Here is a 139,383-nt window from a genome sequence, read left to right as displayed (position 1 = left end):
GGGGAGCAGCGCGGCCGCCATCCCCGCAGGCCGCTCCCCGCCGCGCCGCGCGGGCCGCTCCCGCCTTTCCCGGCGGCGCAGGGCGGGCCCCGCTGCGCCCCGCACCCGCGGCGACGTCAGGCGCAGCCGCCCCGCCCGCCGCAGCCGCCGCCGCTCCGCAGCCTCTGCCCGCCCGCGCCGCGGCCGCTCGGCGGGGGGTGACGAAGGCGGCCGGGCGCCCCCCGCCTGCCGTCCTTCCTTCCTCCCCTCCCTCCTGCCCTCCCTTCCTTCCTTCCCCTCCCTCCCGGCCCTTCCTCTCTCCGCCTGGTGCCGCCACCGCCGAGGAGGAGGAGGAGGAACATGGCGAAAGCGGAGCAGGTCCTCAGCCTCGAACCGCAGCACGAGCTCAAATTCAAAGGTACGAGGCGGCCGCCGCCGCTCCCCGCCGCGGGCCCGGTTCGGCCCGGCGCTCGGCTCGGCTCGGCTCGGCTCGGCCCGCTCGGGGCCGCGCTCCAGCGGCAGCCATTTTCCGGGGGCCGCGGCTGGGCGCCCGCCGCCAAGATGTCCTTCAGCGGCGGGGCCGCCCTGCGCAGGTGCCCGCGGCGCCGCCGAAACCCGACGCTGCGGGACGAGGGGGAGCGCGGGGCGAGGCCGCGGCCACGGGGGCTTTACACCCTCGGACGGGTATCTGCAAATGCGAGAACGTTTAAAAATAGCGGGTTATTCACCAGCGGCTGGTAAAGCAATACTTTTTTTTAAAAAAAGAAATGCATCTAATACTTTTTTTTTAATTGAATGAGGGGGTTTCTTATCTGTTGCTACTAGGAAATATAGCAGGAATAATCTTATAACGAGGCCTTACTCGGGAGAACAAAAAAGCGAGGCGTGGATGCACCTCTTGTCACGAGCCGGAGTATTTGCATGTTGTTATGGCAGCGGTGTCAAACACACAGGGTGAAAGCGTTGTTTTAATATTCTTAATATTAAATATGGTTGGATGGAAATCGGCTCTTGTTCTGAATAAGCAGCTCTTGTTCGGGTGCTTTCACCAGACAAGTAAATCCCAACCCTCATGGGCAGAAAGTGGGGTTTTGGTTGGCACCGCGTTGCTAATGCAATGCAACAGGGTCTGGATGTCGGATTTCTTTTTGTTGCTATTTCTTTTTTATTTTTCCTTCATCACGTTTAGTGATGATGTGATGTAAACTAACTAGTCTGTGTTTTTTGTTGAAATAACGGTAACTGCTTGGCCTTGAGGTGCTGGGCTAAACAGTTGTGAATCACCAAAAGTTAAATCAACTGACTCTATGGTTTTCTTTTGTCACGCCTTTAACCAGGAACATACCTTTCTTGCATGGTAGAAAGTTTCTTGACTAATTGCAGCTATTAAATGGCTTAATTTAAAAGTGTGTTTAAATATTAATGCTCCACAAGACTTAATGCTGTGCCTTCATGTGCTTCAGCCATAAACTCTCTGCTGGCCCCTCTCCTTTGTTCAGGAAAGGCCCATTTGAAGTAATGAGTAAACCTGAAGTTCCCACAGTAAATCCTGCTCCAAGCAATCCTTCCCTTACGGGGTTTGTGATGACATGTTGCCCGGTAATGTGGCAGTAGTGACTTCCTTACCTTTGTGAACAGTTGCAGGTATCTCCAAAGCGTCGCTTTGCCCAGGCTGGTGGAGAGGCCAAGGTGTTGGTGGTGCAGCTGAGCACCTCCTGGTTGTGCCTCCTCCCTGGTGGCTGCCAGAGGATGTGATGCTTATTTTGGGGAAGCAATGTCAGCGAGATAGGATTGAGACGGTTTTGCAAATGCTGGAAATCCGTTACAATTCTACGTCAAAAGGCAGACAGATGTGTCGGGAAAGCAGACAAGTACCTAGCTCTAACCTTGTTATGCTGCATTGTGTGTCTCGTAAATATTGTATTTAGGGAGGGGCATGACGTTGAAGAGTGCATCAAGCAGGGATCAAGATACTGCCATGAGGATTTCTCCTACCATATACCCCATACATCATGGCAGCCGTCTCCCTCTTAACCCGTATTTTGCCTTATAAAGGATTTGGAGATCTTTATTAAGACGCTTTTGCACCCCCTTGGCTTGCAGCAAATCTTTAACATTCATTTGGGCTCTGTTTCACAACGCTGCGATTGCGACTTACGCTTGCAATAAAAATGGAGTTCTGCAGGCAGGTTTATTCAGCCGAGCACTGGCAGGGGCTGCCTTTGCTGCCTCCCTCCGTGTCCTCCGCACGAGCTCCGGGACGGACGGGAGCGCGAGCTGCGCCCGCAGGACGCGGGGATCCCTCCCGCCTGGCCGGGACGCGGCCGCGGGCGCCCTGTCCTTCACGGGGCTCCGAGGCCATGTGAAATCGGAGCTTTCTCCTTGCCAAGGGCTTCCTGCTTCTGTCAATCCATGTGGCCTTGCAGCCTAGGTGGGAGAGGGGTGAGCTGCGGGCCTGATGTTCTGCTTTTATTAGCAATGGATGCAAAAAAGACCATTGCTTTTATGACATGACAACACTTGCATCCTCTCTCTTTTTCTTTTTTAATAAATCTAGGAGGTGACATCCAGCAATCTGTCAGGAATTAGGCTATAAAGTCAAGCCCTTGAAAAATAGGAAATAGGTGATTTAGAGCTGTGGGTGCCTGTGTAATCGTGGCCCGTGGTTCTAAATGCATGTGGGTAGGGGGTTAATGGCAGCCCCAGCAGAGGGTAGTGTGCCCGGCTGGCGTGGGGAGCATTTGTCTAATACCAGCAAATGAAATTATCAGAATCGGCCATTCCAGAGCCTGCCTGGTTCTTGGACGCTGGCGCTGCTCTTGTGTTCCTCACGGATGAGGTTTCTGGCGGAGGGCGTCCGTGCAGCCGGGTCTCTGCGTGCCCGGGGCCTAGGCCCAGCTAGGGCTCGGCTCTGGTTTCAGAGGTTTGCTACAGGTTAGGCTGGACTTATGACTCAGCACTCGCCTGCGGTGCTCCCCAAGTGGCAAAGAGCAGTACTGTCAGATGCAGGGCGAGTTCCTCACAAAACGGAGCACGTTTCTGCCAATTAAAGTGCTATTTCCAGCGGGTGATTTTCCCACCTGTGTATATGTGGAACTTTGCTTTCTGAAAAGGGACGAAATAGAAAGCCAGGAAGCCAGTGCTTTCCTTTCCTAACAGTATTACTGGAGAGTTGGCTTGAGGCCTGGCAACGTTATTTCCAAGCTATCGCCTGTCCGTGGCTCAGATGCTCCTCCTGGGTGCATCAGAGCTGCGTCCCGAAGGTGTTGGCCTGAGCACGTCTGTATCCGCACGCGGTGCGCGAGACGCTGGCCAGAGCCCCGCACGCCGGCGGCACCCGGGCTGCTGGGCCAGGTGGGTACCAGGCCCAAGTGAGGGAGCTCAAGGTGCTCAGGTAGGACTCCGAACTGCAGTCAGGTCTGTGCATCGCGCTACAGCAACACAAAACCTCCTGTATCTGATGCTAAGGTTTGATTTTAACCAGGTCTTTCTAATCCAGCAGTTATCTTTGAGTATTAGAATTTGCCTCTACTGATCTGCTGTTGTCAGGTCTCAGGGAGAGGTTACAGACTTGATAAGACATTGAAACTAAACAGTATAATTACCTCTCCTTCCCTGTCAAGGGCTGTAGGTAATGCCTGGAGTTATTCAGAGGGATTTGACTTTCTGGGCTCAATCTGTTCTGTGGATAAATAGAGATTTCTAGCTGCTGTCACTAGAACAGACCGTGTTTCAGAATGGAGAAATTACATATAAAAATTTCTGAAAACGTGCCTAGTAAGTTTAATTAATGTGTGTTTTCTGTTTTTGTTTGTTTTAAGCTGAAAATGTATGTGCTGCTTCCTTTAAACTGCTAGAGCCCTTTTGATATTCGCAGCAGCATGGCAGTCAGTACTAGGATTTCTTTGCACTTTGCACTTTGAGGGCTACTGGCCCTTCACTGTTCTACAAAATGGACCAGTCTCTGCTTTCCATTGTTGTCTGCCCGTCGGTAGCTCAAATATTCAGAATATTCAGGACTCCACATCTCTCTGCATGCCTGAATTAGATATCAAGTTGGCACTTGGAAAAGCAAGAGAAGATAATACTAAATACCAGGCAGGTTTTCTAACTCTATACAAATCCAAACATGTAATCCAAATATCAAGCACAACCTTTACTGGTTACACGTAAAGCTCTTCTCATACTAGCTATTCTTGCAACCTAAGTAAAATCAATAGCTTATTCTAACTAGTAAGTACCCATTATGACTTGCTACATCTCACTGAATTATCCTAATTTCAGTGCACCATTACCGTAATCTTTGTAATTGCCTCATCACTTTCTGTAGCCTGTGTTGTCCTGTACACTATAGGTGCTATAGCTGCCATAGGTGCTATAGCTGCACTGTAGATACCAACAGCTGCATTGGGGGGTTGCAGGTGTGTGGGCAGCACAAATCTGAGGCTTTGAGCAGGTGGATCCGTGGTTACAGTCGGACGGCTGTTGCTTGAGGTGTGTGAGGCAGTCCCGGAGATCTGTCCGCTTTTTCAGTTCAATCTAGTAAACATGTTCAGGCTTCCTGAGATCATTCCCAAAATCTCACAGTCCATTTGATGGCTTCAGCAAATGTCGTTCCTGGGTTACAGGAGCATTTTGTGCTGCAAAGAGTCTAAGAACTGCAGCTGGAGTAATGAGCATTAATGGGATCAAAGTATTGCTATTTCGAGGAAGGTCCTAATGCAGTGATAAGATCAGCATGAGCAGCTGTCGTTGGGAGGTAGCTGCTTCTCTTAGTTTTGTGGGATTTTGTATTTTTAAAGCAATCGACCGTTTGCGCTTACTGTATGGGGCACATACGTCCAGATTGTGCAGCTTCTTGAGATGCTGTCTCAAGTCTGTGTGCCAATTTTCAGCTAGGTGATTTTTTTAATAGAAAAAAAATCTTAACCTCTCTTTTAATAGGTGTTTAAAGCTGGAAAACTTGTTCAGTTTGAGCTATGAAACCATTACAATAATGTGCAAAAAAGTCACCAGTTTTCTGTGATTAGTATTTAAAGTTCATCAGAATGCCTATCTGATTCAGGTGATGGGATCTGTCCTCTGTTCACCTCCAGAAAATTTATCTGGGAACAGACTGTTCATGAAAATGAATACGGAAGTGTAAGGTACAAGGTGGCTGCCTTGAGCTCAGGGGATGTGTCCGTCCTGTCAGAGCAGTGACACAGGTAAGGAGCGGTCACGGGTTTGCACAGATCCTGAGCAATAAATGGTCGCTGCAGGCTGTTCCTGCGTGCCCTGTGCGTTGTTGTCACCCGCGGGATGCAGCACAAACTTGCAGAGTAGGAGATTCTGCTGGTCTCTTCTCACTGGAACTCGAATTGTTGCTTCCCCCCTGCCCCTTTCTCCACAGATTTTATAAATTAAAAGTTTAATAACAGTGCCCATGCGATGCCTTTTCTTATGTAAATGGCAGGCTGAATTTTGCTAAATTGCCCCACATTCATCATGGGGCCTGGATTGTAGCAAGCAAGGCAGTGCGTTGAGGGGGTTGTTGGGTCTGTTGTGAAACTCACCTGGAAACACAGTGAATGATCCAACTGGGTGACCTTGGGGCAGCTTACAGCTATGAACCATTAAAAAAATGTTTATCCCCTTTTTTTTAATCTTGTTTTTAAAATAAGCTTAATTTATTGTATGCATCCACCTCTGGCAGATACTGCTTCAAACGAATTTTGTGCCAAATGAGCAAATTCTCCATATTGCAGTATAATTTCTGTAGAAAGCCGGGTGACCTGAGGCTTCGTGTCTCCCTTGCTTTTAGAGTGCCTCCAAATGCAGCTTTTCGCCTGGCTGGCGACAATGGAGGAGTCAAATGACCCTGGCTAATTCTGCCCACGTCTTAGTCACACTCATTTTTTTTACTATCTTGTTACCATATTTGTCTTGTGTTTGCTCCCTGCTGGCAGCAATTAATAATTATCGAAAGCAACTCCTAGTCGGTGCAATAACAGCCTTTTCACTTTTTCTGTTGGTGCAGTTGGTTGGCTTTGAGCGTTTTATTGATGATGTTTGTAACAGTTTTGCTTGTGGTAACAGCTGTCGTTTCAGCCTGAAATTTCATCCTTGTTTCTGGAGGGAGCCTGATCCCTCCTGCTGCCATCGTGCTGCCAGAAGCCGTGCCTCTCTCCAAGTAAATCCTTGTTGGTTTAAGGGAGAATCTGCTTAGATTCAGAGCGCTCTCCTGCTTCCATCTCTCTCCGGTGAGCGAGTCCAGCGCCGCAGTGACCGTTCCTGCAGTAGGAAGCACTGAGGCCTCTGTTTGCTGCCTGCCCACGTGATAACCAGGGCAGAAAAGCAGCCTCTTGTGTGTCTGGATGCCAGGATTTACCCACCAGTTTATTTAAAGTAAGGGCCAGGCTCCAGCCAAGCCTCCCAGAAGGCCTTTGACCCAGTGTTTGTTTAATATATACATCCCTGATACCGTTGCTGTTGTAGACTGAGGTGGAAGCGACTGCTCTGCAGGAGGCACACAGGGTATTTTCCTATGTGCCCAGAGTGCTGGTGAGTTTGGAGACCTGGCCAGCTGGGCAGGTTGTGCCCTCCGTCTGGGGCAGCTGCCGTGGCTCTGCTGCTGTTGCAGATGTGCACAAAGCAAATGGCCCTTTCCGTGTTTAATTCAACATAGGATTAAAATGCACGTGGATGGGAGGGTCTGGCTGTTTACACTAGCAAGACAGCCCAGGCTCGGTTGACTGAGTCTGTCCTCCTGTATTATAACTGTTACAACTGAAAGTTATCTACCCCCTCTGTAGTTCTTCTGGCCTCCAAAACTGGGTCTTGCTGCTGCCTGCAGTACTTTATCCCACCTTATTATAAATACTTTATGAAAATAATCTCTTTACTAAATTCCTTTAGTGTCTGGTTCTCTCGGCTGCAAACGAAGTGCCTCCTACCATCGTGCTATGGATTAAAGATTTCATTGGTCTAAATTTAATCCTGTTTTCTTGGTTGGTTTCCACAACGAGGGGTGGAAAAAACTGAGAAGGGGGAGGTTTGCCTGCTGATCCAGTTACTTGCAACGCAAATTATAAAATGGTGATGGTGTAGGTGTGGGACTCTCTATGGAGCCAAATTTGGGTTTTTGCAAACATGTTTGAAGACTTAATTCATGCTTGTAGAAGGCAAATCAAATGACTGTGTAATTCTTCAAAAAGTGCGTTTTTTTTCATTTTACCCATGACTGCTCTCCAATGTGTGTTTTTATATTTGCACTATCACCTTTACCCTGTTCATATTTGAAGTTCTTGCTTCTCGTGATGCTTTGCTTACCAATGTATTTTGCATCTTTCTTTAAATGTTTGCCTGTGCAATTTCCTCTATTTTTGTAATCCTTCCTTTCTTCTGGCCTTCCTGCAAAGGATGTGTTCATTTTCACTAGGCAGAGTGAGATTTTTTTGTTATTGTTTCCTATTACATAGCTGCTGTTGTTACCCTGTCCACGCTGGTGTTTGTGGTTCTGATGACCAGTGTACTGGGTTCCAGGCACTCCGAGCTCTGTAATTTTGTTTTGTCACTCGTACAGTGAAGCAGATTTTATTTATGGGAGCTTGGCTTGGAGGATGCAACATCACATTTGTACTTAGTTTTATGCCAAACAGCATAAGCTGTCAAGTATTTTACCCTTTTATTTTAGGTTCTCCCATTGCTTCTGACTAAGTTTCTAATTTGAGAGTTGTTTGGACTTTATTTCTTTGATTCTAAAAGCACAGTTAATGGGCTGGTTTTCAAGCTCTTCCAAAGAAATGTCTCGCTAAATTTGAGATTCCTGTTTATTTGTAAATCTATTAATATCTTAGTTTTTATTTACTCTGTTTGTTTGTTTTTTAACCGCTAGAAAAGCAGCTATTCATTGTCCTTCTCCAGAACTATGATATTGCTTGTTTATTCCGATATTTGCAATTTATGCATAGTACTGCACTTAAAATATTTGCACAGATGCCATTTAAGCTGCGTGTCAGATTTGTCTATTTGAAGAATATATGTGAGCATAAATTGAAGTAGCTAAGATGCACCTTCCCTACCATCTTAATATGCATCCAAAATGGAGATTAGTGATTAAATTAAGCTTGGGAAAATTACTTTGCAAGAAGCATTAGGAAAAGTGTTGTTCAGGAGGTGGGCGGGGGGGAAGTGAAATCACGATGCCTCTGCCAGGAAAATGCTCCAGAAAACTTTTTTTTTTTTCCTTGTTTTTCCTCTTCAAGCATCTTTTTGCCTGCACTCTGAGCACTCTTGGCAGGGAATTCTGCACATCAGGTGGCTGAGCTGCCCGGAGGAGGCTGCTGGCTGCGCAGAATGGGCGGGTGTCGCTCCTGCTTCTCTTTTGATCACCACGGCACCGTAATAGCTATTCCACTACCAAAATAAAGCACGCCACTATTTTCTGAGTCTTCTTCATACCTGAAGAGAGGTGGTGTAGATCATATTTGTGCATGGAATGAGCAATGTAAAGGGTGTGAAAGCACTAGTGACCCAGAGGTAAACAGCCTCTCAAAGGTAGTCAGTTCTGCTATCAGCCTCTTGCTTATTCGGTTGTATGCAGAAATAAATCTGATAATATCTAATAGTATTTCTCCTTGTAAGCAGTGAAAGCACACAATATCAGTCAGTAATCTTTGCATGCAATAAAATTCTGGAGAAGCAGCACAAACAAATTACTCTTGGAGAAAAAATATTTGAAGGGCATGTTCTTCCATTTCTCTTGGCAAGCTTATGTGTGGCCTCACAGTTCTCAAAAACTGTGAAGTAAAACAGTTAATGATCTTCTGGAGATATAGAAGGTGACAAACATTATAATCTAATTGAGATTCTGAAGATAGTCTTCAGTCTCTTATTTGTGTTTTTCTTCTTCTCCCCCCTCCCTCCCCTCAATTAAGCATATAACACATGCTCTGGCAAAAATAGGTTGTGTCAGAATAGGCCAGGGGAGGACACTGATTAATCCATCCAAATGGGATAATTTACAGACTGTCAACCCTGCTCCAAGCTTGGCATCCGGCACATGTAATATGTTTGTTTTTTTCCATGTTCTTTTTTTTTTTTTTTTTTTTTTTACTTGCCTTGGGTTATTTTAACAATTAGGTAGCTTAAAAATACATTTCTCAGCAAAAACTAATGCACAGGGAGCGATTTGGATGACATTTTAATTTTTTGTAACATTTTTCATCAATATTTATGCTGCTTGGCATAGCAAAACTGAAAATGGCCTTTTCCCTCCCTTCTTTTCTTCAAGAGCTCTTTGCCATGAGACAGTCATGGTAAGAGTAAAGAAATAGAGAAACTGCTGCAAGGCAGTTTTATAGGTGCTTCCTTTCAAAATCTGGGCTGAGAATGAAAGGGTTATGAATGGATTACAGAAGGATTGAAAGTTGCCTAATTTTTTCTTAAAAAATAATTTCCAAATTTGGGATCATTGGATCATTTCAATAAGTTTCTTGTGAAATAAGATGTTTATGCAACACAGGCACTTCTTGTTTTTCAGTCGTGAACTACTTGGATTTAAAAAGTTGCTGATGTTCACTTAATTATAAATGTCTCCAGAGCCAGATGATGATGATGATTAGAACTTGGCATACAGTGCTTTTTAAAACATTAATCTGCACAAGATTCTCTGTAATTAGATAAGTATTCTCCTGACTTCACAGAGAGAGAAACTGTAAGGGTCCAAACCTGCTTCTGTTTTGGAGTCACTGTCAACTCTTAGGGCTTTTAATAGCAGAAGATCAAGCCCTTAAGTGATTTGTCTAAAGACGAGTAAGATGGTGGGAGAATTTGATTGGATTTTTGGGTGTTCTTGATTCCCAGGCACCTGGCTGGAAGCTCAGGATGTCTTGCTTGACATTTCAGCTTTTCTCATTTCACTGTTTATTTTTAAAGGTCATCAAGTTGCATCTGATTCCAAAAGGAGCATAAAGTCAGTCGAGTTGCACACCCATCACTGAACCCTCTTGAAAATTTTCAGTTTTACCACCAGTGTTTCTATTTCAACTATCTCCCTACTGACAGTCCCACAACAATGAAGTGGGAGAAAATTATGGGAGCAAAGTAGTAATTTCAGGAGACTTCAGGTACTGTCAGAAGCCCCGTGGAGAAATGGAGACGCCGTGGAGGTGCGGTGGTAAGGAGGGCTGTGAGGAGAGAGTCCGAAACGTTCAGCTGCAGCCGTGCCTGAGCTTCGGGGCGTTTCGCTGGAGATGGTATCGCTGCCTCGGGCCCTGCGGTGAGTTCATGTGCGCCAGAGCGGGCTGAGGGCCCTGCCAGGGCCGGAGGCCAACAGAGCTGCCGGGAGGCACTTCCATGCCCCGTGGCCAGGAGCCGCCATGAGGTGTGTGGTGGGAGAGGGAGCCTGAGGCATCGCCATGAGGTGTGTGGTGGGAGAGGGAGCCTGAGGCATCGCCATGAGGTGTGTGGTGGGAGAGGGAGCCTGAGGCATCGCCATGAGGTGTGTGGTGGGAGCATCACATTCACCTCTCGCACTTCCACTCTTGGAGACACTCGCACAGCAAACCCGGCACTTCCAGGAGCTGCGTGGACCAGGTCACATCCTGCCAGCGAGTGCATTTGGGCTCTTGAGAGAAGCTGCAGAACAATTCAAGTTTCCCCTCTCCTAATCTCCGCCTATGGAAGGCTCTTTGGTTACTGCTCTGTGGCTGGTTACTGTGTCAGGTGACTAATGCCTTTCGCCTGGCGCAGGGACAGGATCAGCCCCTGGTGAAGCAGGTCTGTGTCCTGCTGTTCGTGCCGCCGCGCTGTCCCGGCGGGCCGAGAGGAGCTGCCTGCCAGGCTGGGGGTTTCTGCCCTCACCCAGGCCCTCGCCTCTGGCTGCCGTGCGTGCCGCTGCTGTGCGGCCGCAGAACTTGCGGTCTGCGAAAGGTGATGGAAGTGCCTCTGGAACCTTCCAGGAATGACATGGGCAGCTTAGCCTTGTTAATGAAAACGATTGCCGCTTTCACATCACTTCAGTGACGTTCAGACTGGATCAAAGGCCGCTGCAGCACCTTACTCTGAAAGGTACCAGTTCTGCAGATTGTTCAGGGATGCCCAGCTTTAAGCAGATGATAATTTACATTGGGTTTAAGAACCAAGTTAGGCATGTGCCTTAATGGCTTCGGACGAACCCATCAGCAGTGCAAGAAGTGGGACTGCAGCGTGTGTGCCTAGCCGTGCCAGCCCTAGCCCGCCACACGCGACATCCTGCCGCCTTTGTTTGGCACAGGTCTGCAGCGCAGGAGGATGCAATTTTCCTGATGCTGCTTGTTCTGCCTGGAGACTGATTCTGCTTTTACTCTTCCCTGCTGCCGCCGCCTCCTCACCCTTTCTTGTTACTGGATTAACCTTCAGCATAAGCAGCTCCTGGTGCTGGCCTCCATGCAGCCTGAACAACGCTGTGCAGGGGGTGAGAGCAAGACCGTGCAAGGCCAACGTGGCCACAGGACATGCCCAGCTAATATAAGCAGTTAATACTGAAGATAGAGTAGTAATAAGCACATGTGTGGGGCTGCAGACGGCTCCACTGCTTTGGTTTGAGAGCTGCTGCTGAAGCCTCTGCCCTCACTCTGCTTTGTAGCACTTGAGCCAACTTCTGCGTGTCGAACTAGGCTGCAGCAGTTGTATCTGCACTCAAAGTGTGTGTGTGTGAGGGTTGCTTAATTTGTGGTGCTGATGGAAGGATCTTTGGTTCAGAGGAGAAAAATTTTATTAAGATTCTGTACAAGTGATGTAGCTGCTTAACACGGTTACCGTAAGAAGCGAGTGATACAAAACTTAGAGTAAGTACTGTGATGAGCCAAGACCTGTCATCAAAAGCCTGGATTTGCAGTTACAAGCATGTGCAGTGGTTTGTTTATTTTCTGTTATTGGTGTGTGTGTGTGTGTTTGTTTGTTTGTTTGTTTGTTGCAATGGAGCTTATTTAAAATGCAAATAGAGTTCACATCATGTTCCTTTGACCTAATTCTCAGGCTTTTGTATTATTACTGAATTGATTTGTGATATTATAAATGCACTACACTGCAAAATGACACTCATAAGAAAGATTGATACGGCACTGGTGTTTGAATAGGAAATGGAGCATGGCAAATTCTAAGATAATACTGTGATCTTCAAGTGTGAAGGGTTGTATGCATAGCCCCTGGGTGGAAAGCCACAGCTGTAGTTTGAAACACCCTGCTGAAAAGTGCTTTGTGAAAATCCATCATATGTTCTGCTTGTGCCTGTGTGAACACGAGACAACTGATTTTTTTTCTTTAAATATTATTTGCAAGTTTGCATATTATGAGATGCCCACAGTTTGCATGAGCGCCAATTGACTTCATTCTTACGGGCAGGAAGAAGTCGTCAGGCCCTTGTGGAGCATGACAAACTTCCACCGCCAAATTCAATTTGCTGCGTTCTTCCTTAGGGGCAGCTTGCTCCCATGACAACCCCACGTCGGATGATGCACATCCAGCCCCTGAGTTTCCCATAACTTTGTCCTTGGGATGACACCAGTGGCATTTTTCTCATGATCTTTAAAAAAGAGGGGAGAAAAATAGTTTTTGTTGTTGTTGTTTGGTGGTTTTTAAGTGTGAAATGTCATTTAGAAAGCATCCTGTCCCTAGACCTACTGTGTTTTTGTTTGCAGAAATAGCAGCTTTGCTTTTCCAGGAATACTGTAAATGATCACAAACACGTTCTTTGGTTTTGAACTTCATGAAATAAGGGCCTTGTTTTACAAGTGCAGCTTCCCTTTAGTCGGCTTGAACCCAAGTGCTCTCCAGATGCAGCAACCTGCCTGGCCGCAGTTACTCTTTGCAGCCCGTCTTGGGCAGTAAAGGAATTATCCAAATGCTGCTTGTACTTGTCCATCCGCTTGCAGCAAGGTTGAAGATGAAGCTGTTTCTGTGCTGGGGACTAGTGCAGAGTGCTTTATGTTGCTGTAGCTCTGGAGGTGGTTCTGGAAGTCTTGATGCCTTTTATTGCAAAGGGAAGCTGTTGGAAAGCAGACGTGCGTCTCCCGTGCAGAGCTGGGCTGTGTTTGTGCTGCAGGCTGACCCTCGGGGTTTAGCACTGGGCTCTCAAGGTTTCGTTTCGGCCTGAGTTGGCAGCCCACGGGCCGCACTCTTAAAAGTCAGACTGACAAGCACGGCTGGCCATGTCCCAACTACTGTAGTGCCCTGCTGCTGCTTTACTCTCTCCTTACGCACCTGAAACCGCCGCCTCTCATCCTGCGTGTCCGCAGCCCCCTGTGCTCGCACTGCTTGCACAGCCGTGTCGGGAGGAATAAGCCTGGGCACGAGTTTGTGGGAAGCAGATGTCAGCCTTCCTGGGCGCGTGTTCTGGGATCTGCAGACCTGTAATTGGGGAAGTGTATCAAAAAGCAAATTAATGTTTAGCAGGCAGAGAAGAAGCAGGAACGGCAGTTAGGCACACAATAAATCATTTCAGTCTGCTGAAAGGTTTTGCTGCCAAACGTTTCAGTATGGTCTATGTTAGCAATAAGTAATTCCATTTGGAAATTACCTTGCACACGGCATTATTCTGCTGTTGCTATTAAGAACAGCAGCTTTGTGCAGGGGGACATGCATCCCACATGCGTTCATGGAGCAGCCAAGTGAAAACGTGGTATTTCCCACAGGAAAGCTGTCCCTGCAAGAGGAGTAGTAAGGCACTGGTGCGGCTGCTGCTGCGTGTGCAGGGCTCGTGCGCAGCACCTCCCTCGTGCCATGGCCGCTCAGGCTGTGTTTTTGTAGTGAAGTTGGAGCTCTCTTGAGGATCTGCTACTGTCTTTACCTAAACGTTTGCTGGATTTTTTCTGATAGCTTCACTTGTTTAACTCGGTGCCTCACAGCTTCCCCTGCGCAGTTATTTTCCACTGAATTTAAAGGCTGTCTCTGTGTGTGAAGTCCAGAGAAAACCCGACAGCTTTGCTCCCCGCGCCTTCGTATCCTGGCGTTTCCCCAGGCACAGGTTGGGTTAAATCTTTCTCATTGGATCAGAAAAATCTATTTGCTTCCGCCTTTTTGCTGCCAGATTACAGTAAATGAAGATCTGACTTCTCCAGCATTCTGGTAGAAGTGGTGCTATCTCGTTGTCTGTTTCAAATATTTAGTATTTTTTGGATCAAGGACAAAGGCTTCGGGATTCTACTACCTTTACAGTGATATTAAATGGCATCTTAAGTGACAAATTTGTGTCTTATATTTGAGAAAAAAGAAATAAGTCAACCATGCTGCAGTCCAGAACCAACCCTGTATTCTCAAGGGAGCAAAATAAGAAGCGTGGAATGTTGCTTTTTATAAAATAAAAATAATCACTATCCTTTTTACATTTTAGGACTATAATTTTTGTGAGAAAGAGTGCAGATGCCCTACCTGCATCTGATTTATCAGTGTCCTTTAGTAAACCACTAACTAGCCTGTTTTCTAACCTTGGGCATGATGGTAGTTACAGGTAGGGAGTCTACCCAAAATTCACTTCCCGGCCTGTATTTGTAGACAGCACCCAGGAATTTTCCTCTTTCTTGGTGACATAGGCTGGTTTATGAGAAGTTCTTCTGATGTTTCATTTCTAGTTACTGGGGAAGAGCCAAGGGGGTGGCGGGAAGGGGAGCGCTGCTCCCGCGGGGCCATTCCCATGGTGGCCCAACCTGCGTGTACAGATGACACTGTCATATTCACTTCATTATAATCCCTCTCTAGCTAATATACTGTAATGGCCTTTCTAATCATAAGTCTCCCTTAATTATGATCTATAACATGTGTCTCTGTAGGCTTGGATTTGATAGCTACAGGGGGTAAGCGTGGTGAAGCAGAAAATATGGCATCATGTGGATGCTGTTTTGTTGCGTTGGCACCAGGTATACATGATTCCTCCTTTCTTGTCCTGCTTTTAAGGCCCAGCTTCGCCTGTTAGGCTGTCACTGTTCATGTGTGCTACGTGTCAGATGCTCAGAGGCCTCTCTACATCCTTAGCTTCTTGTGCCCAGTTATCTTTAAATGCCATAAATGGGAATTGAACACCTAATTACTTTCTAAGATTTGTGAGCAGAGATTTGGAGTCTGCTTAGCTTCTGCTTGGAATTAAATTTGTGATTTAAAGTCTACTTTTGCTGTCTTCCTCAGGGCCTTTCACAGATGTCGTCACCACAAACCTGAAGCTCGGCAACCCTACAGACAGAAATGTGTGCTTCAAAGTTAAGACCACAGCACCACGTAGATACTGTGTAAGGCCTAACAGTGGAATTATCGATGCAGGAACATCAATTAATGTTTCTGGTAAGTCATCCAAGCAGGTTTTTAGGAGTCAAAAATAGCTTCATTAAATCAAAGATTTCTTGGAATGCCTTGCGATTGCAAGTGTTTTGCTGAATGCTTGTAAAAGCAAGAGCATGTGATGTGAAACAACCGTTTTGTGCCTGTTTTTTATTTTTTACATCCTGTTTTGGGGTGGGACAGGAAGGGAGAAATACATAAATGAGTTAGAGGTCCATAACAACCTTAGCCAGTCTATCCATTCAGTGCTGCTGCAGTCCAGCCCTCCCAGTGGGATTATTTTTGTGGAGTTAGGTTTGTATTTTGTTTGGTTCTTATGTGTATGTCTGTGGAGTTTTGTTCATTTGCTGATTTTTTTTTTTTTTTCAACTTGCTGACATGTGAATGAAAAGAGTAGGACTGGGTGGACTGCAGCTTAGACTGATGTAGACAGTCGCTAAACAGCACCCAGTATTTGGGTTTGGTGTTGAAAATGTCAAGTGACTAAACCTCTGCTGTTCCATGGGGAAAGTTAATGGTTTTCTTTTTCTTTAATGAGTCAGTAGCTCTTGAGTTGGCTAAATGCAGTAATGGAAAAGCAAAGGAGTGGCTTACTTTGTATGCCTGAAGTGATATTTCCTATAACATGGAAAAGCGCATCATTCCCAACACACTTCATGATTTGCATCACTATGATAGCCCAATGGAAGATGTTCTATTATAAAATTATATATGAATTGTAGAATTGTTACTGCATCTAACTAGCAGCCTCAATTAGTGCTGAGAATTTCTGCTTTAACTTTCTTTCTTTGTGGGATTTCTAGAAATGCTTTTTTCCTTTCCCATTTGTTGAGTTTTTGGTCTGTTTAAAAATAATGTATTTTGTTATTAAAGTTTCATACTAGATTTATGAGACTTCTGTGGTCCATGTTTCTGGTAGCATAACTAATTCTATTAGAAAGGTGTACTAAAACTAGGCTGCATAAATAAAGCTTAATATTTCACTCAGGAAAATGGTTTCTGTAAGCATGCTGGTTTATAATTTTTTTTATATTGGTTTAATAACAGTAGATGAGATTTTGGCCTATGGAAGTCCATACCAGCAAACTACTTCCTAATAGGATTTTATGTTTTGTCATTAGCTTCTTGCCAGACTTTTCTGTCCTGGAACTAATATTTTTCGGAACTTAAAACAACTCCTCTTGTAAAACATAGAAATGAAACAATCAGGACTTCCATCTTTGCAGAATCAAATGTAAAGTATTTTAAATCCTCCTTCTTGGACAGTATGCTTCAACACAACAAAACTTAATCCTGAAAATAATTTGCACTGTTATACAATGAATTGCTAATCCTGTGAGTTTTCTTGCATGCATTTACACTGGTACACACACAGATCTGCTGTCCCTGGGATTCCTTCCGTGTCCAGTTGCGCACACGTGGTTGCAGGTGAGCTCTGGAGGATGAGCAGGGATAGGAGAGAACCAGTGCAATGCAGGGCAAACAGGGGGACAGCCCGTTTGAAGCAGTTCTGCTTCAGAAGAAGGGTAGCTTGTGTGCAGGAAGCTTTGAAATGACTAATATGTAAATGAAATAAAATCTCTAGAGAGGAATTGAGGTTTTTGGAACTCAGCACTATCCCCAAGCAGAGCTGTCTGTCATCTATACTAGCTTCAGGCAAGCATGTTAAATGCATACAAATCAATGAAGTGATAATGAAAATTAGCACAGTTTCTAGCTAAAAATTATCTTTATGCTATGAAGATGTGGATTCCTTTCATCTTTCAGATAAACTTCCAAAATTAAAGACTCTCTTCCTTTGCTGGCACACGCGATGCTTTTGTAAATGTCATCTTGATCTCAGCTTTGAGTGTTTTCTTAAACTGCTTGCAATGACCCTTCGCTCTGCCTCGAGCCGAACACAGGATAGCAAGTGTTGTGCGAACCGCCTTGCTGCGCTGCCAGCACGCCAGCGTCTTCCTTGCCTTCCATCCCTGCTCTTCCCAGAGACATACCTGGTAAATTACGGATCTAGTCCAAGAACCGAGTTAACAAATCCCGTTACGAGATATTGCTGTGCTAACCCGAAGTTATGGTTTGTTCCTGCCTATATAGCTTTGAGAAATTTAGCTTTCTGATAACTCCTTTGTAGTGATTTACGGTTTTGTTGACTTTTGAAAGTTGCTTTGCTATATTTTATTACAGAGATCACTTTTAAAATGTTAGAAATATTTTCCTGCTGATAATAACTTACTGATGATGATGAATAGCTACCCAAAAAGTCCTTATATTAACATTACATGATAATATACAAGCAGTACATACCTAGTTCTGTAGATAATATATTAATGTAAATTTATCGGTAGATATCTTATTGAATTCTGGGATTATAAATGTTAACTCTTCATTTCTTAAAACCTTCAGAATTGGTGCTGCCTTCGGCTGTGACTGAGTTTCTTTTTAATGGAGCTGTGTATGTTGCATTCCTGGTGGTTCCTTTCAGCCGCGCTTGGGACCTGACTCGGTGCCTGAGAATGGCAGTGGTTTTAGTTCTGATAACCAGAAAGGATCTTGAGCATTGACAGGAGGGCTGGAAGGAGGGCTCTCTGGTTTACAGACCAGAGTTGTTTTCAGATTCATGGGGAGTTAAGCTTTTGCTCTGGATTAACATTGCTCAAGAACAGAGGGCTTATTTTGGATCTAATATATAATATTTTTTTTTATTGTTGCCTCTGAATCAGTATTTTCCAATGATGTTATTCAAGTCTTGTGCGAGATATAATAGGACTTCATGTAGTGAAGTACTGCTGATGAAATCTACTAGAATCTAGATAATTCCATAACAAGTTCCGGATCCTTAACCTAATTTAGTACATGCAGTCTGTCCTTGTGGGGGTTGCTGACCAGTTTTAATGCAGCCGCTTGGTAGCACTGGGTCAGTGTTGCCCCTCATCTCTCCGAAAAATCCGTGTCGAAGCCCGGGAGCGATGTGCTGCTTTCTCGGGGTGTTGCTGACTGGCACTTGCTTGGGGGCAGCCCCTCTGAGCCTTGCACTGGCAGTAACTGGGTGCCTTTCTTACCTCCTATGTCACTGCATTTGCTATTTTAATGTAAGTTCATGAAGGTACTGTATCCTGAGATAGAAGCAATTCCCAGGGCATTAATTTATTTTTTACTTCTATGATGGCTCATGTAACACATGTGAAATGCTAGAAAAATAAAATTTTTGATTTTCCAGTGAAATGTCCAATACTGGCTTCTAATGCCATGCCACAGCTCTTCCCAAGCACTGGCAGTTAAGGCCTCTCACCGTGCACTGCTTGCTGCAGTGCCAGGTTTGTAGCCCCTGTTTTCACCTGTTATATAATAGCGTGTAATTTTAACAGTTGCCTTTACATAACTGTCAGGAAGTGTGTGTGCACTGTCATTGCATTTGATTGTTTCATCTGACATGCTCTGAAAACAAAGGTGTATACACTCATTCTGCTGCTTTTCATAAAGCAGGTCTTTGTTTGAGCAAAGATATTTGCGGGGGGCTTCTCGGGGTTGAAATCTACATAAAATGCATGTTTGGCTTTCAAAGGGAAAAAGAGAATTCAGCAGATGCTGCTGGCCTGCAGGTAGGTGTGCGGTGCGGGGAGAGGTGAAGCGCAGATGGTGCCGTCTGCGAGCAGGGTCCTGCCGAGGGGAGCAGCCTCCCAGCCCCTCTCGAGGCCGGCAGAGGCTGCAGGTGCTGCTGGGCTGCAGAGCACCCTCCGAGGGGGGTTCAGTCCTTGCTAAACTTGCCCGACGGACAGTGCAGTCTGCAGTCCCTTCAGGGCAGCCCTCTGGGCCCGCTCCTGTGCGTGTCCCCCTTGGCTAAGGTGCCGGCCATGGGTTGTCCCCCGGTGCCCCGTGTCCCAGCGCCGCTGACGCTGTGCGAGTCTCCCAAAGCCGCGTTGCAGCCCCGCACCGTCCCCCCGGGGCTCCCAGACTCTGTAATCACTGCCCGTCTATGTTAGGGTTTTGCCATCTGCTTTGTAAGAGTCTGTCTGCATCTTCACAGCAGATTCAGCAGTTTTTAATGTTCTTAAAATACACAGGAGGAGCTGGGAAGGCATGTACAAGTGTGAAGGGATGCAGCGGTTTCCGCTGGCATCTGCCAGTGCCCTTCGTTTGCCTGCAGTGGAGCTGAGACACGTTACCTCCGTCTTGAAATTTGCCCTGTAGCTGATGGTTATTTTTTATTAAAAGCAAGATAAGCGTGGATCTGATCCATGGAGACCATAAAGCATTTCATATACTGCCACATGGAAAAAATTATTAATAAAGCCAGAAAAGACAGAAATAGTTTCACAGGTTGTAGAATGGGCTGCTTAAAGAATGAATAATGATGTGGAGGACAAATAGCTTTGAGATGTAAAAAGAAGTTACTGGTTATGTATCTTGAGTGATTCTTGGTGCTAATCTTGTTTAATGCTTTTATGAGCAGTTCTGGCACAAGAAAGTAACACACTAAAAACTCTGTTAATGATTTAAAGTTGGGAGGTTGAAGCTAACATGCAGCAAGAACTGGGTGTCCTTGAAGGCTACAGTAGAAGAATCAGGATGAGCTTCATCATAAAAAGACCTGCAATATCATGTGCTTGGAGCATAAAGTGCTTCTGCTGTAATTGCAGCCTTGTGGAAGAGAGGCAGGGGGATATTAGGATATATTTGCTGATCATTGGGTGGTGGAGATGCTGACACAGCGTGGCTGTGAATAAGACTGGGTGATGGAGGAGCTTAGAAAGTGTTAAGAGCCGTTGTCCAAGGCACTGGGAAGATTTGGTGGGTGTTTATTTGGAGCGGTTTGCCCAGAGGAGTTCAAGGAGAGTATGAATGGGGAGCTGGCCGCAGAGGACCGACGTGTTTGGCTTGGTTAGTTTACCAGAAGGCCAAGAGTCACCGAGAGCCATGTCTTGGAGTGCATTAAAGAGGTAAATGGCTCTTCCCCTTCTTTGCTGTTTAAGGGCAAAATTGGTCCAGGACCAAGTGAGCAGGCCATTGATAAATTTAGATGGAAGCTAGAGGAAGGTCACTGGCTATCTGAGCAGGGAGACTTTTCTGTTCCTTCTCCTGGAAGGGAGTGCTAGAAGCAGCTGGCTTTAAAAATAGCGGGCTGCCCCTTCCATGCTGCTTTCTTCAAATTTCCTCCCTCCCTTTCTGGGAGAAAACTTGAAGAATTTCTGTATTTGGTATCAACTTCTGGCTGTAAACCGTGGCAGGAAAAAAAGAGGATAGTGAGTGGTAACCACACTCACGTGTGCGCACACATGCACGAAATATACGGAGGGGTTTGCATGACGTTTGATCTTCCAATGGCTTTGCAGGTTTTTGCTTGTGTTATTTTGTGTATCCAAGCTGTAAGATGATCAATTCAGATGAATCAATACATATTTCAACTCCCTTTTTTATAAAATATCTTGGTATTAGTAATCTTGAAACTCATGTTAATTGTTTTATTTCTCAGAACAAAGGGTTCTGGTGATGGTCACAATTTTTTGATCCAATGACAGACGGTTTTGTGAAGGGTTTTGTAGAAACATGTTTTTCACATAGCTCTTATGTGAGGAAAGGAATTTCCAGTCAAATCAAAAGACCCACATTGGACAGTAGCAAATCAGCCAGCAATTAGGGCAGTCACATAGGACCGATCTTTTCCAGAAGCCCCCAGTAGGCTCTGAACAAACATTGAAATGGTTTGGTTTCGTTCTGAACAAAGTAGGTATTTTTGAGTTTCCAATCTGGCATACACTTGCACAGCATACATTTGCTGAATAATTTGTGTCAATGTGGCTTTCATGTATTGATCTGAAAATATGAGTGCTAGCAGCATTTCTGCTGTCAAGCCGTCCGTAGCCCGCTGTTCGGATCCAGCGAGGGGAGTGCAGAGCAGGCATCATTTGGCATTCAGCAAGGGCTTCGGCACTGTCACTTGGGAAATGATGATTTTCAGATGAGCTTATAGTTGCACTGGGCAAGGGAAGCTGAAAAAGCTGCAGGTCTGGAGAGCTTCCATAAGCACTGGATGGTTTGGACTTCCCAGTTAACTCTGATACTTTTAAATACTTGAAATAACATCCAGGGAAAAATGCTCTACAGTTACTCAGTGCCGTATTGCCCAATTCTGTTTGGAACAGTTAGTTTTAAAAGTAGTCAGTTTGCAAACACTTATTTTGGACTAGTATTTGATTGCTGCAAGGTGAGTTTAAAATTCGTATGAGACAATTTCCTGTCTTCCTGTTCTCGTAGCTTTAAAAGGCATGTGGTTGTTGATGGCCACAGATTGTGTGCAGAATGAAGATTGCACAGCCAGAACACATCCTGCCTATTGAAGGAGGCAGATTGATTTGGCTTTTCTTCATTTCTGGTAAATGGGATCGTTGTCTATCGCTTTTATATTGCAAACCCCTGCATTTGGTGCAGATGAATTTTGCCACGTAATGTTAATAATACTGGTACATGCAAGTAATCCCATTCTTCTATATTAGCAGTAATTGCAGAATGTGCAAGTCTCACTTTTAATTTTCAGGTTGTTCTTAACTTTTTGCAACATCTAGTGACATCTTCATCTATTTTACTTTGCTTATTTTTACATTGTGTGCGGTCCAATCTTCAAAACACATTCCGTGAATTGCACGGTAATTGAATACCCAGTATGATTTGCAAAAAAATGTAGAGGTTCTAAATGACCACTATGATTAAAGAATATCCCTGGTAAATGAAATATGCAGCTCTCTATCTTGAAGTTACTTGAGTAGATTAATCCTTTCCCCCCAAAAAGGAGAGCTTTATGAATTCCTAATAGTTTTTCTAAAGCAATCCCTCTCCACACAAATGCACCTTCCATTTCTTTGCTCCCTGAACACAGTTATTTTCTATTTAAATAAATTCCCTCTTGATTATGATTTTTGGATCGAAAGAAATACATTCCTTTTATACGTTCCAGAGGCAAAGTTTGTAAAACATTTAACCATAAACTTGGTAGCAAACCTTCCACAACTTATTTTTGGAAGAGAAATAGTTGTACTTGATAAAACAAATACTTGAAATTTGTAAACTTTGTAGAGGAAATTTCCAGCCTGAGGCTCGAAGCTTGAAGTTTAAAACATTTGACTTTGTTTGTCAAACAAAGTTGTATAGTTTGTCTCAGGAACCGTCAGCAAAACTGGGTATACAAGTAATTAAAATGCCTGCTTGTCCTTGTTGCTAAAGATGGAAGGGAAAAAAAGAATTTTTTTGTTTGTCCCAGAAGATACATAAAATATGCTGAGGAGTTTAAAGATGAGAATAAATTGCTGTTGTTATCTTGCCATAACTGTGTATGGAGTATTGTACAGTGATCAGCATTTCCACGGTTCTCAAACAAAAGTGTAGACTGGCTGAAGAAATCTGCCTTAGATCTTTAAGGAGAGTTCCCAGTCCCAGCTGCTACTTTTATCTTAAGGTGGTACAACGATCATGTCAATGTCTGTGTTTCTCAGATCTTGTCACTGTATCATCACAGGACAGCAGTGCATCAGCACGGTGCTAACATAGTGTGCTTGGGGTTTTTCTTTTTTCTTGCAGTGATGCTACAGCCTTTTGACTATGATCCTAATGAGAAAAGTAAACACAAGTTTATGGTTCAGTCTATGTTTGCTCCAGCTGATACGTCAGATATGGAAGCAGTAGTAAGTATTGATATTTAATTAAAACAGATTTCTTTCTGATTATGACCTCTTACGCATTGCTTAAGTGCTGTTGTAGAACTACACTGGAATTTTCCTTGAAAGCTTTACCAGATTGGTATCCTCATGCAAAGAAAGGTGTTCTCTTTCTATCTGTAGCCCCGTGATTCTTGTGTTACAAGGCACAGCACAGAAGACTTAGTTGATGCCTGTGATCACTTCCTTAGAACTGTTAGTAGTGGGATACCAAGTCTTGAAACACGTTTGTTTAAGTACTTATATATTTGTAAATATGTATAAATATATGCGATTTTGTAAAACTAAAAACTATACATTCTAAGAATCTAATCCGTGCAATCTTTTAGATTTTATATCTCTGTTTCCTCAGTTACCTCCTTTGAGCAGCTTCCTTTTTCCAGGGGGAACCAGTAAAAATACTGTTTTTCTTTGCCTGTGTGTTCTGCAGAACTAAAGAATCTTTGCTGTCATAGTTCTTGCCTTGTGGGTTACCCATGGGAATAACGAAAGCAGATAGGTGCTGAGGCAAAGGACCAAGACCTGTGCATAAGCTGTCTGGCTGCTTTAAGATGCCTTGGAAACAAAGGAAGCAATACATCAGCTGGGGGCTTTCCTGTAGGAGCAAGATTTTTGCTACCACCAGAAGGCATGAGAAATTTCTCTGATCTAGCTTTTGGAGTTTGAGAGAGCACCCCATAGCTGATGAGGACAAGCCTGTTATAAAAAGCCCGTTGCTGTCTGAAGCATGGGTTTATGTGTGTGCTTGTATGTTTGCATATGAATATTGGAGGAAAAAACCCAGAGTATATGTTACTGCTTTCCTGCAGTGGCCTTCTCAGTGTGCATCTTCCAGGTCTGGGGAAACCTACGTAATTCAACAGGACCTTTCGATTAATTCCATTTAGGACTGTCGAATCTTGTACGTGCTCCCACTGCTGAGTCCTTTTAAGGAGGAGAAAGCCAGTCTTTCAGTAGAAGCCTGAAGAATTCGCTCTTTATGACATATTTGCTTTCACAGCATAGTAAAACATCCAAGGAACAAATTAAACTCCTTTTCTGTTCTCTTTGAATACATACATGATCATATTAATTGTTACAGAATTTTGTTTTTGTTACTGCAGTTGGCTTCATTTTTGACCTTCATTTGCTCTGCTTCATGAGGAACTAACATTTCTTTTCCCATGCTTTTAAATGTGGGAGGCAATGTGAAAATGTGGGTTGCTTTCCAAAGTAGAAGTTGCACAGCAGTTCAGGCAGAGGTTTTCTTTGTTTGTTTCTAGTAGATAGATATATTGAAGTTCAGAATTCAACTTCTGGAGTATAATTCTGAATTAATATATTTTATTGGATACACTAGAAAACTTTATAGTTGACTTCAGTGTTGCATAATTTGCATAAGTTTCTCTAAGACACATGTCCTGCTTGAACAGTGTTAAATTTTTTAAAGCTTAGGCACTCTGAATAATTAATTTATTAAAAAAATTCTCTTCTTAGAGAGATCTGTGGAACAAAATTTGTTTAATATGCCTCAAAAAAGGTTCAATAGGAGAAACACCAGTTAGTGCAAGATAGAAAGGCGAATCTGCCTCTCTTTCAAAGTTTTTAATTCTTGTGAATTACTTTACACCATGAAAAATGTTCTGCTAGCAAAGAATGTTTTTTGGACCTAAATGATCCTTTCAGTTTTCCAGAGCTCTCCAAACCCATGTAATTATTTTTCCCTTACAACACTTGATCAGTTCTTAGTTTTGTAACATCCTATTCTGGATAAACAGGTGAGACAAATTACTGGAGTACTATAAAGCTTTCAACACTTCACAGGCAGCCAACAAGCTCAAAATAGACTTGCAACTTCAGCCGCAGAGGGCTGGAGTGCTCTGCAGCTCTTCAGGATGAGTCACGTTCTTCAGGTTGCGCTGGGGTTAGCCATAACTTGACACCTACTTGAGATACGCTGAGCAATACCTTGCTGAACAAAGTACAGCCAAAGTGAAGGGAAGCCCATGAAAACCCCCAAAACACGTGGCCTCTTCTAACTATGTCACCCCTGTGAACCAGCCTTTTCAGTTCAGGGTTACAGCTGATACCAGGCAAGGATTTGTAACTGTGAATCCCTTCTTTTTATGGCAGACTCCCTAATTGAAAGAGAGAAGGAAGAGAGGGGAACTTATCTCTTTTTGCATGCAGTGCATTTGTCATGTTTAGAAACAGCTGCTGCAGAAGTAAAACCAAGCCTGTGAATCGTGGGTGTCCTTGCAAGTATCGGGCATCTCCCTGGCCAGTGCAGAATGAAGAAGGGGAGGAAGAGTTCTGTAATCTGTCCTAGGCAGGAGAACATGTGAAAGCCTCATTTGAAATTTTGGAGGTTTGAGTAGCTATTCCAGCTAAACAAAGACTTAAGAACTAGCACTGTAGCCTTGGTTTACTGATTTTGGTTTTTATTTCTTTTCTCTTCCTTTGATTACTCTCCTCCTACCCTATTCTTTTTTGGGCTGGACCATAGCTCCCCCTGTCTGCACTGATTACTCTAACACAGTTCCAAGCTCTCCTATAAATTTCAGTATGCAAGTTTGAAGCTATTTAGAATGGTATACTCTATTTTCTGATGTCTTTAAGATGCAACTCAGAGTTACGTATTTGTTTTTCATTTTTGATCACATGTTTTCATTGGTAACACGATAAACACCTGTAGAGTTTTTCTTGAATAAAGTGATGTGATTTGCTGATGTATTATTCCTTGTTTTCCTTGTGTCTTACTATATCATTGTTTAATGTTTAATTTTTTAAGTGGAAAGAAGCAAAACCAGAAGAACTCATGGATTCAAAACTTAGGTGTGTGTTTGAGCTACCAGCGGAAAACGATAAGCCTGTGAGTATTTTCAGCTGTGCTTGGAGTGATTTAACTTAATACCAGAGCTAATGGTATTAGCTAGAATGGCATGTTTATACAGACACCTATATAAGCAAAAGACAGATTCCTTTGTTTCACTATCTGGATGACCATCACCCTTTGAAAACACAATAAAGATATTTAAAAGCTTAGTGATGCTCAATATAACTAGCAGCTAATTTGAACAAAGCAAGTGTAACAATCACAAAAGTTCTGGGAGTTGAGCGAAAAGGATCATATAGGGTAAAGAATGTTCAAATAAAAGCATTTTGAAATATGCTGATTGATGTTCCTAAATGCTCTCTGTTTATGCCATAGCGATCATAACCATCAGCAGTAGAAACTGGCCTATTCAACACTCTTCCCTTCCCTTTCCTTCCTTGACATGATGCTGGTTTCAGCAGGTAAAGAGTTGTAAAACTTTGAGAAACACAAACGCAGTTCTATATTGTACGATCCTTGTTAGGGCCATGAAAGCACTGATTAATCTCTAATGGAAGGAGGTAGGAGCAAGTGTAGAACAGACACTGAACGGAGCAGACCTGGACGCGTGTTCCGCTGCGTGGGTGCTGAAGGCACCTTCCTTGTTCTTCCTTGTGCTGCGCACCTCGTAATTGGAGTTGGGCTTTGGTAACGTGGCACAACTGTAGGCGCCGCGTGTCTCGCCTGCCTGCGCCAAGCAGCGAACGTTTGCCATAGAAGTGGGTGCTTTTGTTTTAGTTTATTTTCCTTGTGTCCAGTTTGGAGGTGTGACGAGGAAGGAAAAATCTGAATTGTATGAAACTTAACAACTACTGTGTTTGGAAACATTCATTATGGCAAAACAAAATAATAAGACCATTCCATTACTTTATTGATGAAACCTTTTGGTTAATGCTTTGGTGCTATTTTTGTAGGAGACAGTGGTTTGTTCTTCTTTAACTGGAGTTGGTTCCTCCCCATTTCATGGTATGCAACATACAGAGAATCCTAAAACAGGAAAGCAAAGAAGTTCTGGAGCTGTGCAGCTTCTGTTCCCTTTCTTGGGCTGAAAGCTTCTCTTTCCCTGCAGGAGCACAGGGAGACAGAGGCTGTGGGAAGCAGAGCGAGCAAAGTGCAGCAGAGCAGCTGCGTGGCTCCGGCCGCCTGCTCCTCTCGGGGTAGCTCCTTGCTGTGGGGAGGGAGAATCCAGGAGAGCCCTCGTGCTGCTCGAGCAGACGGCGAGTGTGGAGGCACAGAGCAGAGACACCCCGTGGGACTCGAGTCTCCGTCCGTGTTGCGGGGGGCGCTCTGCCGGCGTGTCCTTTTGTGTGTGCAGAGGCTGAAACGAGGGGTCCTGCTGCTGATCCAGGGGCTTCTGCGAAACAGGAGGGGGAAGGAAAGGTTGCAGAAAGTAAAACTATGTTTTTCTTTTAATACAGGCATGTTTCAGGTGTGCACAGACAATTTTACCTGATTGTCCTCCTGAATATCAGGTGTGTGGTGTGGAGTGGTGTTAATAACTAACTAACCAAAGATCACTCTATCCTTTTTTAACAGCATGATATAGAAATAAATAAAATTGTATCCACAACTGCAACAAAGACAGATTCTTCTGTAATGTCTAAATCAATAAGTTCCTCTTTGGATGACATTGAAGTTAAGAAAGTAATGGAAGAATATAAGAGGCTTCAAGTAGAAGTTCAGAGGTTACGGGAGGAGAATAAACAGTTTAAGGTAAAGATTATTTTTTTCTTTTTTCAGATATACTTCTTTCCTGAAAAGATGCTTGAGGCTGAAAGGTTTGGTTACGTGAACATGGTACAATAGTTTAATATTGTCTATAAATCGAAAGAGAACTTGGGTTTCTTTCTGTAAATTCAGGGGAAAGATGTGCTGGATCAGTGTTACCTTTGAAAGCAAGAAAAAACTTGTGCAGTTAGGCTGATTGAATAGCAGCCGTGATTGTTCTCTTTTTATTTGCTCACCTTTATTTTCTCTGTCAGAATTAAGCATTCAATGTTAGCTTTGGCCCTGTTCTCTCAAACTGCTGGGAGCTTGAGGACAGTCTTGTGCCTGTACAGAATATTCAAATAATTATGCCTATAATATACATTAGAAATGACCAAAGTAACACTTAGGAGTAGAAAATCTGCTTTCTGCTATATCCAGCACATTACTGTGAAATGAAGTAAATTAGAAGCCTTTATCACCATGCTGAAATACTCCTTTGCAGTATTTCTATTTGTTACTAAAGTTTAATTTCAGAGATAATAGCACCAATGAAAACTTAAAATCCGTGACTAGTTTGGCCCAATGAAAGAAACTCCATGTTCTGTCAGCTATGATGTTGCTTGTTGAAGCATGAGAAAAAAAAATAAACACTTCTAAACCAATTTTGTTTTGCACATAGAAATAACATAGTTGAGATGCAAGCTTGAGTCCTCTCTGTGCTCGTTTGGTAGTGGCTTATAGTGCTATAAATGCCGTGTGTTGGGTGTGCTGGTTTGTTTGTTTTTTCTTCAAAGTAATCTTGAAGACCTCAAGAGATACCTAGAATTGAGTTGACTACTTAAAATAATCTTTTAAAACTGGGAGTTGTTTGTGAAGTGTCAGAAATATGTGTAAAATGTCAGAAAACAGTATATTTAATGACTGTCAGCTATCAGGAATCGCCAGATTAAAGGCACAGTCAAAAGAGAATTAAAATGCTTTTCAAAGAAAGTAACATATAGCTAAGGAACGCTTTACTGTTTGCAAAAGTCAATTGTTCCCTACCCACATTCGTAGCAGTAGTGAGATGCCAAGTAATCTGTGACTCTTAATGTTCTCCTCCAAGATGAAGTGCTCATTTGAATTCAAAAACAAGCAACACTGATGAATATTGATCTTTTTTTTTTCTTTTTTTTTAATAAGATATATATCCAATTTTAAAGGCTATGTTAACAGTTGTTATAATTTTATTTTGTGACTTTTTTATGTTTAAGCTGGAGGATGTTGCTTTAGTATTCTGTGCTTTGACACTCATGTTGTATCATGCTGTAAAGCCTGGCTTGTGTTACGTAGGCTAGGGCACAAAGTTTGGCCGTTCCCCTGGCATCTTGGATCAAGACCAGGGAGCGCTCGCTGCCCATCAGATCATAGCCAGCACTATGATGTTGCTTTATCCATTGCCTCATGTATCTTTAAATCAGGTGACCTTGTTAAAATCAAACCAAGGAAAAGTCTTAATATTTACCATTTGTTTTGAGATAATGTCAAAGTAACAGGATTTGCATATCATGGGGAAAATAGATTTCCCTTTATATGCTGGGGAACCTTGCATGTGGAAACCTCAACTTACTAGGGGGGAGTAACAATTCCCTTAAAAGATTTTGCAGCCGCTCTTAAGCTGTATTGAAAAGCATTTTCTCCAACAGCAATATATCCACATACAGAGCAAGATCAACATCTTCGTGCCATTCCATTCTTTGCTGTTTTTGCAGTCCTGGAGTTTTCTGCAGATTTTGGACGTGTTTTACAGGCTTCCTTGTCACTTAGTCAAGAGGACAAAATCTGTAGAGCGTGTGGTTTGCGTTTTGCCATCCAAGTAGATACAAAGCTCCAGTCCTACCTCGCTACGCCCTTCTGCCCGGGTTTATCTTATTTAACTTATCTAAGCTGGCTTCATGTAGGCACTCTCCTATTTCTATATGCCCACTTGTCTTGGGAAATGCTGCTTCTTTTTTTCAAAAGAAATAATCTGCATACCTTCCTCTAGGAAGAAGATGGACTTCGGATGAGGAAGGCACCCCAGACAAACAATCCAATATCTGCTTCTGCAGCTGCTGTCAAGGAGGAAGGGCTCAGCTCTAGACTACTTGCTTTGGTGGTTTTGTTCTTTATCTTTGGTGTAATTATAGGAAAAATAGCCTTGTAGAGGCAGCATGCTGGGAATTGTAAATTGGTTTGATGGTTCTGCCATATCATTGGATTAAATTTATTCATAACAATGTTTAAAAAAAATTAATGTATGACATCTCACAGGTCTTGCCTTCAAATTACCCCTGCACAAATATTATGTAACATAATCTAGAAAGTTTAAAATGTACAATGGGTGAATGAAAGAGAATATTCTTCAGTGAGGAACGGGGCGGGAATCATGATTTAACACTACAATGGAATATTGTATATGTCATTTTAAACATTCTTAGACCCTGGTACATGTTGCTGGATTACCTCTTTTTAAAAAAAGAAAAACAGAAAAAAACTCTTCCTCCACTGCTGGAGCTGGCCCTATTGGATGTTTGGAGCTGGGTTAGGCAGGAGGTGTTGATAACTTCTGTAAAATATGTTAATCCACCGTTCTGCTCATAAATTTAACAGTTTCTGTCAGTGTCTTCTACTCTGTGCAAGTTACCAGTTTCTTGGCACTTAAATGAATAGTGAGAAGCTGAAAAGAATTGTATGTGGCAATGCTGAATGTGCTAGGCATCATTAAGAGGCATATATTGACTGGTATGACGCTCATTCGGAATAAAGGTCAATGCCTTCTTCTCATAAAGGGACCAAGCTACATTGCTGTTGGTTCATTTAGCTGAATTAAAATGTTATTCAGAGATGTTTAATGCATATTTAACTTATTTAATGTATTTCATCTCATGTTTCCTTATTGTCACAAAATTGATTAATACTATATGGTATAAAAGGCACCTGTTTTAAAGCCAGTGACTAGGACTAAAAATTTGCTGCTGTAGTGATGCAAGATTCTTCTGCCTCCTGGTGTTTTGGGCACTACAATTGTTGGAGTTTCGATCATCCAAGCATTGGAGAAACAGTGGTCAGGAAACTGTTTTTGTATGTAAATAAGTCTATCTAGGGGAAAAGATAGTAGTAGTAAACTAGTTCTATGCCGTTAAAAGACTAATCCTGTTTGACTATGTAGCATCCAAATTTAAAAAAGAAAAAAGAAAAAAAGCAAAGAAATTAAATAAAGCCCCCAAATTCAAGTTTCTTTTGTTATTTTTGTCATGTTCTCAACAGCTTTAGCGGGGGGAAAGAACAGTGTTCTCTACCAACTTACTTTGTTTATGGCATCAGGAAACTGTCAGTCTTATATCAGGATGATTTTTTTTCCCCAGCCTAATTTTAGTCTAAAATCAATCCAACTCCATTCTATGCCTGATACACATAAGCGTTGTTCAGAATAATCATATCAACTGCTGATGTACTGCATAACTTCCCATTTTTCAGTTTGCTTGGATTCAGTAGTCAATACAGTTGATAGTATGTGGAAAGTGAGACTGATAGTTGTGTTTCTAAGCATACTTTTATTACCAAATACATACACGCAATATAGTTTAGCATGTTGAATTTCAGTAGATGACATAGTTTTTCGAGCAGGTAAATCCCCATATATTCGTAGATGTTAGATTCAGAAACCATCGGTGACATGCCAGTCTAGTGTATTATATCAAAGCTTTTAGAGCACTCGTCAGGATTAAGATACATCTTTAAAATGTGGCTTCTTTCTTTCCTTCCCTGTTCCTGTGATTCCTGAGGAAACTGTTGGGGCTGCAGTCTGTCTACTACTCTCTGATTGCATCAGCAACCTTTATATTTATTTCACGTGCATCTCAAGGGTTTCCTGCCTTGGAAGTGCAAATAAGCAAAATTTTGTGTAAAGTTTAGAAAGAAAATGGTACAAAATAAACCCTCACTAGCGTGTTCAGCTTACAAACGCAACTCTGTGGAAGCTTCCTCTAGCAGAGCCAACAGCAATGAGTGTCTTCAGCATTTGGAAATGTTAGCGCCTTGTCTGCTCAGGGTGGAAGGGACAAAGCAATTCAAGTCCCCTTGTAAAGGGCAGAGAAGACAGGAGATGAGCTGGAAAGAAAGAAGCAGCGAGTTCAGTGTAGCAAATTGGGCAGAACTGATCAAGAGAGAGATACTTTCAGGGCATTAGAAGCTAATGGAAACTTTTACAAGAAGCATTTAAAAGGAACCTTTTCAAATCGATAAGGTTGTAACTGATACTGTAAAATAAAAGTTTTCATGGTTTTGAAGAATGTTTTTTGAGAAAATCTTGTCTAAAGGGAGCAAAAAGAGAGACAGAGATACTGAACTTTTTTTAAAGCTATAAACATTCAGACCTCACTAAAAATGTGTGATCTGAAGAACAGAATTCCATATTTGTTTTTCTTAATAATAGTATTCACTTTTCCAGAAGAGCTTTGTTTTGCTGAAAAACAGCCGCATACCCTTTCTTTTTTTTTTTTTATTTCAAAAAAAAAAAAATCTGTCTTTGCAGAGTAGTGGTGGAGGATGGAGGCTTTAAGCTGGTCTCCTGTGGGAGTATCTTTAGTAGTGGTCCAGGCTAATGTCACACATGGTTAGCTCGCACAGATGATGGTGCTGGCACGGGCAGCTTGCAGCCGAAGGAAGCCAGCAGGAATCCTGGTACCGTCCGGTGTTCAGCAGCTGCACTCACTGATCTGTGAACACTTGGAGCCTGAGTCATTTGAGAGCCAAGTTGTGTCTGTTGTTAGCATTGCAGAAGTGCATAGAGATCTGTTAGATGCCCTACAAATGTGATTGAGAGAGAGCACCAAAAAGAAGACCTCGGTTCAAATGGCTAGCGAAGGAGGTGCTGGAAATGTCTGCAGCTGAGGCTGACCCACAGTGACAGTCTAAACCAGACTCTTAAATTTAGCTTTTGTATTTTAAAACTTGACCAAGTTCTGAGGTCTTTCTTTTCCATTTTTGACAACAGCCTAAGCAGATAGTAGTGCTGAATTTTCTGGTTAATGCTTTGTTTTCATTGAGCTTAAAATAAGATGGATGATCGGTGGGAACCTTTTTGCCTGTCCATTTGATTGGGCTCTTCTTTCTTAAGAGGCAGAAGGAAAACTCCAGATGTTTTCTGGCAAGGTTCTTAAAAAGTTAGTCTTTGGGTATATTGCCAAAATCACTTTTCTGTTGGGTGTGTGTTCTTAAGCCACTGGGATTTTTGTAAGTTGTGCTTTACATGATGACACCAGAGCAAATACCTTCATTGGTGTTCGTAGGAAGTGGATTATTCTGGAGGGCATTATGCATCTTAGGAAGCTATGCATGAAACAGAGTTTATGAATAATATTGTTGTTTGGCGTTCTCACATGACACCAGGTGCTAGAAAACAGTGTATAATTGATACATGATAGTAGAAATCAAGTTATTACTTAATCTAATGATTGTTCTTGCCATTCTTTTCAGATTGCTACTTGTATCTACATGTATTGTTAATTTTTGTAAGAGCCTGTAGAGGCTGCTTAGGTAGTCTTCCCTTTCTGGATATTTGCACTCTTGTCTGTCCTTTGGGCCCCCTGTATGAATAGGTTTCTAAAATGTTGTGAAACCTAATAATGGGAAATGAGCAGAAAACAGTTTCTACAGTTTTCACAGTTACCCACATTTTAAAGGAAGCCTTTTGTGCATGAATAATAATAACTATTGCTCTACATTGGCAGTCATGGACTAGGAATGCACAACTATAGTGAATGCGTATGCAGGCTGAGCACCCAGTTTGGTGTGATTGTTGAAGAGCATTGGGAATCCATGGGCAAGATAATAACATGTATGTAAAATGGAGAGAAATTGATGATTGATTGCCATAATGTAATTCTCTAAAAATACGGGATTGTAATTGCTTGACAACAGTATTCCATGCTACTTTTTTTCTCCTGAAATGCTGTTAGTGGGATAAAGTTGGAAACTCACTTTGCAAATTGCTAGTTTCTTTCTCACCAATAAACTATAAAGGGTTTCTGTTCCCTGCACATGTACACTTGCAATTCTTATTACAATGTTGATTTATCAGTCAGTATATTTACATAATGGGCCACAGTTGCACGCCTCTGATGATGGATTTTTACTGTCTTAAATACTTAATGTTATAGTTGCCTAATGTAAGAAAATTCTATACATATCATCCCTTGTTCTTAGAAAATATCATTTTCATCTCTCAATTGGAACACCTCCTTAATTCCTAGGCACAATAGTGACTTAACTCTAGTATTTCAGACTTTTGAAGCTATACTTGTTTTGCTAAACATGGCGTGCCAAAATGCCATATCCTGAGTCTTGTTCTCTGCACAAAGACACTGAGGTAAAACCACAACCAAAAATCCTTATGTTTGAAAGCAAAGAACATGTGGAAGGAGCGCTCCGAGCTTCCCCATGGTGGTGGCTGTGGCAGCAGCTCCTCGTGGCCGCGCTGCAGGTGCTCGAGGCTGCAGAGCAGCTTTTCCTGCTGCCTCAACCCGGGCAGCGTCCCACGCCAGCACTGGAGCGAGCGCGGTGAGAGCAGGGAGCGGTGGGTGAGCTGTGCTCGTTTGCTAGGACAGGAGCAGCATTCCGGAACGTGGAGGAGCGGGAGGAAGGGAAGGGAGACGAGGTCTGAGCTCAGCTCGTTCATCTGCGCGGTGTTCTGTAGAGGTGGCTAGTGAAGGTGTCCGCGTGCTGCTCGCCATCGGCCTGTGCAGAGGCCACACACACACTGTTTGCCTCAAGTCGGAGCATCTGGTAGTTAATCAGAAACAAAAATCTTTGAGAAATAATTAGTACATTTCTATCCTGCTAGTCTGTTCTTTAGCCCCAAACCAAACAGATCAAAAATGTCGCTGTAATTCCAGATGTGTGTCTGCCTTAGGATATGGACTCTGTGGCATCTTCTAACCTTGTACTCTTTTTGAAAGAAAATGGTTTATAACAAATTCTCCAGTGCTTAAGTCTTTAAATGTGCACATTTGTACAAATTTCAGTGTACATATCTGACTTTTTTATGATAAACACTAATATAAAAAACTAATCTGTATAGGGATGAGATTAGTTCAATACTGTATTGAGAAGTTATTCTTTCTAATCAGATACCTGCCTATAAATTTACTTATTAGAAAATGCTTGTATAAACCAACATTTAGGCATTTTAGAAAGGAAATACTGAGCAAGAGTGCTGCTTCATATGAAGTGAGACCTAGCTGGCCTGTAGATTGAATTGGTTAAAAGACGACAGCAGAATACAATGCTGGTATAAATCATCTGTTACTGCTATATAAACAGAGGGATTTATTGTTAAAGCAGAGCGATGCAAATCCTTTGAGCATGTCCAGTTAATATTTCTTTATGTTATGCTGACAACTTCATGTGTACTTTATCACTGTCTAATGGGTGTCATGCAAAAGTGACACTTAATTGTACTGTTTTTGACTTTTGTTTGGATCAGCTTCAAAGAAAAAAGCAACTATTCAAAACTGCTTAACTGTAAAGTTTGTTTGTTTTATTAATGGGTTGATTTTTCTTACTGGATAAATGAGAGTTGTTTTTTAAAATAACTCCAGTAAGAGCCACCCAAAAATCTTCCATGTAATAAGCATGCATTTACACACTTCCGAGATGACTACACGCGTATCATTAACTCCGTCGTTTCCTCGGGCTTCCATTTCTTTTACAGAACAGCTTTCAGTTTTTTTTCTTTCAAGAACAAAACTTTGAAAGCTGCTAAACTTTTGCATCAGATGTTGCTGCCTCCCAATTTAGACCTAAGTTTATCTTGATGCTTCTGCATGAATGAGGCCTACAAGAATGGAGTCTTGAGTGCAAAAACAAGGCTGTTTTTCCTTGAAACAAAGTTGAATTTTGGATCTTTTCTGCTATGATCTGCCAGTAGAAAAATGGCCTTTTCCAGATGGCAAAACAGAAGAAGAAAACAAATGAATTAAGAAGAATTAATTGAAATTGCATTTTCAAGCTGACATTATACATCTGGCACTTCTGCTCATTTCTGCATCAGTACATTCTTATTTAATAAGTTCCTAACTTCATAATCTTTTTTTCAAGCTTTCCAAGTGCCTATGAAAAAATGAAGAACAGTGTGCAGTATTGTGCCCAGTTTAGCTATATGTTGTTTGTTTTTTATCAAATCTTTCAGTGAAGAGACGAGATTAGAAAAACATTCTTCTGTTTAAGTTGACAAAATTCCCACAAGCAATTATCCGTACAAAACTACTTTTAGAAGAACTTTATGAAGGCAGTACAAAGTTGAGGGCTCAGAAGTTAGGGAATGGCAAAACCCAGTTTGTCTGTGCACCATTAACTTGGCCACTTCATCTGGGTGTATTGCAGTATCTAAGCAAGCTAAGGCTGTCCAAAGGTGTTCAAGACTGCCCAGCTTTGGTGAGCCTGGCACGTCCCAACTGCATTCCTCCTGCTCTTCTGCTCAGTCCAAGTTGACCCATCCATCCTCCAGCACTGCACTGAGTGTCGCCTACCCAGGCCAAGCGCATCACCTCCTCGCTGGGGCCCTGCGCCTCCCGCTGTTGCCTCGTGTGGTCCTTCCTGGTGGACACGTCCCAGGTCACCTTTTCAGATGGGGCTCAGGTCGGTTGTGGCTGCTGCATCTCCAGAAGCCTTTACATGCCTGTTTATTTCCCATTGGGCTGACAAGTGTCCTCCGCGGGCTCATTGCCGCATCCTCTTGGCGAGCGCCGTGCGCCACGGAGGCTCCTGCAAGCTCTGCAGACGGAGCAGCAAGGGTGCCCTGAGCTCCCGCAAGCAGGTAGGGATGTGGTGGGCTGCAGGAGCTGGGAGATCTGTGCTGGGAGCAGGGAGCAGGCCTGGGGCGCCTCGATATTTTAATTCTCTTGGTGGGAGGTGTTGGAAGGGGTTGGTTCCCCGCACCCAAAGCCCAGCGGGGTCTGCCCTGGGGAGACCCAGGGTGACCTGGGGAAGGCGGCACAGCTGGATCTTTGCTGGATCTTTGCTGGATGTTTGCTGGATGTTTGGGTCACAGGATGGTTGATGCCGAATCGCCTCTCCAGTGAGGCGAGCGTGGGCTCAGCACCGTCACCCGGGCAGGGGCTGTGCAGGGAGCTGGGGATGGAGAGGAGCACAGGGAGAGCCGGCGCTGCCCGCTCCTGCCATGCAGGCTCCCGCAGCTGGGAACGCGCCTGCACGAGGCAGCAGCCTGTTCTCCCTCTCGGTGGCTCCTCTGCCATTTCCCAGCTTTCTCTCCCCCATCTCTTCCTCCCACCCTCCTTTGCCCTTGTTTCTCCTCTCTGCCACAGGGACAACTTGCTGTCTTGGCCCCTTTGACAGGTCAGGGTCTGGAGATGGGACTCTCTCGCCTGCAGCCAGTTTGTAGGGGACCTTTCCACCCAGGGTTCAAATTGGGAGTAACTGATAACGGGCTATTTTAAAAGAATGGCAGGATCTGGGACTCTGGCCTTTCTGCTGCAGTTCTGAGCAAGCAGTACCCAATTTCCACGCAGCCTTGGACAGAAACCTTGGTGTTTGAGCTCAGACTTTTACACTTCAGTATTTTGTTACCTAGCACAGGAGCCTCTGCTCCCTGGGAGAGACAATTCCCTGAAAGAGAGAGAACAGCTCAGCAAATTGCCTTTCTTTATGGACCTCAAAGTCCTTCTGCTTCAGCTCTTTCTTTCATGTAGCACAGCAAGGCTTTGTGAAAGCAGTGGTTTGCCTTAAGATCCCTGAGCGCTCCGCTGTCGTCCCCGGCTGCTTTGGCAGGCCGGGCACGGTGTTGGCGGCCCCGCGGGACTCGCTCCGCGCTCCGGACGGCGCCTCCATCGCTGCCGCCCTGGGGACGCTGGTTCCTCCTCACTGCTGCCCCTCGGACGCCCAGGTCTGGAGCAGGGCAAGGCAAGGCCTGGGCTTTGCTGTGTCCGTGGAAATACGGAAGATCCGTAGAAACGAGGCAGCACCTCCAGCCGTGCGTTGTGTCTGCGGGTGAGGAGCCGCCAGAGGGAGCAGGATTCCCACAAAGTGACGGGGCCCTGGGCTGAGCGGGGCCAGGCAGGGTGAGCTGCGTGTGGCAGTTTCACAGGCACCCTGGAAAAGGGGCTAGAGCTAAGGACTGTAGTGGGACCTAAAGTGCCACTCGCTTGGTCCTGAGATGGTGCTTGCAAGAGGTTTTATTGGGAATTGCACTGGGTTTGGCCAGTTAAGCTGCCGCTTGGCTCTGGCCTCCAGGATGGAGGCAGGGATGTGTGTGCACTATGGCAGGTACCTTGGTCATTCAGCAGCGTAAAACACAGGTTTACCTGCTCGAGCATTTTTTAGCCATTTGTTAACCGATCTAGGAAAATATCTCATCTTTCTCTACAAAACCTTATGCTGTTTCTATCTGCAGCTCTTTATTGCTGTTGTGGGTACACACTACATAACACAGTTGTAAAATAGTTGTTGGAAAAGTCAAAGAGCTTAGAAAAGGATCCTCTAATCCGGGATCCTGACTGAGGATGTGACCACAGGCCCTGACGCTGGTCCCCACCGTGGACCTCCACCCCGGATCCTGATCATGGATCCTGCCCCTGGACCAGACTGCTCACCTTGACCCCAGCCTTAGGCTGGACCTTACCCCATATCTGGCCCTGGTCCTGGCCCTGGGCGGGGATGCCCATCTCATCCCGCTGTGCGGACGCAGCGTGTTCGCGAGGAGCGGCTGCACTTCGTGAGTGAGATAGCCAGTATATTCTCATAGTGTTGTTGTCCTTTCATGAGACAAAGATAACAATTCCTAAGGGCTTTAGGATGTGTCTTGGGATGTCCTCTTTCGATCCCAGAGCTGCTGCCCTGTGGAGTAGGTGCCCTGGGAACCAGCAGGCACTAAATCAGGCTGGAGATGGGTGAACGAGTGCTGCTTGTGCCAACATTCCCATAACAACCAGCCGAAAAGCTGGGGCAGTTATGGATAAAACACATGTGAATCACTTTCTCACAATAACCATTACTTCTCCCAGCACTGTGCTACCCTCCACCATGTTGTGCATCTTTTCTCACTAATTGGTAACAATATTTCTTGTGGTTATTGGGGTTTTTTTTAGTTTTTATCCATTACAGATCTTTAGTGTGAGGTTCACCAGCTTCATTGTCATTATCAAAGCGACCCATGGGCCTAGACTGGAGCAGCTGGGGCTCCCAGATGGCTCCTTCCAGCTGCAATCCTGGAGCTCAGGGCTCATTTACTCACCCTCACAAATACATTAATTTCCCCGTGTTGATGTGTCAGTAATCAGCAGAAGATCGCAGATATGCAATGCAGAGACAGGCCCAATTATCTCCAGAGAATATGACTGTGGTATCAGGTTTTCTGATATCAGATCCGTGTGGCCACAGGGCCCTTGCTGCAAACGCGGCTCAGGCAGGAGCACGGGACGGCGTTTCTGCTGGCTCAGCCAGAACTCACGCTGATGTTTAGCTCCGGCCGCGCAGCGTCCTCGGCGCGAGCCTTGTGTCCTGCCCCGCTCTGTCTCTGCCTGTTCCTGGCCCTTCGACCCGGAGCTCTGAGCACCGTGTCTCCTGAAAAGCCCCGCTGTTATCAGAAAACCTGAGCCATGTTTTATCCTGGGCACCCCATGTTTATTATTCATTCTCCATGGTTTTGTTCACTCTCATCTGCATAGGCATAGGCTGCACATGTATAAATATGCCACCAAAAAAACAGAGACTCTTACTCCCAAATTATTTACCACATTAAAGTTACTCCTTGATTTTGATCTAGCCTGTTAGTTTCTTAATTAAAGCTCACTATTTCTAAAACCTGCCCTTTCAGTGGTTCTTGACTCAGTAAAATGCCATTTGCTCTCTTCAATTACACAGCAAACAAGTCTCCTGGTAGGGGAAGGTGCTGTTGTTCCCTGGGTAGGAATTGTCAGCAATGCAGCAAGGATGAGGATGGCAGAGGAACAGCTTGGGGGACAGAGCTAGAAAGGGTGTGAGTGAGGTTTATGGATGTAAAAGCTACAGGTTTGCTCGGACTCGCAGCCTTCCTGATGGAGAAGAGCCCACGGCTGCCGTGTGCTGCCCAGGCACATTTATCTGAACCCCCTGGAACTCCGTCGCGTCGCGGACCTGCTGCCGGCCACTGTTTGGGGAGGGTTGGGTGGGATGTGGAGGGGGCTCTTTACTCCTGCTTTACCGGGAGTTTTGGGTGAGTTACCAAAAGGACGAGCTTAAGCCCCAGTGGGGGCGGCCGCCGGCCTCCCTGCCTCCCCCACGGTGCGGGCAGAGCTGCCCATGGCTCTGGAAGAGCTTCCCTCCCGTGCCCGGGGCCGCAGTCAGCCCAGGGCTCCGCGAGAAGGTCACTCACAAAACGCCAGCGGTTCCCTCCGAAAGGGAGGAAGGGACGCCGGCGAGCAGGCGTTTCCCTGGAAGTGGAGCAGGGCATTAGAGCTCAGCTTGACACTGTGGCACAGCCCTGCGGAGAGCACAGAGCACATTATCAAACCTAAAACAGTGGTACCTTTATAATGCTCCAGGCACCAAAGACCACCAAGCAACCCTCTGGCTTTCTCAGAGGTAAAGCCAGCCACACATTAGGGAAGGAGGGAGGGAAGAAGGGAGGGAAGGAAGGAGGGAGAGAGGGAGGGAGGGAGGGAAGGAGGAAGAGAGGAAGGAAGGGAGGAAGGGAAGAAGGGAGGGAGGAATGAAGGGTGGAAAGGAGGGAGGAGGGAGGAAAATGTGGCCCCTTTTCAACTTGGTCTGGCCCCTGGCTGCATCTTTGAACTAATTAGTTCAAGCAGGCCCCAATTAAGGAGCTGCTAGTGAAGCTCTGGGGATAGAGCTACAGAAATATCGGTGCGATCGCTCCCAAGTTACTTCTTTTGCAACCCACATTTTGTGAGGCCTCCTGTGGACTCCCGGGCCCACGCTGCCCTCCCAGGCCCATGGGTTCCAGTTCCCACCACCTGTGTGTTACTGGTGCTTGTCCTCCCAGACGCAGCAAGCAGGGGTGAGGGACAAGAGCCAGGGCGGCCCCGGTGTCCAGCTGCACCACGGGACGCTGGACGATGAGCCCAGCCGCCTGGGCAGGTCACTCCCGAAGGACACGGGCTCTCGGGTTGCACCCTTCCCTCCACCTCCCACCATTGGACACTAACTCGGCAGCCCTTCGGCCACAGGAGCAGGCCGTGCCCTCATCCCGCCGCTCACATGTCGGACACCTTCTCCCCGCACCCAGGGACACGCGGCTGGAGCAGGGCGGGGACGTCACCCCTGGAAGCAGCAGCTCCCCAGGAAGAAACACAGCACGATTCCCTCCAACCTCAGGGAAGGGGCTTTCTAGTTCACAAATATTCATATTTTTGAAGCAGCATGTCATTTCTTTCTCCATAAGGCTGCCTCTCTCCCTGCTGCCTCCACCATGCGTGGAGCAGAGCTGCTCCATTCATCAGGCTGGGATTAGCGAGGTGCCAAGGGCTCGAGTTACCTGCCACCCCAGGCCACCTCCCTGGCTCCATGAATGAGAAATCTATTCTGATACAAGGAGCAGAACCAGCCCAGAAAAGAGCCAGGCCACAAGTTAATGGTGCCCATCTTGAGTCCCCACCAGAGGGGACATATCTGGCACCTTCCGGCTCCCACTGGAGCTGTCTGGAAGCACCTCCTGCCCACAGGGCCCAAGCCTGCGTCCTTCCCCCCCCGCGGGCTTCGTTCATGTGAGGCGCTCCAGAAATAGAAAAGGGACTGGAGGTTTCGGCTAGTCTGGATTCCTCTGGGCCCTGGACCCACACGGCTCTGGCGCTCGATGACGCTCTCCTGTCCTCCCCCATAAAATGCCCTCCTCCGGCTGACGCTTTCTTCCTTCTCACTTTCCCTGCTCCTGCCTTCTCGCTGCCTGTCTTGTCCCTTGGTTTAGGGGCCGAGGACGCTCTCCCTGGCAGGAGGCACCGCGTGTTGCCTGCGGGTGGTTGCCCGCAGCTCCACTGGAGGAAACGCGGGTTTGCCCTGGTTTGCAGGCCTGCCAGGAGGCAGCAGCCCCAGCCCACGGCCCCGAGCCTGGAAATCAGCGCTCAGCACAAGCTGCAGGCAGAGAGAGACAGAGAAGGGCTCCCAGGAGGAGCAGCTGGGCTGGGGGCAGCAGTGCCGCCCCCCGCGACTCCAGCCTCGACAGAGGGGTGTCCCCGGGCCGGCCCCGGAGCAGGGTGCTCCTGCAGGGCCATCTCAGAGGCCTTGTCCCTCGTGTCCCCAGGACAAGCGCTGGTGTCCTCAGGAGAAATGGGGGAGCAAAACTTAGTGGGCCTCGATGACTTTGGTTCCATACCAACGGGCACAACATCTACAGCTATTGATGTCTCTTGGTACCTATGGACACCTCTCGACCTCGAGAGGCATCATGTCCTATTGCTTTTGCTCGTGGAGGTAAAACACAAAAATTAACCAAACCCCACCTCTCCGATCCTGGGCCACGCGTTTGAGAGCTCTCCTCTAAGACTCGAGTGAGTTGTGCTGACCCAGAAAGAAACCTTGAGATGCTCTGGCAAAGGTCCACCTTAATACAGTGCGCAGATAACTGTTTATTATTGCACGTAATCCAGCAGAACAACCGACTGAAAACTCTGGACAGTATTATACAGATCGTAGTAAATGGCTTGCAAATCTCTGATGAAGGTGTTTTTTTTGTGAACACTGAAATGTATCTGCATCTTTGTAAGACCTGAAAAGTTTAACTCCGTATCTTAGTCAGTTTTGAAAGCATGCAGCTTGAGGTAAATTTGTTATTCTGCATCTAAGAAAACAAAATCCCCAAGAGGCTATATATTTATTCATATATATCCACATCTCAGTGCAGTATGGATATATTTTTCCATCACATAAAAGCAAATCTACCTACTCTTTTCAGAATGTTCCTAGGAAGAAAGCACATAACTGAGTGCACATCACATGCATACAGAACTGGGGTGGGAGCGGGAAATTGCCTTAACAATGTTGAAAAAGATTCGTTTTTGTGCTTAGTGATAAATAAAGGCCCCTCAGGTCTCTCAACAGAAATCATATTAGTAGTTATTGAAAATAGTTGGCATATCAAAACTGCTCAGCTGGCAAGTGAGTGCCAGAAAATGGGGGGGTAAAGCATCAAAGGTAATGGAGCCTGGGGCTTGCAGTACATTTATAGTTAAGAAAAAGAAAGAAGCAAACTGCTACTAAACTATGCTCTGTGGAAGTGTATAGGATGCTGCACAGCTCTCTCAGGACTGGTACAGCCGCATGGCTTTTAGAAAGGGATTGCATTCACTTCTCCCACAGTTAACACCATGTATTTGTGACTGCAGCAACGTTCCTGAGCTAAATAAGGTTAAAAAATAAACTTGGCTCACAAAGAAAAGTACTGGATTATTCTCACTCTCTTATGGCATAATTACAGGAAATTAATTAGGCAGGTTTTTTTTCCAGGCAGTGTAAATGCCTGCCTGTCTGTCACACCTTCCTTGAAATCCTTTCAGATTGGCATTTGGAACAGACTGGGCATCTCTTTTTATCCATCACTCTTTGCAGTCCCTCAGATTTTTCTCAGCCAGCGCTGTGCTGTGAGACTTCAGGATACACAGAGGTGCACAACTGACTATAAATAACATTTGATTATCTTAAAAAGGGATATAAAATACATATTGCCTTTAAGAAGAAAGAAACATGTCCAAGCACTCAGCCTCACACTAAACTGTTACTTCATCTGTGCTGATTTTCTAAGCTCGCACTGCCGAGGATCAGAGCAGATCAGGGTGGAACCTCTCCCTTCAAATGTCGCTCTCTGTCGCAGTTCTTGGGAAGGATCAGTGCATATTTCCAAGGCCTCTAAGTCTCACATGGAAAAACAGCAGCCAGAATTTCCCCTCCATACTTGACCACTGGTCAAAGTCTGGCTGCTGCATACTTTTCAGCCCAACACCCAAACACACTCAGGTTTGTGCATCTTTTTGCCTTCAGGAATAACCTAACCCCTCCCAGGACGGTAACCCCGCATCCACTGGCTGGAGAGTCAGCTCCCTGCCTCGGTGAAGCTGCGGCCTCTGTGGGGCTTCGGTGGGGAGGAACCTGCAGGGCTGCGGGCCGCTTCCCTGTGAGCCACCTCGTTTTAATTATAACTTGCACCATTTTCATAGAAAAAGGGGATAAAGGGCAAATTCAGCACAACTATTTCCTTTCCAATTACAGCGGGATATAACCTGCGGCAAGGCACAGCTGGTGGCAGCGAGCGGGAGCCGGGAGGGTCCCCGCGGGACCCCGCTCCCCGCAGCGCTCCCCGCTCGCACGGGCAGCCCCGGCGTCGCCGTCCCGCGAGCCCGCACGGCGCAGCCCCTGCCCGCGCTCAGGGCATCCGGCTGGAGTCTCCTCACACCTCAACAAACACCACTTCACTTGCTCCCCCTCTCAGTCCTCTACACGCAAAAAAAAATCAATTCCAGACGACAGGGAAAGGGAAGGCTTTTCGTTCCACCCTCTGGGGGCTTCTGAGCGCGCTGTCCGTCCCCGCACGCCGCGTGGCTCTCACAAGTCTTTTTGGTTGCTGTGTATTGCTTCATCTCCAGGACACGGATGAATTTCTTTGGGAAATCTCTGACACTAAGTCAACCAAGGGGGTTAAAAATCCCACCTGAGTGTGCATAGATGAGACCTTCTCGCTCCTTTTCCTACTGCTATAGATCAATCCCTCATCCCTGGCATGGTAGGACCAGTTGATGGCTTTGGTGAGAACAATTTAAGGCAACCACTACTTCATACAAATAAGAGAAGGAGACAGAATTGCAGAAATCCTGGCTTTTTTCTTGATAGATTGCAGAGACCAGCCACAGACTGGGAGCAGGGAGGCTGAATAGATCTTCAGGAGATTTCATTGAAGGTTCATGTTTGCAGTGCAACCTTGGGATCTCAAGTCCTCCTCTTAGATGTTTCCAGGTGGCTGAGAGTTTAATCCCTGCCAAGTTCTGTGGTCTCCATCAGCAGCAATGCCTATTCCAGACAGAGAGGAATAAAAAAGTCAACAGGGAGTGAAACACAGTGGCCGCTTTCATCCATGGGGTCTAAGCAGTGATTAAATAGACTTAAGAAGGCAGTGTCTAACTGATTAAGAAGTATCTTGTGCAGGATATTTGCACAAAAAAAAGATCAAATTTAACATCACACATTCTTGCACTGGAAGTCTTACTCCATGAATCAGGTCCAGCCAATTGAGGGGGCAAAACTGTACTGTGGGACTGTATCTGATCAAAACCATTCAATTTATCAATTTTTGAGGAAGTTATTTTATGAAGAGACTCACAAAGTGTGCACTGAAATTACGCCACAAATCATTCTCGGAACATGCAAGGGATATCTCAATCCATACGCAGGCAAATGACATGAGGAGCACCCACTGAATAAATGTGCTCTTGCATTTCATCACTAGTGCATTGATCAAGGAATGAGCTGCACTGTCAGTAAAGCTAGTCAAGCATAAAATGCCCACAGTGAAGTCTATTGGGGGATAAAATCTCATTTAGTTGCGTTTGCTCTACTTACCTTGTCCGAGGGGCACATCATGTCAAAAAATGTACAAATAAGATGGCCAGACCAATGTTCAATAAGATGACCATGCAGATCACGATTGTGTTAGGTCCCTGAAGAAAAAAGCCAAAACAAAGTGTTATACACATTTTTTTTTCTGATTTCTGACCAAAGCGTTTCCAAGTAGTGCTTTCCTCAAGTCACATCTAAATGGACTGCAAGCAGGTACTGCAAGGTGAGAAGCAGCAGCCTAACAAAGTATAGGGATTTACAGGTGTATTTGATAACAGCAAAATGAATTACACTGATTATTTTTTAAGCCTGGAAGATCAAGCCTGTGATCTGACACCACAATTCAGGTCATAAGGCTCTCCTATTGCAAAAGAGGAGAAGGGGGGGGGAAAAAAAAAGCTTTTTTTTTTTTTACCCCTATCCTACATTTTCCTCAAAATTTTTCAGATATACTGGTTCGAAAAATGGGAGGTAAGGGAAGAGAAGTGTGAGAATTTTCTCATAAGATGTGTCTTTGCCTCAGATTCTGCCACTCCAGATTTACCTCATGGCCCCACCGGAGAGGACAGGGGAGGACAGGATGAACTGTTCTTTAAACGTCCTCCCCACATTCCAAGCAATTCTCCAGGCTGAGCAGTGTGGGAAAAGTTGACTATTTGTAAAAGCATTTCCGAAATCCCTGAGGCCCCAGGGGACAGTTAATGCAAACCCAAACGCAAATAGGGTGCCAGTGTTTCGGTCTCTGGATTGAGCTCCGTGTCCCAGCGAGCAGCTCTCCGAGCCACACAGCTGCTCCCATGGCACCCAAGGGGGCTGAACGGCCAGCCCGCCCCGTGCAACGGCTGCTCCATGGACCCGAGCGCAGCACCCGATCCCTCGGCCCCACACCGCGGCCGCGTGGCCGCCCTGCACCATCACCTCGTCACACTCCTCTGCCTCCGGGGCCGACACTGCCGGCGGGGGCCCCCGTCTCGCCACCCCCTTGGGCTCGGTTTTCACCAGCGCCTTGGGCTCAGCTTTCACCAGCGCCTTGGGCTCAGTCTTTCTCTCGGCCGTGGCTTCGACCTTTGCTGGGGGCCTGTGCTCGGGGCTGTGGTGCTGCTTCGGCTCGGCCCGCGCCGGCTCCTCCTTGGCCTCCGTTTTGGGCACGGGCTTCTCCTCATGGCTGCTGGCCGCAGCGGTGGGCGTCCCCCCGCGCCGCCGGGCATCCCCCACGGCCTCGGCGGCCCCCGCCTCGTCCACGGGCTCCGGGGAGACCGGCTTGGAGGGGGGTTTGTGCTCGGGGAGGTGCTCGTCCTCATAGTCCGTGGGTGGGGAGACGGAGGAGGTCCGCACGGCGTAGCTGTGGTAGCCCTTGTAGAGCTCGATGTCGGGCTCGCGCGCCATGCGCTGCAGCGGCTTGATCTCCATGTGCTCGGCAGGCGCCCGCCCGCCGCCCGGCCGCCCCGAGCTCTGCGAGGAGGGACGGCTCTCGCCCGCTGCCTTCCCCACCGGAGCCGGGGCAGGAGCTGGAGCCGGGGCTGCGTTGGCCGGCGTGCTGGCCCGGCTGCCCTCGCCGCTGCCGCGCTCCCCGTCCCAGGCGCCGGGGCGGAGGAAGCCGTCCTTGGGCGCGCCGGGCTTCGGGCGCTTGGCCTCCGGCGGGGTGGCCGCGGGGCTGGGCGCTGGGCTGGCCCGGCGGCGCCCCGCGTCCTTCTCGTGGAGCTGGGGGCTCTCCGGGGGCGTGGGGGGCGGCGGGGCGCCCTGCGCGCGCGGCGCCTCCTCCTCCATGTTGACGGGGTGCTCCGCGTTCTCCATGATCTCCTGCATCAGCCTCCTCTTCTGGTACTCGGGGCCTGGGAAGGGAAAGACAGACGCTCAGTAAGAGCTGGAGTGCCGGCTCAGCCCCAAGACGTGCCGAGTTGGGGGCAAGATGGCAGCTCTCCCCTTCCTGGCCCCATGGGATGGGACAGGAGCTGGTGGGACCCTGTGGTGCCAGCGACTGCTGCGTGGTCCAGTGCCTCTGTCCCCTCTGCCACCAGGAGCATGTTGGCATTTGGCTAGAGGCTGGTTGGGAGCAAAATACACCCAAACAACTGGGCAAACCATGCTGCAAGCAGTGTGCTGTGCAGAGGAACCCGCACCAAGACAAGGGCCCTGGTGTCCTGCAGTGCCCATAACAAACAGCAGCAGTAAGGAATGATCACAGGCTTCTTACTCCTTAGGGACAAGGTGGCATCACAGAGCAGCATGTCTGAAAACAAAGAACCAACTTTTGAAAATGTCGTTGGCCAAGTTTGCTGAGCCCAAGCAGCGCAGGGGGTGGCAGAAGCACGGGGCTTGGTCTGAGCTCCTGAATGGCACAGACTGCGGCAGTGCTGTCCCCGGGGCCTGGCAGCTACTCCCCTCACCCCTCCATTCCCCAGGACTTGAGCTGGGTCTGGAAATTGGAGATGGGTGCTTCATTCCCTCCAATAAATCAATGGTGTGATTTGCATGCTGCTGATGGGCACTGCCTCCCCTCGGAGGGGCAGTGGGAAGAAGTGGGGGATTTATTTTAGCCTCTCTCCCTTGCCTGCACGCTCTCGTCAATCAGGAGGTGACCCATTCAGGGCCATTTATTTCTGGCTGCAAATAGATTATTTGGAAGCCATTTCAACAGTTGTTCAGTCTCCTCAAAATAGGCTGCCTGCAGCTCCTGGCTCCTTGCTATCAGCTGGTGCTTTCTTCTCCTCCTAAATATTTCACACCAGAAAAAAAAATGCTTTCCTGGAGGGCACTGCACAGCCCTGATCCTCTTCCCCTCCCCATCCTGTGCCTCGCCGCCTCCACCTCCAACCACGGCATTTCAGTGAGGACCTGGGCTCACATTGTTCCTGCCTAAATTGCTACAGTTAGTATCCTAAATGAAACACAGGGCTAAATGCTTATGAAAGAGCTGAGGCTGGCCGAATGGGCCTTGTCCTGTAGCAAATATGGGGAGAGCCAGGGGAATGTATCTGCCCAACACCATTAGGCTCTCCTGACTGTGAGATGAACAGCCTCCTGGTGGATTATTGCATTTTTTTTCATGGATGATGCAGCCTTCCAGGAAGATGCATTTCTCTTAGTTGAGCTTTGATCACATAGTAGATTTTTGAGGTTAAAAAGAATCATAGGAGAAAAATTTGTGCACCAGCAGATTACATGGCCAACTGAAAGAGGCCTGGACTCGAGTGAACCTGTGCACAAAAATTGTGAATGGATTCAGGCACCTTAGCAGAAAAAGCTGAAGACAGGTTGGTACAGGCATTTTGCAAAGACCACTTCAGTCGTCTCACTGAATTGCCATGGGTGGAAAAAGTAATCTAGCTGTATGTCAAAAACCTCCCATCAGGAATTCCAGTTTCCTTTGCCTCTGCGTTATAAATACCACAGAATGCAAAGGGTGAACGTGGAGCCATGAGTGACAGCTGAGGGGCTTATGTCAGGATCAAGTGACGTTAGCCATTGTTAAGCGAGGTGTCCCACGCTGGCTCGCACACGTGCCAAGGCGCTGCAGCGATTCCTGGCTCGCGGCCAGCCCCGGCAGCGCTCGCCGTGCGCGGGAGGCGCAGGCCGGTCTCCAGGGAGACATCCAGCGCTGCGAACGCAGGACAAGGCAGGAACCGGGCAAATCTCTAAGCACGACTCTCTCCGTGCTGGGAGTCAGTCGCTTTTCCCACTGGGTGCCCTGTTAGCACCCAGTGCACCAGAGACCTGGAGGCACTGAAATCAAGAAGGACTAAGCAACAAATTTGGATGCGTGGGAATCACAAGGGTGGGATCCTGCCCCAGTTTCACCACTGGCTAATGCATCATCCTGTGGCCTGTTGAGATCCTGCTACAGAAGCGTCAGGGCAGGCACTCAAGTAACAAAAGCAGATAATAAGAAAGTCAGGATGGAGACACAGGCATCTGGAACCCTCTGCTCCTCTCTATTACTACTTTCTAGAAAGAAAACTTTCCAGGAGGAACATCTCTCTAGCTAGCTAGGCCTAGGGAAAGATAATTCATAATGCTGCTTCTAATATTATATTTCTTATCTGCTAAAGCTCACTGCTTGATCTCATAGAAGGAACCTCGCAACTGTTTTCCCAGACAAATTATTAGCAATGATGCTATTGAACAAATAGGAACTCAGGAAAATAGTATTTTGCATAAGCAACTTTCTTACAGGAGATAAAAGACATTAATTAGCTCAGTCTGATCATTCCCTGGCGCAGTGTGGAGCCCCACAGGATGAGGAATATGAGTCAGCTGTTCAGAGCTGTTCCAAGAAAAAGCCACGTCTGCTCACGGGACGTATCAGCAGGAGAGCTGGAGAGAGATAAGAGCTGAGCCCATGGCCTGCCTGCCTCATGCTGGGAAGGCTTCGCGACCCAGCTGCCCAGGTCAGGGGCAGATTTCACCATGCACAGGTTGGAGAGGATCTGGAGCCAGCTGAAATGTGTAAAAGATATGGGGAATATAGGGAGAGGTTGTGGGATTTCCTGAAGGTTATGCTGACATATTCCAAGAGGTAAAACTTTGGTGTAAGGAGAGCAATCATTTGCACTCCATGTGCAGGGGAATTACCCGAGCTTGCAGGAAAGCAGATTTAGGATAGACAGGAGGGAAACCCGTTGGGATATAAAGCAGGGGAAGCGTTTGAACAGATTCCCTGAGGAAATAGTGAAAGCCCTCCCAGATGCTGCTCATCTTACCTGGCTGGTAGAAGTCTGGCGAGAGCTCCCTGGCCATCATCCTGGCTATGCCCGACTCGTTGTTAGCGGCCTGGGCTGCCTGCTCGGACCCGTCAGCCTTGGCTTTGGCATGTGTCGTCCTGCAGAGACACCGGGGTGACAGTCAGTACCATCCCAGCTGACATGGCCTGGCTCGAGCACCAGCAACAAAATTAAATCAGCCCATTTGGCACAACCAGACAGAAGCTCTTCTGCTGAAGCCCCCAGGACGGCTCTGAAGAGGCAGCGCGCTGCAGGCCGCCCACACGAGCGGCCCTGAGGACTGAGCGGGGAGAGCGCAGAGCCTGCCCGCTGGGCCCAACACCCAGCGCTCGGGGGTGAGGGCAGTGTTTTCAGCAAACAAGATGCACCAATGCTAAAGGCTCACGTGCCTGTGAAGGCTGCACTTAGCTGTGCAAGGAAACAGGGAGGGCATGTTTGCAAAAGGGGCTGCGTTAGGCACAGGGGTTGCGAACGGGCTTGCCACCGCGCTGCTCAGCGCTGGAGCCCCTGCTCAGAGGGGCAGCTAAAGCCACGCACCCTGAGGAAGCGAGGCCTGGCGGTGGCCTGTGGCACATGGAGTTTTCCAGAGCCGCCCTCGGCGCAGGCTCGTGGCCCCGGCAGTGAAAGCCAGTGAGTGGAAAAGCTGCAGCTGCAGCAGTCACGGTGGGCACCATGCAGACCTTCTCCATCCCACCCCATCGCCCGCCACGGCTTCAAGGCACAAGGCCGGTGATGGGAACAAGGACACGGTCGCGTAACAGTGCCAGCCAGTGCCAGCTTAACAGCACGTGTGCCCTCCGCCCAGCCTGTGGGGATGCATTTTATCCCAAATCCCGCGGCTCTCCAGCCAACAACACAGCTGGTCCACGGGCTCCTTTCCTCGTCCAGCCTGCGGATCTGCTCTCCTTGCAGCAGTGCTAGGAAAGGCACGGATGTTTCCTCCATCACAGCCCAGCGCCTTGTGCCCACTCCCCTCCTTGTGCAACGCGCCCTCCTCGCTCCATGCAGCAATCCGAGGAATCCGGCGCCGGCTGTTGTATTCCTCGGATGCCTCGCGCCCGGGACCCTGTGATCTTCATGCTGAGAGAGAGGCTTGCTTTGCAGCCCAGCTGCTGGCTGTCGAGGAGGAAGCTGACTTCAAACAGCGAAATGGCACCTTAAAATAAAGGGAAGGCGAAACACCGGGTCCCCAGCTGCGCCGTTCCCGCAGGGCTTGTGGAGACCTGCTTTCCCAGTGCTCTCACAGACATGTTTCCAGAGGCTCCCAGTATCTCCCACTCGGGACATAAGGGAGCAAACACTGACGGCACATTCAAAGCCACATTATTTTTGTGTGGACGATTAAGTGTGCAGTTAGCAGCTTCCAAACACCAATTCACTTTGAGTTACAACCTTTAATGCAGTCCTCTGATATCTGATAAGCTATTTAAATGAGACTTATTTTTTTTAAGATTCAGGTTGGTATCGGGTAGTGCTCTAAGACAAAACAACAACCAAAAAAAAAAAAAAAAAAAAGAAAGAAAGAGAAGAAAGGGGAAAGTTGCAGTTCCTGCCCTGTTACAAAAATACTCTGGAGGAATTTTTGGACTGACAAAAGTCAGCCAGTATATCAGGATTGCTCCTATTGCTCCTTTTGCACATCAGAGAAATGCAGATTGCAGACAAGAGCATCTTTAGTCCAAATACGTTACAGGTGCAATGGAAAGTGATGGAAACGCTGTTGTGAAACCCTTATAAGGTAGCAGATATATATAAATACACACAGCCACCCAATTCGGGGTGTGGGGAATGAGTTACGTTCAGGGCATCAATCCCAATTGATAGGACTGGCAACAGTGTGACCTGACGGGGAGCCGAGAACGCTGTGCAGGGCCCTGTGACAGGCAGCGGCTGCAGAGCGGCTCTGCCGCAGCCCGTCCCGCTCCGCGACGCCGTCCCGGCTGCCAGCGACGTGCTGCACCTCCCTGCCGGCGCTGGCGCGTTATCTCCCCGCTTTCTCGGCAAGGCGAGCTGGCTGGGATTGCTGTCATTCCTTGCCTTTTCATCCAGAATTATTACAGCTCCTGAAACACCCAGACAGGCTAAGTGATGAGGCAGAAAACAGCAATTTTAAGTCTGCTTGCAAGCGGGAGGTTGGAGGGCGCTCGAAAGAGCGCGAGCACCTCCTTTTTTGGTAGTACATAATCAGCGTGATTAATTCCTCTATAATCTGGTAGGGGCCAAGGGGGATGTTTCTGCGCTTGCCGAGCTGGGGGGTCAGAGTGGACTGTGCACGCGGTGTCGGAGTCCTGGTGATCCCGCGGGACAGGGCTCCAGCGCAGCCCCCGGCACAGGGAGCTCCGAGCGGAGCCCTCACGAGCTCGTCCCGAGACTCCCTGTCTCCCAGGCAGGGAAACCACAGCCCAAAACATCTTCTCCCATGGCCCCCGGGGACAGAGACAGCTCCCCAGGGAGAGACCCATCCTGTCAACCCCACCGCAGGAGATTCATCACATGGCAATAAAATCCTCCCTACCAAACACTTGCTGAACAGGCACAGACCACAGCGGGCACTTCCCACCCAGAGCAGCAGCCACCCGGCTCCTGCCAGGAGAGGAGCAGCAGCTCCTGTGGGCAGAAGGATCCTTTCCCAAGAGGGACATCCCAGAAGGGGTCTGGGAGCTGATGTGGTGCTGACGACTGCCCGTCTCCACTAGCAGGGCACAGAGCGGGGCTCGGGCTGATGCGTTACCAAAGACGGGGTGCCGAGAGCGCCTGCCTGGCTCTGCCATTTCCCAGTGATGGCAATAAGGCAGAGTTGCTGCTCGAGGGCGCTGGACGTTACATGGCAGCTCCTGATAACACTAATCTGCTGGATGCCCCTGTCTGGTAGCTGGAGATTTCCTTTCTCCTGGAGAAGCTGATGGATCTGAGCAGGCTGCTGTGTGGAGCTTAACTAACTCACCTCCCACAGGCAAATGGACAACAGTGCTGGGAGAGACCACGGCCACTGCAATGATGTTGTGGGCCCCCATGGCCACTGCAACGATGCTGCATGTCCCCGTGGCCGCTGCAATGATGCTGCAGGTCCCCATGAGCTGCTGGGCTTGGACCAGCCAAGTGCCGGTGGCTACAAGTCATCGCAGGGAGTGAAAGAGGACAGGGCTCAGTGCAAGGACAGGGCGGGAGTTGCCGCTGTCCTGCTGGCAAGGCAAGAAGAGCTCGTATCTGCTGCTCCGACGAGCCTGGGCTCAGCTCCCTGCGTCCATCGCCCTCCTCTCCTCTGCGTTGGGGACAGTGGCCTCGTCCCTAAGCCGCAACGCTGACACTCTGCTCTGGTCCCACTCAGACTATTTATTACAAAGGCCACAGGGTAAGAGACGTCTGGGTCATGCCGACACTGCGCTGCTCCCCGCGGCCACCCAAAACCCCTCTGAGGACTTAGTCCCGCAGCGACAAAGCAAAGCCTGCGAGAAAGGGCCTGGCCATAACAACAACAGCCAACTTTTATAGAGCTTCTCAGCATTTATTACATATTTGCAGGCTGGCAGCACCAGCGCGACAGCAACAGCAAAGCCAGTCCCAGCCATGGGCCTGCGGGACAGGGGACAGGAACGGGGCTCAGCGCTGGATCACGGTGCCGGCGCTGGCACCGCTGCCTCCCTGGGCAAGGACGGGTTGAGCTGCGGGCACGAGGGTGGCAGAGGAGGCCGCGCGTGTCCGTGCTCTGCTAGCTCCGCTCCGGTGCTCTGGTTGCTTTCGGTTAGCGTGCGGACACAGCACCGCTCCCGTCCGCCCTGGCCGGCTCCCAGGAACCCTGCCCAGCCCATTCCTCTCACTGCAATCCCATGTGGATCCACGAGCCGCAGCTGAGCACGGCCACTAACAGGTGAGACCCAAAGTGGAGCCTGCAAGGCCGTCTCTTTGGACGGTTTATGTGGTTTTGCACATCCACATTGGATTAGACTGTAAATGAGACTGGAATTAGTGGGGAATACTGCAAATACCAGACAGGGCTGGGGCGCCTACAGGTGCAAAGATGACCTTGTAGCTAGAAATAGGGGAAGAGTTCAGCCCTCTGCCCAAACTATCTCCCATGCACATATTAAAGGAAAGACAGATGCATCCAGCATTCTCTTTCCTTCTCCGGGACAGACTGGTTGTGGGTTTTTGCGGAAGCAACATGTGCAAAAGGAAAGCAGAACCACACGTATGATCACAGTCACGTCCAACAAGGACAAGTGCCTGTGCCAGCGAGCCCCGGGTTTGCGAGGGGTCCCTCTCATCACTTAGACCTGCTCAGCAGTGATCGACACAGCAGTAACACAGAACAGGAACACCAAGAAACAACATGTTTCCAAAATCAGGCATTTTGCCCTTCCAAATAAATTTAAGAGGAATAATTTGTCTTGGCAGGGACATTTGTTATACTCAGAGATTCAAGGAAAGATGCAGATGCGCGTTGGCTGATGCTAACATGGTCACTCCTGAGTTCACATCCCAGAGGGAAAGGACACTCCAGCATGTGCGCAGGACACACACGCTTCCTGGCTCCTCTTTTTTCAGCACTATCTTGTCTCTTCACGGTGCCTCCACCCTTGGAGCAGCCTTTTCCTCCTGCTCCGTCCCAGTCCATCTCCCTTCCACCTCCCCCTCTGCACACAGGTAGATACTAGCAAAGCTCCCTCACCCGCTCCTGCCGTTTGCCTGGACCTGCTCCATGGCACAGCATCCCTTCTCCATCCCTCACTTGTGCCACCACCAGACCCATCTGTCTGTCCTGTCCTAAGGGCCTCCTGCCCTAAGAACCGGCCGGCCGCTCCACCATCCATTCACACTTTTTGTTCTGCTGCTTGTGTGCATGGCATCCACCCAATTTAGACTCTGCCATCCCCAACAGAGTCTTTGCTCGTTTGTATTAAACACTTTGCACCTGCAGGTAGGACCTACACAGTGAATTATGACATAAAGCAAACCTCTTCCTAAAGGAGACACCCCTCTATCACTAGAAAATAAATCCCAAAGGATAAACCATCCCGTCCTTCTGGAACTGCTCTGCCTTGCAGTCACCCTTGCCATGCAATCAGCTCATGAAACATCCTAGGATCTTCACTCAATGTATCGACACTTATTTAAAAGTGATGGTTCTGCGTAAATACCCAGGCTACTTATCCGGATCAGCAAGACCCTCTCTCCCCCGTTTCCACATAAAGGACCCTGCACGAGCCCATCGCCTGGGAGAGGAGCATCCTCTCCCGTGGAGCACTGCAGGAGCCCAGGCTGGCACTGCAACCCAATGAGCTCAGCAAGCATTAGTCTTTATGATTACTTGGTGAATTTTTAAAATACCGAAACGCTATCCTCAGCTCTAAATAGCTCCAAGCCACTTGCCTCGCTCACCAAAGGATACGTCCCCACGGCACAGTTACAGTGACATTAATCTCCGAGCTGACAGTCGCAGCTGTCCTCGCCAGGCCGGCTACCCGAGGAGCCGTCCCGCACGGAGGGGCCTTGCTGCTCCACTCTGTGCACCTCATCCCGCTCCACCGCGACGCGGGGAGCAGCCGTGCCGGCCCGTGGCGGGGTCGGGACGGGATGGGATGGGACAGGATGGGACAGGTTGGGACAGGACGGGACAGGACGGGTGGTGGCAGCTGCTCCGCTCCTTCACCTGCAGCCCCAGCGGCGGAGACCTCGGATTCCAGCCGGCAGCTGCCGAGCACTGGCTGAAAACGGGTCGGTGCAAGCCAGGACCTGCCAGCACCCAGGGCCACGCGCGGCCCCGCAGGCTCCATCCTGCAGCCGAGGGCTGCTGGAAACGCAGCTCCGCTTTCCCTCCCCGGCTCTCGCGGCCATGCGGAGCGGGCACGGCTGGGCACGGGGGAGCAAACCTGCTCATGGGTTGGTGCCCTCCTCACTAGCTGCCCCGGCACCGTGCATACACACGCCGCTGATTTATTTCAGTTTATACCACAACATAACCAAAGGGCCTCAGTTAATGCTCTGGAGACCCGTATTTAATTAGCTCCTGCAGCAAGATCAAAGCAGCCTGCTTATCCCCCTGATAAGGGCACCAGGATTTCTTTACAAGCGGGCAGAATCTGCCAGCCTTTAGCCCCCCAGCAAACCTATGTCTGCCCACATGTACAACCCTGAACTGCTTGAGGCTATTCCTTGCCAAGAGCAGGGGGAATTAACTCCAAATTCCAAGAAAACAGCAAAGGAGCAGCGCCCATTCGTTTCGCGGGAGCCCAGGCTGACCTGGGAGCATTGGCCGGCCCCATGTCCTGTCCAACGGCCACCCCTCAGTCCGAGCACAACTGAGAGGTTCATGTCGTGTTTGAAACTCTCCAACCATGTTTTAGCCGATGGCCAACCTGCCAGTCAGCTCCAAAGGGGGTCAGAGAGGGTTTTCTCCATGACATTATTTCTTTCTGTTAAAAGTTTTAGCAACTTCTAACTCAAATGGGTTTCAGAGCTCAGCAATCCAGTGCAAAATGCAACAGGCTGAAACAAAATGAGGGAACACAGAACCTGCTTTGTATCGGTTTTTCCCAGCCAAACCCAAAAACCTGGAGTTTTCTAAGGAAATGAAACCAGGCAGCTTTCTTAAAATATCGCATTTGGTCAGAAGCCCAATCATACATCAAAATTAAAGGCAGAGGAATTTTTCTAGCAGTCCTAGGGGGGCTCTTGAGCTGCAGTTCACAGATCCGAAGCCCAAAGCTGCACTCACGACAGCTACGCGGCGCCGGAGGCGGCTCCGGGCGCTCCGGCCGGGCCGGTAGCACCAGCACCTCCTACCCGGCTGTGCCCAGAGCTGCTGGGGCCGGGGGAAAGCGCAGAACTAGAAACACCCCAATTTGGGAGGCCAAAGGGCTCTGCCTCTGTACCAGCCCCCTCCTCCGGGCTGACAGGGTTCTGGGGCTCAGATTTTGTATTTAAATTGGATGTTTCACTTAAATATATTTCATTTTGAATGATAAGGCTATTTCACATTCCACTGAAATGACGATAACCTCTGCGCAAAGCCTGGTTGAAATAGATGATTTTAAGCCATGGCATTTGGACGGGAGTCAACTCCTCCCTGCCCTGCACGGGAGTGGATAAACTGAGCAAGAAGCTACCATTTTCCATAGACATTTTGCAGATTAAAGTTGTGCTTCATTTTTCCCTTTTTTGAGCGTTGGTAAGCTGTGGAGATAAGGACTTCCCGCTAGGTCAGACTTAATAGGCCATTAATTTCACTTTGTCCGCGTGGCCGGCCAAGGCGTATCCATCCCTGGGACCCAAGTGCTGCTCTCCTCACTCTGCTGCTCACTAGAGAAGCAAGAAGAAGGCTGGAGAGCCTCAGCTGCGCCTGAGCCAAAGCAAGAGCCCCGGGAAGCCACGGAGAAAGCCGTTTGTCGTCCAACAGCTGCTTTCTCCAGGAGCTCCTGGAAGTACACGCTCCTTCTTACCCTAATAGGACATGGATGAGCCTGTGGAAATTCATGCAAGGCGGGTGGAAAAGAGATAAAGCTCTGTGCACTCTCCTCTGAAGTAAAACGCATCTCGGCGGAATAAAAGCTTGGGACCAAAAATGTGTCAGCATTAGCACTCCAGCTCCTCAAGAGTCATGGCCAGCTTGAGCGGAGATGAGACAGTCTGGGAAAGAGCTGAAAAAGGGTCTAACACATCATGCGACAACACAGGAAAACGCGGGGGGAAAGAATTTCTAGGACCCATTCATTAGTGTGCTCGTTTTTTGGTATGCTCATTTTTGCTTTCTCTTGAACTGGTGCACAGAACGAGTCACAGTTTCTTCCAAAGAGGAGTGACCAAGCTGGTTCCTGCACTATCTGCTCATCCTGATGCTCTTCCAGCTACAGAATCACGCCAAGCCATCTACCTTGGGAACGTGGGGCTCCCAGTGGAAGCAGAATCCTTCTGCACTGCAGAGCTTGCGGCATTGCTTACTGCAAAACAACCACGGTTAAAGTACAAACAGACTTGAAGTTTATCAAGCCAAAACAGTTATAATTTTGTTAATATAATTCTTGGAAATCTAGGATATTTTCCCTTATTGAAATTATGCATGCATCGCTAGGGCTTTGCCTTTGAACATGAGCTTGCCTTGCTGTGTGTGTTTAGCTTCCTGTTGTTTGGCAACTTCACAATCATAAAACAATACCTGAACCTGTCAGCCAAGAGGCTGTAATAGACTTATTGGTACAGTTGTAGCCATTTAAGTTAAGAAGGTATTCCATATTCAGACTTGTTTGTTTTCAGCTTCTTTTAACGTACTGATTGATTTTCATTATTCTTTTGTTTTTGTAGTTTTCCGTGCATGACTGTATTCCAGCTGGGACTGCAACGGCCAAAATGCTATGGGAAGAGTCTACTATTCTGTTGCTGTTAAGTAGATTGAAGACACTTCTACAAGCTCTACGAAAGCCTCATATGACAGCCTTTTCATGCGGTTTGCTCCTGCTTTTGGCTTATAAAAGAAAAAAAGAAAAAGAAATCTACATGGAAAGAGTGGTGAAGCACTGGAACAGGCTGCCAGGGAAGTGGTGGGGTCACCGTCCCTGGCAGTGCTCAAGAGACGTGCAGATGAGGCACTTGGAAACATGGATTAGGAGGCAACATGGATTTAGAAGGCACTTGGGGACACGGTTTAGCAGGCATCGTGGTGAAGGGTTTAGGGTTGGACTCGATGATCCTGAAGGCCTTTTCCAGCCATAATGATTCTGTGATTCTGCGCACTCAGCACCCATGCACGCGTTCCCTCTGCGAGGGAGCGACGCTGCGGGGCCATCGGACAAGTCGCGCAGCTCTGCCGGGTTTCCTGGTCCCTGCTCTGCTACCTGTCCCTGTGTGCAGACAGGGACAACAGGCTGCTGACCCGGATGGCACCGTCTCGCCGCGCGGCCAGGAGGCACCGGGAGCGCGCGGGGCTCCGCAGCAGCGGGGACGGCGGCGCCTGCCCCTCTGCGCCAGAGCCAGCTCCAAACAGCCGCGGAGGTGCCGCCTGCGCAGCCTCCTGGGGCTCCTGAAGGGGCACCAGGGCTACCCGCTTCTAGACCTAAGGGTCAACAGCTGCTGTTTTGTAATAACTCCCATTATCCCCATCGCCCCGTGCCGGCCAGTTCCAGCAAAGGAAGCAGAGCGCCAGCCCTGGGCGCGCTCCGGGGATGCAGCGACCGGGTGGCACGGCCGGGGCCTCTCGGCTCGGCTCCGACACCTCCCCGCGCCCTTCGTCCCGGCACCTCCGGCTCCTCCACTGCCATTAACGGAGACGCCAGCGCCGGAGAGGGGGACACAGACCAGCTGACGGGTGGGCAGTGATTTGAAACAGGGCACTATTCCTTAAAAGCGAGATAAGGAATCCTGAGAGATAGCAAAGTATTTCCTGCATATTCTTTTTCCTTCAGGAAACAGATTTCTTATTCCGCCTCCTTTTACATTTGGGTAAGTTACGAAAAGGAGCCTTTGTCACCTTCAAAGCACAAGAACGGTTTCTTGAGATTCCCAGCAAGGTGCTGTTTGCCAAAATGGCAAAAAACTAGCCCCAAAAGGCCCTACTAACCAGGATGACAAAGCTGCGGTGACCTGGCCGGAGGTCTGTCCCAGGAAATGGGTGTCCCCATCTCCACGTACGGGTGACACAAACCTGCTGCGCTAAAGTCACCATTTAGGGTGTCAGGAGGCTGGTGTGGAAACACTCCCAATCAGGACATGCAGTGACCCAGGCGAGCCATGACGCACGGCACAGAGGTGACGTCTGCATCCACACAGAGATCCTGGGAAACCGGGGGCAGCTCCTGCAGCCCTCGCGTCCGACACCGGCCGCAGGAAGGCAGGAGCGAAGGGTTGCCTCCTGGCATTCATCCTGGGTCTCAATTCATCATGGCAAGCCAGGCAGAGCAGGTCGCTTGTGCTTTGCTGATGCAAACAGGAAAAGATCTTCATTCATTTTGTTTTGTGGGAGAGAAACAGGCATTTCTGGCACTAGTGTGGGGCAGAAAGCGGGGGAGCACAGGGCTCCCCGGCACAACCCCAGCCTTCACCGAGCGCGAAAATGAATGCCAGCGAGTGATTCCTATTAGTTGAGTATTAACTAACCAAGATTATCTGCTTTTTAAGCAAACCAAGCCTTTTGCAAAATGCCTTTGCTGGAAGAGCAGGAGCAAGGAGCGGCCCCCTCGCCCTCCGGCCCACGTGCGCACTGGCTCTTCCCGCAATGGTCATTCCCACGACGCGGCTCCCAGGGCCGCCCGGCTCCGCGGTGGCACCGCGGCCCTGGCAGCACCGCGCGCTGCGGGGCTCCCCCGGCGCTCACCGCCTGCCGTGGCAGAGCATCGTCCTGCCGCTCCGTACAGACGCGGGGTGATTTTTGCAAAGCCAGGGTTGTCCTATCCCGCCCTGTGACATGTCAGTGGCATCAAAAGTAGCCATGGCTGGAACTAGGGGACACCTCAGTGCGGCTGTGGTGTCTTTGGTGACTGACCAGGCTGCAGAAAGGCTGCCTCCCATCCTGGTGCTTTTGCTGAAGGGAGAATCGCAGCCAACATCTCGCACGGGGCAAGGACACGGTTCTGCCCTAGTAAACATGGTCACTTTATCCCCCGCCTGCTGCACAGATAGGTTTCTTCTCACTGCACACCCATCCATCATGTGCTATCCAATCCCGGTGCAAAGGAATCATGAAATTGGGATAGCAGGGAAGGATCAGGTGCGCCAGGGAGCCGGCCTGGCTGGGAGCACCCTGAGGCTCCGCTGCGGCGCGGCTGGGTGCCCTGCTCTCCCGCCCCGTCCTGCAAGCAAACCAGGCTCCCGCCACGTCCAGCTCTCACTTTGGCAAAAAGCTTGAGGAAATCAGGTTGCAAAAGGACACTGAAAAAATCCTAGGATACTTTCACTGCCAGAATCCTGGATTTCCACCTGCAAAAACCCAGGTGCGGATGCCCTGGCCATGCCGGGACAGCCACTCCTGGGCAAGTGCTGCAGGCTCTCCTGCCAGACAGGGCGCACATCCTGCACGACCCGAGAGGTGCCTCCGTGACACAGCCCTCTGGGGAGGCTCGGGACGGAGACCCCGCGGAGTCACCTCCGCGGTGGCGCCGGGAGGAGCGGAGCCCCCGGGCGCAGGATGCTCGGTGCTGGTGGCGGGAGCTGCCGCGCGGCGCTCGGCTGTGGCGCCGGGGGAGCCCTGCGCTGCGTTCCCTTATTTAGGCAGGTCGCCGCGGCCACCGGCCCCGGCCACACGTCATTCGTGCCGTGTGTCCCCGCGGAGCCGACCGTACCCGCACGAGCGACGCGGAGCCGACGCGCCGAGCGCGGAGCTGCAGGCAGCAGTGCTGGCAGCGCTCGCTTCCCGGCAGGCAGCGCTCCCGCTATTTTAAAGGAGAGCTAAGACGTGCCCCAGGGACAAGGAGCACGGGCTGAAACCACCCCTTTGGCTTCAAAACCAGGCAACAAATCATGTCATGAGTGAGGCCTACATGAGGCCACAGCAAAGCGGTCTCCCTGGCAGCAGTTCCACGGCATCCTGGGGCACCCCAGGCTTACCTGAGCCACTGCGTGGATACCCTCGGACAAGTAAAACCCCATACTGGGGGATATTAATGCTAAACATTTCAAAATCAAAAAATCTTGAAATGTTTGAAATGTTTACAGCCATCTACTTCACATTGTGGGATCTCTGCAGAAATCTAAGACCTGCTCATTGTTGGTTGTGCTCACCCCTCACAAAGCGTGAGTCAAGCTGACTCAAGCTGAGCAGGTGAAGCACAGCAGTGATGTCTTTATTGCTTGTTGTATTTTGATTTCCTTTTGGTCCTGTGAGACCTTAGGGCCCTGTTTTAGCCGCTGTTCGCAGGATGTATGCCCTTAAACTCTTGAGGGGCTGGGCCAGGACACTGGGATGCAGGAGGCATCGCTAAGTCCCTTCCCTGATTTGGTGGGAGTCCCTTAGAAACACCTAGATGCCAAGGGAAGATCACAGAGGACACAGATGGACTGAGACAGAGCTGGAACTGCGATACCAGACTGTTGATTTTGCCCCCCAAACACACGAGTTGGAAGGAAATCTGTCCTTGTCGCGATGCAGCTACCGAGTGCACCGATGTCAAAATCAAAGTCCGTCCCGTCCAGCTCTGGAGGGGAGCAGCAGACCCAAGGCCACCTGGACATGCACGGAGCCAGCTGCACCACCTGTCCTCACAGCTGGGTAGAAGCCTGACTGCCGCCCGGGCCTGCAGATGCAGAACCCCCAAAGCTGCTCTTGGAGCCCCCAAAGCTGCTCTTGGAGCCCCCCGGGGTGCTCGGGAAGCCCCCGGCACCTCCCTTGGTGTCACAGCCCACGTCCTGCTCCCCGGCGGCTGCTCCTTCCTGCCGGTGGCCATTGGGGAATGGATGAGCTGTCTGTCCTCAAGCCAACTTTCCAGCTCCAGCGACTGGGAAATGACTTCCCAGCTGGGCTCCCATGACCCCACCAGCTTTCCCAGCAACTCCAGCAGGTTTTGGAAGCGTCCTGGATATGAGGAGAGGCCGAGTACAGGGAGGATGGAGGCAGGAGAGGCAGGCAGGCATCTCCGCCATTAGCACCACCCGTGTCAGCTTCATTCCTGCTCCAGCGGGGATCACAGGGATGCCAGGGCCCATCCCGGCTGGGGAGCCGCAGGGCCAAGTCCGTGACCAGCGCGGGGCAGCACCACCCGGTGCAGGAAGTCGTTCTGTTATGGCTGGGATAGCCCTGAGCCATGACTTCTTTCACTGAAGTCACGAAAAAGAAGAAAAATCACTATTCCCTTTGGCCACAGCAAGGCAATGCCAGCTCTGCCCACCCCCTGTTGTGTAATGTGGCAAGCAGCTGGATTTCCATCTTGGGGGAATTTGGGAGGGAGCCGATGAGGCCAGAGCTGTGCTCCTGGGCAACGAGGCCATTGGCGGGTCCAGGACTACAGCCAAAAAACCCATACCAAGCACAGCGAGCAAACCAAAAGCCCTGTCTCGTGGGCACCCTTGCATTGGAGACACCCACAGGACAGTCCACAGGACAGTCTGCTGGTGGCCGCTGGCCATGCGTCCCCGTCTGCCGTCACCGTGATACCCACGGCCGCACAGCAGACACGTGTCAGGCTGTGCAAGCCCACGAGCACAGCGCGCTGTGAGCACCGCAGCCCCGCGGATCTTCACACTGCCGTAACATGCCTGAGATTCCTAAGGTGCAACTGGCAGGGGCTTGCACAGCTGCCAGCACTCAGGCTTGTTTTTCACACGATTTCTTTGCCTTAAAGATCCTTTTATGGTGCAAAAAGAGCAAATTCTTGCCTCCCCAGGATGTTTCACTCCCAAACAGTGAAAGCCTGGATGTCACGGCAGTTTAGCTCTGCAAAGGGCCCCCCTGGGTTGACTGAAAATCAGTCTATCCTACCTAACAGCAAAGGTGCATGGTTGTAGTTGTGCTTCCGCACAGCCTGGTTGCTGGGCAACCTAGTGACGGTCCCACTCAAAGCGATGTCACATCGTCCCCAAAGAAAGGACTTGTGTGGCTTCAAAGACATTTCTTTGGGTGAGGCAACTTTGACAGTGGGCATTGCAGCTGGGTGCCATTAGCAAAGCAAAGCCCAGGGCTCATGGGGACTTGCGTCAGGAGAGGGATGAGACCCGTCATGGACACATAGTCACCAGGGCAGCACGTAGAGGAAGGGAGCCCGGCTGCGCTGCGAAGCTCTGGGGCTGTGAGCAAGAGCGGGTGCAAGGGGACGCACTGGGGCACACGGATTCCGCCGGCAGCGCCGATGGTGCCGTGGTCACAGGAGTAACCCAAGCACCCAAGCCAGCAACCTCCCCCCGAGGGATGAGCAGGGAGGCACCAAGGGCAGTACAGCCCCTCTGTAGGCGTCAGCGACTCGTTTTCAAAAATCTGTGCACAACTATTTACTGTCATGACTGTGGAAACTCAGGCAGGGGCCAAGACCAAAGGGAAAGCTGGTGATAGAGCCGGGATTACAGCTAAGGTGACAGCAACAAGTGATATTTAATGCATTTACTCTTGACTACAAAGCTGAGCTAAAAGCAGAAGGAAGCAACACGTGAGTCAGAGTTTTACAAGGCAGCAGGATGAGGCGGCAGCTCTGCACAGTGCAGCCTACCCGGGAGGAAATGCCATCTCAGTCACAGAATTAAAGTTTAAAGAAAGCCAGGGCAGTTCTCCCTTTGCAGCAGGTTTGGTACTGGGCACACTCAGAGCACTGGGTGCCAAGACCCTGCGTATCAGAGCAGCACCAACTTTGTCCAGCAAAAAGCTTTTTAGGGATGGCCTAAGGGGGAAAACCAGATGCTGCTGCAGCCCCAGCCACCCTCAGCAATCACCATCCTTGGCTGCACATAAAACCCCATGCAAAGGGCAAGGGTGATTTATCACTGGGAACGGCCGTATCCTCTCCACCAGCCTCAGCAGTTGCAATACGAGGTCTGCAAGGGGAGGACTCTCTTGAGGAAAATGCTGCACTGTCTTATTGCCTCCAGCTCCAAGGTTTCCTTAATAGGAAATCATTCCCAAGCTGTGCTCGTGCGGGCTGCAGTCCCCCGCGAGGGCAGCGGGCGCATTCCAGCCCCTGATGGAAAACACTGCACAACCACGTTCGATCCAACGTGTAAATAGTGCGCAATAAAAAGAGGCTTATATAAACGGAGCGAGCTGTCGGGCAGCTTTTGCGGCTCTAACCTCGTTATTTATGGCTGGGGAGCGGTGCGGGCGCGCGCAGCTCCGGGGCGCTGCAGGAGCCGGTGTCAGGCCGAGCCTGCCCTGCCGCCCGCCCGCTCGTGCTGCCACCCTGACGTGCTGTGCCGGCATGGAGAGAGCCCTGCGCTTGTGGTGAGGAGTCCAAGCTCACACCACCTCCTGATGCATCCGTCCGCAAGGGCAAAAACACCCCTGCAGCCCCAAAATCAAGATTGTACCGCAGGGATGGAGCTGTGGGATTGCTCCGTGCATGCTGGTGAGCAGGCTAAGCCCCACGCAGGACCCAGCGAGTGAGTGCACAGTGTGCCGTCCTCTCCGACTGGGTTTGGGCATCCTGCTCCAGAAGATGAAAATTCACCAGCGCTGCTGAGCAGACCAAGCAGGGAAATGGTTGGACAGGGCAGCAGGGGCTTTCCCAAGCACAGCTCCCGAGGAAGAGGAGGAGCGCGAAGGCTCTGCACTCCCACCCACCAGCACCCCCCATCACTGATGTCTCCATCCACTATGAACAGCTTTGGGCACCAAGCCCGGCATTTCCCAACATCCGACCGCAGCACAGGTAGCCCCAGAGCAGCTACAATTGAATGTCGATTCAAATTGAAGGCCATAAAACCCCACGGAGCTGCAGTGAGGGCTGCAGTGCAGCCCAGTGCAGTGCTGCTTCTTACATCACTGCTCAGCAGCCTGTTGGACAGGCCATAGGCAAAACCACGCGCTTCTATGCCCGCCCTGCTAATAAACCCCCACCCAGGCAGGTACTTGGTGCTCGGTTAAGCAGCATCACCTTATCCTTAGCTTAGAAAGCAAATCAGAAGCTTGGTTAAACTGTAGGAGCCACTGCCACGTGATGCCAAGGTGGCCAAAACCCCAAATCTGCCTAGGGAAGGAGATGGAAAGGGGGGACGCTGCCCCTAGCAGCCCCCTTGGCCACCACGTGCCGGTTCCTACCTGGAAGCCGCGATCTCCGACTTCTGCCGGGCGATGGCGGCGGCCCTCTGTGCCCCCTCCACGCTGCGGTCCACCTTCTGCCGGATCTTGGCGCTCTTGAGGGGGATGACGCGCTTCTTCATGCCCTTGACGAGGACGTTGTGGCGGTACTTGCCCTCCTCCTTCTTGCCGTCGGGCAGCGTGGTGCAGCCGTAGCCATGCCGCAGGTTGTCCAGCCACTCGCCCTCGTACTTGAGGCCACTGGAGCGCTCGCTGACGCCGAAGCCCGAGCGCTTGTCGTTCTTCCACTCGCCCATGTAGGTCTCCGTGGTGGTGGCGTCTATGTCGGACTCGAAGGGGGGGAACTCCTCGCCCTCGGCACCCTCGCCCAGGCTCACGGTGGAGGTGGCGTCGCTGGCGGCGGAGCTGATGCCGCTCTCGCTCTTCAGGAAGCTCACGCGGCTCTTCTGGCTGGCCAGGGACGACTTGGACTCGGATTTCTTCAGCTTCCCCAGCAAGGAGCCGCGGCGGAAGAGGCCGCCCTTCTTGGCCTTGCCGGCCTCAGCATCCGCGTAGAGACTGAGGGCAAAGCCGCCACGCGTGATGGTGGGCGACATGGGGAGGCTCTCGGGGTTGGTGGCCGGCGAGTCCTGCTGGGGCAGGGTGCCGTTGCTGTGCTCGCTGCGCAGGGACGAGAGCGACGTGCGCAGCGGCGAGCGCACCACCGAGGCCATGCCGTAGGGCACGCTCTGCCGCACGCCGTAGCCGTGCCGCATGCCGTTGGTGAACTGGCCCTGGTATGTTCCTGTGGGAAAGAGGAGGGACCGGTTAAAAGACATCTTTTCTGTCCCCGCATGCACAAAGCCAGCAAACGGCCATGCTGCACTGCTGTGACAACTTTAGGTAACACGGGTCCACCTTGGCCTTCCCTGGAAAAAAGAAGTCCCAAAAGCCACAGCCAAAAGCCCCAGGGAAGGACAAGGACAGAGGATACAAGCCAGTGTAGGTGACAGGTCTCCTCTAGCTCACCAGGAAAGGGTCAGAGCACCAGGTTGCAACCATACAACTCCACAGCAACCTTGATGGACATGGTCCAGACTTGCCCCAGGGCACCTGGAAGCAGGAGGCAGTGGTGGTGGGGCTGAGTGGGTGGCAGCAGCCCTGTGTGTACGCACGAGCAATACGGCACAGCTCTCCTTGGCTCGGTGACAGTCCCTTCCAGCCCCCTCTGCAGTTTGTCACTCGCAGGCCTGCCAGGACAGGCTCTCAACCCAGGAGATGAGAGCCGGGCACATGGCCATCACCCACGTTTCCTAGGGCACCTGCAGCAGCAATGTCTGGTCCCTGATGCACACTTTGCCCACAGTCCCAGCCTCAAGAAGCCTCCCAGCCGCAGAGAGCAATGTGCTGCTAGGGTCTGTCTGCACCCAGCGACATGGGACCCCGCTAAGAACCCCCAGGACAGGTTGCAGGGCCGGCAAGGGGAGATTGCTCCTCTGCCAGCTGGACCCTTTCCCGACCTGCGCCTTTCTGTGAGTGCAAGACGCAGCTCCCAGAAGGGCAAGTCAAAGACGACAACTCTGACCTTTCTCAACAGGATGTCACGGGACTTAAACTAATAAAACCTTCCCAAGAAGAGCTCCTAAGAAGAGCAGGATGCCCGGGCGTGGGGTGGGGGGGACTGTTACCCACAGCCGAGAGGTAGACGCCGAGCCTGGCCGGGGGGGCTTCCTGAGAGCCAGCCCTGGGGACCAGGACATCCCCCAGCCCGGGGGACCTGGTGTCCCCCAGCCCCTGGCCCAGTGGCCGGAGTGTCACGTTCCCGGGCTACAGTTGCCACAGTAACCGCCAAACCAGCCCAAACAGAAGTAGCACTGAGCCCCGCGCGTCCCCGCGTGCTCCAGAGGAGCGGCAAGAGGAAGGGGGCATCCTGGCTCCAGGGCCTTCCTTTCTACACGCAGACGCGGTTACTGAGACCAGGGATGACCCCGCTCCCTGGGGATCAAATCCCGCTCCTTCTTTGGCGACAGTGGGAGTGCAGGTTTTAACAGTCTCCCAGGCCCCTTCTGCGCCATAAGCGCCCAGGCCTCAGGTTTCGCAGCGAGCCGCTTTGGCCCCGTCTACAGGTGTTGGCTTACAGCGCCCGGGGCCGCGAAAGACAAGAAGCGCCTGTACCCACAGCACCCTGGTTCTTGGCATAGTTTGAAGCATTTCTTTTAGGAAAAAATAAGGGGGTGGGGGACGGCAGCCCCGGTCGGTAGTTTAGGCAGCAGCTGGAAGCCCAGGACCATCATCCAAGGCTTGCCAAGGCCTCCGCTGTAGGTGTTTGGGCAAGCTCCTCACCCTCCTGGGCCCCCAAGTCCCTCTCTAAAAAGTGACACCTCATTGTCACAAACCATAATTAAAGAGTTGCCAAGAACACACATCCTGTCCCCATTTCCCTCCCCACACTGACCCAGGGAATTCAGTGCTTCATCCATCTTGTGCCATGGATGTAACTGGCGGGCAGGGTGACATGCGATAGGAGTGACATTAGAGGCCGTGCGTGATATCCTGCACTTGAACAGCTCTGCCTGCTCTTGCTGCAAGCTAACCATCTGGGAGAGGGGTTTTGGCAACGTCCCATGGGACAGGGAGACTCAGTGCCACCTCTGCCCTCCAGAGAGCCCAAAACCTTCCTTTCTCACCGAAGGTGCCAGGGAAGGGCAAAGCCACATGGCAGAGTGGGCCTTGGAGCAGTGGAGATCTGGATGCCTCCAGGTACATGGGTAGACCCCGGGCACGCGTCTACACCGCACGTTGGGCAGACCAGCCCTTCAGCTTGGTTTGGGCTGCCTGATTTAAGCCCATGTGGGACAAGCGATACTTCCTCTCCAGTGTGTGGTATGACCACAGCTGCCAACCACATCTGCCTTAATGGAAGGCTCCAAAACCCTGCAGTCACCCAAAAACGCAAAGCAAACACGGGGCAGACCAAACTGCTGCTGGGTGAGCTCCATCTTTGCTTTGCAGCCAAAGGGCTTTTCTCATGACCAAATGTTACTACATGAGCACCACAGTTGTGAGCAGAGAGAGGCTCCTAGGTGCACCCAGTTCAACAGGGCTGTGCCAAACACTTGGCATCACGGACATACTCTGAGCAGACCCACATGCATCTGACCCTTAACTACCTTGTTAGCATCAAAGCATTCTGCAATTAAAAATACCTACACACATATCAAAGCTTTTGATATCAGCGTATGCATGCAGGAGCTAGCACTGTGCAGGACTCTTTTTCTTTTTCCACCTTATTCAGAGTTGCACTGACTTAAGAAAATACCTTGGTGATGAAGCAGCTCTTTCAGAGTTTGGTTTTGCCTGAGCCCAGCTAGCCGGGGTGGCAGCCAGTCTGCTCTCCCTTCCCCCAGCCCAGCAGCACAGCCCAGAAATTTTGGCTTGGAAATTCTGGCTTGGAATTTCTCTCATGGAGTTTTGCCCTCTTTCCATTTTTCTTCAAAAATAGAGCATTACAATGTACATTTTAATGGCAAGAATACACCTCCCTGTGTCTGCTTTTTGCTTTATGCCCGCGGGAACAGCAGAGAGAGGCAGCAGAGGACTGGGCCACGAGGACAGCAGTGACAGGGCTCAGCCCCGCGCATGGGGCTGGAGGCCAAGACAGGCCAACTGGCTGCAGAGCTGCAAATGGCTCAGCAAAGAGGATGCTGAATTAGGGCTGCGTAATCAGATCATCTTTGCGTGAAAACTGTATGTGCCCAGACTACCAGCTTTGTCCAGGGCAGGAGGCTGAAGGCAAAGGAGCAAAGCCCCAGAGTGGGGGTACTGGGGCTGTGATCCACCCAGATCAGTGACCCATTCTATGCTCCATCGTGGAAAGGTGTTTGTCCCCTGCCCTGCTCCTCTCCGTTTGCCCTGTCTCTCCCCTTGGCAGCCCAGGCTCGTACAGGCTGGTCCTGGCCACTGGCAGGCGAGGTGTATCTTCTCTGTCTGCAGGTGAGGTCTGCCTTCTCCATCTGCCCCTGGACAACCTCTTTCCATGCATATTCACAGGATGGGAAGGACTGAGTTGCAGCAGTGACTAAAGCATTGCACCTGCAGGCTTCCCTGCAGACACAGGATTCAGGATTCATCCTGAGGGGGTGGCACCTCCCTCCTCCCCGGCAGCAGGTCACCCTCCTCCTGGCAGGAGCTCTGGGCATGGAGCTCAGGGATGGTTCCTGGCTGAACGAACACAAATCCTTCAGCTCCTGGTGGGCACCGACCCCGGCAGCGAGAGCCTGTGACAGCAGCATCACCTCGTCCCTTCCCAGGCCGCCTCTGAGCTCTCGTACATTTGAATACATATGAATACAAATAATGAATACATACATATGAATGCAAATAAGACAAACAACTGGGTAAATAATGCAAACTTCTCAAATAGTATCACTGTCTGCCAATCATCTGCTGTCACCCGGATACCGCAATGACAGACACGTTAGGAGAAGGTAGTACGAAAGGCCAGATGCATTAAATCAGTGCTCAGAGACATGTGCCAGACAGAGCAGCGCAAGCCTGGCGCTTGTGGTGGTGTCAGTGTCACCAGCAGCAGGACTGCTGTAATATTGCCTGGTGGCTGCTGCTGGAAAAGAGAGGGAGAAAAAAAATGGAGAGAAAAAAAAGACACGGCATTAATTGCCGGTTTAAATTCAGCCTTGTCTGAGCAGCGCTAACAGAGCCAGCCTGGGCTGCGGGACACTACATATACATCTAGTATACGTATATGAAAAGCTATTCATATAGCAAAGCACAGGTTTGGTCCTGATTCCTTTGCTAGCAGTAAGATTCTGCATTGAACGATATTTTTTTTCTGAAAAAGTTTTAACTGGATCAAGCACTCAGAATCAAAAGACAAAAATGAAGTCTTCCTTCCAATAGAGATAAAATTCAGACAGAAGTCAAATAACTAGATGTTTACTTCTAACTCATGTTGTAAGGTGGTGAATTCATGCAGAGCCTTTCAAGACTCAAATCACCTTTGTCTTTAGATATCGTATCCTGCCCCTACAAGGGGCTCCAAGCCGTATCCCAGTAATAGAAGCAGACACACATATATATTTAGCTTGGATACCTAAGGAAATGCATCACAGTGTTACTGTATCTGCCTGTCCATACCCAAGGAGCTCTGAACCCCTCCCTGATTTCAATAATCTTCATAGAAGGAATCGTATCGGCCTCCCAGCTCATGAAAATGGATATTTGGTAGAGGAGAAAGAGAATGCAATGCAACCAGCAGCTGAGCTAAACTGTGACACGGATTCACTTCTTACAAAACACCAGAAATCTACACGGGATTTCATAAGAAAAGCTCCACTCCAGATTTGGGCTTTATTTAGACACCTACCACAGCCAGCCACAGGACACAAATCATGGGCAAGCCGGCCGCCTCATACACTGATTTAACTCTATTTTAAACATTAGAATCAGCTGCATCTCCATTAAATCTGCTTTTGGGTCCAGCAGTGACCTAAAGCTTCTAGGGAACTGGCAAGAGACCCTTCTTCCCAGCGACCTCGTTCTGCATGGCTGGCTTCCAAGGGGCTTGTGAATCACATCCCCTGCTCAAGAGACAGCAGATTTCCAAAGGGTTTCCAGATGTTTATCTTGGCGATCCTCAATTCAAATACTAACAGGTCCTGTTAGTAGTCTGGTCACATCTGGATCTTGCAGATGGTTACTATACACAGGTGAGAAGACCATACAGGAGCAGGCCCCGCAAGTTAATAAGGTAATTCCACCCCTTTCCTCTGTACTTGACGTTGGCCAACGATCGTAAACTTGGCTGTAGATGTAGCTCTCTGTTCCCATCAGAGTCGTTCACACACTGAAGGAATTGCTCAGCCACATACCAGCCGGGACCTGGTCACCCAAAGCAATGAGCAGATGCTTGGCAGCTGGAGTCCTCTCTGTCGTGAACGTCTCAGGCCACACGAGGTGGGTCTGGTTGGGCACCCGAGTGGCTGAGCCTCCCCGCTGCCCACAGAGGCTTTGACAGGTCACATCGTCACGGGTCAGGGCTGAACTGCCAGCCTAGGACTGCTCCAGGGATCACGTAGACAGCACATTCCTGAGTATCGGACAACACCCGGCAAGGGCTGGGAAGTGTCATGCTGGCAGAAATGCTATCTTATAAATCCATATAGGATAAAATCTTGACTCATGTTTCCCCCTCTTCTGCTCCGAGTGCTCAGTACAAAATCTAATGAAATTCAACCTTATCTGCCAGGTTTTGCCTCTTTAGACTCTCCCGCCCAACATCAACCTGAGATTCTGCTGCACTGTGTCCTCAAAGAGATGCATTTTGGTAGTCAGTGAGGAAACAGCTCTGAAAATGTATATGACATTCCAAAACCTTCAGAATTAGAAATATTTGCATAGAAGACATTGAGCAGGCAACTGTTGCTTACGGTTATCAGATCACAGCACGTTATTAGTCAGACACAGGCTTACATGTAACCTATAGATCTTAAACCAGACATTAAGCTTTTGCAACATACAAGTGCATTGCAGGTTTGCTTTAGCCTTAACTTTTGGCATCTCTCTGCAACACACACAATTTGAGTGTTTAACAAACCCCTGGCCACATGGCAGACAAGATAAAACTTCAGGAGCTGGAGAGCTGAATCAGTTCTGGTCTGCATCTGTGCTGACAACCTCAAAGGGTACAAACAAAAGTAGTCATCTTGAAGACTATGTTCCCAAGCGTAAAGTTAGTCAAGGACTCAGAGAATTTGTTGAGAAAAATCTATATATTAAAAAAAGCCCAACTCTGACAGCCAGTATCTCGAACTAATAACATTTTTCTAATGTCTGTAGATCAGATGCTTTTCATTCTGAAGATATGCACCCTTACTGTTATTTTTCCTTATAAACAGACCCCACTGCATGTCCTGGATAAATATAGTTGCAATTCTGATACATATTTTGAAGGGTATTTCTTTCAAATCACCCTCTTTATTTAGCTATCCTAAATACGGCAGCCTGGAACATTACAGTATTGAAGGGCTACAGAATTACTAGCACAGAGATTCTTGTGATGTTCCTAATCCAAAATGTGCCACTAACGCAAAAACCACAATTAGACCAACCATTTACAGAGGGTACAACAAATGTCTGCCTACCCAGTGCACTAGCAGGGGTTGAGAGTCTCAAAGTAATCTAAGGGATTTATTTTAGGGAAAGACGCATGGCTAAGTATCCTAAAGAGCCTTGATAAACTCAAGCAGAATGTTTCAGCAAGGCAGATGTTCAGGCACCCGTTCAGTGACACGCGAGCAGTATTTAGTACACAAAGAGCGCTACGATGCTGCAGGTGGCTTATATCCAACGTGAAAACATCCACAACTCCCAGGCCCATGAGAAAGTTAATGGCTTGCTGCCATCGCTAGCCAGCGAGGAGTCTCTGCTTTGGCTCAGCGATGACCTGGAATAATCTATCACTTGAAAACGCAGAGCCCTGGACTACAGAGCATAGGGCTGGCTGGTATTTACTATCGATCCTGATGCTCACAAACAGCTCCCACGGGAGGGCTGGCCGGGGTAGCGCTCGCGATGCTACCTCGTGTCAGCGATGCAGCACGTGAGCTGTCCCGGGGCAGCCAGGCCGCCGCGGTCGGGACACGGGCGCGCTGCTAAGGGCCGTCCCAGCCCTGTTCCTCCAGCTCAAGCACCTTGCGCCAGAAAGCAGGTGCAGCCCTCGCACCTGCACAGACCTCATGGCACGGACAGGCTCAGGTCCCCTCCATGGGGACAGCAACGCAGCCTCTGCCCCCACAGGCCACGTGCCACCTCGTGGGTCACCCTTGGGATCCCTCCAGGGTCCCCCTTACCTCCGTCAGCGTACGTCTCGGTGCCGTAACCATCCTGCAGGCCGTTATTCCAGGTGCCTTCGTACTTGGCTCCGCTGCTCATGCTCTGCCTCGTGCCATAGCGTCCCTTGAAGCCGTGGGTCCACTCGCCGCGGTAAACCCACCGTCCTTTGGTCTCGATTCCCAGCCCATGCCTCTTGCCTTGCGACCAGTAGCCCTCGTAGGTGTTGCCGCTGGGCCACGTGTATATACCCACCACTTCGAAGCCGTAGTTCCAGGAGCCCGAGTACTCGCCCTGGCCCTTGGGGCCGGTGCAGATGCCGTGCCCGTGGGCTTTGCCGCCTTCCCACCCGCCGCAGTAGGCGCCTCCATCGTCAAAATCAAACCTGCCTCCGCTCATGGTACCCTGCGGGTACTCAGCACCCCGGGCCCTCCTCCCGCTCAGCCGGGCAGCTCGGCCAGGGGCAGCGGCTGCAGCATCGCCGGGAACGGGAGCCTCCCGCCTCGACGGGACGGGACGGGACAGGGAGCGGGAGGAGGCGAAATTGGAGGGAGGGAGGGAGGGAGGGAGGGGAGCGAGGGGCGGGCCGGGCCGGGGGGCGGTTTGCGGCCCGGGGGCGGTTTGCGGCCCGGCACCCGGCGGGCGCCCCGCTCCGCTCCGCTCCGCGCCCCGCGTCCCGCCCGCCGCAGGGGGGTCCCGGCTGCGCTGCCGGCCCCGCCGCCCCGCGCTCTCCTCCCCCGCCGGGAGAGAGGTCAGCGCTGCCCTAACAAGGCCATGGGCTCCCAGGAGCTGCTCCCAAAAATAACCGCCCGCAGCCCGGCCCCCGCCTCGCCGCCCTTTTACGGAGGAGGAGGGAGACGGGGCGGCCCGGGCAGGCGGCCAGGCGGGAAGCGGCGGAGAGAGGAGAGGTCCGACCGAAACAGAGCCGGGGAGGGGGCGCCGGGGGGACCGGGGCTCGCCCGCCGCTGCCGCCCTCGGCGCCGGGGCCGCGACGGCTCCGTCCCGCTGGAAAAGCGGGAAAATCCCCCCCGGGAGAGCTCCCGGGAGCTCCGGCTGCCCCGCGCTGCGCGGTGAGCGCCGACCGCCGCCGCACGAGGCCCGGGGAAGGCACGGAGCGCAGCCAGGGAGCAGCGCCCGTCTGCGAGATTTAGCCAGCGCCGGGTGGATCCTCCTCCCGCCCTGCTGCGCTGCAAGTGCGTTTTGAGAGAGAATCCACGAGTCGGATGTTCCCTCCAGCCAGACCAACCGCACACACTGCGCGACGTGTCCCGCTCCGGTGGCACCGCAGTTCAGTGCATGGGGAAGGTCCCTCCCCTTGGGACTGCCACCGCTACCGTCAAAGAGAGAAGGCGGGGGACAAGGACTGAAGCGCTGGTGCCGGCGGGTTGTGCGCTCGGCTGGGACAGGGCAGCGAGAGCAGCTCCCACGCTCTCCCTCTCCCAGCTCCCATGCAGAGCTGCCACAGACTTCCGCAAATTTCATACCAGCATAGTCCAGCTCTGCAACTCAAACAATCTCCCAATGCCTTTCCAAAAAAAAAAAAAAAAAAAAAAAAAAAACAGACAAAAAACCCTATACATAACTGCAAGAATAGCTGAATGTGTGTACATCGCATATAAACTGCAGTACCTGTAAGTCCTCCCGAGCAGCCAGGTAAAAAGGGCTGATTCGTGCTCTTAAGCATTGCAATGCCCAGCCTCATGTGAAAGGTAACTGCCCATGACAAAACTAGGAGGAAAGAGCCTCATTTTCCCTCAGTCACTTGAAGAAAGGGATGGCCACTTCAGCAGGGGACTTGGACAAGACTCAGGAGTGCCACCTGGCAGGGCTGGCCCTCTAAAGCACCTGAGTGAATCCAATCTTCAAAGTGGCCAGACAGAATTATTCAGAACAAGCAGCAAACACTTGTTTCCTCATTTCTAAGCCCTCACAAACTTAAAGTTCTCTGTCTCAGCAAGTATTGGGGTGAGGGGAGGAGAAAAAAAAAAAAAAAAAAAACTATATTTTCTTAAAACAAAACCACAGGATTGTTTTGTGGCTTCTAGACAGACCAAAGCATCTGAAAACTACTTGTAGTAATAGAATGGAAAGTGTTAAGGCAGCAGTTGCAACCATCCAGAGGCTCCCCACTTCATGGTGTTCTGGGATTTACCAGCCCAAATATGTTGTAACCACTCTAAAAGGACGCCAAGTTCGGGACCACACAATTATTTATTTAGAAGCTCTGCCTAATTGCATGGCTGTTTACAAACTGAGGGGACACTGTTTATGGGCAAGTCCTGCCCATGCAGGGAGAGGCTCACGGGTCGACTTGACGGCTGCCTAAACGCGCAGTCGAGCTGCAGGGAAAACACACATTTTGTGCATATTAAGGCACCGCTCGGATCTGCTCTCATTTCTTCATCTTGGCAGCGAAACCCCCTGTTCGTGCCAGGCCTGGGGCGCCGCCGGCTGCTCGGCCGGGCCCGACCTCTAGCGGCGCCGGCAGCGCCCGCTCCCCGGCCCGGCGGCCCCGTCACCTTCCCCCGGTTTTTAGGTGCTCCCCGGATTCCAGCGCGCTTTCCAGAACAGCATCGAGCACTTCATGGGCTCTGCGGTGAAAAAGCACAGAAACAGCAAAAAGCCCAGCCCAATGGAAAGGTATTTGCATCCCCCACAATACCTATGATGTTACATGTAACAGGGCTTCTACATGCAGATATTTGGGAATAGCAAAGGACATTTCTTTGAAGAAAAAGTGTGACACTTCGGCAGCCCAGCTGCATGCAATTACAAAAAACACAGGTGGCAAATTCTAAATACAGGTGGCAAAGATGGAGCTCTCAGAACTCAGAAATGAAGGGAGACACGGGATCCAACCTGCAAAAGGTGAATGACACTTTATGACTTCTGGCAGTTAACAGCTGAATTAGCAAGGCTGCTTCACCCAGGTAAATACATTTTCAATCAGACATCAGGTACTGCCACAGGGACGACAGAAGCCCGAGGAACACACAGAATTTGGCTAGGAAGAACTCGACAGCCTGCGTCTTTGCTCTGGATATGCATATGGCTGTAAAAAAGACACCATGTCAATGCCCATGAACTACGGCAAGCTGCTTGCTTCTGAAAAACCTTAAGGCAGCAAGATTCCCCCAATATTTTGGACCTGGACAAGGCATCCAAGATGATGGTTTAGAAAAAGGTTGAAGGGGAAGAAGGGGGAAAAAAACCCCACAATGCTCAAGATTTCCCTATTTCACAGCTGGCAACTCTTGACTACTAGTATTTAAATGACAATATTTGGTATTTCTGAACAGGGTGAAATACACTGAAGAAACAGAGTGTAAGAGTAGGACCCACCACAGCTGGCAAATACTGCCTTTGACCCTCTTAAAATACACCAGAGTCCATTACCTCATTTTTTGCCCTTTACTTAACTTCAGAAGCAATTCCACTGCAGAAAGCAAGGTGCTACTGCTGCTGCAGACAAATCTCTAAGGTTTGCTGGACATCCAATAAAAGGTTAGGCTTGTTTTACATTTTCCTCTTACAGGAGACAAGGGGAAAAAAAAAGATGAAAAAACACCATAGAGATCAAGATAATTCAAATAATCTTGTTCTGATCATCCATGTTAAAATAGCCAGATGTTCTTAGGTAAGAAATGAAGTGTTTGCTTGTTGGGCTGCCTGATGAGAGAGTAACTTGGAAGATAAGGGAAGGAAGGTGCCTGTTTAGCCAAACACAAATGAAGCCTCTTTTCAGGCACAAAGAAATAATGATGCCTCCTCTCCAGAAAAGCAGATTCAGTCTCCTGAGTTAATTTAGTGCAGTAATATTAAGGAGATTGGAAAAGGACATCACTATACCCCTTTAGGGAATAAAAACAGAGGCAAAGCATCTATATGCTTCCAAAAATGGAAGCATAACTGTTACAATCTGAGGTCACAGAAATTTGAAAGGAGCTGAATTATACCAGTTTCTCACATAAAGAGCTCTAATTACCAAGAAACCCAGAGACTCCTCTCAACAACTCAAACAGGCCTATTTTGAAAAGAGAGTAAGATTTACAAAATATTAGTCCTCTTAAGCATAAATGCTCTGACCAAACTCACTATATTTATTCCATTATCTTAAGAGCTTAAACTGTAATGCTTAAGCTAAAGTGTGTCCTGCTTAGAATAACAAGCATTAGTTGAGATGCCAAGGAAGTGTTTTTATTGCAAGCACAGTGAGCAGGGAGTGGGTTCCATCTCACATGGACATGACAGAAGGCAGATTTAAACCACAGTCCCTTCCGTGTTTGGTGCTCGTTGTCAGGTGTACATCATCTCTGCCATGTGAGACATTTTCTTTGGAATATACAAGTAATATTCCATGTAGCCCGAAAGATCTTCAATAGTCACATCATCCACAAAGGCCCTGGCTTGCTCAGAGCAAGAGCGTGGAGAACTTGAAGGAGTTCTTGATAGTAAAGGCTGAGAATGGTCCTCAGCAACTGTTCTTCTATCAGATGCCAACGGGAGGCTGTTCTGCAAGCCAGAGAATTTGTACACTTCCATATTTTGCCACCGTTTGCACTCGCAGGCCTTCGCTGCGCACGAACACGGCTTGTTTGTGTTTAGTTTCGACACAGACTGAAAGTCAGAAAGCTCTGCAGCCTTTAGGCTCGCTTGGGACACCAGAGAAACGGCAGCTGGAGACTCTTCTGATTTGTTCTCCGACACCAGCTCTGTAACAGGAGCTCCCAAAGACTCGACAGCAGCTCCCTTCCGATCGAGGTCAGGAGCTACCCGGCCCCGTTCGTGCACACAAGTCGCCTTCGGGGCTGGCATCCCAAAGCCAGTGCTGTCATGGGGGGCATCGCTCTGGCCTTGGCGCAGCAGCTGGTTGCACGTGGAAGGCGGTTTCGTGCTGCAGTGGATAAATTTTGGAGGATGAAGAATTGGAGACTTGGAACGCCTGCGACGCTGCGTTCTCACAGCTCCTCTCGAAGGCTTTTTCACAGATCTGCCATGGAGAGATACAAAGGTTTGGATTACAGAGACAGCAGAAGACCTATGTGAAATAACACTGGGCAACAGCTCGGGTGCATTTATATTGCAAGCTCAAAGTATTTGCATAGGATCCCTATCTTGGGGTTTGATGCGGAGCAAGTCAAGCATCTGTATAAAGTAGAAAAGTATCATCTGAGAAACAAAGCCTGAAGCTTGTGCTTTTAAAGATGGAAAAGTAAAGCATATGGGACGATATTAAAACATCCTTTAAAAGAACAGCATGGCACCAATGAACCAATGCAAAAGGCAGTTTTGTTTCAGTTGAGTGTCTACACAGAACTTTGCAGTCAGATCACCAAGAAACCAATTCTGCATTTTAATCTATTTCACAAGGCAGCCTCTGCAACACCAAATAATTATGGAAAGTCACATTCATGATTGTCCAATTGAAAAAAAACATAGCTCAAATCTGTATTGCAGGAATAAGGATTGTGCTTCTATCCCTAAATCTGAAAAGCATTTCACTTCAGAAAATGGTGTATAAGAACAGTCATATGTGAGCAGAAGATTTTCTTTTTAAAAAGAAAATTTGAGTCCCTCATTTAGAGGCCTAGCTACTCGGATACTTGACTATTTAAAACTCAATTCCAATGCAATTGTAAGTGATTTGATAATCCCAAGCTTCTCTTACCCATGCCAGGTTTCCTTAGAAGCACACACGTTCTTAGGTTTGGTTTCCTCTGCAGCTGTTCTAACCAACCCTCTTGGGCTTGTCCTTTCAGCCACAGAAAGAGAAGCAACAGACCTGCAAAATTGGGGTGGGGAAGAATGAGGGATTCACAACACTACATTGTTTTGGGAAGACGGTTCACAAACTTTGTTATACTCATAGCACTGATCAGATTATCCCAAGGGGTTTATAACACTGTCTTAAAAAAACTGCCCACCAAAGATCACATTGAAAGCTGGCATCACAAACTCTTTTGCCAAATAAAATCCCATTCAGCAAACAGATTTAAAATCCAAACTTCACACATCTATAATGAAGCACAAGAGCTAACACTGATTTGCCTGAGGGAGGAACAGAGGAGGGAGGGGGGGGGGAAAAAAAAAATCACTGAAGAAACACTCCTCTTTTTCCAGAGACAAATAAGCTATTCTTTCCTAAAAATAAATGTTCTTTGGATATAAATAGACTTTGTTTATCAGAAGAACACTTTCGCCTCTGTCTAGGGAGAAAGCTAAAGCTAAAACTCCTCAAACTACTGCAAGTTCAACCACTTCAGCCAGAAATATTAACAGATTTACTAATTTCTCTGGTGACACAAAACCATCCCAAATTCCCATTTTCAGTAAGTTGTGATAACCTCAGGACACTTTTTTCCCGAGTTGAGACATCACACATGGAACAAATTATTTTCCAAATCCGTCGTTCAACTGGTTAATAACATGATTATTTTCTGAAAAAAATGAAATCAAGCCTATGCACACTGTCCTAGACCAAAGTCAATTAACATTTAATAGAGACCAAACTTATTGAAGGATCTGCTATTTTCTATTTAAAGGCTATGAACACAAAGCAGTAAAACTGAAGGCCTGCAATAAAATCTCTACCAGAATTAAAATATGCCTGACAAGCTGAGGGGAAGGGAAAGGGAGGGAGACTGAAGATACTGATGAAAGAGGCACCACTTCAGTCCTAAGATAATCCATATTTACACAACTCATTTATTTTCAGTCACCAGCATAACTGCATCACTGCCATTTGCTTACTGGAATGCAGTACTCTGTGTGATACACTGTCTACCAGCAGGAAGAACATAAATGATTTTTTTTTTTTTTTAAAGACAAAAAAGGGTTGTCACTAAGAGAAGACACTTGCTGCTTGTGTTCTGCTGCGGAGGACAGCAAAGTGCAGTGCCACACGTGTCACATTCTAGGAACAAGACAAAAAACGTTCTTTTCCCATTTGGCATTTTTAGTTATGAACAGGAAACATGCTAATGACATCAGTGAAAATAGTTTGTATGAGAAACAAGCATTGCATCTAACACCCTTCATACTACTACGGAAAAAGAAAAATCACTTCTCTGCAGGCAGAAGGGACCCGATATCTGTGACAGGCCTTTAGAGCCACCATAATACACTGGCTACAAGAGCACTGCTATGGACATGTCTGACAACAGATCCATGCCAAAACTCATTTCATAATGATAGCCAGCAGTTAGCAGCACATAAATTTGCACAAAGCCTGCTCCGAGCTAGATGCCAAGTCACAATTCCCTTAAACACACAACTTACAGCTAGTGAATTTATTTCACATTTGCTTAACTAGAATGAAGCCTTTTAACATCTCAGCTTTTGAAATCATCTCATTGCATCAGATTTAACTGTGTTGCTTTCCAATCCATTTGGAAGATGTTAACATTGTACCTGTCCAGAGTCTTACTTACCCAGCTGTGTCAACTCTTAGTTTTTTGAAAGCTGTCTGCAGGCTTTCCTCTTCTCCATCCTTAGCTTCTGTTTTCATTATTGGGATGGTCGAAAGCTGACAGAGTTACCATATACTGCTGAAAACGGAAAACAGACATATGAAAATAAGAACCAATGCCTTGTTAAAAACATTAGTTGCCCAGCAGCATCATAATACACTAAAAATAAACTTGAAATAGCACACTGAGTGCATAAAGCTGAGATCATTGGAGAAGAACATTTCTGAAAGTTGTTCAGAACAAGCTTTAAAATACCCAAGAATGGACCAGTCTCCTGCATAACTACATAAATTAATACATAATTTATTGCAAAATCTGCTGTCAGTAATGCCTTGCTTATCCAAATAAAGTCTAAACAGATTCTTCTATTTCTCTTAAAAGTGTTATCAAAATTAACTTGAGGAAAAGATCTGGAAGGCAAAGAAACACAAAACCACCAGGAACAGTCAGCTTCCTATAGGCTGCTCTTTCCCACCTTGGGACCTGGTATTATTAAAATAAAATTAAAATAATTAATATAAATAAAAATAACACTTTTAAAATCAGATTTGTCTTAAAATAAGACAGACAAGGTGTTAAGGTTTTTTATTTAAGGGTTTTTTCTTTCTTTTTGATCTTATATCTAGATTCCAGCCATTTGCTTCAAGTTTTCCTCCTCTTACGTTACATGAGTTTCACCCATCGCGCTACCTCAGTGGGTCATGTTAAAAAATAGTGCAACTAATGAGCAAAATGATCAACTGTAGCGACTGCCAACACTGGGGTGCAGGGGGGGGAGGTCTCTTTAGAGCACATTAACTTTTTTAAGTTGTTCAAATTTGGACAACATGATCTTTATGTTAATTATTCAAACCACAATAAAACAATGTGAGATAAAGTGTGGCCATTTTTGCTAATATACACTGAGCAGTTGGAAGAATAACTTTAAAGCAGGACTCAAGTTGACTAGTCCACCAGTTGTGCTTGCTGGCTTTAAACTAAGCACAAAAGGCATTTTCTTACTACTAAATTTATTTACTACTAAATTTAATTACTACTTATTGACAAGACTACAGCTCTCATCTATGAGGTCTCTATTAATGCACATGACAGTCTTGACACAAAGGTATTTGATCACTCAAGTTTCTGCAAAACTGCTCTTTAATTGGCTACAAATCAAATATATCCTCCTAAAGCTCTAAAATCTCAAGTCTTTATGAAGATAACTATCCAAAACCAGTAATTGGCAGCAGCTGCTGGAATGAAGACATAGTCACACAGAGCACTAACACTACTTAATTGTACGGCAGCAATACTTATTTTAATAACACTTTTATCAAGTTCTAACTCTTGTAATCTGGATGAGAAGAAAGTCTAGGTGAACAGATAGAGCAACCCGAACATCAACAGGTCAATTACTTATGTGGACGCAGAGCGGGAGCTTTGGCCACCTCAACCTCATCCAGGGCAGAGGTGGCGGCTCCTCGAGCTGTTGCTCGGGCTGCTGCTCTACCCCGATCTCATTCAGAAATGGTTCTTTATTACAAGCAGCTATTATGACACACGGGATGAGGTATCCTCACAGCTTGGAGGGCACACTGCGACCAGTGAGTCACACAGTGAGCCAGCACGGACACTGACAACGTGGCACCCATCTAGGCAGGTTATTTTAGATACCCCCGTGGTCAGATATCATCGCTCTGGCGAAATAGAGTGTCCCTTCTTTGCTATGGTTTTTGCTTGACCCAAATAAAAGCTCTTTGGAATTACAAACTGAGCCTAGAATCATTTTTTAAAACCCCAGAACCACTTACTAGACACAAAAGCAAGTATTTAACAAGAAAATAGTACCAGAAATAGCTTAAATCACTGTGCATCGCTCAAAACACACTGAGTTTTAGACAAACTGTTTTATCATGCTACTCTTTATCACTGAAGCAACAGACCCTGGGAAGGATACAGAGTTTACCCAAAGAAAACCCTATCCACTCTGGTACCTATACAGGAGCATATGCATTTCACAGACACCAGTCAGTGATAGCAGAGAAAAGTCAACTACTGCGCAAAGCAACCGGAGGCTAGCACTGCTTTAGGAATCGCACAGAAGCTCTCCTGTTATCTCTGTATTTCAGAGGCACGCAGCTAGCTACCTACCACACACCTGTGATTTCACTTTCACGCGCTTCCCCGCAGCGTTGGCCCACAAACCTACCCTGCACGCTCGCAAACTTAAGAGACAAACGTACACGCGTAACGTATAGACACGCACTGTACGTTAAGAACAGGAGAGGGGCAGGGGGACGCGGCAGGAGTAACGCTCCCCTCGCAAGGGCTGCGGCCCCAGGGAGCCCCGGGGGTCCCCAGCCCCCGGCCACGGCGGCTCCTCCCGCTCCGCCGCCCGCCCCGAGCCGCAGCCGCCGCCGGTGCCAAGCGCGGCGGCTCCCGGCGGGTGACTCAGCACCCGCCCCGGCCCGGCGGGGGTCCCCGCGCTCCGCGCACCCGCCCGGACCGCGGCGGTTCCCGCGCACACACCGCGCCGCTCCGCGCACCCACCGCTCCCGGCCGCTCCGCTCCGCTCCGCCCGGCCCCACCGGGCCCGCTGCCGCCTCCGCCGCGCCGAGAGGCGCGAGTCACCCGGATGGGAATCTCCCGCCCCGCCGGAAGCGACGGCGGCCGCGCGGGGACGCGCCGAGAAGGAGGCGGGACCCGCCCTGCCCGTCGCACCGGGGGAAGGAGACCGGGAGGGGCGGGGCACGCGCACGCGCCTTTGAGAGCGGCGCCTCCGGCGTTGACGTCACTTCCTGTTGTTCTGCTCGCCCCCGTCTCTCGCCCGGAGCGCGCCCGGGAGCGCCGGTGAGTGACGCACCGGGGCGGGGGGGGGGGAGTGTCGCACCGGGGCGGGGGGGGGGGGGGGGGGGGAGTGACGCACCGGGGCGGGGGGGGTCCTCGCGCCGCGCCGCGCCCCCCCCCCCCCCCCGCCAAGCGGGAAGAGCCGTTAAACGGGTGGGGCGGGGGGGGCGCGGGGCTGCGCGCTGATTGGCTGAGCGCGGGGGCGGCGGGAGGGCGCGGGACGGCGCGCAGCGGCAGGACGTGTGTTCTGTACATCGCATATATGTGTATGTGTGTGTATATATGTGCGTGTGCGTCCTTCACCCGGGGAAAGGGGACGGGTCGAGGTGTTTGGCAAAGCCAGGCGAGCATCGTGGGGTTCACGGGTCGTGGAACGTCCCGATAGCTCCAGCGCGGGAGACGCGGCTGGAGCGCGAGCGGCCGCCGCGCGCCCGGGCCCGAGCGCGTCTCTGCACGGGGCCGACGTTCCTGCGTTCCAGCCCGCTCTGCATGGCCCGCCCGGACACTCGCTCATAGCCCATCAATGGACTTGGAGGCGAAAGATGAGGAGGAAGAGAGTCTGCAAACGGCTTTCAAAAAGCTGAGAGTGGATGCAGCAGGGTAAGCGAGCAGAACTATCGAGCAGTGGGGTGTTTGTTGTTAAATAAGCGTGGCGTTTGGGGTTGTGTGTATTTTCACCAATACAGCTGGTGAAGGGTCTTGCTGTCCCAGAGAGAACAAGCAGGTGAAGTGAACTGCAGTCACTGCAGTCTAATAGGCAAAGCAATATTTTATTTACTGACTGAGGTACAATATCAACTCTGCGTGATACAGAAGTTGTTTCTCCATTTTAAACAAGTGCTGGTGCCTTCAGCTGCTCTGTAGCTCGGGAAAACCTGCTGCGACAGGGTCTGATGTGCAACACGGACCATCTGTTCCTCCACAGTGCTCTAGAGAGTCCCCTCTGGTTGGAAATGATCAAGCTAGATGTGAGCGCTGATAATATCATGGAGTAAAATGTTTGCAGAGGTTGTCGCACTAAAAAATACTCCGGAGCATGCTGGGTATACCGATAATGCTGGGTATACCGATAATCTGTAGTATAAGCCTACTCATTTAAAGTACAAGCTAATAAAATCATGCAGTCTAACAGCACTGAGATGGTTCACCTGGTTGCATGTGAGGGGAAGTTTTTTTAGGAATTCCCATACACAGGGAAAACCCTTTGTATCCATGGTAACTATATTTTACCATATGAACTCATTTCTATACACATGAGTTTTGAACTCAAGCTCCTCCACTTGTTAAAATGTGATTTTTGTTGTGCTACTATTTGAGGAGGCCTCCTGACAATTAGGAAAAACAAAAAGCTGTTCTATAGATCAGAGAACAAGAAAAACTGCTTATCAACCATACCCCTTCCCATGTATTACCAATGACAGATTCTATGGAATTAGGTTCACTCCCGTGATATTTAAGTTTACAAAGATCTGTGCTTTGCAGGCACGTGTTTTGAACAACGAAACCCTCATGAGTAATCTCTTAAGGTCAACTCCGGGCAGCGTACCTGGACTCATCTGCTTGAATCTCAGTCTCGTATCTTTGATTTCTCATGCTCTAATTCACACATGTGGCCAGCATAAATACAGGTTTCTGTGCTGGTAGTTTGTTAAATATCTTGGTAATTTCTTGCACTTGTTCGCAGAGCTAGGTACAGAGCACTGTGGCGAGGCATTTATGTTTGTTGTCTGACCCTGGAAGCCCCGAAATAAAACATTTTTCATTCCTGTTCATTTTAAAAATGCAGTAAGAAATAAATCAATAATCTTTCCTTTTCCACTGTTGTACTTCACCCACTTCTGCCCCGACTCTTCAGCCCCATGTTACATGTTCCTGACTTTGCATTTGAAATAAAGCAGGAGACCAGATTTTAACAATTACTGTCTGACAGGAACAATTGGAACATGAGTTTACATTCCTTTAATGCAACCTCCTGGTACAAATAGAGCATGACATCAGCTGCTGGACCGTTTGGCTTTGTTTCATGCCACCTGTCTTCAGACTCTTAGCAGAGGTCAATAAAAAGAGAGGTTAGATAAATCTCTGTAGGATCCTGTTACTAACCACGGAATGGAAATCAAGGCAGGAGACATAAATATTGTAGGTAAGCATCTAAAACTTTAAGGCTCAGTCTAGACCTTGGAAACCTCAGGCTGAAGCAGCACCATAATGTGGCATTTTCCTTTCTCCCCAGATCTGTTGCAGCTCTCTCTGTGGGTGACGGGACGATTCAGAGAACACCGATAAGAGCAGTTATGGAGGGAGCCAAACAGCAGTCTGCCTGCTCTAAAGAAGCTTGGCATGGGTAAAACACATCTAACTGCACTGTGCATGTATTCCTGTTTTGCATGAGACATTCACATTTTCTAATGAAAGTTGTTGTTAGTGAAATGACTCTATCACAAAGCTTTAGCATAACCATTTGATTCTGTGATTTTTAAAGGCTTTCAGCAAAGATTTTGACAGTATTGCCTCTTCACTTAGTGTGCCTCAAGCTTTCTTTTCTAGTGAGTGCCCCAGAGATCCTTCTCTTCAGTTTTTGTACCATTACATCTGTTTTTCTACTTCCTTTTCAATTTCTGTTTTGAAGCACCTGGATATTCCTTGCAGTTCTGCGAGCAGCTCTAACCCATATCCAGGTTCTGCACTGCAGTTCAGTCTGTGATGACAGTGGCAAAACAAGAGCACCTACAACAAAATATCATTTCCTTAATCCAAAAGACTCTGGGGGAAATAAATATCTTTAAAATAGAGGTGTTGGAACTCATCTTCCTTGTTGGGGAGCCCACATTTCTTCTGACTCCTCTGCTGTTCCTGTCAGAGATTTTAGGTGGCCCATCATCCAATTTTGTAGGCAGCAAAATCTTCTGAAACATTTTTAGCCTTATTTCAGAAGCCGTTGAGTTGTGGCTTAGATCTTTGAATTACCTCCTTGTTCACCTGCTACAACCCAACAGGTGTGTGAGAAAGCCCTCCAGAGGATCGGCAAGAACCCCACGTCGCAGGCGTTCCAAGTCGCCTGTCCTGCATCCTCCCAAGTTTACGTACTGCAGCGCGAAAGCCGACAGCCAGCTGAAACACAAAACCCAGTCAGACGCAGCGAAGGGTAACGTCACTTCGGAACACTGTACGAAGGACAGCCGTGGTTCTCCGTTAGGGGCCACTGAGGACAGAAGAACCAGAACTGAATCTTCGGAAGCTCCCACAGCTAAAGAGCCACTCGAGAATTCAAGGGAGAATCGCGCTGCTCTCTCTCCATCCTTTGAAACCAGCCTGGATTCTAGCCAAGCTTCAGATTTCCAGTCCTTATCCATGCTTAGCAACGGCAAGCAGTGCCCTTGTACGGACAAGAAGTGCCAGTGCCAGCAGTGGCGAGCCATGGAGGTGTACTCTTTCTCTGGCTTACGGAGCGTCCTGTCGGAATGCGAGAAAGCAGTCCTAGGAATCCATCCACAGTCTCTTCCAAACAGATCCCCCTGTGGAATGGCCTCATCAAGTTCTCCTAGGTCTTGTTCTGAGCAAGCTCGAGCCTTTGTGGATGATGTGACTATTGAAGATCTTTCAGGATACATGGAATACTACTTATATATTCCCAAGAAAATGTCTCACATGGCAGAGATGATGTATACTTGACTGAAAGCAATAGAGAATCATGAATCAGAGCCTGTGATAATGGTTGGGTTAAATGCCTTGTCAGTGCCATGGCTGTTTTCACTGCTGTGTGTTTGATCAAAATGTTTCTTTGCATCATACAGCTTAGTTTTCTAATAAAATGAAAAATGGAATATAGTTTTTGAGCATAGTTCTAAAAAGAATGCACTAAAGTTTCTGAATACCTTAACAAAAGCACTGTAGATCAAATAAACTCCCTTTGTTTTTTGGTTCATGCTGTGGATACTCAAGCTGTGTACATTGTTTTCACTGTGTCTGGGAAGAGCCTTTTAAGCTTTCTTCTGAAATTTTGCAGGGTTTGGAAGATTCATTCTTGATGTATCTTATTCATCCTGCTCCAGGGAGAAAAATGGAAAAGCATTCAGTATTTTAGATAGCATGTATACCCTTTCCTTGAACCCGGTCTGGCTTTTTCTCTTCTCTCTCTCTTTTTTCTTTTTTTTTTTTTTTTCTTTCTGATTGGATCAAATTGTGAAGACTTTTCCCTCACAAAGACGATATTGGAGCATGTTTGGACCCTTCCATAGTCTTATCAACTCACTCTTGCACAGTTACATTTATCTACAGATAGCAAAGCTCATAAAAGCAAAAATGTATGTTCTTATTCATGCTTTACAGATGGAGTAATTTAAGGGAGAGTGAAATGGGCTAAAAGAGTTAAGAATAAAGCTTCCTTGGGGCCACGCAGTCTCCAAAACATGAAATCCAGGTGCGTTCAATACCCAGAACAGACTGGAAAGGGGATAAACAAGAAGTGTATATCATACATGCTTTGTAGCATAGGATAATAAAATTACATCTGGTTGAAAATATTCCAATAAAACACAGGGGTGCTGAGATGTGAATTTATAAATGTTTCTCTAAACCTTGCATCTTTAAAGCTTGAATAGTTTGACTTACCGATTTTACCCCCTAAGAAGCATTTTTAAATTAACGCATGTATTCAATATCAGCTATAAATGCACACTGAACAATTATGAGCAGAATAGTGCAATTTTTAGTTTTAACATAAAGACTCAGTAAGCCAAGAAGTCACAAACAGTTCTATAAAAATAGAGAGCAGCAGATGTCAACAGCTGACCTTGCTTTCTGCGCTAGGGAAGTTTCAGATATTCCAGATAATCCTCGTTTAATCTTTACTTATTTTCTGTAGATTTTATTCTAATAATCCCTCAAAGTTACACTACAAATACAGGAAGTATAGATTCAAAGTTTAGCGTGAGACTACTACAAAAACTGTTACTTTGCTCTTGAGTGTTACCACTGCATGCACTGAGCATGTGGTATGGCTTGTTACCTTTGAGCACATTTAATTAATTTCTAAAATTTATCTCACCTTACACATCTTCTCCAGCTATCATCATACTATAAATGAGTGATGCTGGAGTATTTAAATCACATGTTTAGAAACGGAAGACTGTTTAATATCAACCACTATTCCTGAGCTTGAGGGTCTTTTTGGTCTTGTGATCTTTGATTTTTGGGTTATGATACCAGCTGTGCCATTATTTTACCTGTAATTTGTTTATTATATTTTTTCCTTTTACCTGTAGATTACCTTGTTCAAATACTCAGAATTGTGTAGGTGAACTTATTTTTCCCTCAGTGGTCAGTGTTTCACTGTCCCATTCCTTTCTCCTGCCTCCTCTACTGCTGTCCTACATGCTCACAAACAGACAAGAGTTTCTCTCATTTGATTGTGCTTTCCTCACTTTGTCCCCTCCTCTCAGTAAATCTGGTGCAATATGTACTTTGCTTTTAAACCTGAATATTTAGTACTAGTTCTCTCTGCTGCTGCTGTTTTTCAGAGAACATTTCTGCTTCAACAGAGGGTGGCTGCTTATGTTTCTGTTCATGCTTTTTTTCTGTGCCCCCTTTCGAAGTGTTTGAGGTACTGTTGCTAAATGCTGCATTTCTCCCTTTTAAACTCTTTAAAATCACCCCTGCATCTCAGTGAGTGTTGACCTAGAACGTGCGCTTTTCAAGAGGGGACGTATGTCTTTAGAGTGCACAAACGCAATTTAAACTGGCACTGGTTGCCTGCGAGGGGAACGGGACACGCTCCCCCTTGCAGCTGGAGCACCAGGAAGCAGCACAGCCAGGCTCTTCCCTGGAAGTGTGGGATGACTGATTCAAGGGTGCCTTCATGCTGTTGTTTCTGCTATGGAGTGCAGTGCTGCTTCTGTTTAATAAAGCTTAATAAAGTACCAAAAACCAGAAGTGTCTCAACCTTCAAGCTGGTGTTGCACAAAGCTAGCAGTGAACTCGGACACTGCAAGTGCACGAGAGTTCCCAGCTGTGCGGCCGCTACCGCAGCACAACACGCAGCTGGCCTGGTGTCCTTGGTGAAAACGGGGATCTGGGAAGTGATGGAAGTTAAACTAGTCCAAGATAAATCCCAGAGCTGAGAGCAACAACTTGGATTGCCACACAGCCAAGACAGGAGGAAAGAATAATGAGAAGAGGTTCCCCAGTGACATTTTCTGTATGTACAAGAGAAAGGTAGAGGGAAATGGGGGGAGAAGGAAGAGACACCAGAACTCCGTAGTTTCCTATTTCCAGTTTCTGGTGTGATTTCTCTGCAGGTCTCAAACTTAGCTTCTTTTAAAGCCTTCCCAACTTCGCTCACATCCTCAGCTCCTCTAGTAACTCAGTAGCTCCTGCTTTCTGCCCAACTGATGGCTCAAGCTCCACTAGTCGAGAGCACCTTCTCGGGGACTGTCTGCACAGCACAACCAGCCTGGGCGATCGGCACCGCCTCTCGGCACCCGAGGGCAAAGCGCGGCCCGTGTTACGGCTCCTGTGTTGGTTTGGTACCTGCGTGCGGAAGCCGAGTTTTTTTTCCTGAGCAGAGACGCTCTGGAGTTTGCCCCGGTCAATCTGCAAAATAATTTACCTAAAAATTGAGAGGATTTTTTTCCTCTCAAATGTTCCCACATGGGCTGGGCTGGCTGAGCCCTCTCAGCCCAGGAATTGCTGGGCCAGGAGGGAGGGCTGAAGTTGACGGCTGAGTAATAACCGTGGGGAGGGAATCAAGCAGAGCTGCGCTTCCTGCTGCAGGGCACAGGAAAGGCTCTCCGGGACAATCTGAGACGTCTACCCCAAGAGCTCCCAAACCCCACTGCTAGTCACCACGACACAAGTCATAAGCCCCAGGTTCTCTCTTCTTCGTATTTTTTTCTTGCTTCAGATTTTAAATCCCTCACGACATCCCTGTTCTTTGCCATTCCACTGCACACAGCTGAAAATAGCGGCTGCGTGATGTAGATGCAGCCGGCAGCAACTCTCCACCGTGTCTCCCTGCTTCCCTACCAATCGCTCCAGGCTCTGCGCATCGGGAACACCTTATCCAGAGCGACCAGATGCCAGCTGAAGCACACAGGTATTTTCCTCTCACGGTACCTCTGTGCTTTCTATATCAGCAAAACCAAGGTCTTTTTTTAGTATCTGCCCTCCTCCCCGCCAATATTTTCCAAGTTACTTCATCATCTAGCTTCAGGATTAGTTCAAGGGAGACATGATGCACAGGAGCGCCCTGGATCAAATAATTCATTTCTCTCCTTACAGAAGCTCAGCTGAGACCTCTCTAAGCCTTACACAGGCAGACACTGGCTCAGGCCACCCGGGAAAAGCAACGGAGCTGAATCCTACCACCAAAACCTCCTTGCTGCCTGCTGTGCTAAAAATGGGACACATTTCTACACCCGGAAAAAGCTGATTCCAGGACTTTGTCTTCTTTCCACACACTGCTTTAACTCACACCAAATCTGACACAAGATACATCAGGCAGCAAGTTGGCAGGTCGGTGTCCCCACTGCTTGCCCTAGTTCCTGCCTTCCACCGAGACTTTGGCAAACACCAGCACTCGGCCCTCGCCCCGTCGCCGATGGGAAGGCCGGACATGTTCCCAAGGTCACGCAATGCCAGGGAAGAGCTAAAGGCAGCCACCCTAATCCTGCCCGCGAGCCTTCGCTCAGCTTAGTAAGCAGAAACCCAGTTGCATGCTAAATAAATCAGTGCCTCTGGAGGCGGTGATGCCTGCAGGATACAGAAACATGCAGACGCTGCCGTCTTTTTCCAACTGCGCAGCACGAATTCAGGGCAGCACTTGCCGCTAGATGGAGCGTTCTGGACAGCGCTGCACAGGAGGTGACACGCTCTGTTTATCCCCAGTGGTTCCTTTCAGTGTCTAAACGTGTAGCGCTGGCCCTGGATAACGGTGCCTTTTCCAGGGATAGAGCCGAGAAAGATGCTCCCCCAAGAGTGAGCGCTCGCCTGGGACACGTCCGTGGTGGGAAAGGCTGGTGGGGCAGGAGCTGGGTCTCCAGCTGAGGACAGAGCTGCTCAGAGCCTGTGGTGGGGACGGCAATGGGGTGGCAGGTGCCCCAGAGCGGTGCCCCACTCGCCCGTGCTGCCCGGAGCCCTCAGCCCAGCTCTGGCCTGGGGAGGCTACAGGGGAAGGGCCTTTGCCATTAGGTGGGTCTTGTCCCCACGGCCAGCACAGAGGGGGAATGCAGCAGGGAGGTGGCAGAAGCAAAGGACAACCCTGCCCAGCCTCGTGCCCCCTCCATATCCCTCCACAAACACACTTGTCACTGCAGCGAGGCAGGTGACACGATGCCTAGGGAAGAGGCTCATTCATTCCCTGCCCCTGAAAATTGCTCCTCTCACTACGTTTGCAGGGCCAGGTGGATGCCCCCCATCCCGTCCCTTGCAGGCAGGTGTCATTAGGCGAGGAGCAGTGCAGTCCCCAATGGAAAAAGCTCCTGCAAACCCTATCCCAGAGCCTTGGGCATACGAAGAGTCACCACAGATCAGGGCAGACATCCCCCAGACACCTTGACACTTCCAAAAACCAATCTCTGTTTCGACACGCAGCCGTGCCGGGCTGGCACAAGCTGCCCGGGCTCCAGCGCCCAGCCTGGGCTCCCAGGCTCAGCCCGGCCCCGTGGGCAGGATGCATCCACGCTCTCCTGCTCCCAGACAAAGCCGGGGCCTCCCCCGCGGCACCGCTGCCGCTCTGCACAAGGACACCCTGCCGGCGGCTTAAAGCCAGGGCCTCCCAACGGGGCGGCTCATCCGCCCGGCGCGGCTGAGCCGGGAGCCTCCATCCCTGCCGCGGGACCCTCCGGAGACGCAGGGCGGGAGCAGCGCGGCGGGAGCCCGGGCGGCCGCCGCTGTCCCGGCGCTCCGAGCGCGGCCCGTTTCCATGGGAGCCCCGCGGCGAGCGGGCGGCGGGCGCGCGCGGGGGCCCTGCCGCCCGCGGCCCCCGGCGCCGCCGCCAGCCGTGTGACGCGGGGCAGTGCGGCGAGCGCCAGCCGCGAGCGCGCGCCCTGCCCGCCGCCCGCCATGGCGACTCCCAACAACGTCGCCGCCACCAACTGCAGCTGGTGGCCCATCTCGGCGCTGGACAGCGATGCGGGCAGGGGCAAGGAGGGCGAGGAGAGCCAGGAGGCGGCGGACCCCACGCTCGGCCCCCCGGACAGGCTTGTTTTGTACCACTGGACCCAATCCTTCAGCTCACAGAAGGTAAATGCGCTCGGCTGCTTCCCCGGGGAGCGTCGCCGGTGCCGGCATCCCGGGCATCTCCCCGGCTCCGGAGCAGGGCCCTGCTTGCGGGAAGGACGGACGCCGTTTCGTGGGGCCAGCAGGGCAGGCGGCGGGGTCTTTGTGCCTGCATCCCTGCATCTTGTCAGGAGCTGCCGGGAGGGGACGGTGGGGGAAAGGGAGGGAAGCTGCACACAAAGGCTGGAGCGGGGGCCATGGGGACAGCCCCAGCTGGCTGGGGAGGCACCTCCCGTGCCGGGGGGACCTGCCTGACCTTGCAGCAACGCGGGGGAGGCCCTTTGGTGGCTGCAGCACCCGGCCGGGAGAAGTCACGTTCCCCAGGCTCGTTTTGCAGCACAGGAGCCGCTTCACAAAGCGGAGACCTTCCTCTCCCAGCCCCAAACAGCCCCGTCGCCCTCATGCCATTGAATACATCAAGAGGACAGGGTATCTGGGCACATTTAGCGGGGCACGAGGCTTCACCCCCCTCCAAGGGCCCTGTGAGCGCCGCAGCCAGGGGGAGGCCGGGGGGAGGCCGGCGGGCGCCCACTCGCGCGCACAGAGGCCGCGGGCTCCTCCGGTGCCGCCTGGCAGGACCCTGCGCCGAGCGCCACCCGCGAGGCCACCCGCAAGGAAAGAGCCCTCGCCGGGGGCGTCTCTACTGCCAGCTTGGGGTTTTTAAAGAAAACACCCTAGCACAGCACATGCCCGAGGCGCCAGGACAGGCTGGCACGGTGCAGGGGATGAGGAGCAGCATCCACAGCTCCTGGCAAGGCCACCGAGGACCAGGCCCCGACCCGCTGCCGCTCCATAGCACAGGAGGGGGGATCTGGACAAGCCACGGGGACTGCTCAGCCAGGATGGGCCCTGCTGGGCCTGGCCATGAGAGGGGAGGAAAACACCAAGAGCAAGGTGCAAACGAGGGAAATCAGGCTATTACTTGTTTCACTTTGGAAAACATAATTAATTAGTCAGGCCTGTAAATAATTAATGGCTAATTCCACAGGAAATATGAAGTACTTTGAGAAATGCTCATATTTGTTTAGTATTATTTTTAGCTGCTCCCAGCTAGCAGAAAGCAGGTGCTGCTCTTTTCTTCCAGTGGTGCTGTAAGAAGTGGCTGTCTGATGTCCCTGCAGGGATTTTTTTTTTTGCTAGTTTGACATACTTAGTGCAGAATGGACAGTTTTTGTTAAAAAGTGGGTGTCTAAAATGAGATTCTTGAGTGCAGGGCCAAAGGGCAGAGCCAGGCTGCTTCCTGCAGCGGCTACCCGGCCTCGGGGCAGCAAGGAGAAGGGGGAAGAGAGAGAGAGGAAGAAATACCTGGCAGCGCTACCTGCACACAGCAGTTCCCTAGGGCCCAACAGCAGCTTGAAGGCCCCATAGAGCAGATCTTTTTCCCTGCTCCCATCTACCCAGCAAAGCCATAGAGACCACCCCACAATTGGCACCCACCTGAGCTGCCATCACCATTCTGCTGCCATTCTGCTGGCCACAGCACCCACTGATGCAAGGGGCAGCACTGCTGCCTCCTCCTCCTCCTCCTCCTCCTCCTCTTCCCCCTTTTCTGCTGCCTCCTCCTCCTCGGCTCTCACCTGGGCAGTGCCAGGCGGTGCCGGCACCAGGTGGGTCCCGTTGATCCCCACGCCGCGGAGCTGCCGCCTGCCCTCCCGCCACGCGGCCGCGTCAGCCCTCACGGGAGGGTCCTGGTGCTCGAGGCCCTCCGTCCGCTGTGGTGAGTTGTGGGGAGGGGACAGTGGCAGCAGGACACATCACGTCCTCTCTGCATGACAGAGACGCGATCCTGCCGGGATGGGGTGATTCCTGGGGTGAGAATGCTCCAACCTCATGTCTACTCGGGCGGGTGGTGACCACCAAGGCCCTTGGCACATCTGCAAATGCTTTGGCAGCATCAGGGCGACAGATCCTGGTGCCAACCTGGCATGGAACAGAAATGCCCATCCCGGTGGTGGGGGACAGCAGGAGACAGCCAGCACGGGTAGCAGGCGCCTGTGGGAGACCTGAGCTGCTTCTGCCCTGGCTTCAGGTGCGGCTGGTGATCGCCGAGAAGGGGCTGCCCTGCGAGGAGCGCGACGTCAGCATGCCCCTGATGGAGCACAAGGAGCCCTGGTTCATGCGGCTCAACCTCGGCGAGGAGGTGCCCGTCGTCATCCACAGGGACAACATCATCAGCGACTACAACCAGATCATCGACTACATGGAGAAGAACTTCACAGGAGGTAAGGGCAGCGAGTGGAGGTGTCCCGTCCTGCTGGGTCTGGGCGGCTCTGGGCCCTTATTCAAAGATGCTGTTTGCTAAATGCAGCCACTTTTTCCTGGAGAGTTTCAGCTTCTACCCAAGCAGTAAGAACCAACCAAGCATCCCACACTTTTACATTTTGCTATGAAGAATGAAGGGTTTCCAGGAGAAATGCCCAAATGTCCTTTTTGGAATACTGCCACGGTGCCTCAGAGGAGCTGTGGCTGCGTCTCCCTTGCTGCCCTAGGGACGATGCCCCCAGGCTGGACAGCTTCCCAGCGGACGTGGCTGCTCGGAGACCCTGCAACGTGCGGGAGCTGCTCACCGGGAGGCGCAGCCAGGCTGAAACGCTCCTGGTTTTGTCCATATTTTCCTTGGCCGCCCTCCTCCCTCCCGGAGCAGTGCAGAGGTAGCAGCACGTCCGGAGCACAGGCAGTGGCAGGTGCCCAGGTCACATCTGCCCCTTGTTCTGTGGGGCTGGTGCTCAAGGACACTCTCTGCCCAACATCTCTCCCAGGTTTTGCTCGTTTTCCTGAATTTGCAGGCGGGCAGGCCTGGATGCTCCGCTAGGGAGACTTCAAAGCTTAGGAGGGAGCTTCAGCTGGGGCGTCACGGCACTCGCCCCAGCCCGTCACCCGCGGAGCAGAGACATCAGAAACGTCTTGGAAGAGCTCACAGAGCGCAGGCGCCTCGCAGCGCCGCGCGGCCTCGCGCCTTCCCGCCGGCTTCCCGGAGCCGCGTGGCCGTGGGAGCTGAGGGGTGTCAGCCACGGAGCCACAGTCCCCACACCACGTGGTGGCTTCAACCACAAAGAGCCTGGTGCGTGTGACACCACGCTGTCCCGGCAGGGTGACAGGGAGCAGCTCGGGGACTGCTGGATTTCCATAGCTCTTTCAGGAGGATCTGGGCAAGGAATAGGTGGAAAAAGAGGGCAGAGCAACTCTGTCCACCCTCATCATGCTGCTTCTCAGCTCAAACCAACGCACGGCTGCAGGCGACGTCCCCACCGGCACCGATGGCGCTTCCTGCTCACTGCGAGCATCCCGAGACTGAGATCCTGGTCTGCTGGGGAGCCCTGTCCTGCCTTGGCCCCCTCCCTCCCTCCAAAACACGGAGAGGTTTTCTTCAAAGCTTTGCAGGGAAATCTTTCCATGGTCACTTGTGCTTTATGGCCAACAGGGAACACAGCACTCCATCACAGTCTGGAAAACCTCCCGACTCGGAGCTTTCCCAGCGGGATGCGCTTGCCTGTCAACTGGCTGCTGGCAGCATGTCTTGGTGCCAGGCCACAGGGTGACCACACAACCTCCAAAATGTCCCCAGGAGCCACCCATGGACCAGGTACCACCCTTGGTGGCTACCTGTGTACAGCAGCACCACGCAGCTGGCACGAGGCCTTCTGGAGCGTGCAAGGGTGGCAGGAACGTCATCCCCCCGAACCAGTGTCTTGGGGCCCCACTGGAGGCTGCTGCGTGAGGACAGCCCGTGTCCCACCCTCGGTGGGTCTCTCATGGTGGTGCTGCATGGGACAGTCGTTCTCGATGTGCTGATCTCCAGCCTTGGCACCAAGCAGCGGGGTGGTGGTGGGGAGCCATGCAGAAGGAGCGCGCCAGCTACGGCGTGGTCGATGTTGCATTTAGCCGGTCGCTTTTCTCAGGTGGAAAATCCCTTCTGTCACACAGTAGTGCTGATCAGAACAACCTGAGTCCAAGGCGCACACAGAGACCAGCAGTACTGCCATCCCATTTAGCTTAGGGACACAATTAGTCCCCCGCCAAGCCTCCCAGAGCTTTGCAATCGAGTAACATCACGACGAACATCCACTACAACATGGAAGTGCCCAAGAGAGCCCTCCTGCTTGCGGGATTCAGCCAGAAAACTGCATCTCCAGCGAGCAGACACCGCGTTGTCCCTGCATCCCGCACAGCCCCGTTCCCCGGTCAGACTCTTAGTTCAGGGCACATTGGTCAGGATCTGCTCCTCGCCTCGGAGCAGGGATCCGGCCCGCGGCGAGCTCTGCACTGCAGGCAGCGTGTGGACAACTCAGTTCACCAAGTCCCAGTGGTAAATTTACTCACTGCCTGTTAACTGTTCTCTGCAAAAGCCATAAATGTTTATGATCCCATAAAAATGAACCTGATATTCTTGGGGGAGACAAGAGCAACATTTCCTTTATTCCGGTGGCAGCTGCTGTGTATTTCGGGCTGTGGGAACACTAAAAAGAGTGTGACACAAACTGCCGTCTGCATGAGATAAATAAAACCCCAGCATTGAGGACGTGCGGAGCCCGGCTGGGGCAGCAGGCTGTGGATGAGCACTGCTCTTTACGTTGCCATCAGTTCCCAGATTATCCATTAAGAAATAGAATTTCCAGAAAACCCATGGGAATCAGTTACATCATTCCCACTAGCGTAACCGGCACATCAGCCAGGTGATCCCTACCTCCAATTCCTGCTCTTCCTTGCAGAAAGGGAATATTTTTCCCCCTTCTGTGAGATGTGAAGCCAAAAAGTGCAAATTCAGAGCCTGTAGAGGTGACACAGTTTTTACGCTGAGATCCTTGTAAACGAGTCTGCCTGGGCTGCGCCTGTGCACGGGGCTGATGGGGTGGAGCTGGGGCCTGGACACCGCTAACACCCTTCCCACTAACACCTTTCCCGCTCGGCATTCCAGACAATGTCACGCAGCTGATCCCGGAGCCGGGGAGCCTGCTGCACTCCCGCGTGCTGCAGTACCGGGAGCTGCTGGACTCGCTGCCCATGGATGCCTACACTCACGGCTGCATCCTGCACCCCGAGCTCACCACGGACTCCATGATCCCAAAGTACGCGACCGCTGAGATCCGCAGTAAGTTGCCTCTCCTGCAGGGCTGCCTAGAGCCGGCAGCACCCGGTCCTGCTTCCGACACAGGGAGTGTGAGTGGAGCAGGATGGACCTGGCGCCCCAATGCCATGTGCAGCCTGTGGCCATCCTGCCCTCTGTGGCCATCCTGCTCTCGGTGGTCTCCCCTTTCCCAAGTGTGGGCAGGGGGAAGCTGGGAAGCAGCAAAGCTCCTCAGGAGCTGCAGGAGCCCAGCAAGCTCCCCAGCCCCACGTGTGTCAGATGTGCTCTTCCCACCCCAGCCGCTGTGCGGGGAGTTGATGTCCAAGTGCCGGATGCCTCTGGATCTGCTCGCCCACTGTCCTCATCACATCTCCCACATCGCACTGATCCAGGGAGAAAGTATCCCACCTCGAGGCAGGAGGCATTTTGAAAACGCCGGTCCTCGTTTCCATGTCAAAGCAGCCTCTCCTCTCTCTGGAGACCACAACAAGACCAGGGGGGCATTTACAACCCATGTGCTGGTGTAAACCACTCAGCCCTGCTGTGTTTCGGTGGCAGCACAGACCCTGCACGGGGCCATGGCCCCCTCTCCAGGCAGATGAGCAGCACCGAGGAGGCAGGCAGGGACCCTGGGGTCGTCTCCCTCGGCCAGGGCCAGGCACCAGCCCTGCACTCGCCTGCAGGCTGCAAACACCCCCAGCCCAAAGCCTCTCTCCAAGGATCTCCCCAGACCCTCCCTCACGTGCCCGGGCTCGCTCCCGCCCCGCCGGCACAGCCGCTCGCCCCCACATCCGTCCGTCCATCCTCGCCCGTCACCTCCGTCCCAGGCGCCCACCCTGACGCCCAGACCAGCTGCCTCCCTCCTCTTGCCAATAGCTTTAAGGACAGAAGTGCGAGTCCACAGAGGGATTGAATTGCAGATTCAGGATGCATCTGCATGAGGTTGTGTCCCTGACCTTCAAGCACTCATGAAACCTTGATGATACTTAATATAACCGAGCTTCAAGGATCGCCGCTGAAGTGAGCGCCTCTCTGGGAAGAGACTTGGAGGTGGCCGCGTCTGCCAGCTCCTGCTGGTTCCCTTCGCAAACACGAACATGTTGGGATATGTTGATGAGTGGGACATGGGAGTCAGGCTGGGCTCGGGGGCACCCAGGGCAGCATTCCTGCAGGCAGGACCCCAGGCCTCGGCCACCCGCTACAGAGCCACGACCTCTCGTCCTGTGGTGCTGCAGCCTCATCCCGCCTGACTCACTTCACTACTCTGAGCTCTGCCAAGATGCTTAAAAATATCCCGGAGCCTCCCTGTGTTGTGGCTCCTTTCCCAGCCGGTTGCAACGAGGGACTCGTGCACGAGCCGAGCTCAGCGTGCAGCATCCTGTGCCAGCGATGCTGAGGCCCCCGCGAGCCCAGCTGAGCGAGAACCTTGGTGACAATGACAGGCACGTTTCCCGATGGATGCCGAGATGCTCCTGTGGAAACAGGAGAGTTCCGTGGGTTTTGGCTGCGGAGCTGGCGGCCCCTGCACAAGGGTTGCTCGCACACCAGTGCCAAGCCTTGCTGGGGGGAGCGAGCAGAGAAGGACAGATGGTGCCTGGCAGGGAGAGGTTAGCCCAGGGTGAGTAATTTAGGTCATCCCTAAGGTGCTACTCTGCATCTTGTACTTACCCTTCCATCTACTCTTTTCCCTCGCCACTAGCTCCAGGTTGCAGAGAACCCAGCACATCCTCCTGAGACGGGGAGAGTGGGTGCCTCCCCTTGCTGCAGAGGGGCTGCAGGATGTCAGAGCCAGCTTTTGTAAGGAATAAACCCCGTGCTCATCCCTGTGCCCGCAAGGCCGGCCTGTGGGCACAGACACACATGGGCCAGCTGGTGAGAAGAGCTCAGCCCCAGGATTGATCTGCTGGGAAGGAAGCTGCAGGCACCAGGAGGCGGGAGGCTCAGCAAAGATGGAGAGAAGGGAGCGTGAAAGCCCTGCTGGCAGCGCAGACAGCAATCCAGAGGAGGAAACAAAGGAGTGAAATCCCTTTGGAGCCCATAAGGCTGAGCCTGGCCTCGTAGGAGGCTGCTAACAACCGAGCTGGAGCAAAGTGATCAGCGCATAAAAACTCTCCTTTCCAAGCCAAGCAGCAGGGCTGCACGTGCCGATCCCCCTCGGCTGGGCTTGGTTAGGCAGGGGGACACTCACAGCTTCCCCACGCCCGCCGCCTTATGCTGCTTGGGAATGATTTTACTGCGGTTTGCAGCTGCTGGCCGCAGCATTAGCAACGCTCCGGCCCTTGCTGCAGGGACAGGTTGGAAGTTTGGCCCATTTGAGGTCCCCGGCTGCTTGTCAGCACACCCTGGCACTGCTTGGCCTCCAGCAGTAGCAGGTCGCCCTCAGCTCTGCCAGCTGCAGCCTCCGTCTCCTGGGGGAGGTGGACGCAGCCGCCCCAGCCCCTCTCTCCATCTGCCCGCAGGACACTTGGCCAACGCCAGCACGGAGCTCGTGAAGCTGGACCATGAGGACGAGCCCCAGCTGACAGAGCCCTACCTCTCCAAGCAGAAGAAGCTCATGGTGAGTCGGCCCCAGCAACACGCGGCTCTCAGTGGCGGGGGGGTCCCTCGGCGCAGCCTTGGGCACCCGGGCATCCAGCCTGACCCAGCACTCTCCGCAGGCGAAGATCCTGGAGCACGACAACGTGAACTACTTGAAGAAAATCCTCGGCGACCTGGGCATGGTGCTAGACCAGATTGAGGCCGAGCTGGAGAAGAGAAAACTTGAGTACCAAGGTAGGCCGAGAGGCAGTGCCGGGACGGTGTTAAAGCAGAGCCTAGCTGCTGCAAGCACGATCTTGCCATTAGCAACTCATCGGAGTGGGCTAGTGCCCAACGCGCCCAGCCCGATGCTGTTGCTCTGATTTCTTTACCTCTGGGCCTGGCCACCTCCCAGATCCCAGAGCTCCCGGGAGGTTCTGGCAGCTTCGTCCTAGCAATTCATTAGGCACCGAGAACTTCTCCTGATTAATTAGGCCCAGGCGCTACGTGCACTCGGGCGCAGCCGGCAGGCTGGGGCTGGCTGCCAAGGCGCTGCCAACGAGGCCGGGTAATTAGGGTAATCGCGGGGCTCTGGCCGCCTCGGCAGGCAGCCCTGGGCCAGGGTACTCCCAAGCTGCCTCTCTGCCCTCCCAGGGCTTTCCAGGCCCGGGATCCAGCTCCTTCCCTGCCCACAGAGCACGGTGCGGCCTGGGAAGGAGGCAGGACCTGCGGCCGAGCTGGGCCGGCTCTGCGCGCTCTCCTTGTGCCCCGCGAAGGCCTTTGCTTCCCGAGGATTTCTCACGTCCCTAAAATAGGACATGTTAATGTGACGCTCCCAAAGCTCCCCACATGCCCACAGCAGCCAAGGACAAATGCTTTTCCTCCCCTGAGCGCTGGCACAGAGCAGAAGTGATCACTGCAGCAGGCCCTTCTCCAGGAGAAGCCAGCATCTCTTTCCAGGGACCTCCTGGCAAGCTGGCGAGGTGGGACCTGCCCGTGAGGCTACTAGAGCCCATCAAGCAGGGGAGTTGGGTTCCCTGCCATTCTGCAGACAGGGCTCATATCTCTGTGTGGGGTGTCCGGGATCACCTCATGCCCGTGGTCTTGTGCCCCACACATCCCTCATCCATAGCTTGGCACATGGGCTGTGATTTCTTAGGATACTCAAGAGCCAAGGAAAAACACCTCTGGTCTGATCCAAACTGTTGTGCTTCTGTGGATCTTTTAGCAATCTTTAAGTGTCCACCCAGGGGCTTATTCTCATCCTACCTATTCTGCACTTTCGTTCTCCAGGGCAGAAGTGTGAACTCTGGCTCTGCGGATGCGTCTTTACCTTGGCCGACGTCCTGTTAGGAGCCACCCTGCATCGCCTCAAGTTTCTAGGACTCTCTAAGAAATACTGGGAAGACGGCAGCAGACCTAACCTACAGTCCTTCTTTGACAGGATACAAAAACGCTTTGCCTTCAGGAAAGTTTTGGGAGATATACACACCACGCTCCTCTCAGCAGTGGTCCCCAATGCCTTCAGGCTGGTCAAGCGAAAACCTCCTTCCTTCTTTGGAGCCTCCTTCCTTATGGGATCTCTGGGGGGAATGGGATATTTTGCTTACTGGTATTTAAAGAAAAAATACATCTAACGCTGGCTGCTTGGTGTTTAGTTTGGTGTCTCTGTGCTGTGTGAAATTATGATGAAGCCACAGTAACTGTAATGAAATTTGAAGCAAGGTATGAATAATTATATCGTTTAATGTAACATTCCATAGTCTAGAAGTAGAAACGTATACTGCAAGGAAATAAGACAACAACAACCAAATCGTGTTGACTTGTAAATGCCTTTTTTAGGTTTAAGTATTCAGCTCTCGAGAGGGGTGCGCAGTGCTCGGGGCCGCAGGGCTCCCCATGCCCACCAAGAAGCAGGCAGTTCCAGTGGGAAATACGGGAACCCTGGGAAGTCTCCCAATGCCCACGCTAAGCAGTTGAACTTGGATCCTTGGGCCGCTATATTCATGTTTTCAAATCCCTCCCTGGCCCATTTCACTCATACGAGTAGGGAGGATTTCCTTCTTCTAAGAGCCGTTCTACTGCTGTGCTCGGAGGCCTCTCCTGGGAGCGGGGAAGACGCAGCCGATGGGGACAGGGTGCAGTAGCTGCTCGCAGTCAAGGTGGATTTTGTTCTTTAATTATCCATTTTTCTATTATTTTCACTAAAGAAATATTTTTTATTGAGCTGCTCTTAGAGTGTATCTACTTTCTACATCTGGTTGTGGCATGATTTTATTTTTTAATTTTAAGGTTTTATGTCTGTAACTAAATCCTGCACTTTTTTCTCCTGAGATAATTCATTTTGACTTCCATCCTGAATTCTACCACATGAAGAAGATTATCACTATTGTTTTAGCCTTATGGCTCTTTGCCTTGAGTTTCCTTTCATGGATTTGCAAAGCATCTTTCACCGACTGAGCATCTTGGGACTCTGAAAAAATACAACCATTTTCAGAACTTTTCAGCACCTTCCTGAAAACACTTTGGCTTTCTCTTCCATTGGAGGCTCTTTTCTGTCATTTCCTCGCTGTGTATTTTCTTAGAGACACTTTGCACAGAATCACGTTTATCACTTTCTTGTGCCTTTTGCATGTTGGATAAAAATAACGGGCCTCACTGCTACTCATGCTTTGAAAACTGAGATCCTCAATAAACCATATGGGAGGAGTAACTGCTTTACATTTCTAAATGTGTTCAATGTCCTTTTAGTCCTATTTCAAAGCATGCCCACGTGCAGAGCAACGCGCAGGTGCTTTGTGCTGTTTGTCGTGCACTGCACTGGTGTAAACTCACCTGGATGCAGTTACACATTCCCGTTTCACGACACGGCCGGGACCTCCTGCAGCTGCTGTCCAGGGCCTCCAGGGCTTCCTAACAAGCTCTCTCCAGGCACGGGAGCTTGGACCAAGCATGGCAGGAATTGCACTGTTCCTGACTCAAAAAAACCTTTCTGCACTTGAGAGCTGCTGGGCTTCTCAGGAGCGTTGGTGCTCGACCCAAGCTGGCAGCCGGGAGCATTCAGCAGGAATTACACAGGATGAGCACACAGGGCTTGGAGAAATGCAAAACGTACAAATTTATGCAGTGCTCGAGTTGCTGCAAAGGTGCCATTTGTCACCTCCCAGGAATGAGGCCCACAGTTTTCACGCTGCTGCATGGGAGCCCCTGGGACACACAGGAGAACCTGCTGGCCAAGCACCTACCGCTCGGGCTGCTCGCTGCAGACACGGGCTCCCTCGAGCCTGGGGACAGATTTGCTTCATGCTGCCAATTACTGTGGAAGAAGATTTTGGGGTGCATTTTGAGGAGGGGGACAAGAAGGCCTCCCAATACTACCCACCTTGTTGAATATGAAAGGTACAAGAACATACATTTTCTACACAGAAAACAACTCATGGTCCATCAGGTCCGATAGCGGATGTTAAATAGTTGATATTAAATATGCTATATGACTATAGCAGCTATAGTCACACATTGACATGAAATGCTCCCCTTGTCATCCTTTCTTTTGCCTTTTGAGTTTCCTACACACACCTCCCTCAGTGATTTCGAAGAGCTGTTGCACATACCAGGTGTAGAAAGAAAGATTAATAGGGCTATAAGGCCAGGAAACCCAGGGAATGAGAAGAAATACTTCAGTAGTTCTCGGGATTTTGCCTTGAGGTTGAGGTAGAAGAGAGATTCCCAGCAAGATGGGCATTTGTCTCTGTTTTCAAAAGAAAGAATAAATTTTAAATCACACAAGGCACATCAGAACTCAAAAGCACTGGGGAATACTTCTTGTTTGTTTGTTTTGGAACACACTGCTAGTGATGCAGACATTTCAAGGACGCTTGCATCCTTGCAAGGATAGAGTCAACAGGCAGAGGCTGCGCTGCAGCCCGGGGCTCTTCGTGCACAAAGCGGGTGCTGCTGCCAGAGCAGGTTATTTCTTTCTGCCTGTCACTTCAGTGATGAGCAGGATTATGAGCAAGGATCAACCTCCACCCACCCCTTGGGAGCGTGGGAGCTCACAGGGCTCTCTCCGCTTTGTCTTTCTCTCTTTCCAATCTCCTGTTTCTTACCCCTTTCTTTCTATCCCTTTCCTCTCTTTTCCTGGACTTCTCTGATTTCCCGTCTCCTGCAGGAGATAGCTGGGGATACATGGGCATGTTCACAGAGTTACTTCTAGTGTCAGGAGCCCACGGGTTGTGAAACACTGCATCGAGGGACAAAGCGCTCCGAATTCCCACCTTCTGAGAACAAAGAAAATGGAAAAGGGAGACAGTCTTGCTGAAACAGGCATTAACAGCACAGACCAGCGGATGACTTAAAAACAACTCCCTTTAAATACAACATTATCCATCCCCCTACTTTCAATGCTTCCTGGTTCACCCGTATCCTAACAGGACTTCATCTTCCCCATGACCTAAATCCTCTTTAGCTCTGCCGGAGTTATCCAAATAAAGCTACTTTGCAATGAGAACACAGTGTAACCAGGTTGGAGGGTGTACAAGCTGCAGGCACTTCTTGACACAGAACCAAGCAATCTGCAGGAAAATTTAGAGCTGCTTTACACAAACTCCTTGCATCACGGGGCAATGTCACTGCACTGCAACTCTCCTGCAACACGTGCTCTCTGTTTCTGCTTGTGAAATACGATTTCCTTCCATTTCATGATGCAGTCTCTACAGAACAGCAGTAAGCAGAACGCCTGGCCACACACTTAGAAAAAAAAATGGCACCGTTTTAGATATTTCTTAATCTTCAAATCATGACTATCAATGGAGGAGATGGTTGTAAGAGAGCAATAAGGCTATCCCTTAATTATATTAATAAATAATCTGGAATTAATAAATACTTGGGTGAAACTACTCTTCATGAAAAGACGCAGTGCTTACACTGAGAAACACCAGGGCCAGCTCCTCCAGGGCACGAACTGGCACTGTCACATTACCTTTGCTTTCCTTCCGTGACTTCATGCGCATCAGACCTACTTCTACTTCAATAAATTAAACACATGCTTTTTTTTTTTTTTCCAGGCAATTAAACACTATTACAGTGACCGCCCAACTGCTTTTAATACTGGCTATATATAAATTCAGAGTCACAACAGCCTTTTCTGCTAGTATTAGTTGCTTTCATCTTAAGTTTTGGCAAGATACTTCAAGGGGAAGAAAACAGAGAGAAAGTGCATTTAACAGAGATAAAGAGCATTTATTACTAATCCAAGCTCCGCGAGGTTAGAGGAAGCTATGAAAAGAAATAATCCGAGGAAGCAGGTTTCTGAGCGAATAGAGATAAACGTGGGATGATCAAAGCTAAGAGCTGGAAAAGGCTGATTGCAGAGAAGCTGCAGGAAAAGCTGCTGTAAGATGCAAGGCGGTGGGAGAACAGCACCGTTCCACTGCGAAGAGAGCCCACAGAACGTTGTTCAGAACCAAGGACTCGGATTTTTGAGGACACTTAACACATCACAGCAGTTTTTCCAATTAAAATGCACAACAGGGCGTAACTGGGCATTTCTCGCTATCATCAGTTGTAATGCATCAGTACAGGAAACAATATTCTTTTATTGCAGCTGCTCCCACAACCGAAATTTCAATATTCACAAGTAAAGTGGCAAATCACACAGAATCACAGAACAGCTGAGGTGGGAAGGGACCTCCAGAGATCACCTAGTCCAAGCCCTGCTCCAGCAGGGACCCCCAGAGCACAGGGCGGCATCAGGTGGGTTTGGAAGCTCTCCAGAGAAGGAGCCTCCACCACCGACCTGGGCAGCCTGTCCCAGGGCTCCCAAGATTAATGAACACCAGCAAAGCCCTCACAGAATAAAGACTTCCAGGAAGCACCAAACCACAACTGTTTTGTTTTGTTTTACCTAAATCGTCTAGATGGATCTTAATAAAAATCCAAATCTCTGTTTGCATGATTTTACCTCCAAGAAAGCAAATTTTTCAAAAGCTCTCAGGTAAGAGTGATACAGATCCTAAACCCTCGCTTCGTTCCAGTTGAGACTCCCTTCCTTCCTGGCCCAGGCAGAGAAGAATGTTTCAGGCACCAAAAACTCCCTCGCCCACATCACTCAGGCCATGTCTGTGAAAGCACCGTCAGAGAGAACCCACAAAATAAGCTACAGACTTCAATATGTGCAAGGAAAAAAGAAAGGAAAACACTTTAAAATAAGTAACGCAGCTCTAAGATGTTGGACAGAAGAACTCTGCAGGTTCTTCTACAGACATGGCAACACATCTCTGCAGGAACAAGAGAAAAGCTCTACTAAATTAACTTTAATCCAGGAAAGCCCCCAAAATACCAACTTTTTCCTCATGATTACAGTCACTTTCTTTTGAAATCCATTACAAAATGTGAACATTCACCTTTAAAATACATTAACAATTTGTTTTAAACACTTAAAACAGATTAACAATAACTATTAATAGCCGGAAGAAAAGATCTGTCCCTTTAGCAGAAGGCATCAGAACCAGCTATTTGGAGCACCACTATTTTTGGTGGGGAGGGGAAAGGGCAGGTTGCAAAATCCGTAAGAGGCCACATTGTTATTTTAATTACAGAAGTACATTAGCAGTGGGGGGAGAATGTGAATCAGGTATAAGTAATGGCATGTGCAAACAGAGAAACAGTTAAAGCACAAGGAAACTAAGACTTACTCCGAAATTGAGTCAAAAGGTGCAAATAAAAGTGCAGGGGCTGGGGAGCTGCTCCGTGCTAGCAGTTAGCACGTTATCTCTGGGTACCGAGAAAGAAATATAGGCCAAGTTTTCCAAACTTTAAAATCGTCCTACAGTGCATAGGATTTTTTTTCAACATATTTCAATGTTTTGTTACACAGAACCCAGGTCTGAACAATCAACTGTCTGGCAAAACAGGGACACATTAGAAATCTTTGTTGGGCATGTTTTATGTCCTCTACTTTTGAGAATTTGTGCCATATTATTCAAATACTGCAGAATTTTCAGTGAAGGCCAATTAGGTACTTAAGTAATGACAAGAAAATCAAGACCTTGGATCACTCAGGGCACGACAAGCAGCTGCAATATTATCCTTACGGACTTCAGAAAAAGATTCTGAAAACCATAACCCCTGATAAATTAAAGGTGTCTTTAATTAGTTGTTTAAACAAAGTTGTGCAAATAACCATATCCAACACTGGTCAAATGATAAATAATTTGTATAAGACTAGTTAGACGTGGACTGAAGTATCTATATAGTAATTGCACAAAACGTATTTGTAGAGATGAAGATAACTTCTACAAGCCTGCTGGTTAAATAAATAAATAGCGCTTCCTTTTTACAGGCCTTGTCTATGTAGCAAAGGTACATAAAATAACCCAAAATGAGAGCTTAGAACATCTTCTGTATTTATAAACTATTTCTGGTTGACAGTGACTTGCTGTCTAGCTTAACGAGAAAGAATGTCTGCAAAGGAATCAGCATTGTTTAAACACAATTTTAGTTAAACCCAATATGAGTTATATCAGTGCACATTTTCCACATAGGCAACTTAAAGGCAGCTTAATGCAAAAAGAGGAACTCACTATAAAATATAGAACGTCCTGAAACAGCTTTTTTTTCCCTCCCTGTGAGATGATCTGTACTTTCTGAGGACGCACTGCAAGTCCCACCCACCGCTGAATTCAATGGAAATTCAAGGCAGGTTAGCATTCCTCAGGGGCAGGCCACAAACAAGGAATTAACATTAGTATTTACTACAAATACCCCTGCTCTCTCGCTGGAAAGGAGCTGTTGAGATGGCAAAAGGATAATAGGATGGCACACATCATACTCTAAATTCATTAAAATAATCAACTTAGAAGTAAACTTTACAGCCTGATCAGGTCGGCTATCAAATTAATAGACACTGACCACAATATGGTCAGTGTCTGCAGACACTGCAGAATCTTCTGGTTGTCTGGCTCACCACTACAACTATCAAACAAATTTTGTGCAATTGCAACATGAATAATCTTTTATGAAATAATAAAAAGCTCATAAAGATAAAAACTGTTTGATACAATTATAAAAACATCCGATTTCATACCAATTCACTGCACCATAGTAGTGTTTTATTCAATAGTGTGTTTCCAGCCACATCAGAAGTGGCCGCAGCTGTACGTGCAATCAAAATTCAAGTAGCTTACTGATACTGCTGGGTAAGTAAGAATAAATACTGCTTTAAGCATATTGCTTTGCAGCTCTTAGCTCATTCATTACCAAGCAGAATATTCAGGAAATAAGCGGTTAAGCCAACATGTTCGCTACACCAGAATTTCGTTGTTCTTTGGGAAGAAACACACCAGGCAGTATTCTTGGTTGCAAAGTGCACAACTCAGAAGATTAATACAAGAACTGAGATTAAATTTTCTTTTATACTATACCGGAACTGGGAAGAGTTTTGAGGTTTTGTACCAGGAGTAAAAATGATAATATTATGTCAAATATTTCATTAAAGGAAAAAAAATAAAGGACTTGTTTTTTCGAAGAGTTTCCTTTTCAAAGGCAGGCATGAATCCAAAGCTAAAACCAAATCTCAGATTCATTCCCTCTACCTCAAAATACAGATATAGCTAAGAATTATTTATGCCAAGTTAGTATATTTAACACTTGGTAATACAAGACGTTCTGGTGTCACACCTGAGCTATATGCTGCTTTACCAAGTGACTGTTGGTAGTTAACTGTCTTTTGCAACACTTGGCAGCACTGTCATGAGAGATTTCCCTAAGGCAAAACAAGTAGGAGTACTGAAAAATAGGGAGAAGGATCGGCCATGGTGTTTTCACAAAAATAAACTGAAAGGGAAGAGGAAGAAATAACCCGAGTTAAACTTTTAACAGAAAAAACCTGCCAGTCATGGATTTGTTCTTCTATTTTTTGACCACAGAAACAACCTGACTTCTGATTCTTTGTGGAGTGTGTCTGCAACACAGACATTAACTCCCAACTAAGAGCAGTGCTTTTGCAACACCAAATATTTTTTTCCCTTGCCAGGAAATAGCTCATTACTCTTTGTCAATTGGTGAAGGTAAGCTAGTAGAGATTTGATTTTCTCTTCCCCAGCTCATCACCTTGTTCCTTACAGTGGAAATACTGTAACCATTTCTACATTCAACTATGTCAGTATTTAAAACAAAATCCCCAAACTTTAAAAGCTATATTTATCTGCTATAACCATATTTCTTTGAACTCAAAGGAATATGCGGGAGAGGTAGTCCAGGAGAAAAAGGTTTCAAATACCAAAATCTGTATGTCCCATACCAGGCCATCAGACCTATCAGTACACCGAGAAGCTTTTGGCTGAAGTCATGAAAATACACAGCAGTACATAAAAACATGAACACCCAAATCATGGTTAGAAAACACAAGGCAACAAACAGGCTGTTGATCACAACACGTAGCCTAGAGTTCTGGTCTACAGACAAGCCTTCCAGCACAGACATTTCCTCCACAATCATCAGAGCACAATAGGAGAGAAGAAAACAGTGCCCTGAAATATCAAAACCAATCCAGATGCCGTTGTCCTGGTGGCATTCCTGCTTGTTGGCATACAGCCGGCGAGGCTCCTGGCGTTCCCCTGAGACGGAGCACACGCCAGTGAGATTCTCAACGTACATGAAGAGGCCAGTGCACACGTACCAGACGGCCGTGCCCACCAGCAGCGCGCTGAGACGCCGCAGCACTATCAGAACGCTCTTGGTGGGACCGTAGAGGAACTTGCTCCGGGCAAACTGGTAGGTGGTGACGCCAATGAAGGGCAGCAGAAGCAAGAACGTCCAGGCCCAAGCCACCTTGACAAAGTACCTGCCAGAGAAAAGCCAAAAAAGAGAAACATGGAGGAATGAAACTTCACCGGGCCAGGAGGGAGCTGGCTAAGTGGGCTTACAGAAGTAGATTTTAAGGTCATCGTTCAGAGATGTCTAATTTAGGCACATGTCCCCTTCTCCCCGAAGTACACCATAGCTAAAATGTGAATCCTCTCCTCAAAATTCCCTTTCTGAAATATCATGAATTACCTGCTCCACTACCTTTCAGGCCCAACACCCGAATACCTGTTCAACCAAGCAGCCAGCTGTTTTCCAGGCAGCTTTCCCTCAGACACAGAACCCTCAAGCAGGCTCCATCCTCACTTGCAGTTCAGTTACCGCAGTTGCCTTTACCCTCCTAACCCACTCAACTCTGCCCTATTGAGAACACAGCTGCGAAGAGCATTTTATTAGCTTGCTACCCTGACACAGTAACCTTTTCTCTCCAAGTCTTTCTCTCCTCCTCCATACCAAGTCTTCTCTTCTTTCAAAGCCTTGCACAACTCCCTGCCTTCTTAATGCTCTGTGAGATACGCAGGAGAAAGACCGTCTGTTCCCCCTGATCAGCCCATGACATTTCTCCTCTGTTATCACCTTACAAAAATAAAAAGAATACAGAGAACAGAGTGAGTGAGTGTGTGTGTGTGCGCGCGCACGCGTGTGCCTTTTTGTTCCTCCACTTGAGGAAAGCTTTCCCTTAGCATGAAGGAACCTAAAATTTCACTGTCCACCTTGAAAACTACTGCTGTAACACTTACAAAATCTTGACAACAAGCTAATACTCTGCTTAGGATCTGTCAGGATCATGCAATTCTTTCCAAATTTTAAAATGGAGCGGGTACGAGCAAATTTCCTCAGGAGTTAGGGAGTCTCTAGTCTCCCAACTTCTTTCTCCCGGTAGCACCTTCCAGGGCAGCTTTCCTAACCACAGGTGGGAAAAGGGAACTGTGCAGCTTCCCCTTTACACACCTCTTGACTTGAACAACAGACAGAGCAGGATTTCGGTCTGTGACTACCTCCAGACACAATAATAATTTATTATCATAGTGCACCCTGCAACCTCAGTACCTAAGATGAAAACAAGTAGGACAGAACTCTTTCTTTTTCCCCTTCTTCATTAAGTCCCTAACAAAAACTGTGATAGCTTTACTCAGAATTTTGAAAATTACCTACTTTGCATTTTAACAGTAGAAGGGCATCTGTGTGGCAATTACTACTGCTGCCATGGAATAATAATTAAAAATAAAGCCCTTGTTTTATTAAGACAGATGAAAACAACTACGTTAGCAGCCTTCCTTGCCTATAGCAAACCTGCAGGCAAGTAATTTGTGGAGCAGAAAAAAAATCTGTCAGGAGCTCTCAACACAGATGAGCCTCTTCTATCCAAAATGAAACGATAAAATTGAACTTGAGAATGTTTTCACCATCACTTCAGTTTCACTTTCTAATTCTTCCAGCTGTTCTTTTCAATGACCTTTCCTCTACGCCATGTCACCAAATGACAATTCTCTCTCTCACAAGGGAAAACAAAAAATTTAGCTATACTTTCTGATCTATAACAGGTGAAGTGCACGTGCACTGGCCCATCATTAGCTTCCTCATGGCAGAGGCAGAGACTTTTTACCTTTAGCTTATTTTAAAATGAAGATGGCAATTTTCAGTTTACTGAAACTCAACTGGGAGACAAGAGAAAAAAAAAAAAAAAACAATACCCTATTCTTCTCTCTCAATCTATCAATAAAAAATGAAAAAGAGCAGCCAGTGGCTCTGAAACCTGTAAGTCCTGGGGATTATACAAAGCGTGAGACCACAAAACCTAACAGCGAGCAGCCAGCGCTGCAGCCCGGCCTAGCACAGACACTACTTGTTAGCACAAACTTAAGAACTTACTTTCTCACCTACAGTCCCGTGAACTCCGGGATCCCTTCAGGTGACTCAGAGCTACTTCAGAGCCACCTTCAGCCGGGCACTGCCCTCCCCGAGGGCAGGAGCAGCCCCGTGTCCCCGGGGTCCTCCTCTGCCCTGGCCGGTGCTGTCACAGCCAAGGGCCTGGCCGGGTCACTGCCCTCAGGGCAGCTTTCTGCTTCCCAAGGGAGGCCAGGGGGGCTCACGAGAGCCTGGTGCTGCCCCTGACCCCCCAACAGCCCGCACACCCCCCGGCTCCCATGAAGCCCTCCCTGCGCAAGCTCTGCGAGACCCTCACCCACCGGAGCCCCCCCCACCCCACAGGACACTCCCAGCCCTACAGGACTTCACTGCCCCTGGCCCCATAGCTCCCCCCCCAAATCCTACAGGATCCCTCAGCAACCCCCAGCCCCATATGACTACGAACACCAGCTCCTGGGAGCCGCCTCCGCAGCCCTGGGAGCCCCCACCTCGCGGGACCCCCCCATCCCTACGGGACCCCACTCCATGGAACCTCCCGGGCCCTGCGGGGCTCCGAACCGCCGCCCACGAGACGCCCGTGCCGCCGCAGGAGCCCCGCGGGCCTCCTCACACGTTGAGCGGGTTGCGCTTGTCCTGCATCGGCGTCCGCGGCACCAGGTCGCCGTCCTTGAGCGCGGAGCCGAGCAGGGCGATGGCGAGCAGCAGCCAGGGCAGGCGCGGCCGCACGCGCCACGCGGCCAGCGCGCCGCGCAGCCAGCGCCCGCTCCGCTCCAGCCGCTCCATGGCGCCCGCCGCGGGCCGCCCACGCGCGCCCCGGCACGGCACGTCACGTCACGTCACGTCACGTCACGGCGCGTCACGTCACGCCGCGCCCGCACTCCCCGCGCGGCGCATGCGCGGCCGCCCTGCTGGAGCGGGCTGAAACGCGCGTTGTGGCGCCCTGCAGAGTCCCGCGAGCACCCGCAGAAACGCAGTAAAACGCGTCTGGTTTCCTAAACCTAATGAGAGCTTCTTTGTGTGCAAAAACTGTGCTCGAGACCTCCCCCGTGCTTCAGCCTCCCTCTCCAGGCTGTGGAAACGAGCGCCAAGATGTCTCTTGGCATCCTTTGCTGGCCTGCAAGGCGGCTCCTGGAGCAGGAGAGGCGCTTGCCGGCCGTGCAGGCTGTGCTGCTGTCACGCAGCACCCATCCAGACACCTTTCTAGACCCCTGTACCATAAAATGGCACTGTTCTAGTCATACCTCTGGCTTCCCTTAAAGAGAATATCTTACTGAGATACTCAAGAGAAAAACTGAGAATTTTACTCTTTGCTAGGACTTTGGGCTTTTTTTCTGGGCCTTAAAATAGAGGGAGCAGGTGTTTGTGGAGCGCTAGGACTGCTGCAGGTCTCTGCATCCACACAGCAGGAACGGTGGTGTCTGCACATTGCCCTGTCTCTGTGTGCTGCTTGAGACCTGTTGAGCTGCTGCTGCTGTCATTTCAGCTTAGTTTATTTGTTTTTTTAATATGAAAATCAGTGCTGAACTGAGGAGACGCTAACTGAACAAAGAGCTTGTGTTCAAACCAATAGCCTTGGTAATAAAAATGTGAGAGAGGGTAAAAAACTACACTCCATCTGAGACAGGATGAGAAAATATTTCGCACCAGAGTGCATTTCAAAGCCCTTTTTTTTCTTCCAGTCATCATCAGCAAATCTATGACAACATCTCAGCCGAAAGAGCAGGATACATCAAAGTCAATTGACATAGAGGAAACTCCAGTAGATACGGAGAGTTTCCACTACGAAGACGATCCAGGCTAAATGGCATTTGGCAAATTATTACATGTTGTTTTTAATAAGACTGCCACGATTATGTCTAGTTCTCCTAGCCACAGCATCATACCCCTGAATTAGAAAAGACAGACAGCTGCGTTCACCCAGACGAGGGAGGGTAACAGGGCCGGGGAGCAGGTTTCACAGTTCAGCATTGTCTGCCTAAATCCCCTTCTGTGAGAGCCCAGCTGCCTCTGAAGCCTCCTCTGCCTCGCAGTTTGAGTCTCTGATCCCCAGCCTGTTTGCAGTGCCTGGGAGCAGGGCAGGCTGCTTGGCTGGCTGCTAATGAAGCGTGCTGTGGAGTCTACCACGTTGCAGGAGGCTTTCATAAGCTTGGCACCTGCTCCAGATGAAAGCATTTGATGGCATAGGCTGGAAATTTGTCTATCTTCAGCTCAGCTTGAAATGTCTGAGGATTATCTCTGTAAATCATGAATTCTAGCAAGTGCAATGAGCAAAGCTCAACTGGGTTCCAGGTGTCCTGCAGATTTAAAGTATATCTCTATTTTTCTTGCCATGTGTTTTCTGCCATGTGCCACCAGCCAAGGACAATGATCCTTCTGAGGAGCCAGTCACTTTTCTTCAACAGAGAACCAGAATTTAGGTGTTCTAAAACTAACTGCTTTTGCATCCTAAAGAGGGGAACAGAGGTGCTAGTGGGGTTGGAAGAGATTCCCAAGGAGTCCTCACAGCCACCTGGTAGAACTGTGACAGATATAAACCATACAGAAAAGCAGCAATTCATCAGTTTAGTAGATGTTGCTGACCTCATCTTCTTTAGTATCTTTTTCTGTAACCCAATCACTGCCTGATTCAAGCCAAAATACTCCACACTAACTGATGAAACTTTTTTTTTACTGATTGAACAAAAGGTTTACTTTGAGCCAAAACCTCAAACAAGCTGTTTCCCTTTCACTGAGAAACAACTTTTTGCCTTCAATATGCACAGGAATGGATGCATTAGAGGATGTAACACCACTTACAGAGCTGAGGATGTGTTGTTAAGCACTGTCCCCATATGGCCATGCACCCAAAATTCAGGGACTGACTTAATCAGGTGATGTAGGGATGCAGATCTGAGCCACCTAAGCAGAGGTTTGAAATAAGATCCAATGAGCCTTGGAAGAACATCCTTACTCCTGAGCTGTGGCAGGCTGGGAGGAAATCATTCCTGTTCCTCTGGTTCCAGGTTGCGTCGGGTACTTCACTATTCATTGGAGCAAGAGCACCACCACTTTGAGTTGATGTTTATTTTAAATCATTTTGGTACTTAGAAAATGCATTTCTCCCATCCCAGCAATTCCGTTGAATTCTGTTTACTTAGAATGCACTTGCTCCAAAGATAAGGGAAATCTTCCTTGCTGATGAAAGGATATCTTCTGCAGGATCCTAATCTAGGAACTCAGTCACCCTGATGTCACTGCCTAATGAAGGGAGAACTGAAGCCCTAGCAGCTCTTGTCAGGAGCCTGCCTGGAGCAGCTGCACACCCAGTCTGGGTGCCTGAAATCAGGTGTGGAAGAATTCAGACCTTTCTGCGTCATCCTTACTTTTTGCAAGACCATGACATTTTGCTCAGACTCATGGTGCTGCACTGTGACTGCTGCCACTTAGATGCCGAGTAAATGATGTTGCATTAGAATATGGTGCTGCAGTTTTAACACAGGCTAAAATCCACAAGTCCTTCACACTAGACACTCTCCAAAAATGCAGCCTGTCACATGGAGGCAAGGTCATTACTGAAAAGCTGATTATGCCTTAGAACCATGTCCAGAATGGGTTGCTGGAGTTCTAATTTTTCAGCCCTTTGATGAAACCCTGCAGAAATTATCGCTGTCATAAGTACCCTGGCAAGGGTGCCTTCTAGCTCTAAATTGTTCAACACTTGAAAGCTGAAAGATCTGGAGATTTGCTGCGTGCTCTACCTAGAAGCTTGACTGAGCTGAAAATTCAGTTCAGACTAAAGTCTCCTGAACCTGGCAAATAGGGTTATCTTTACGGGATTTCTGGGTCCACTGCTCTCTATTGCAACCAAAGAAAGGTGCATGGAAGAGAAAAAGTCACAGTCATTTTTACAAAGGAGAACAAGTGATCTTGTTTCTTTTCTGACCCGAGGTGGGGCTGAGGTGTCCTTGCAGGCTGGTCACTTAGGGAAAACATGCTCCAAGCAGTGCTCCAGACGACCGGACCAGGGTTTGTGTGGGTGTTTGCTACAGCTCCCTGCCTGCCCACAGGCTGGATGTCCCCTATGGACACCACAGCACATGAGTAACATCTTGGACCTCGCAGTGCCCCGTGGAACACACTGCCCTGCAGGTCTGGCAGTGGCCAGACACTTGGTGGAGTTGAGCGGTCCCACCATAATCTCCCATCTGAACTGCAGGCCCACCTCCTCTGAATCCTCCTGTCTCAGGGTTCCTACAGCACAAACAGCATCTGCTTATCCATCAAGACAAACAGCATCTGATTATCCATCGTGTTCTGGCTGCTTTTCAGCTCAGGGGCCCATCTACCTCAGCTGCTCCCTTTTGCTCCCTCAGGGTTTTTCAAAGGAAAATCATTTGGAAACCACACACTTTTAGTGGTGGTGCCACTTGTTCTTTCCAAGCCTCACTTGTTCTGTTTTCCTTGGTGAAGTCTGCTCACATCTCCGTGGTTGATTGTATTTGAGTTTGATCGTTAAGTGTGCTTGGATGTTTGCATGAAAGGTGCTACCTAAGCATAACTTGTATTTTCTTTACCTAGTGGAAGCTTAAGCCTGAAGTTGAAGATAGTTTTGGCCCGCTGCGGAGACAGTGCCCTGCAGCTTCAGTGCTTTCAGCTCTGCAGCCTCCCCTGTTCACTGTCAGTTTGAAAAAGAGCCTCATGCACCAGCAGTGCCTTTAAACCTCTGCCTGGAGCAGGTGTGACGGCCTTGCCCACACAAGGGCCTGGATCATTTCTGCTCTTCTCTAGCAGCAAGAGATGCTCTGCCCACAAGGCCCTGACTTTTCTCTACTCTGTGCACAACTAGGGGTTACACATTTTTGTGAGTGGGTGCTACACTCCCAGCAGAAACGCTGAATCTGAACGCACAAACAGAAGAAAGTAGCATTGCACAACCCCTGTGGCTGTTCAGACACATAGGAAGGGTCTTTACCAGTCCTGAAACCCTAAGAAAAAAGTATAGAAATTGACCCTTTTTTTTTTTTTTTTTTTCCCCAGACTGAACTATCTCTGGATGCAGCATTAAAACCTCCGCAGGTCATACATTTCCCAAAATCTTTAAATGAATAAGGAGTATGATCTTAGCCAAAGGGAATTTTCAGCATATTTGGCGGTTGTATCCAAAGATCAAAATATTTTGGGACACAGGGCAAAGTAATAAAGAACCAATTCATTTTTCAGTGGTGCAAACTTTAAAGCTACCAATTAATACCTACTGCTACAAAATATTTATATTTCTTGTTCTGCACAGCCAGATTTCAGCAAAACAGACTAATGACAGGTTTAAATTTACAGAAGAGAATGATCTTGTGATTAGGGCCCTGAATTTGGATTCAGAGGATCTGGTTTTAATTTGTGGCTCTGACAAACTCCTCTACAGCCATAGGCAGTTCCTTAACCTCTGTATTCCCATATCCTGAGCGGGAAATTGGGATAGTTATGTTCTCCTCCTTCCCAAGGTGCTTTCTGTACATGTATTTGGGCATAAGATCATCTTAATTAGCAGTTATAATTACCTGACTTTCAAGTGCAGCTCTGTAGCTGTCTGCATAACTTCGTTCTTAAACGCATCTGGCCCTTTTTTTTTTCTCTCTCTCATAGAATGATGTATACTTTTTAGGTTCAAAGAAAATCCTCACTTTCCAACATCTGCATATTTGAAATAATTTGATTCTCATTGTTGTCTTTTGGAGGTAGCTGCTGTGTATTTTTTCTGCAGACTTAGTGGACAGTATCTTCAAAGCAGCAGGGTTGCTCATAAATAGCTCCTGTTCAGTAGGATTTAGCATCTGTTAGTCATGTGCTACAGAGTATTATCTGGTGTTTCCATTTAATCACTTGTTATAGTGATTGATAATCATAGATTTATTATGCATTATGCAAAAGTCATAACAGTTTCCATGATTTTTTTTTGCTGGGTGGTCCCTGAGCTACTGCTCTGCTCTACAAGTTTTTGTACTTTTTTTCTTTTAAGGGAAAAAAACGTACTTTTTATTGGAACTAAGTAAATATGGAAAGAAAGGGGTCTGTGCTTATTCATTCAAATTCAGAATCATGAACTTTATAAACTTCACTAAGGCATAGTTTTAGCACATATGTATGCTGGAAAGAATCATAATCACATATTCAGATGTAAGATTTGGAACTGACTGTGTTGGTCAGCTGCAGGGAATCCAAGTTAACACTTAGAGTTTCTTGACTGGATAACCAGTTCAAACCACACAACAAATAGCTGTGGCTATTTCAGTCAAATATGATTGCAAATATTAAGTGCAAAACTTAATACAAAATGTCTAATCTAAGCTTTATTGGTGTGGTTAATTATATGTTTTGAGATGGAAATGGAATTTGAATTTGCCCTGACAATAATAACTATTGAAATGCTTTGTAGATAAAGTAATTACAAAGTGATTTCAAAGGGCATTTTGAATATCCAGTTGACCTAACATCACAGTCTTAATCTGAATAATCTAATTACTATTATTATTTTACAAGTGATTTGTTCAGCGTGTTACCTGTTGTTTCCTGTGTTCAGGAAGCTGAATGTCTCCTGCTTGCCTAGGCCACACTTTCCCTGGGGGTCTGTCCCGTATTTAGACCTTCATCAGACCAGGAGATGAGGAGGCCCAAGGCCATGGAGCTTGTCAGCATAATCATCACTCACAGGTGGTGTCTGAAAGACAGGATGGTGACAAGGACAGCAAGGTGACTGCAAAGATCAGCCCAAAGCCAGGCGAGACCCCGGTCAGCCATGGGGGCAACTAGGAGAGTGAATGTATGGACTTGCCCCCAGGAGAATCCAGAACTGTCCTGGTGCCTGGGCTGAAAGGTCTGGGTTTATCACAAGTCTTTTCCAGACAGGGTAGCTTCCCTTGGCTCTTAGAAAGCTTTGGAATCATGGCTTTGCTGTGGCATGCAAGGCGGCTTGCCTTGTATACCTTCCCAGGTGTAAGAGAACAGCAATTTGAATCAAACACTTCAGAGGGGCAATTAAACTGCAGCATTCATTGGGGAGTTCTAATGAGCTTTGACTGTCCAACACAAGAAATCAGCACAGGGCTGTCACTGCTCCGCAGTGGTCTGGTCCAGCTCCCCGACGTGCAGTGGAACAGGCTGTGATTGCTTTTCAGTCCTGAGGCAGCACATCCCATTCTGCCAAGAACAGATCCCAAAATACAGTGGTCTATCCTACTCCATGCCAAGGTGGGACAAAAAGATGGAAAGCTCCACCATTTGCTCAGTATAAATCAAATCCAGACAAAGTGGCTAGCTGACTGTTAGCAGTGGGAAATTAGATGCTGAGTCTCAGGGCAGGTCCGAGGAGGTATCTGCCTTACAAAACCACCATCCTCACCTTTTAGCACAGGGTTTGGGCAAAAAAGCTGAAGGCGTATGGAAATTCTCCCTATCACCTCAGGAGGTGGGCAGAGGGGAAGATTGTGCTGCCCCTGCCTAGACTATAGCTGCTCATAGGACAAACAGCCTTTTTGTCTCATTTTCTTTTTTTTTTTTTTTTTTTTTAAAAAAAGCACACACACCACCTAGCAAAGCTTGGTAAAGATATAAAATTAAAGCCAAATCCTAAATTGGAGCATTTACCAGCTTCCTTTAGAGAACAGGATTCTTTTCAGAAGTATTTATTTGTACAATTCAAGGAGGCTTTTTTTTTTTTTTTTAATTTGAACACGCCACAGATGTGACTCAATTCCATCCCTGTTGACATAACTCAGAGGTTAGGGAAAACCTGATCCCGATTTGCTTCCCTGTTCCCCTGATTTGCTTGAAGCACCCTTTCTTTGGGCCGTTTCTTTAACATAGGCCCAAACAATTGGCAGGGCAGCCCTTACCCAGTGTGGAGGGATCAGTGGGACCCTGTAAAAGATTATGCCAGATGCCAGCACAGCACCAGGTGCTCTCTGAGCAGAGCCAGCAGTTCGGTTCCCACCCCCGGAGCAGCATTTTTGCACGTCAGTGAGAACTCGCAGCCCCAGAGATGTCAGTGCTGCTGGGGCTTTGAACTCCACTTCAAAGCTAGGGCTGGAGTGAGGTTTCTGTGAACTCAGAGGAACAGGTAAATATTTGTCAGAATCGATTAACCCTCCTCATCGCTTCAACAGTCATCTGTGTGAGACAGCTGGAGGGGGTTCAGCAGCCCAGGCGTGAGCTGTGCTCATTTCCTGAGCCAGTTCAGGAGGTGGATGGACACAAACCTGCAGCACAGCAGCCTGCAGCTCTTCAGCCTTCGCCTGCTGTGTAGTCTTGGAGGGCAGGAGGAAGATACCTTTCCTCCCATCCACCAAGAAGGCAGGAGGACCAGTTCTGCTCTCAGCATAGCTCATGTGATTTTATAACCACTTCATTCATGCCATACTCCAGATTCATGTCAGCCGTCCATAGGAGATGAGAGGACATTGCATCATCCACCCATTATCAGATTTTAATGCTGACACCATGAGCCATCAGTACCACAAGATGCAACATCACCACCTCTTCATTAACTTGTGAAGTTTTGGATCATGCTGTGCACACAGCGCACAGTAACCGCAACAGCAGGGTTAATGCAGGAAGAGGGGCCCACTAATCTGTTCCTGCCAGGCTGGACAGCAAGATACCGTTTGCAGTTCTCTGCACATGTGTTTAGAATGGGATGTAGAATCCAAATTCCCCAGGGCTGGCTTCCTCTCCGCTTGGCTTGGACATACCCAAAGGGCTCTGCTAGGCAGCCTAGTGACAACTCGTTTCTGATTAGAGCAAAAAAATGCCCAGGATCAGCCAGTTGAAGCATGACCCCTGGGAAGCCACATTGGTTGACATGCATCCTCGCTGCTCTTCCAAGGGAGGAAATCACCAATGTGAGACCTACCCCAGGTCTGAACCCCTCATCACTTCACATCTTACATCCCAGAATTGTTACACTTCTGCAGCAGAATCATTTGCAGTCAGGTCTCTTTGTATCCATAAAGACCTTTTAGAATTTATCCTCAAATGAGTTGCCCTAGTTCCAAGATTTTCCAGGATTTGTATGCCAGTGATTCCCCTGGTCTGGAAGAGCTTGTGCACAGGAAACCTATCTCCACCTGGTGAGAGAATTGCACCCTATTTGGGTGTTCAGTTAATCTTCAAGTCACTGCTTCTGCTCTTTGATTAGACTTGATTTCCTTCTATATATTTTTATATATTTCCCCCCTCCCGAAACATATTTTTTCATTCATCTTTGGTAGGTCAAAGCACACAAGCATGAGGGAGTCATGCCCTGCTGGGACGATCACCAGGTATCCACTGCTCAGGGGCATCCTGTCCAAGACAGAATTGGGAATTGAGGTGATGCACCAAAACACTGACCTCTTCCCGAGGGCTGGCTAAGGGACATTTCCCTGCACTACACAGGAACCCTCTTTTTGGAAGCCCCCAGGAATTATCCTTGGCCACCTCAAGGTTGGGACCAGCCTGTGACACCACTCAGCTAGCATGGGCTCACCTGCAGCCAAGGGCAATAACACACAGCTCTGTTCATCCTGCCACACAGGAGAGCCCAAGCCACACGCAGACTGTGCTGGGGAGCAGAGGAAAGCACCTAGGGTTGTTTACAGACATCCTTCAATCTCCTCGGGTTGGAATAAATTGCTGCCAGGCAATTCAGCCTGTAATTTAAGAGGGTTCCTCAGCTTCTTGTTGACATTAAACTCTCCAAGGGCAGTACCTGCAAGTAACAGCCCCCAGGGCCTCTGTTTGGCTGTGGACAGCGACTCAACTTCTGTCAACTCAAATTTTTAATATCCAAGGAAATGCATCCCAGCATAGAAGAGGCTAATGCCCAAAGCAGAAGTAACAGCACAAGCCCATGAAGCAGTGTGCAACACCAAACATGCACTGGACCAAGTTCGGGGTCTCAGTTGTTCTCTCTGAAGCCCAGTAGTCTGATCCCAAGACTCTTCCCTGCTCCAGGATGAGGCCTGCCATGGCTCTCATGTTCAGGCACATGGGACTTGTACTGTCCATGGAAAACACGTATTACCCAGGAAGCCAATCTGTTCAGATCCTACAGCAGTAAACACTCCTCACAAGTATTCCCTTCTTGAAGGCAAACACAAGGCAGCCAGATTTATTTCTGCAAAAAAGTCTAATGCTACATAGTGCACACACACTTCTGGACCAAGGCAACTGGAAGGATGAACTTGGCATGACAGGTACTTGTCATGTTTAGTGCTCTTGTGAAAAATGCCCAGACACACTGTGGCTGAAGGTAGCAAACAACATATTCCAAAGAAAACAGGGAATGCAAAAAAGCTGCTCGTATCAAGAAACATGTCCAAATCTTTCCTCAGAACTTAGAAGACAGAAAAATTATGAGCTGGCAGGCAGGATGGGCAAGGATCAAAATGAAGGAACAGTCTAATGCACATTAGCAGGCTGACACCACTGTGCTCTGCACTGCAGTACCTGGAAAAAAGCTGCTGCATCGACTCCAGACACCTTCCCCTAAGCATCCCACTATACCAAGTCCTCACTGCCTCTACCAGTTGTCGCATCATCAAGCACCAGATAAATTTGGGCTCCTTGAGATCTTGCTTAAGGGCATGTTCTGCTGAGGCCATTCCTTCCATGGAACCAGGCACAGTTTTGCACTAGCCTCACTCTGAGGGAAGGCAGTCAAATAGACAGGAGCATTTCTGACTACAGAGAGTGTAGAACTTCTCTTGCTGAGGAGGTGAGCGATGAACAGAAGTGCCAGGGAAGACAGCTCTCTGGTCACTTGAAAGTGGGTTGTGCTATACAGGACAAGCACCAGAAGCCATGTGCTCATCTGTTTTCCCTCTAAGCACAGATTAACAATAAACTTGTGTTCTTTACTGCTCCTTTTATTTCAAGGCCCTCCTCGATAACCCAACATGGAAATGAGACATTGCCAAGTTCCTTACCATTAGGTTCAGTTTTCTTGCTGAGTTCCTGCATTCCTGTTCCATGGTATTGCCCCCCCGACCTTCTCCCCGCTTTGGGGACACAGAGGACTCCAAAAGGCCATCATGACAGCAACCCAAACATCTCACTATAACCTCCAGCTGAAGTTCCTCATGCTCTTACTTAGAGTCATAGTAGTCTAAACAAATGGAGGGTTTGCAGCTACCTCTTGCAGTTTCTGGCAAGGGCCAAACTCTTTCTTTATAATTTTGGAGTCAAAGCTCTTGATTTCCATTTCATACCTTACACAAGCCACAAGCTCAGGCTGAAGGGAAATTCACAGCCAGTTCTTACACAGGAGCAGTGATTAGCATGCCTCAAAGTCCCTTGCCAAGCAGTCAGCACAGTACAGATTGAGAAGTGCACATGGAAGGTTATTTGCCCAGCATCAGCCAGGAGTCCCAAACCTCCAGGATCCTACCTCATCTTACCTGTGGGAGTCAGTGTTGTCTGGAGCCAAGGGGGATAACAGAGCCAGCAGGGCAGGGATCCCACCAGGCAGGACACAGCACTTGAACAGAGGAGTCCCAGAGGTGGTGGCTCCAACCAAGAGTCCAGTTCATGAGATATTAACAGAGTGACAAGGCAGGTCCTAGATTAAACTGGGAAACCAACCCACAGGTCAGGGTAGGTTCAGGTCATCCAGGGCTCACCAGGCAGATCTCCTGCAATGAATTAGGGCTAACCTGGTTATGGGAAATCAGTCCACAAGTGGGGAAGGCCTGGACCAGCAAGACCATGGCCAGAAAAAGCTGGATAGCAACAGTCCTCCTGCATAGTTCAGAGATGAGGTGAGGGACCCAGGCTGAGCTTAAATAGAGCTTCTGGGCCATGGATGGGGGTCCAGGTGAGCCTGGTCAGAGGCGTTAAGACCCGTTAGTGTCTTCATGGTCCTAACAGGTGCTTTCTCTGCCAGGAGCCCTGGAAGTGCCAAGTGCTGTGGTTTGCTAGCCCTGTGAGGAGATTTGAACATATAGTGAGCCCATACGGCACCTCTTTCTTGCCCCAAGTCCTCTTGTTCTGCAGGGGTAATTGCGGCCAACCTCACTGTTCCTGTGTCTGTGTGTCGCTCCCTCCTGCTCTCCTAAGAGTCTGGGTTTTTAAAGCCTGGCAAGTTTTCTTGTTGTCCAGACATTTTCCTGTAGACAAACTCAGCAGGAAAGAGAGCTGGAATCATCCGAGCTGATGATTCGGGGAGTGTCCATGGTGGCACTTACAGGCACTGCACGATAGACAATGGTCTGAGCAGTGTCCTTCTGCTGGCCTTTCATGCTCTAGACAGAGCCCTGGTGAGAAACAACATGTTCAGGAGATCCCATCTCCACATCCCTGAGGAAAATATATCCCTTCCAAATATCTCTATCTTCTTAACAGATGGGATGGAAAAGAAATGTGTCTTTAATCACCAGAGTTATTTTATTCTGAGCCAGACAAACACCAGCGCTCTCTCCTGCAGCAAAACCATTTTGCAGATGGAGAAATTGGAGGCCGAAGGGCACTTTCCCCATGAGCCCAGGGCTCAGGCGTCCGAGCGCTGGGCGCCTTGACCCATGAGAGTGAGAGGAGCCTGTGGGAGCACCAAGGGAAGCCAAAAAGAGGAACAACGGGAACAAGACTTCCCTGTGCAGCAGTGAAAAACCGCCTGTGTACTGCTGCCAGATGCTCAATTTCTATCTCAATTTTGGTCTTGGAAAGAAAGTGAACAAACTGAATACACAGGGGCTCCAGTCAAGCTGACGCACACACCCTTCCAAGCAAGAAAATTACATGTTTTGGTTGCCAGACTGTCCTGACTTCACTTTGCTGGGCCTGAGTTTTCCGGGCTTTGATCAGATAGCCCCCAGAACAGTAGCTGATCCAGCCCTTTACTGGAGCCCCAGCCATTGCACAGGCAGCATTTTCTGTGTCAGACACTGTGAAAAGAGATGATCTCAGCTTTCCGCCGAGGCGGCCTGGGATGCTACGTTATGGTCAGGCTGGTTTGGCCATGCGCATTTGCACCCTGTGGAGCTGAGCTCCGGCAGCTGGAGGTGCAGGGTCTGATAGTGGTAGAGCACAGGGAGCTCCTGCTGGGACTCCTTGGTACGAGGCACCTGGGCCCGGGCGCTGACCACTGATGCTGTCCTGATACGAAAGGACTGATCATGTTTTTTATGCCACAGGGACTGTAAGTTAGATGGTCAGAGACTGAGCAATAGGCACACTAAGAAGATGCACAGAAACAGGCATGTTTCTGGGGCTCTTCCCCTGGTGCACGCAGGCTGGCTGGATGATTTTTTCGCTCTTGTTGGTCTCAGCTGATTTGGAGCCGTACGGGCCCTCGTTTTCACTGAACTGTCGGATTCTGCTCAGGTTGGCAGGACGCAGGGAGATCATCACCCACCCACAGTGGCAGCTCAAAATGTATGTCATTGGTAAACAGCAAATTAACTAGTGATTCTTTTGAATTGTGCTGAGAGCAGCTTCCATGGTATTTGTTAATTTCTAAATTTAGATTAGTTACTGTAAAAAATACCTTTGCAAGAAACTACAGTCCACACTGTGCAACTTCAGAGATATTTATTTCTGGAGACTGCGGAAAAATTTCTCACTTTTCCAAGGCTCCAATTATATCTTGGGGCTGGGTGGAACCATTGGCCTTCGCAAATTCCTAGCACAGTCATGGGCTGCTGGTGGAGACCACAGCTCCGACAGTACCGTGGGACACCATGGGGACACCTGGTTTCTGTAAGTGAATCCCATCATTAATACCCACCCATTTACTGAAGAGATCACCTAAGACCTGTTAGCCTGCTAGACTTGCCCTTTGATGGACAGCATGTGGACATCTCTGCCTTAGTTAATACCCCCAAACCAGTGGTTTTTACATTGCTCCATAAAAGCATTAGTTGTGCTGCGTTTTCAACCACAGTTGCAGCAAGCCCTAGTGAATCCCAGGATCCTGCACAGCAGGAGCAAACAGCAGCTTGCAGAGTCAGGGCCGTGCGAGTTTGCTAACTGGGCCGTGGACAAACTTGCTTGATGCCACCTGCAGAGTGGCCGTGGGTGGTCAGAGCCACAGGGACACACATGCGTCCTCCTTGCTGGCTGTGAGAGCTCGTAGCGGCACTAAATATAAAATGGGAGGGGGCTTTTTCGCCTTTATTTTTAGCTTTTCTCATGTCCTAGCAAATATGTGAGCGGAAATGAGGGCTTATGAGAGGACATCTCACCTCAGCGGGATGTGGCCACGAGGTGTTGTGTGTAGGACCCTTCCCAGGGCCTTACATTCCCATCTCGGCACTGCCACAGAGAAGTCTGCCCTGGCACAGGAACAATCCCAACTTGTTCCAGAGTTAATACTATTGCAATGCCTTGAATAGCTGACATAAAGGTTGGATACAACTCGCCCATCTCCAGCCTATCCTTTCCTTTACAGAGTGCTGATCTCCTAGATGTGTTCCTTGCTTCCATAACTGCATATTAGGGACATGAGCCAAGGAGAGGCAAAGGCAGAAGTTAAACAGGCCCAAGTCTCTGTTATGAGGTGATGGGATTTAGGGGAGAAATATATGTATGGTTGCTTGTTGCTTCCCTCTTTCCTGTCCAGTTTGCATGCCTTCTTGACACAGTAAAGAAAGTAGACTTTTAGAAGATATTGGTCTATATGTCACTGTCTGGTATCCCAAGTATGGAAGACCTGTCAGCTCCTATGGTGGGAGGTTACCAAAAAAAAAAAAACAGCAAAGTTTTGTTAAGTTTTGAGCTAGGGACAGTCTTGGAGCAATAGTGCATCACACTTTCATCTCCCATTGCAGTTCACATGCCGGGCAAGAATTTTGGAGCCAAGCTGGTCAGATGGAGGACCAGCTGAGGGATAGGAGTCTGCATATGCACCTCTCTGCAGGGGCCTGCACAGGGTATGGCACTAAATAGGACAAGGTGCAATAGTTCTCCTTCCCACCTTCAAGCCAGACAGTGAATTTCCAGGAGGGCTTTTCCCAAAACCACCTCTCCCGCACGGGGCACCGTGCTGTGCCTTGCTGATGGATGGCCAGGCCGGGAGCCGTGGCCGCGCTTGTCTGGAACGTGGTGCCCCAGACGTGAGTCTTGCTGGCAAGGGGATTTATTGAGCACCACGGCTGGCCTGGACATTCCTCCTTGCCCACCATGCGGTAATTACAGACACAGCCGAGGTGAAATGTTCACTCCCTGTGCGGCTGGTAGCGCACGCTGTGCTGCAGTGCTGCTTGCCAGCTGGCCAGGAACAGCAGGAATGCTGCCCAGGAAACAGGATCGCTGCCCAAGTGGGTTAGGAGGCAGTCTCTAAGAACAAGATGCGGCATGAGCCCGGGGTCAGGAAAAAATCTGTCAGAAATCTATAACTCAGTCCTTAATAAATAATCCTGTGAGTTCTGGCAAATGCATATGGGACTTCTTGGTTTGGGTTTACTCTAGATGTTCCTGTAATGCCCAGGGGGTTGCAATTTATGGCACAGCTGCCAACTTCTGGAGGTGATGTGGGCCTCCAGCTGGTGGGGCTTGCTCCACTCTCAAACTCTGGCTAGCTTGTGTTCCAGCAGCCTGGAGCCCAGCTCGTGTATTTACAGGTGCAAAGATTAAAGATTTATCTGGAGCATTATATGGGTTGTCTTGTGCCGGGTCCCTCTCTAAGCCCATCATGTTAGTGCATGCAACAGGAGCTGGCAAAGTCCATGCTAGAAGTCCATGATAGACCTGGAAGATGAATTAGCAAAACCCTTTCACTAAGTGGTGAGCCTAGGAGAGCATTCCCAGCTGTGTCTCCTTCATGATTTGAATATTCTGATGGTACCTGTGGTTTTATCCCACTGCTCTCAGTCTGCGATGTCTTCATCTCTTCAGCAGGAACTTTGACTTTTCCATACCCCTCCTTTAAGGATCAGCATGGTTCACAGGGAGATTCATCATTTACAAGGAACTAGTCCTAATTAATGACAAGGATTAACTGGAAGTCCTTCAGGATTCACCTCAGTCTTAAACAATGAGTGAGACCAAGAGAACAGCTCTTGTGGGAGCTGCTCATCCCCAGTGCCCTCCTGGAGTTCTCCCCTTTCCATGCAGGCACCTGCTGTTGGTCACGGAGAGACCCTGGCTCTGCTCCAGCTTTGCCTTTCTGGCACACTCGGCCTGATTAAGTGTGAAATTTTGGCCCTCTTGGAGCCCATGGGCTGGTGTGTGTCTCCTGTGCAGGCGCAGTGATTTCTCTCTTCTTCCCCTCAATGATCATTAAAAGGAGGTTTTGCCGGCGCTCCTGCTGCCTCCAGCGAACGCGTGTGCTCCTTGGCTCCCGGCAAGGTGCTCTCTGCGGATCGCGTGTGCTTTGGCAGACAGGCCAGTCTGGGCTGCAGGATATTACGCCTGGCAGGGACGCAAACCCCGTCCAGTTCCTGGAATTCAGATTGTCTCGCGGAGCGCTGATTAAGCAGCGCTTTCAATCTGCACCCAGGACAAAAGCATCTCCCTGCCTCCGAGCAGGAGCCTTTCAAGCTTGGCTCCCTTTACGGCAGCGGGAACCACAGCAGGTTTGCACTCTCCAAACTCTTCAGTCTAACATTCATCAAATTGGGAAAAAAAAAGCTGTTTTCTCAAATGCAAAACTGCACAGTTCACCCTGCTGGGGGAGCATTGACTTCTCAGGGCTGTCTCTTCTGTGCAATAATAAATCATTTTTTAAAATTCCCCATAATACAGCCCCAAAGCCCTTCCTACCCTGGTGTGCACTCTGCATTGAGGTCAGACATGGAGGTAAATACCTGGCAGCTGCTCGTCCTGCTCTGCCCAGGACAAGACCCCAGTGAGCGCAGCAGAGGATGTGGAGCTTGCGGCTTTGCGCCCAGCTGCAGCCGTTGCTCCGGCCCCTCTGCCCGCCGCTTGCTGGGACCGGAATGTCTTTACAGTAATGAGGGCTTGGATAGATGAGAGTCAGTTTCTCTTCATTTACAGTAAATGCTGTTTTCTCATTCCTTGCAGCGTGGCAGGCAGCCCTGCACGCTGCCGACGTGGGGCCAGGAGCAGCGCGGCCCATGCTACACAGAGCGCGTTGGTGGCCACCAGCTGCCCGGCCCGGGCCCGTTCCAAAGGCTGGTGTTTGTGGAAGGAGATGGGGGAAGCCCAGACTCGGCTGGGCTCAGCGCTCCGCCGAGCTCCTGTGCTGGGGAAGGACGCACAAACCAGCATGAAGCAAAGCGGCCCTTGGCACAAACCAGCATGAAGCAAAGCGGCCCTTTGCCCCAGCGGCTTGCGGGGCACATGCGGGTCTCACATGTCCAGGTGGCACTTCCAGGCAATGGCGATGGTGGGAGCAGCCATCCCGGGACACGTTGGGAGGGACTTCAGGGACCCCCTGAGGAGTCACAGTCTTCTGTGCAGGCAGCAGCTTGTCGGGGCCACCCCCCGCGCCGCCGGAGCCATCTCCCCTGATGTTCACCCCGAGGACACGCTCACAGGAAGGGTTTTGCTGTCTCCTCTTTGGCATGATCATTATTCCAGCCGCTGGGACTGGGGTGGATGGAAATATCCCTCTGCCACATGTCTCCAGCCATTCCCTGGGGCCACTAGCAGCTTGATCCACTTTATGGGAGAGTCGATTCCAGGAAAGCTTGAGCGCTGGCAACAATATGCTCAGGGGAATATTCCAGCCAAGTCCTGCAGCGGGACATAGAGGCTGTATTGTTGTAACACCTCGGCTCATGGTCGGGGTGTTATTTCTGCTCCATGCTTGGACCTAGCCCTCCCGGTGCTCCTGTTTGCACTGCAGGTCTGGTGGAGTTGCTGATTTTCTTCGCTCAGACTCAGTTATTGGTCATCTTCTGCTCTTGCTGTAGAAGACTTTGGCTTAGCCATAAACCTCATCCTTACCCCGGGAGACCCCCCCCCAGAACCACCCTCCCCAGGTCTACCTGTGAGCGCGAGGAGCCGTGACGGGCTGCTGCCATGGTGCTGCCTTCTGCTGCTGCGGGGTAGCTTCTCGTCCCTTCCTCCCCACGGGACACAAGAAAAGCTTCTTCACGCCATGGCTTTGCCATGACACTGGTGCTCCTGGTGTGCAGGATGGGCATGCCTTCTGGGGAGGTGCCAAACATCGTTCGTGGCAGGGACACGGTGCTGCTGCAGACGTCCTAGGGACCAGCCAATGGTTCCTGCAGCCTCCTCACCTGTGGTGCTGGGCACCAGCTTTCTGCTCTGGTCTCAGCTTCAGCGCCTCAGTCTCAGTGTCTTTGCTGAGCTCAGGGAAGGGAGTTTGTCCTCAGAGTCGCCCAAAGAGCCAAACTCTCAGCTCACAAGGGCTGCGCACAGTGGGAGGCAGAGGTGATGTGATGGGCATTGCAAGCAGCCCTCCAGCCTGCCAGCCCTGCATTTTTGTGCCCTGTAAACACTCAGCCAGTCCCCGGGCATCAGGACTGCTCAGGATGTAATAGGAAAATACACTTGATGCTGCAGGACTGTCTACAGCCTTCAGATTTGCGCAGCGATTTCCTCCCTGGGAGACGAGACCTGGACATCTGCTAGGCTGCCCTGGGGAGCACCGGGGCTCTGCAGAGACGGGGCTGTTGTCCCCTCGTGCACTGCCCCGGCAGGTCTGGGGATGGAGCAGAGCCCAACGGGGCTGCAGTGAGTCCTGCTCCATGGGAAACCCACGGGCAGCAGCAGCCAGCCCAGGCACACGGCTGCACTGCTGACAGGGTGCGCTGCTGGCCCAGGGACACTGTGAGACACCTGGGGGACCTCACTGGGTCCTCTCCTGGCCACCCAAGGGGAGGCAGATCCCTGCTGCCTGCTCCAGCTTGCCCCAAACCAGGGTTTGCACCTGGCCAGCACCACAGCTGCCTTCTTGGGGCGACATTCTCCCTGCGTGCCCCTCTCCCAGCCCTTAGCAAGAGCCCACGGCGGGTATGCAAAGCGGGAAGCGACGCCTCGGGCACCATCATCTCCCCCACGCAATCCCTGGCAGCCCCGCGCCGGCAGCGCGGAGCAGCCCCTGCCCCATGAGCAGCCGCAGCCCAAGGAGCAGCCGCAGCCCCCGCGGCTGCCCCACGTGGGCCCCACGGCGCCGAGGGCCGCGCCGGGCACCTCCGCGCACTCCCCGCACACGTGCAGGGCTATAAACCGCCCCGGCAAGTGCCTGTGGACTTGAGGCCGTTCCCTGGGGGGGAAGAGTTAAGATGCAGATTTTGCGTCAGATGCTCTCGAGGGCTCGCAGCGCTCAGCGAGGTTAAATCGCGCCACCACATGTGCCCGAGCAGGTTGTTTGCAAAGGTCAGCCCGCCAGGCTGCCGCAGCGAGCGCAGCGCCGCTGTTCTTGGCTCGCTCCACGAGGTATGTAGGCTGGGAAACATCCCCTCGGCTTCGCCGAGACGGGCTCTCACTGCTGCTGCGGAAGGTGCATCGGCTCAGAGATGACGAGACTAGGATTTTTTTTCTATTTTATTTTTTAATGATCTTTTTTTTGCAGTGGTTTATTTTTCTAAAGCTGCTTTGAGCTTTCTTCAATGTCCTTTTAAAACCTGCTGTTCATTTCTTTATCTGTGCAAGAATCCTGCTTGTTCTGTGCAAGATTCCCATTGGGATTTACTCAATGTCCCCAAAGCCTGTGAAATCACAGGGCAGGCAGCTGCTGTGAGGGTCTCAGCAGGTTCCTCATTAGCCACCGGCCGGCAAAAATCAGCAAGAAGGGGGAAGATTTTGCACTGAAATTAAGAAAAAAGGAAACAAGAAGAAAATTTTCTCCAACGTCTCCCTGCTGGTTCCAGTGAAGTTACTGTGATAAATGAGCAGGGATCACAGGTTATTAAATGGATTCAGTCTTAATATTTATTCTAAAAAGAAAAAAAAATCATTTTTTGTTTGCATCCTATTTGGGGAAGTGGATTTTACATGTGAAATGCAGAAATAAACAGCGTGTCTTGTTTGTTGGGGTGTTTTTTTCCTCTCTTTTAGACCCGAACGCCAGGAGCAAGACACGGAGACCCGCCTGCCCCCTGAGTCTGTGTTGGAGCTGCGAGCAGCTGGGGGCAGCGGGGCCGCGATGACGCTGCTGCACTGGCCCCTCTGCGTCAGCGCCCTGGCGTGCTGGCTGGCGCGGGGCTCCGGCGCGCTGGTGCTGCCCAACACCACGGCGCTGCTGCTGCGGCCGCCCCGCGCCACCGCCCCCGGCCTCGCGCTGGGCATCGGGCTGCCCCGCGGCCGGCGCCGCCGCTACATCTCCCCCCGCGATGTGAGCGCGCTCCTGGACTTCCACAACCAGGTGCGGGCGCAGGTGTCCCCGCCGGCGGCCAACATGGAGTACATGGTGAGCATGCGGCACCGCGCGGCGCGAGGGCGGCGGGTGGGTGCTGGCCCCTCTGCAGCCTGTGGGGCACGCGCAGCCGTCCCGAGCTGCAAAACCCCCGAGCACGAGGTAGCGTTAGGGAAAGGGAGGTGGCGCATCCCTGCAAGCCACCCGTGCCCTCCCTGCAGCGCTACCAGCTGCAGGGAGCACAGTTTGCGCATTTTATCCCTTCTCCATCTGTTGGCACGTGCCTGGCACTGGGAGGGTCCTGGTGCACCAACTGACGGGCAGAAATAGGAAGGAAGAGACCAAAAGGCTCCAGTCCCAGACTCAGCCCACGTGGGAGCACGTCTGCGGAGGGAGGGACAGCGCCGTCACCAGCAGGACCCCGTCACCCACAGCCACCCAGCCAGGAGGCTCCCGTGTCCCTTGGAGGCCCCTGAGCTCCGTGTGGGGATCGTTGCTGCCAAAAAGAAAGGGCAAGAGGGAGAAAACCAGTAGCCACCTCAGGTCCAGCAATGCCACGTCCTTTCAGTGGGCCAGCGCCCACAAGATTACACAGACCCAAAAGCTGGGACATGCGTGCAGCTCTCCTCGGCACTGTCCCCTCCTGGGGCCATCTGCCTGGGTGGCAGCAGTGGGGTCAGCTCCAGGTGCTTGGGTACTTGTGCCCTGAGCCTCCAGTGATGCTGCGGGAGGAAATAAAAATTCTGGTGTCACTTCAGCACCTTCTGCTCTCCGGTCAGGATCAGTGCCTTCACCGGCCGGTCCAATCCCGCTTCTAGCACAGCTCTCAAGGCAGGAGAAATGGGAGAGCACCCAAAGGGAGGGAGATGGTGCCAGCGGGTGCTTATCCCCCGGGATGGGAAAGCGGGAGCAGTGGGGTGGCCCGGGATGCAGCTCCAGAGCGGCACAGCTCAGCACGCTCAGCACGCGGCGCTGGGCAGCCTGACCCTGAGGTGTCCCATGCCACTTCCTGCTTGCCCTAAATTCCAGCCTTCCTGGATAAGCCCCCAGCTATCCCTTTCTCCTGCAGGCATGGCTACAGCTCTTCCCCTGAGCAGTTTGGGATGGGTGGGGGAGCCTTAAATAATGCAAGAAGGAAACAGCTGTGCGGCCAGTCAGAATAACAGCGGCCTGCGCGGGCTGGAGCCACCCTGGGGACGCACCGGTCTGGGAATGCAGGGGGGACGCTGCTGGGTGCCGGGGCAGGGTGCTCCAGCAGCACAGCGGGCGCTCGGGTGGTTTCATCCCTGTGACGAGCTCAGCCCGTGGCGCCTGGGCTGCCCCCTGGCATCGTGCTTGGCCCCTGGGCTGGCCGTGAGCTGGGGCCACCAGCGTAATGGCCACGTGCCCTGTCCCGCTGCCAGGTGTGGGACGAGCGGCTGGCACGCGCCGCGGAGGCCTGGGCCGCGCGCTGCCTCTGGGAGCATGGGCCGCCCCAGCTGATGAAGTTCGTGGGGCAGAACCTCTCCATCCACTCGGGCAGGTACGTGGTGCTGGCGGCCGGCAGGGCCGCCGCTCCCGGGCTCTGGGGCAGTGCGGATAACGGCGGCTCCCGCAGGTCCCGCTCCGTCGTGGAGCTGGTGAAGTCGTGGCACCACGAGAAGCAGCACTACTCCTTCCCGCAGCCCTGGCAGTGCCAGCCCCGGTGCCCCGCCACGTGCAGCGCCTCGGTGTGCAGCCACTACACGCAGGTGAGCGCCGCGGCCCCCCGGTGCAGGGGCAGCGCCACCGGCCGGCGGCAGGGACAGGCAGGGGAATGGCAGGGGGCCGGCAGCTGCTGGCTCAGCTGGGACATTTTCCCCTCTGCTTTGCCCTCGGTTTCTCCTTATTACCGTGATAGCACCTCAGAGGTTGTGAGGGAAAAGCAATTAAAGCTTTCCTGCTCTGGCCGTGGTGACAGAGCAGCCTGGTAGCGTGCGGCAGCATCCAGCCTGCCATGAATGCAGCCCTGTCACCCCTTGCCAAGGCGAGGCGGGAACGCTCTCCCGCAGAGCTCTGGTCACGGCGGCGGGGCACCGCAGCGCGAGGCCCGCGGCCACGCGCGCTGCAACGCGCAGGGCTGAGCCCCAGCCTCGCGAGCGCACGGTTCTGTGTGCGCCGCAGATGGTGTGGGCGACCTCGAGCCGGCTGGGCTGCGCCCTGCGCACCTGTGCCAACATGCGGGTGTGGGGCAGCACGTGGCGCCGCGCCGAGCTCCTCGTGTGCAACTACGCTGTCAAGTGAGTTGAGCGCCCATGCCCCCGCCATGGGCTGGCCCTGCGGCTGGCCCCATCTCCTGTGGGGCATGCGGCCCGGCTCAGGGGCTTCCTCTCTTTTCCAGGGGCAACTGGATGGGAGAAGCGCCCTACAAGGTGGGCAGGCCATGCTCCGCCTGCCCGCCCAGCTACGGCGGTGTCTGCAGCAACAACATGTGCTTCACGGGACTCAAATCCAACCAAGTGAGCTGGTTCTAGGGTGAGAGGCAGCTCCGTGGCAGCGCCAGGGCCTGAGGGCAGTGCAGAGTGAAGCAGTCCCCGGGGACAAGGATTGTGTAAAAGCAGCATTATTTATAACCCCAGTGCCTCCAGGCTGCTTTATTTCTTCCTCCCGCCCCCTCCTGGCTGCGCAGGAGGCTGTACGCAGCAAGGGCTCCGCATGCCCCGTGGTTGGGGCTCCTGCTTCTCCCCACACCGTGTAGGCCGTGGCCCTGCTGTCACTTTGTGTCTCCTCTCTCTCATGTGCCTCCCCAGGGAGCACTTGCATTGTCCAGCTGCTTCCGATGGGGAGGACAGGAGGCAGGATGGGTGCTGGGATGTGCCAGGTGCCCAGGGGCTGGTGCCTGGCAGCCTCTGCCCTGCTCCAGCTTTCCCCCGTGCTCTGTGGGGTGCGTAGGGAGAAGGCTCCTGTAAATGAACTCCAAGACTTCCCTGTTGTGGAGGCTGCCAGGGGGAGTGGCAGGTGGAGAAAGGAGCCTGGGGTGCCCCATGGCACTGCCTCCAGCCTGTGGCTCCCAGCACCCCAATAAAGACGTCTCCAGACTCTCCCAGTTCACGTGGATCCTTGTGTCACGTCACCTCCTTTGCAACATGGAGCATTGGCTGCGCTTCTCGGCGCCAAGCCTTGCCAAGGGTGCCAGGGCGCTGAGCAGTGGTGGGCTGGATAACGGGGTGCGTAGCCTTAGCAGCAGTGCCCGGAATGGGTCCTTGCCCATGCGACCAGCTGCATCTTGTCCCGGTGGCGGCTCTGCAGCTCCGATCACAGAGGGGTGCAGAGGGCAGCTGTGGGGAGCCCTGGGCAGCGCTGGTGGGTGCCCACCATGAGGACAAGCCCAGGCTCTTTGCTCCATAGTGTAGGGGGATGGCAGCAGTGCCGGTACGCCCGCCAGAGCTGCTCTGCAGGGGGAATGGGTCTCGCTGGTGATTTCATGCAGAAAAACACCCTCAGGCGCAGCAGTCCCTGGTGTGAGCCTGGGCCATGCTGGAGCTCTTCCCTGCACAAAATCCGTTAGAAGGGCTCGAGTTTGGACACGTGCAGAGCGCCTACATGTGAGAAACATCGTGCAGCGATGCCAGGGAAACCAGGGGCTTCCAAAGCTCATCCCCCTGCAGTGAGCCATTCTGCACACAAAGCCTAGCCGAGCTCAACAGTGCACGAGTGTGAGGGGCTCCAGCAGCTCCCCAGTGCAATCAGTGCTCTCTGCTTTAGCAAGGAGAGAGCTGAGAGCCAGTCAGAGCAGTTCCAATGGCAGCGCCACAGGGAGCCTGCTCTGTACCCCCTCCATCCTTTGCCTCAGCCCTGGCCATGGATGGGGAACATCTCCACTGTTACCTCCCCAGCTCCGCATCCCCCTTACTCACCACCTTCCTGATACCCAGAGGATTTCACCACCTGCCCTGCTCCAAATCCCCAGGTCCTTCTGGTCAGGCCTCTGCCTGCCCATTCCCGCGGCCTCGGGGACCGGGTGGCTCATCCTGCTGCCTGCCTGCTCGCCTGTGCCCTCCCTCAGGATTTGCTTTGCGTCTGGGAAACTTTGCTGCACGATGGCTCTAATTGCACCCCCGGGGCAGTGCATGCCAGAACCGGGATGCTCTAGGAGCCCCGGGGACTCACTGCGCGCCTGGCGGCAGGAAGAGCAGCCCCGGGGCCTGGGACGTGCCTGGCCTCCCCAAGGCCATGGGCTGTGACATCCGTAAAGGAGACGCTGCTGGGGCAGCACATGGGGACCTTCCCCTATTGGGGCTTGCTTCAATTACCGGCAGCCCGTGCATGCACGTGCCGGCACGCTGCCACCGCGCACGCTGTCCCTGGCACCGCGGTCGTGTGGTGCATCTGTCCCACAGGCCGCGGGAGCAGCCTCGTGTGTGGCGGGCAGGCGCAGCCCTTGTTTTCCCACTGCTGGCCAAGGGTGGCAATAAAACGGGCTGCGTCTTGGCTGCTTCGAAGGCGGGCGCTTCCCGTGCCCTCCCATGCCCCGGCACTCGCCTCTGCTTCGCTCTGCCGCCCAGTGAGGAACAACCCCCGGCCCAGCCTGGCCCTGGCTGCCCTGGCCTTGACACCAGCTGCAAAGAGGAGCCCCAAAACGGGATGGGAAAAGCCATGTTTGAGTTTCTAGCTTGGCAGCAGTTACTATAGCTACAGCACCAGCACCTTGCAGATTGGTTTCCATAAGAGCTTGGTTACTATTTAACATCTCCACCCACATTAGCCCTGATTAAGCGAATCAATAAGATAACAGGAGAGGCAGGTTTCCTTGCCCTGCCTCTCTGCACTCCCTCCTGCCTTCACCTACTTCCTTAGTGATAGACATTTGTTCTTTTTTATTTTTATTTTTATTATTATTATTATTACACTTCTTTCGCTTCTCACCCCAAGCCCCCATAGCGGGAGCCGGCGAGACATGGTCAATGTAAGCACCCAGCTAAGCGCTAAGATGGAGGCTCCATATGGTGAGTACAGCGCTGCCACCTCCCTTGCCGCCGCGCTGGCGGGCGGCCGGGCCAGCCTGGCCACAGAGCCGGGAGGGGGCCCTGGGCATGGCCCCGGCCCCACCACGCCAGCTCACGTGCAGAGGCCGGAGACAGCCACAGAGAGGGTTCCTCACTGTATATATGTGTGTATATATATATATATTTCTATAGGATATATTTGGCTCTCACTGGTTACTTGTGCGGCGCTGAGTGCAGGGGGCTCGTCCGGCTTGCGTTTCTTGGCCTCCGGGTCGGGGGTAGGTTCTGAGCAGGAGTCAGAGCAGGGCTCAGCCGCCCTCAGGTGTTGCCATTGGGACAAAAGGGCCAGCCGGAACGTGTAGGCTGTGTGTGACCGCGGCCACCCGCTGCCGGGGAAGGGGCAGCTCTGGTGCTTTGAGCAGATCTCCCAGCAGGGAGAACCTCCGGGGCAGGTGGCCGCCTCACGGCCTGTCCATGCAGAGCCCTGGGCAGCACGTGGCTGCCGGGGATGCCCGGGCCCAGAGGGAGATGTCTGCCAGGTGTGAGCGCGCACGGCCCCAAGGGAAGGGATGTCCCCTCCCAGAGCTGTCGTCATCCTGCCCTTGCCCTCTGGGCACGGCTCAGACGGGCATGTGCTGCAGCTGTCCCCCAAAGCAAGGGGCTGGCGCGGGCACCATCCAGCGCAACCTGGGCAAGACGGAGCCTGGCGGAAGGTGTGAGGCACCTGCAGATGAGGTCTCGTGGTTATGAGAGTCTCCACCGTGCCACCTTGGCTCTCCATGGTGCCACCTTGGCTCTCCCTCACGCCACCTTGGCCATCCAACCTGTAATTTTGGCCTCTGCTCCTCTTCACTCAGCTCCTGTACAACATCTCTCCCAGCCACACGCAGCTCTGCCAGTCCATGCCGGCCACCGCATGTGCTATCGTCATCCCCAGGATGACCATTAGGCTCAAAGCCACCTCCTTTTTGAGCTTTGCTCATGCCCATGTGCCAGGTGACACTTCCCTGAAGGCCTTTGGTCCTATGGGGCTGCCTGGCTGCCTCTGACGTTCTCTGCAGGAGAGGCAGGGGCTGCCCCCATCACCGCCAGCCCCCCGCATGGCCCAGCAGCGAGGCCGCCTCCGCACGTGGTGTGTGTCTGCGGCCACCACTGCTTTCTGCAGGTCCGAGGGTGACGGAGTTCCTGTCACCCCGGCAGTCATCGGTGCAGGGCCGTGCCGGGCCCAGCGAGGAGCAGAGTAGAGCAGGGCAACTGAGGAAAGAAGGCAAATCCCAAACACGTGGTGTTAGCCCAGCTGCTCATTGGGGCTGAGCTGAAGGAGGCAGCAGCAGGACAGGAGCTCTCGCAGGGAGCTTGGTGCTAAAATAAAGTGCTTATTTTTTGGTCTGGACCAAAGGATGCGGCGCAGGTTGTGAGCTGTGCTGTTGTGAGTGTGAGGGGAGACACTGTGTGATTGAGGCTGTTTGCTGGTGAGTGAAGGGCAAACTACAGGGGGCCTGGCCGAGCGGGACCGCTGTCCGGGCCGTGCTGAGGAGGATGCTGAGCATCCTGCAGCCTGCGGCGCCCGGTCACTGTTCCTGCAAGAAGGAGCACTTCTCCCCTCTGGCCACATGACTTTATTCTGCTCCTTGTGGTAGATCCACTGGGATAACTAAGCCTGATTTGGGCCTGATTTGCACAAAAAAGCAGGATGAAGCGATGTTCCCAATGGATAGTGACAGCACAGTCTGGGAAACGTGGCAGTGCACGGTCACAGGGCCTGGACGTCCCCCGATTTGGAATGTTTGCATGTCGGTTTGTCCAGGGCATGAAGCATCCGCATTTCTGCAGTGAGCAGTTGGCTTTGCCTGACAGCTGTTGCTCGGGGAGCAGAACCAGCTATTTAATTACTTATGATTAAGATGTTATGTCCACTCGCATCTGGTTAGAACAGGAGCAGCCGCTTGCCAGCTGCGGCACATGGAGGATTTTAAA

General features: G+C 50.0%; 7 protein-coding genes across 7 annotated transcripts; 4 read left to right on the top strand and 3 right to left on the bottom strand.

Moving 5' to 3' along the window:
* Nucleotides 1-233: 233 nt before the first annotated feature.
* VAPB (VAMP associated protein B and C) lies at nucleotides 234-30,671 on the top strand. The gene is made up of 6 exons (XM_088528065.1): nucleotides 234-397; nucleotides 15,121-15,273; nucleotides 22,840-22,943; nucleotides 25,747-25,827; nucleotides 27,367-27,543; nucleotides 29,567-30,671. Exons 1-6 carry the CDS (start codon nucleotides 340-342, stop codon nucleotides 29,723-29,725), a joined length of 732 nt encoding a protein of 243 aa, XP_088384191.1. The 5' UTR covers nucleotides 234-339; the 3' UTR covers nucleotides 29,726-30,671.
* Nucleotides 30,672-44,361: 13,690 nt separating this feature from the next.
* Nucleotides 44,362-73,854, bottom strand: JPH2 (junctophilin 2). Its single transcript, XM_088528117.1, has 6 exons — nucleotides 73,344-73,854; nucleotides 65,497-66,280; nucleotides 49,815-49,933; nucleotides 46,033-46,946; nucleotides 45,118-45,215; nucleotides 44,362-44,568 (listed from the first exon to the last, which is right to left on the bottom strand). The coding sequence occupies exons 1-5, from the start codon at nucleotides 73,720-73,722 to the stop codon at nucleotides 45,135-45,137; spliced, it is 2,277 nt and encodes a 758-aa protein (XP_088384243.1). The 5' UTR covers nucleotides 73,723-73,854; the 3' UTR covers nucleotides 44,362-44,568; nucleotides 45,118-45,134.
* A 3,548-nt stretch (nucleotides 73,855-77,402) lies between these two features.
* LOC104575621 (oxidative stress-responsive serine-rich protein 1) lies at nucleotides 77,403-80,895 on the bottom strand. The gene is made up of 3 exons (XM_010222959.2): nucleotides 80,754-80,895; nucleotides 78,992-79,105; nucleotides 77,403-78,313 (listed from the first exon to the last, which is right to left on the bottom strand). The coding sequence occupies exons 1-3, from the start codon at nucleotides 80,828-80,830 to the stop codon at nucleotides 77,620-77,622; spliced, it is 885 nt and encodes a 294-aa protein (XP_010221261.2). The 5' UTR covers nucleotides 80,831-80,895; the 3' UTR covers nucleotides 77,403-77,619.
* Nucleotides 80,896-84,092: 3,197 nt separating this feature from the next.
* LOC104575622 (oxidative stress-responsive serine-rich protein 1) lies at nucleotides 84,093-87,555 on the top strand. The gene is made up of 3 exons (XM_010222960.2): nucleotides 84,093-84,221; nucleotides 85,855-85,965; nucleotides 86,618-87,555. The coding sequence occupies exons 1-3, from the start codon at nucleotides 84,145-84,147 to the stop codon at nucleotides 87,291-87,293; spliced, it is 864 nt and encodes a 287-aa protein (XP_010221262.2). The 5' UTR covers nucleotides 84,093-84,144; the 3' UTR covers nucleotides 87,294-87,555.
* A 5,095-nt stretch (nucleotides 87,556-92,650) lies between these two features.
* GDAP1L1 (ganglioside induced differentiation associated protein 1 like 1) lies at nucleotides 92,651-102,205 on the top strand. The gene is made up of 6 exons (XM_088527781.1): nucleotides 92,651-92,861; nucleotides 94,927-95,119; nucleotides 97,813-97,986; nucleotides 100,422-100,519; nucleotides 100,620-100,734; nucleotides 101,773-102,205. The coding sequence occupies exons 1-6, from the start codon at nucleotides 92,682-92,684 to the stop codon at nucleotides 102,114-102,116; spliced, it is 1,104 nt and encodes a 367-aa protein (XP_088383907.1). The 5' UTR covers nucleotides 92,651-92,681; the 3' UTR covers nucleotides 102,117-102,205.
* A 7,168-nt stretch (nucleotides 102,206-109,373) lies between these two features.
* Nucleotides 109,374-112,992, bottom strand: FITM2 (fat storage inducing transmembrane protein 2). Its single transcript, XM_088527769.1, has 2 exons — nucleotides 112,820-112,992; nucleotides 109,374-110,320 (listed from the first exon to the last, which is right to left on the bottom strand). The coding sequence occupies exons 1-2, from the start codon at nucleotides 112,990-112,992 to the stop codon at nucleotides 109,678-109,680; spliced, it is 816 nt and encodes a 271-aa protein (XP_088383895.1). The 3' UTR covers nucleotides 109,374-109,677.
* Nucleotides 112,993-131,436: 18,444 nt separating this feature from the next.
* R3HDML (R3H domain containing like) lies at nucleotides 131,437-134,934 on the top strand. The gene is made up of 6 exons (XM_088527758.1): nucleotides 131,437-131,523; nucleotides 132,145-132,496; nucleotides 133,846-133,964; nucleotides 134,040-134,172; nucleotides 134,585-134,700; nucleotides 134,802-134,934. Exons 2-6 carry the CDS (start codon nucleotides 132,233-132,235, stop codon nucleotides 134,932-134,934), a joined length of 765 nt encoding a protein of 254 aa, XP_088383884.1. The 5' UTR covers nucleotides 131,437-131,523; nucleotides 132,145-132,232.
* Nucleotides 134,935-139,383: the final 4,449 nt, after the last annotated feature.

This window comes from Tinamus guttatus, unplaced genomic scaffold (genome assembly GCF_059628265.1).
Source record: "Tinamus guttatus ecotype Peru unplaced genomic scaffold, ASM5962826v1 Tinamus_guttatus_pri_ptg000027l, whole genome shotgun sequence".
NCBI lineage: Eukaryota > Metazoa > Chordata > Aves > Tinamiformes > Tinamidae > Tinamus > Tinamus guttatus.
Note: the sequence above shows the minus strand (reverse complement) of the source record. Positions and strands in the feature narration are given on the sequence as shown.

Bases quoted from the DNA above. Each gene is read 5' to 3' on its own strand.
- FITM2 (XM_088527769.1), bottom strand. From the start codon at position 112,992: ATGGAGCGGCTGGAGCGGAGCGGGCGCTGGCTGCGCGGCGCGCTGGCC. The intron at 110,321-112,819 runs GTGAGGAGGCCC...TTTCTCTGGCAG, and splicing joins AAGCGCAACCCGCTCAACGT to GTACTTTGTCAAGGTGGCTT.
- VAPB (XM_088528065.1), top strand. From the start codon at position 340: ATGGCGAAAGCGGAGCAGGTCCTCAGCCTCGAACCGCAGCACGAGCTC. The intron at 22,944-25,746 runs GTAAGTATTGAT...TAATTTTTTAAG, and splicing joins CGTCAGATATGGAAGCAGTA to TGGAAAGAAGCAAAACCAGA. The intron at 27,544-29,566 runs GTAAAGATTATT...ACCTTCCTCTAG, and splicing joins AGGAGAATAAACAGTTTAAG to GAAGAAGATGGACTTCGGAT.
- LOC104575622 (XM_010222960.2), top strand. From the start codon at position 84,145: ATGGACTTGGAGGCGAAAGATGAGGAGGAAGAGAGTCTGCAAACGGCT. The intron at 84,222-85,854 runs GTAAGCGAGCAG...CTTTCTCCCCAG, and splicing joins CTGAGAGTGGATGCAGCAGG to ATCTGTTGCAGCTCTCTCTG. The intron at 85,966-86,617 runs GTAAAACACATC...ACAACCCAACAG, and splicing joins TCTAAAGAAGCTTGGCATGG to GTGTGTGAGAAAGCCCTCCA.
- R3HDML (XM_088527758.1), top strand. From the start codon at position 132,233: ATGACGCTGCTGCACTGGCCCCTCTGCGTCAGCGCCCTGGCGTGCTGG. The intron at 133,965-134,039 runs GTACGTGGTGCT...CGGCTCCCGCAG, and splicing joins CTCTCCATCCACTCGGGCAG to GTCCCGCTCCGTCGTGGAGC. The intron at 134,701-134,801 runs GTGAGTTGAGCG...TCTCTTTTCCAG, and splicing joins GTGTGCAACTACGCTGTCAA to GGGCAACTGGATGGGAGAAG.
- LOC104575621 (XM_010222959.2), bottom strand. From the start codon at position 80,830: ATGAAAACAGAAGCTAAGGATGGAGAAGAGGAAAGCCTGCAGACAGCT. The intron at 79,106-80,753 runs GTAAGTAAGACT...CCAATTTTGCAG, and splicing joins CTAAGAGTTGACACAGCTGG to GTCTGTTGCTTCTCTTTCTG. The intron at 78,314-78,991 runs GTAAGAGAAGCT...TCTCCATGGCAG, and splicing joins TCTAAGGAAACCTGGCATGG to ATCTGTGAAAAAGCCTTCGA.
- GDAP1L1 (XM_088527781.1), top strand. From the start codon at position 92,682: ATGGCGACTCCCAACAACGTCGCCGCCACCAACTGCAGCTGGTGGCCC. The intron at 92,862-94,926 runs GTAAATGCGCTC...CCCTGGCTTCAG, and splicing joins AATCCTTCAGCTCACAGAAG to GTGCGGCTGGTGATCGCCGA. The intron at 100,735-101,772 runs GTAGGCCGAGAG...TTCGTTCTCCAG, and splicing joins GAGAAAACTTGAGTACCAAG to GGCAGAAGTGTGAACTCTGG.
- JPH2 (XM_088528117.1), bottom strand. From the start codon at position 73,722: ATGAGCGGAGGCAGGTTTGATTTTGACGATGGAGGCGCCTACTGCGGC. The intron at 66,281-73,343 runs GTAAGGGGGACC...TCTTTCCCACAG, and splicing joins CGAGACGTACGCTGACGGAG to GAACATACCAGGGCCAGTTC. The intron at 49,934-65,496 runs GTAGGAACCGGC...GTGTCTCTGCAG, and splicing joins TCGGAGATCGCGGCTTCCAG to GACGACACATGCCAAAGCCA.